General features: G+C 39.3%; 1 protein-coding gene and 1 long non-coding RNA gene across 3 annotated transcripts; one reads left to right on the top strand and one right to left on the bottom strand.

Annotated features, from left to right (window-relative positions):
• Nucleotides 1-1,046: 1,046 nt before the first annotated feature.
• PIP4K2A (phosphatidylinositol-5-phosphate 4-kinase type 2 alpha) lies at nt 1,047-110,640 on the bottom strand. 2 transcript variants are annotated; one of them, XM_061351749.1, is made up of 10 exons: nt 110,400-110,639; nt 51,137-51,234; nt 49,942-50,038; nt 33,102-33,254; nt 22,158-22,304; nt 19,483-19,521; nt 9,668-9,781; nt 6,229-6,472; nt 5,142-5,245; nt 1,047-3,366 (listed from the first exon to the last, which is right to left on the bottom strand). In XM_061351749.1, the coding sequence occupies exons 1-10, from the start codon at nt 110,538-110,540 to the stop codon at nt 3,286-3,288; spliced, it is 1,218 nt and encodes a 405-aa protein (XP_061207733.1). In that variant the 5' UTR covers nt 110,541-110,639; the 3' UTR covers nt 1,047-3,285. The 2 variants fall into 2 exon arrangements, with proteins under 2 accessions (XP_061207733.1, XP_061207742.1); XM_061351758.1 differs by lacking the exon at nt 19,483-19,521 and having other exon boundaries at nt 110,400-110,640.
• A 580-nt stretch (nt 110,641-111,220) lies between these two features.
• On the top strand, nt 111,221-117,035 carry LOC133209695 (uncharacterized). Its single transcript, XR_009724738.1, has 3 exons — nt 111,221-111,300; nt 115,846-116,199; nt 116,978-117,035. It is a non-coding gene; the product is annotated as an uncharacterized LOC133209695 (long non-coding RNA).
• The last annotated feature ends 4,861 nt before the right edge of the window (nt 117,036-121,896 follow it).

Below are 121,896 nucleotides of genomic sequence, written 5' to 3'. Positions count from 1 at the left end.
TTACATTTTATGTTGTGAAGGAGGTAGTGTTGAGAAATGGCTACCAACAACCCATGTGCAACTGCATTATAAAAGCAGTGCAAGACTTCAGCAGCCTGTTTTGAGGGCATGGTAGATGGTTTGAGTGGCATGCACAGAGAACTAGCCAGGGAGCTTGCTATCCACTATGGTTAATGTGTCCAACTAACCTGAGCAGCACTCCTTGAGCACCAAGTCCATATTAAACCCTAAGCAGCTGGAGCAGCTGTGTGAAGGGCAAGCTTAAATTAATATTAGAGACATCATTAAGTGAGTAATTAAGAAGCTGGATCTCTTCCCTCCCTACCACTTCAGCTACTTTTAATAGAATAGCTCCTCAACCATCTTCCCTGTGGGGAATGCCTACTTTATCATTAATTGTCACGTGTATTTTACAGGTAAAAATATCGCTGGAAATATTGCCTTGCGACATCTGTGTAATCAACTGAGAGGAACTGAATAGAGACAAATGTAGTATGAAAATTAAGTTAGTCAGAAAAAAGATGAAAAGACTCTTCTGCTATTTGCCCATGATGTGAGGCACAGGCTGTATCATGTGCTGAAAGCCCTGACAATCAAAGCCTCGAAATTCTAGGACAGAAAGTCCTCCCCTCCTCCCCATGAATTATTCAGGATTATTCCCAAATACTTCCTAAATAACCCAAATACTTCCTAAATAACTGATTTAGTGTAAGATCACACATTAGCAAAATTCTGCCAGTCCTTCTCTCAGTTAACTACTGCGGACGATCTTCCTGTTTTTGTAGTGATACTAGGATTTAGTCCGTAGAATCATCAATTACAAACCTCAGTATTTGCTCTGAGAGCACAGCCTAAACCCCAACCCCAAAGGTTAAATGTTTCAAGCCAATTAAAGTAAGCATGGAACAAGCAGAGTAGAATCTAATCAAAAAAGTCTTAAGTTTCTTCTTATTTCTTCCTTTGCGAGACAGGCTACACGTTCATTTTAGCACCCAAAATTCATCTGTAAGTGATCAAACCCACAGCTGAAAGACAAGAACACAGGATTTACCTAGTGAGTCATCAAAGTGCTTTATTTTATAAAGCCTTGCTCATGTTTGGAGTGTAATCTAAGCACTAACATATACAATAATGAGTCTTCCTTGCCCTGTCCAAATAAACAGTTTATCAACAAGAATGAGTGACAGAACTGCTACACAGACAAAAAGAATGCTTTGCTGTAAATGTCTAAAATTGTCTAAAAATGTACACTGGTTGGCCGCAATTAAATATGTACTCAAGTATGTACTTCAAATATGTACTCATTTTTACCTCAGGGTCTCCCTCTGGCCTCATACTTCACGAAGCCACAGCATGCTTCAGAAAACAAAACGTGGGCAAGAATGTAGACAACCGGGGTATAGAGGGAGAGGACAAAAAAACATCAAGCCACAGTACCAACTTATTTAAATACATACAATACAAAAGTAAACACATACATTACAGTGCTGCGGACATCACTAAGTCAAACATAACAAAAACTCCTGTAGGAAAGGCTGGGGAAAGGAGAAAAAAAATTAGTACACAGCAACAGGGACAGTATTGCCTTTGGCCACTGAAGAGAGTGTAACAGGTTGCTATTGTATAGGCTCCTCTGAAGTAAACCACTACGTACGTTATGCACAGTTGCAGGCTTAACAGCACTGACGTTAGTTATGGAGAAGGCATGCTGGCACTCCTGATCTGAGTTATAAACCATGATGGGGAGGGTTTGACTTCTCTTACGTTGCCTACAAAATCTAACAATTTCAATCAAGAAATTTTAAAGGCACAGCTTTAGCACAGTGTATAAGTAGAGAGACTTTGAAGCATATGTAAAGTTGTCTCTTTCAAGCATGGAGTCTTTCAGGGAAAAACACAAGAAGAAAAGGAACACAACGTTGTTTAAAACTTCAAACAAGTTAAATATGATCAGCACAATTTTAGGCAATGTACTATACAATCAAACTTGCATAAATGGTAGGACAGGTCATTCTGATGCTAAAACACGACCTTGGGAAAAATCCCTCTGAAAAATCCTTCCTCATTTTATTGTAAAAGAGTCTATCACAGAGGTGAGACATTCACTTTAGTACACTACTGCACATTACACCTTGGAAGATGACAAACATTACTTCATTTGTACTGCAAAATAACTTTACATGTAAACTCAAAAGTCACATATTGTACACGGCTCTGAAATTCAGAAGTATCCCTGCTTTCCTAATAATGTAAACAGTAAAATTCAGGGTTCATTTTTCGAGGGATAATCTATCATAAAATACCGCTGTTTCAACAGTACAACATAAGCATTTAAACTTCAAATTCCCAGTAAATTATCAAAGGAATGGAATTTCTATCAGTGTGCACATCTTTCAGGATTGGTGAAAGATGAAGCTACTATTGCCCAAAACTATGCGCTTCTTCAGATAAGCTTTTTTCCCCCCTTACAACACTATTAGTTCCTGTATTGCAAGAATATAAAACAGATGAAAACTTCAGGTAACAAAGTGAAATAAGCAAAGTTTTCCCTTAACATAAGTTTACTGTAGCAAAAATGTACACATAGCATGAATTTCGTTAGCTCTTTGTAAGATAAGAGATGCTGGCTCTCCGATGTCCGAGAGGCTGAACTTCCTGATGCAATGTGCTGAAAAGAAGACAAAACCAGAAGAGAAAGGAAAAAACCCAGGAGAAAGCCCAACTGCTAGGAACCAAACGGGAAAAGCCTCCAGCACCAAGGGCTGTTGCAGCTGCTTTTTAAAGGAGTGCCAGTGTGCAGGGTGTGACATTCGCAGTAAGGTTTTCATTATTATCATCATCACCATGAAGAATACTGCCATGTATCTCTTTAGTTCAAAATAAACTGATCCACAGTTTACAGTTTGATAGCAATATTGTAGATTTAACATGCATTTACTCTTCCCCATCCCCACCTCTTTGCTCACGTATTCCGTTTCAGCTGGCAGCATCAGAGTATGACTGTCACAGTGCACTCTGAGTAAGCTGTTCTATTTATTTAATTTACTTTTACTTTTATTTTTTTGCACACACACAAGAGTCAGAAATAGCTAGAACTATGCTGGGAATATCAGGCAGCTGTTAAAGCAAGTACTCCACCCCACTTCAGTCATCTTTGCCAGCAGATGTAAACAAAGGGGTTGCTTTCTGCAAGATGAGCGCTTCTCTGAGTTCCTTTTCTTCCCTACACTTGTCGCCAATGCTGCTGTCCCCAGGCCTCGTGTCTGTCCTGTGTAACATGATAGGTTACGTCAAGATGTTGGCAATAAAGTCCAAGAAGCGCTTTGAATACTGTTCAGGATTAACTGTTGAAATTTCCGCACCAGCCTATACAGAGAATTGGGAGGGGAGAGGAAAGAAGGAAGAACCAGTGTTTTACTTCATGCTTTGTTACTGACAGCATTGCTTACTCAATGGATTACACGTTCAGTCTTAGAATTGGACACGGGAAGCACACATTGTAATGGCCCTCAAGCATGATGTTTTTTTTACATGAGTACAGTGTACTCATCTTCCATAAATGCGAGACTCTCACCTTCCATTTCTGAAACCTTACTTCTCTTTGCTTTCATTGTACTTCAGTCTCCTATATAATTTCTACTAACCATGCTACACACTGATTCATTAACAGATTCTGCTCTGTGCCTTCATATAGAGAAGACTAAGTTATCATACTCAGATCTGGTGTGTCAACATATGTGTAATGTATATTGCTATGTGAATACTAAATAACCTGGTTTGAAATATATGGCAACAATTAATAACGTTTTTTCAACACATATGCAATTAAATCTGGAGTCACTAAATAAGCTGTACAACTGCTATTTCAATGAAGTCATCATTTCATTCATATTTTTATTCAAACTTTTCAGAGCCATAGCCACATTTTAATTTGTATTTTTCCTGTTTTACAAAAGGAGAAAAATGCATGCATGCAATTAATGAACAAACTTTGGTGTCAGACGGCTCAGGACAGAGACAGTGAAATAGACAAAATGGTTGTATGAAACTAACATTCTGTAATAAGTTTTAATCACAGTCAGCTTTAATAATCATAGTGGTTATTCACAACATATTTCTAGCCAGAACTGTGAGTTTTCAGTCTGCCACATTCAAAGTTCATTAATAACTGCCAGATAATGGCTGGGTATGGTCTACACCAACTTTCAGCTGCTCTGAGAGCAGAGGGAATGATGAGTGCCTTTTTTTAGAGACAAAACCCACCTTCTACAGGTCTGTGCAGGGTTTACTGCTGAGCATTCTACATTGCACTCTACTGTAAACTAAAAATCCCTGAGCCCTTTGCTTAAAAGACTTCTCCTGCAGTGCCTTGATCCTTTAAACAGAAAAAGGAGGGATTTTAGCATTGTGACTGATTATGCCCTTTTTTAACAGTTTATGAAATTTGAACCATAAGTCACCATAGGAGTGATAATGGTAGCTATAAATCACAGTTGTGGAAGACTGGGCTACTTCACCATGGCTCTTTGGTGTCTGCTGATACGCAGCCATTTCAGTCAAAATAAAGAAACTCATGGCAAACAGATGCCTTCACTGAATGGTCCCCAAGTATTTAATGTGTACATGATGCTTAATTTTGCAAATTGGAGTATTTTTTAAGAAGTCCTGTAAAGTGAGCCACATTATATGCTGAAGAACTAACTTTCAACAGGCTGTACCAAATGACAAAATCTTCACTAGGGTCCTGCATCTGAAATAAGATTCACAACAGCTTTCACAGTGCTGTATACAAATACAAATGTCTGGTGAACAGCTTTGTTTGCAAGAATAAGCAGTTTCTCACAAATTTAGGACAAAGTCCTAAAAAGGCACCTAACTAGAGTTCTGTATGGGTAAGAAAGCTACGTGTACAGCTGAAAAGCGAGTTCCACTCTCGGCATGTAACGTGTAGTAGTTACTCTATACTGTTGTACTACATATTTAACTAGAAGAAAATTGAAAAAAAAAAAAAAAAACAACCCCAAACCAAAACCTATTTCCCTTTTCACTGATTTCTTGAACTCTGCTATATCAGTGCACTAAACAACAAAAATGCAAAAGTATAAATGGAATCACAGGGAAAAAACAACCCAGATACTTACCCCATGCTTTACCGTTTTTGCAGCATGGGCAGCTTTCTTTTTTGCATCATAATGAGTAAGAATGTCAATAATGGCCATAAAGTATACTTCCTTCCTAGGTGCATCTGCAAATGGCAAGCACATGGCAGTAAGAATGACTTCTGAGACATCTTAATCATGAGTTCTTGTAACAAAGGCGACTTTATAAGGCTCAATCAGCAGCTAAGACAGGTTAATGTCGGTCAGAATCATAGATCTGTAAAGACCACAGGCTAAAGCTGTCCTTAACTGACTTTTAACTGCACTCATTTATAATGCAAAACTATACAAATGAGTGTAAAATAAACCACCAGCTTACAGCAATTATTGCTCACTTAAAGTAATGTGACTTTCATCTTCCTTTGTGGAAAAACTAGGAAGATTCCTATGAAATGTAATGCTTCTGTGTCAACAAACATGACCGTGTATAATTTTTATTAATAGAAACATACATTTATCCATGTAAATGCTTAAGGGAAAAAAAAAAGAAGAGAGAGCTTTCCTGTCTTGAACAGCCACAAGTAACGAGTTATAGTTAGTTTTACACACTAACACCAAATCTACTTTCAGGCTTCTCATGATGACTTTCTTATCTGGAACACAAATTTGGCATGAGAGCAGAAATTTTCAAAAAGCAACCAAAAAAGTGAAATCTAACTTGGAATGCTGCTTTTCTAATTCTTTTAAAACTGTTTTCAGTATTATCTGATCTGCTAGGAAAAAGAACAGTTATGGATACTAGATTCCCTTGAAGGGATGAAAAAACCCAGGAATTAACTGAGAAATGCTGTATGTGAATAGCTAAGCCAGTATACAATGTTGGTAGTGTAGTAGGTGAATTATTTGACTGCATCCCCACACATCACAGTATTTAGGAAATAAGTTCGTAACAATGCTGAGCATTAGGTAACTTCTGCTTTCTGCTGCCCCCCAAAGCAACGTATTTCCTCTTTTGTAGAGTGAATCTGTATTTTGCAGTTTAACTTTACCTTTATGTGGTCATGAAGACTTTAGGATTCTGGTGCAAGAATCAAAACATGTTATTGTAAAAATATTTATTACTGCTTACTTTCATGGGATTTTATTCCATAAACATCAATAGCTGGATCAAATTCCCCTGGAGCCAAAGGCAATGAGCTGTTCAGCGTGTTTCCTGGGCTGTCTGGAGGGGTTCCAATGGGGTGGGTCCCATCGCTTTCACCTTCTTCTTCTCCATCATTCTCTTCACACTCTACTTCTTCCTGTTCGGCTCTTTCAACATCATGAATTCCGACCAGCAAGCTGTAGTCCATGAGTTTTAATTGAGCAAGGAACTAGAAAGTGATAAGCGATTTATCAATATCACTGAAAAATCTAAGCTCCACTTATGAACAGGAGAAGTTACACAAAGATGTCATGAGTTGAAAAAACCAGGCACTTTTAAGGAAAAGCAAAAGGAACGATTAAGTGACAAGAGCTATCAGAGAGATACTTAAATTTGTTAAGATGTAGTAACAGCACACAGGTCATTTGCAACTTATATTCCAAAAGTGACGTAGCCCACTCCCTCAAAATCTTCAGGGAAAAAAATCACTTTTCCTGTAGTGAGGACCAATGCCTGTGCGAGCCAATGACTACCATGCCTGTTTAATGTTTACCTTAAGGAATCCTGTCACCACACAACTTCTAGATCAGTGTCTTTGCCATCAGGTGTGTGGTGTGCTACAACCGGGTGCTAAATCTGCCCCTTCACTTCCTTCTAAGCCTTATTAAAGAATCGTGAAAGAGTTTTTAAATATTCCTGCAGTGGAAAGTAGTGAAGTTTTACACCACGAAGATGTGAGATGATGATAACATTGTCTTCACTTACAATTTAAGGCTCACAGTTTAAATCGTGTAAGCAAAACGTGAATATGAATGAAAGGGTGGTTTTGAATCAAGGTTGATGCGAGTTCTTAGAAAACTGAACGATGAACACACTTTATGTTTAGACAAGTGTTACTTTAGTTAACGGGAACACGGTGATGCAGAAAGCTAAGAAAGAAGGAAGGAAATAAGGAAGGTATAAAAGTATGAAGATGGGCAAACAGTTCAAGGGGGTGAAAGGTAGGAAGGGCAAAGCTGTGCTGCAGCCAAAAAGCAATACTGCGATTTTAAACTTGTGGAGCCCTTACTTACGGTATGCAGAGAAAGAAGCTGAAAATACAAATCATTTCAATTTTGAGAAACTCTAAATGGATATAAAAAGGAAGTTAGAGCAGACCAAAGAAAGGAATTAAGCTAGACTTCGGAACAGTGTTGGTGATGAAAGAGATCACCATAAAATACTAAGAAATGAAAAACTACAGTTTGTCAAAATCCTGATTCTGAGAAAAGGAATCAGAGATAACAAAGTGACTACAAAGTCAAGTGCCAGAAGGAATACTGTGAGATTGAGAAGAGGTTTTAAGAAGAAAGAAGAAATTGGTTTCTAATAATTTCAATGTAATAAATCAGAAGACTCTTCACAAGACTAGAAGAGATCCAAGTTTGAAGAGATGATGTACAATGATATACACAAGAAGAACAGATGACAAAGGCGATGGAGTGGAAGGACTCCAGGCACATCATTAGGCACTTGATAAATACCGAGAGAGACAGGAGAAAAAATCTACCCATAATCATACAAAAAAACGCACTGAAGAGAACAGACTCTTGGGAAAAAGAGTGAACTACAAATTGGAAGAGAATGGCTCTTCTGTTGACAGAAAAAAAGACTTGGGGAGATCAACACAAGGAAAAGGTCATCTGATTTAAAATGGAAAAAAGTGCCCTTAATATGCTTTTTCTCAGGATATTTTCAGTGGAATGAGGAGGCAGGAAAATAGATGAGGCCATCAAAACAGCAGTAATAAATATTTGTTTGAACACAAGGAAGGGGACGTAAAACTCAGTTATCAGAGAAATATAGAAACAAACTTAATGACAAACAAGAACTCATATGAGGTCATATGATTTGGCATACTATTGCATAATATGCTTAACCATAAATACTGTGTGATAAGATAATCACATGCTAAGTGTTGTGCATTTCGTTGTAGTGAAATGTGTTTAAATGTTGGCTACAAAGTGTATACTATCAGTTACCTAACAAGGGCAGAAGAAGCAATAAAAGAAACACAAGGTTAAAGAACAGCTTGCTATTGTGAAAATCAAGTGCCAGATCCCTCCACAATAGTGGTTTACATGGACATTTAACAATGCTGTATAAATTTCAAGCCCATAAAGACAGCCTCTCAGGACATGATCTGGAGTCTGCCACTGTATTCACAACCCAATAAATGATGAAGATCAGACACATTTTCTGGGGTAATAAAGTTATCTTCCACATGCCTTGCACATACTTAAAATACTGTCTGCAACCTGCTTACCATAAAAGCATTATTCAGCAACAGCAGTACACGTTAAAAGAACACAAAACTTTAACCCAAATGAACTCGTCTCTAGAGCTGTGACATCAGTAGAGCAGTTTTCCAGCACAGTATTTTAAATATAAAATAAACACACATTGATATTTCACAAAATATTTTTGTTTCAATAATTATCATCACCATACATTTCTCATTGTCACTATCACGGGAAATTAGATTTTCTTAAAAGCAAATTATTGGTTAGAATTATGGTACTATTTTTGTGCAACTAGTGAGATGCAGATCTGAAGAACCACACAAGTACGTAATTCACAGAGGCATTTTGATATTGACAGCTGAAAGGCTCAAGTCACAGACACATTCTGGTCTCTTCCAAAAAAAACCCCACCAGATTTTAGGCTCTGGGTATAAGGGCTGCAAAATATTTTGTTTATTGACAGCATTTTCAGTGATGGAAATTTCAAGCTATTTGAACCAGTTAGCGCAACATTTATTTTCATTTGCTAAACTAAAGAAGTTATAAGAAAATATTACATTAAATTCGTATAGTAAAACTTTTTTATTAAGTATTGATTATATTCAGCCAATTACAAATTTATATGAAAGACTGCACTAAAACAATGATTCCAACTGCTATATACAAATTATTGAAGCACTATACTCTTATGAGACTAAAGATGATTTAAAACTGCATCGGTAGTATGAAACAAATAAACACGTAAGGCTGCGAGTGGGGATGCTACATCTTCTATCCTGGACTACACCTCAGCTCTGGTGCACCTCCACCTGTAAAACACAACTAACAATACTCACCTATTTCTTGGGGGCATTTGGAAGTACTAGGCTTGTAAAGCACTCAAGTACTAAGTAGCACCATCATTTTAACATCACATCATCAAGGCAGGAACAATGGCAACCAGCTATGGCAGCAAGCCATTTATCACATCAGCAAAAGCAGTGATCAACTCCTGAAAGTTTAAATTGTGTTTCATTTAAAACAGTCAGTGCTTACAGTTTCATAAACAAGTTTTCATTAATGAAATACAAGGATGATTTCCTGGGATATCTGTAATCTGCCACACATTTTAATCACATGTAACTGAATAGGCAGATTCTTACCTCAACATCCTTTTTGAGTTTCTCAAGGAACATCTTTTTGTTATTCTCATCAATATGAATCTTCTGGCCATCGTTGATGAAATCATTGTCTTTGAACGTCGGCAGCTCTTTGGCCTAAAATAAACCAAAACTCCTATGAGAGCAGGATTACAAAGAGAAGCATAGTAAAGCTGCTGGCCCAGCGTGGCACCTCTGGAGCTCCCCTGAGCCAGACAGGGTACCGCTGAGCCACATCTCTGGGGAAAGCAGAGGCACTCAGCTCCCTGTGCTGCAACCACAGAGCCCTTTTCTTAGTTAAATCCCTCCTGTAAATGGCCTAGAAGGTAGTAGTTTACTGGGCATGCAACAAATATAGCCAAGACAAAATCTCCAACTCAGTACCTGATTTGCATCAAACCTTGATTTGCACTGAATTTCTTCCAAGATGTCATTTGTCAAAGTGACAATAAGTGAAGCTGAAACATGGTCTATACCTCATAGCAAAGTGCTTGCATCAGATCTTACACGTGAAGTCAGACTGGATTACATTTTACATAGCTACTCTGAATGTTTAAAAGTGCCTAATACCAAATAATTATTTGAAAGCATTGAGTGAACACGAATTATGAAATGCTGCTTAAAAGGGGCAAATGCCAGAGAAAACCACTGCCTTTCAAATACGTAATTAAATATTCTTGATGTTGAAGCATTAGCTGATTAGCTTCATCTTTAACTCTCCCATGAAGTGATCTGCAACAGCATTAAAGAAAAGCCAGATAGAGTAACCACAAGATTCAGTATCAAGACCTCTCAAATGGGCTCTGTTTTCAAAGGGCAGTGACTGGAAGTTTACTTAAAAAAACCCAGCAAGTCAACAAACAAAAGAGCAGCTCCTTCAGGGTATTTGGTCAAGTAAACTAGAAGTAATAGTAGCTTCTGCAACCAGAGCCTTAAAAAAGTTGGCCTATTAAGAGGAATGAACAGCCTCTCTCCCTGCCCCCTGCCTTTAATCAATAGTAGGGAAGAACATGTTTTCTTTACAAAGAAAACGTTGCAGAACAACCAAGTGTTGCAACCCTCAATGACCACGAACTAATGTATTTTGAATAAAATAATTTCCTCTTAATCTGAAAGTCTTTATGGTAGGAATAAAAAGCAGCTAACATCAGCCTACTGGAATGTCCCCCATAGGTTTAACTAGTCACACATAGCTTATAACCATACTGGAGAGGGTGTTCTTCACAAAACTTGTTTTCTTCCTATGACACACTAAGGAAACTAAACTCAAGAGGTTCTTTGCTCTGCTCCAAAATGTACATATTGGAAAGCACAGCATAAAAATGTGAGCACCACAGCAGACCCTGATAGGCCCTCACAGATCTTCACAGTGGCCAAAAGTTCTTTTTGCTGTTGGGCTGTGCACAGAATTAGGTGAAATACTCAGTTCCCTAATCAAATTTATTTTTTGGACCTGGAATTTGTGAATAGTTCAAGATCCCACTGCTTTTGTTTAGAAAAATGACCCTTCTCTTCCAGTAACAGCTGCTCAAAACCACTTAAAACAATCAGTAACATGTTAATAGTTATGAATACATGTTAAATCCATTGCATCCTGACACATACGAACTCTGGAAAAAAAACCCCAAGGTCCTAGACTGGACCTATTTTTAAGTTATTACTGAATTATTACTGGGCTGATATACTAAATTATCCTCTATTTTAATTCAAAAGGAAAAAACCCCAAGTAGCTGAGATGGAGCTATAACCATTCACCCATCCCAAAATCCTTTCAGAAAGGATTCGCCCTGCAGTGCTTTGTCACTTCACTTACAGACAATACTAGAAACTTCTTGAAGCGATGATGAACTGTTTACTACTGCACAGTGTGCACTGATTTCCTTTCTGGCCTACTCCGTAAATGGTTTAGGATGAAAATGAGTATGGGAAACATCAGATAAGCATTCCAGACTAACAGCTGTAGAGATTATACACAGAATTGAGCAAACTGTCCCATAGACATAGGCTAATTCTGCAGAGGCGGGACTGTGGATCCAGGGATGTTGCCAACACTAGAGGATGGAATCCAGTGCGTGGGATGCTTAAGAATGGAGAGGAGATTTGGATGAATTAATTTAAGATGAAACAATAATGAATGCAGGAAAAGAATGCAGGAAACCAAGCTCCCTTCATTTCTAGCCAAAGTCACAACCCCCCCCAAACCTCAGATTATCTTTCCACCTAGTATGTCCAAGTTATTTATTAAACTAGGCAGAGCTTTTTAACAAATCCATTAACGCTGAAAAAAAACCCCCATATTAATGCTGTTTAAAGCTGAAGGGCAAGTAAAGAGGAAGGATGTGCTTGTGGTTAAGATGCTGAGACGCAGGTTCATCTCTAGGCTCTGCCACAGACTTCCTGCACAGCAGGACATCAGCCAGTCAGAACTGGTGCGTGGTGGGAGGGGAAGCAGGCTTCTCCACTGAAGATAGTCCTAGCTTTAGTAAAAATAAACACAAATGACAAGCAATGTCCTTTTTTTGGACAACACTGGAGCTATACTCCACTTTAACCTTGTTTGTAATCTATTTTTAATAGCAGTGAGCTAGCAAAGCTGACACAGCTACATTTCTTGTCTGCCATCACAAGACTGAAAGGGGTAGTCCCAACGACATTCAGGGCAGTGAATCAGCTCTCCCCAAAAGCCACTCTTCACTGCCTCATGTGCGGGTTCCCCAGTCCTCAATAATCCCTCTGAGAACTTTTATCTGAGGTCATTTTTCTTCACCCAAATGCCCATAGCTGTGAAGGCTTGGCAAGGGCAGAACTGCATAAATTAAAAGCCAGAACCAAGGCGGTATGGTAAGAAAAAGGAAAAAGTAAAAGCAATGGGCCCCATATGAAAGAATGAAGCTAAAAAGCTGCATGCCAGTGGCTGCCCTCACCACATCATTCGTATGATGCTTCCCAGCCTGTTTTCTTCCCTTTTACTAGGTATTATTAGACAAAGCTGTTTTTTTTTGATGTGCTAGGCGATAGCGTTCTCCCTATTTATTTAAACCTGTAGCATATTAGAAGCCCCAGGAGACTGTTGCAGTCCCAAATATTACTAACAACAGCCAGCACTAGTAGTGATTCTAGTAGTACTTTAACAGAAATTCATGTCTTCAAATTGATTTGTGAATTTACGAATTAAAAACTATGAAATATGCAGCTAGGAGGGGCTCTTGTAGTTATTTAAAATTAATAATATATGTGCTCATGTTGAAAAATCCTAAGATGCACATTTTCTTCTTAGGCACTGAAATAAATAAACACAAATAAAACCACATTGTGGCAGTTTAAAACACTGTCTGAATGAAAAAAATGGAGACTTTGCTTTAATGAAATAATTGATGCGGTTAATTTTTAATGAAGTCTCAAATATTTCCAATGAAGCAAAATCCTTGTTGGGAAAAGATTCTCCTAGAATGTAATTCATTAGAAGGAACATATTAGTATCATTAAAGAACTAAATATTTTAAGAGCCGCGCAGGAGATGAACATCTAACTACTTCCACTAAATTAATAATACATTTTCTTTCTGAACCATCTCCCCATCGTTTTTAATTTCATACTTACAGATGCAAGAAAGGCACAATAGATTGTACAAATATAAAGTATTTATTTATTAAGAAAGCATGTTATTATTGCACACTTCAGGTTTGTGTCCCAAAGTTTGCCATGGTCACAGAGAATTTTAATGGCAGGAAGATTTCACTACCTTTGAAAAGGGTGAAAAGCAATAAAGTTTGCTTTGACTAAGATGACAGAATGTGTAAAGCCTGATTGAAAAACTAAAATTATGATTAAACAGCTCACTCACATTGTTTCTCTTGGGGGAAAAAAAGAGATCTCAAAAAGTAAGAACCAGGTGAAGTTTTATTTCTGTATGAACAAGGAAATAGTTCTTGCAGATTTCTTAGCTCACCTCAATTCAGCAGCCTATCCTAATGTGCTGAATGAGTATTAGATTTTTGTTTCTTTTTCCAAAGGGATTTCTGTGCATCATACTAAAAATAATGATCATGGCCAACACTAATTTGACATTCTGGAAGAAGCTTGCTAAACCAGTTATAGGGCAGCTACATTTTAGAGTAAGTCTTGGACTGAAAAAGGAAAAGCCTAATTGTCTTCACAACCTGGCAGCAATTTCTCACCTAACAAAGGCAAAGATCAGGTTGTAGGAGAAATCTTGCATAGCAGTCTTATTGTTTGTTTGGAACTAGGTACAGGTCACATTATTCACACACCTAATCATGGCAAAATCTGGCTTACAGTTTATAACTGTTGAGAACAGTATAAAACATCTGCCAAGAGTGAAGTTGCACACCTCAGGCTTCTTTTCACAGCAAATGGCTCCCATAATTATAAGGGAAAAAAAAAGGTGTAATTTAGATCAACTTTAGTCTGATTGGGCTCATGGGCATATATGGGAGGCAGCATTTTTTAACAAAGGCATACAAAGCTAAATACAGTTTGCAGTATTTTGGCACAGGTGGTTTTGAACAGAATCAAAAGCCTGCAGTGACTAGATCCATAAGATGGAAGAATAACTGGAGCTTTCTTTGGAAGGCTGAAGACTGCAGCTTCTTCCCCCCAGCCATTAGGGAAGATGGGTCCAAACCTTTGTTGTACAGTTTGCCTTGTCCTAGACAGGAGTTTCTAACCAAGTAAGGGCCTGCAGCTCCACTTGGCATCACAAGACTGTAAATGGCAATGGAAATAGAGCCGTAACTCGAAAATGCGGTTTGAGGGAAAACTGGAATGGTTTTAGCCAGTGGAACAGCCATTTCTGTAGGACCAAAAAAAAGTTGTGCAGGACCTTGTAGACAGATTAGGAATTCAAGCATGTACCAAAATGGTAACTACACATCTTTTCAATGCTCAGGGAAGTGCATCCAGAGTTACCCCTAGGATTAATGCCTTCCTGCTGCAAAATGAGCATGCAACATATAAAATTCAAGGCAAAGTTCCCCTCATCTTTTAAAAAATATTCTTTTAACATATGGAAAACCGACTTTCAAACAAAAATCCACACCAATTCCCCCCAAATAAAACCAAACACCCCCCCCCCCAAAGGCAAACTAGTGATTTCTTTTGAAAAATAATAATGGGATTGGTGTCAAGTGAGGGCTGAAATAAGAATTTTAACTCTGAATGTCTGTTCCTATCTTTGTGATGTACTGTACTGCGATGCTCTGAAAGTTACAATCTCTGTATATGCAGCCTCGAGATTAATTTCACAAAGAAACCTAAGATATGTTTCACATGCCTGCTGTGTGAGATCATGAAGTGGACTGAAATTACTAAAAGAAAGAAAATGCTGCTCTGAAATTAGCAATTTGAAAACAGCAGGAAAAAAAGTAGCTCAGATTTTGGGACGATCCGCTACCTTGAATGAAATTTTAACTATTGACATCAAAAGAAAAAAACCTAGTTAAAGACCAAATAATCTTATTGCTATGCTCCTATTCTAAAATCTGTCTTTCTTTAGTCACAACTATCCTTTCAGAAATCAGTTAATTACTACACGTTGCATTATGTGAAGCAGAAAGTAAAGGTAAGAAGTGATTTATTACATGTAGCAGCATCTTCAGGTCTACTTCTCAGAGTAAGCCAACAGTCAACAATCTCTCCAAAAATGAACTTGAATAGAAACTTCTTTGTTCGAATGTATTTACTGTAATTTTTCTGTATTTAAACTTATTTATGAAATGACAAATACCACAGAGGGGGCAACACAACCAGTTTTAGATCAATTTAAAAATATGTAATAATATCTGAAATTACTCAAAGATGAAATATGGTGGGCTTTAGTTCAGTTAGGTTTTAGTTTTCTTCAAATTTCCTTCCAAACTGCTCACTCACAAGCAACATGCTTAAGCTCTTTGTAAGTACAAGTAGACTCAGCTGTAACTGCTAATTCGATGTTGTTCTGCAAAGTATAGCGTAATTGTGAGCAGGCAGACCACCAGGGGAGTTCTGCATTATCCTGCTTTCACTTAAGAGGGCAAAATTGCCCAAGGAATGAATAGAAAATGCCCACTATTAAAATAATAAAAATAAAGAAACTAAAGAGAACTAAAGAAAGAAAAAAAAGAGCAGCTGTCAGAATTTGACAACTGTTGAAATACACTGTTCTTTTAAAATTCAAGACATCTGTAAGTGCATGTTATGATACTCTTGCCAAGGAAGTGATGCCTTTATTACTAAAAATATCACTTATAATGTGAATGAGGAGTTGTGTGTTAAGGTGAAATCTAAGGGATGGAGATTGCATCCACACTGATTATCAGAAAAGATTGAAATAAGAGTTTCAGACTTCCTTATCAATATGTTTGGATATTAAACAGCTGAAGACAGTCAAACAGGAAATAAACTGAAAACAGGACAAAAAGCATTCTCAAAGTCATTCCAGCCAGCTTTTCTTCCTAAAAAACCTCTTTGAATGCTAACACCTATTTTACAAGCAAAACTAAAGTAGAAAAATATTTTTCTTGATTTCTTATTTTATAATCCATTAAATCTTTCTGCATAATTGCTTCTTCTTTATTAACTGAGTAAATGACAAAAGAGTAGTTTGACAGGAAAAAGAATCAATAATGTCATAATTTTAGTTAAGCTTGCCATTTCAAAGTAATTTATCTAAAACCTAAAGTCTGCACTAGAATGTGACTGAAATACTTGCTCTTCTGTTTTCTGACTTCTGCAGCTTTAGAAGAAGCTTACAAATTAGGCTTGATATTCTGAAAACCATTTGATTACTTGAACATTGGCATTTGAAATTAAATATGAATTACTTAAAAGCCTATTAAAAATTACTGCATTACCAGACGTTTTAGCCATACATTTTAGCACCAAAAGCTTCCTGTCTTTCATTACCTTCATGTTTTTCAGATGTGAATAGCAGTGGGTACATTTACTTGAGTAATTAAATAATGCCATTAACTGAAATTCTATTATTATTAATGTCATTTCAGGGTGATATTAATGAATTGATGATTTACCTTGCCTCTGGCTAAAAAGTAGCTAATAAGTTACTACACCAGCTAGTACTTCAGGTTGTCTGGTTTTGTTTAAGCACTCAGAGCAATTTCTTCTGACATAGGAGATGCCAAAGTATCGTTAGACCATTTCCTATAATGCCATCTTCCCCTCCCCCCCCCCCAATCCTTTACTTTTGACTTTTCAAGCTAAATTTTTTCAGGCATTTTAACATCTTTAAGATTTCTGTGGGAATCTCAAGCCAGACAACAAACGAAGTCTGAAATAGCGACACCTACATAAGGAAAAATGGAAGTGAAAACAACATGGGATAGGACTCTCACTTGCGGGTTACAAATAATGGATCATTTACATACTTCTGTCAACACAGTCCTCAAGGTCCTGAAATTAGTGCCACATGTGCAGGGACACATCCAATGAGAGTTTCAAAACAAAGTTTCCTTGTTGATTCATATAAATATATAACCCCCTTTCAAGCAAGCTTAAACTCTGTGCCTTAAGAACATTTGAGTACTTCAGATGAGTAAACCACTGCAGTTCTAGTGCCTACTGCAGTTTTAGATCACAGTGACAGTGAATGTTCCAAACACCTACAACACAGACATGGGGTAGCATGTTCTTTTGATCCTTTCAAATCAAACAGCAGACTACAAAACTTAAGACAAAAACCATGTAATAAGCAAAATATTACTTTCCCCTTGCTTACATCCCTAGCAGTCTGTCTTAAAGTGTTTGTAAAATGTGGTTCCCTCTATCAACTTAGAAGTCTACCCAATTAATTCCCTTTCTTAGAAATGTTTGTTCTGAATGTTAGCTTGTGGCTTCTCTGCTGCACTGCATTAGCATTTGAGGGAAACAATGAGTAACAGAAGGCTGTTCTAACAGCCTTAGACTGTCTGCTTACAACAGCAGTAAGTTTAGCGCAGTTCTGCCTCCAAGAAATCAAATTCCTTTGAAAAGAAAATAACGTGTGAGATTTAAAATAGCAGAAGAAGAATCTGGGGGACTAGGGCTGTTTTTATATTCCTTTCACAGAAGTACTCAAAATAAAAGGGAGGGACTAGATGTGTTGAATTTGATAGGAATTTTTGTTATTTGCCTTACTGAAGTTATGGTTCACATTAAATTTAGAGAATTGTTGTACACAGTTATATAAAACACAACTTAGCTATAAAAAAGTTCAACAGTAATTCTGCCAGGAACTTACATGGGAACAAAATCAAGGCAGTGATTCTTTGAGGTTCTCACTCAATGCATGTATAGTATGTGTGTACTATTATTAAGCTATTTGTAATAACATGAATATAAATATATTATCATAAGACATAGTCCTAAAAAGGCCCAAACCCACTGCACTAAATATCTGTACAGTATCAGCTCCTATAGCTGAAGTATTTTTATGTTACTATCCCAAGCATTAATTTTGCAACCTGCATTAGTCCCATCTAAATAATTTGCCCCCTTGATTGCTTTCGATTTAGTTTAGTACTAACCAACAGAGATTTTCAATGACATTAGGTATCATTTAGGAGACACTGAAGGAGTTAATCCCTCTGTTTTAAAAACTTTAAGAGTTGTGTTACTAAACAAGAACAAAACTAGACCACAAGAAAAGAATAGAGACCATTCAAGATGTGATCTTGAGGGCCCGGTACAGCAAAAGAGAGCTAATGCTGACTATTGTAACTGCAGTTGGCATTTGGGACGTGGTAGTTGCCTAATGCTGGAAGAAGGTCATACCTCAGGACAAAGTGGAAAAACCTGGCAGCTTTTCATGCAGCAGTAACTGTAGGGCTGACAGCTGCTGCATGTCCCTTACTCCTTAGTGCAGTTGTGTGGTATGTAGAAGACTAAGAGAGGCAGGCATGGTACGTCTAATGCTTACGAGAAAAATAAATTATCTGGATGATATTTGGGGACAACACAAAATGAAGTCTTTTAAGTGAATTGCTGAATGCTCTTATGCTAATTCAGAAGGCATGGGCTTGGAAAAATTAAGAAAACAAGGGTCATAAGTTCCTAGACTTCACCCCAAATTTGGAAATCTAAAGAAGTCTTAGATAATGGAGACTATGTTCCAACTTCAATTATCTGCAGAATCTCTAGAAAAACCTCTCTTGAAATGCCATCAGGCTATTTCAATGAAACCTCAAAGAAATGTTGATTTTGAGAGCACTAAATTTTCAAAATGAACTGAAGTTGTATATGGAGAAAAATAAAGTGATTAATTTCTTTTTAGAGTAAAGTTTCAGCTCGTAATTTGACAGAGACTGCCTCTCATAGCTATACGTACATCTAAGCCTTTCAGTGGTTTGCTCATTTGTATGAGCTTTACGTACCCAAAGGTTCTCAAAATTCAAGGTTTGGTTCATCTTTGCATTCACTTTAGAAGTGGTGTCAAGTCACATAATTCCAATAACTGACATGGAGTATCCATGTACCTTAATGTTAAAGAGCAAGAGAAAGAAGATGAAGAAGCAGGAGGGAAGAGAAGAAGGTCCTCATGTTTTCCTACCACAGGGCAGGCCCTGAAGAAACTAAGAGAAGAGAAAAAATGAAAAGGAGGAGGTAGAGGATTGGCTCACTTACCTCTGAAATCTCAATACCATTGCAAACCAATATTCATAGGTCTGCAGAAAACAGAGGAAAGATAAAGGAGGGAATAAGGCAAAAATCAAGAGGGGAGAATATGACAGAAAACAAAGAAAAGGGGAGGAACAGCACTGGTTATGTTTGTCCTGAGACTAGCTAGCAGGTTAGATAACTGAGAAAGAAACAGAAATGCACCATACCTTTTCTTTGTCACTGGCTTCTCGAGCCACAGTAGAGCCCTGAAACAGAAAAAATGGATCTAAAAATGTGCATATGTCAGAAACTAATTTGAAAATGTTACGGTAACAGCTGAAAAAGTGGATGAACTGCATCCTTCTGAACTTGAGAGCTGTTTTAAAGAAAGGTGATACAGTATGTAGAATGCTCAGGGCTGCTGAACTGCTGCAATCATTTGAAGAAGATGTATCATGAGAAGAAAGATGGATTAAATCCTCAAGTGATCTACATCTATTGTCCTCCTGACTGCTGCAGCTTCTTACTCATGTCTCATTCTCATTTTGAGACTATCACCCTGAAGTTCAGTTTGCTGGGTGGACTTCTCATATTTCTGTGCGAATTTAGCTGTATGGTCATGGAATAGCCTATTCTATATAACTATTAGGACATAGGCAATACACATTTGAAAAGGATGTCACACAGTATAAACACACACAAATACTTAAAAGATCACAAACAAGAACAAAGCACCTCACAGCAACATGAAGTTAAAAGAAGAGACGAGACCAACTGCAAATCCACAAGATTTACAGTGCTTGCCAAAGACATTTTGGATATGTAACTTTTTTTTTTTTTTAAGCTAAAATTAGTAGTTTTCTGAGTACGCTGGAGGTGACAAAAAAACCCAAAAAAAGGCTGTATATATTTCCTTGCAAATTTCTTGGAGCAGGACCACACCTTTAAGTACCCAGCATTTATCACATAATAACACTGTAAGAAATAATAACAAGAAACGTGATAATTGGACATTGAAAGATGGGTAAATTAACTCCATTGCTTGTTGGAAGGTGTAAAGAAATGCTGGAGTGGAGTCATAATAACGAACGTGAGGATTCCCAACCACATAATTTTATACGAACTTTTACTCTGTGGAGAGAAACTTAGAAAACTTAGAAAGGATGGAGAAAACAGATAATTGGGTTTGTCTTAGTTACTATGTATGGTCCAGCAAGCAGGGATTTTGTTGCATTACACTGTAAACTGATAATAAAGCCTCGTAAAAGTCTGACATTTTAGTTTGCTGATAGTACACCTTTTATACTGTATTCTGTGCTCCAACAGATCACTTGAATGACTACTGGGCCTGAAAAAAGATCAGCTGAAAACCAAAGTGGAGGAAAAAAAGCGGATCTACAATAGCAAAACATTAAGGAGATTGACAAATTTGACATTGAAGTAATTTTAATAAAATGCCTCAGTGGCCAGAAAAATACCTTTGAAATCCTGTGCTGATTTGTGATCTCTTTTTCTTAGTATCTACACAAGTGAAGACTTGTGCTACAAATGAGCTCTAAGCTGGTGTCAAAAATATTCACTTACAAAAGGACTCTGAACGTACAATTGCAGATGCTGTGGTAATGGAAATCAAGAAAAAGTGTTTTTTATAATATATGCAGTGTCACTATAAATCTGCTCAGTGAAGGCTCTTTGAAGAATGATATGGTATTGATGTTAAATGTAAACTGAAAGAGAAGTTTATCTTTAAAGCAATTCTGTCCAGCTGGACAAACTGAATAGAGTACAAAAGCATTCAGAGAGGGAAATAAGAGCTGTTGACAACAATGCTAAGAACATATTGTATATCACTTACATTACTTTCTGTTCTGCTTTTGTCACTTTTTTACTGCATGATGATGCTCTACAACACATACAGTTCTCTCAGATTAAAAAGTATCTTTCTCAGGTAAGCTCTGTTGCCAATAATGCTAAATATTAACCAGTCAATTGTTGACAATCTCGAAATCAGTTCTTAAAACTCATGTTCAGCCAACTACCTGACCAGTTGCTTGGCTGTTGCAAGGCAGATACTTGAGAATAGGAAAGGATAGTGCAGTATGTAGCATTACAAATATTTTAATCTAGAATGCTAAATAACCATCTTAAACCAAGTTTGCAGATGCACTTCGTAGTTCAACTCATAGAAATTGTATGTATTAGAAAGAATTAGGTTTCTAAGGGGAAACTTTACGGAGGAAATAAAAATATAATCCCTCAGGTAGAAAGACCAAGGCTATGTTTTGGGCATGCGTTGTAAGCACTGTGTATTAACTACTGGCAAAATTACAATAAGCAGACAAATCTTCTGAAGCAAAATTAAAACACACCTTATGATAAAAGCAAGATAAATTTTGTGGGTTTTCTTTTAAGAACCTCTTTCTTACTTGAATTATTTTCAAAATATAGGATAAAATATGAAGCTTTTGTACTAGTGATGTACTTTATTAGTAGCATTTTGTTGGTTTAAATGATGATGATATTCGGTTATTTTATAAAAGCCCTCTGCAGAATCAGCTGTGGCTTTTCATAATATTGATAAAAACCTACAGGAAGCAGAATTATTATTCCACTTGCATGAAGGGTTTTACCTTTAACCTTCAGCTACATTTAACAAACATAACTGGTTAAAATGGTCCATTTAAACATGCACAATACAAATAAACTTGTATAATTTCTATAAAACTATCCTTCAATTTTTCCAGTAGTTGCAGAAGTGAACCAGTTAATTGGGGCTCCTACATAAAACAGTTTTCATTCATTAAAATTCCAAGCAATATTTAAGCATCGGCATAATCTAACAATTATAGTAAAGATTTTCAGCTAGTTTGTCACAGTTAATTCATCAGCAGTTATTTCTCACCTTTAAGTCATATTTTCTATAAACAGATAAACGATGGCTGAACACGTTTCTTGTAACAACCATATATACTTCAACTCCATCAACAGTAAGCCGGTACATGCCCAAAAACTGGGGAAGAAGTGTGTTCCCATGACACTCCACAATAAACTGCAAGAACAAACAAAACAAAACAAAACAGAAATGAGGATGGATACAGATTATATACATATATATATATTTATATACATTCAAATATAAACCAGCCAGAAACAACATATACATTGAATATACGTTTGTGTGGAAACAAACCTTAAAAAAATCATGCCAAAACAACCCCCTTAATCAGGAGGTTATCTTCCTTTCAGTCCATGGTTTAAAAATTAAAATCTTGAAGTGTTTAATTTATAACCCTTCATGTCTGTAGACAATCTCATAGAAAGAGCAGGCTCCATTTGACAGACCTTTCCACTTCTCTGGTCCAAAAAGCACACCTGATGCAGATAACATTTGGTACTGACATAAAAAACCCAAAGACATTTCTGAACATCATACTGCTACATTTTGTACTATGTTGTCCCAGACTATATTTAATTTGTATGTTTCTCCATTCTCAATGTTTATTATGATGAACATTTATGGTGCTGTCACCAGCAAAATTTATTATTTATTATCACCAACTTTCTGCTATCTTCTGGGATGGTTACATTTCAGGGTCAATGGAGTTGAGCGTGAAGTGCAAGATCCCTGCATTTGATTATTTACGTATCATTATGTTTCCTTAAAGTCACCATATTCCATTACAAATGGGCTATTAACCTTGAAAAGATTTGCCACCTGCACTCAAAACCTGTCTGTTTGCTTTTTTTTTTATCACTTGCCTAACAACTAATAGTTTGAATTCCTATTGGAAAGTCCACTGGAGGAAGCACAGAAAGTACAGACTACACTGATGATGAAAACTATTGCAGAATGAATATTTATTCCCAGAATAAAAATTCCCATACTGTATTAATCCTAAAACCAGCTCTACCATATCCACTCATATTTCGTGGAACCAAGGAGAAGTTAAGCCACAATGATGCAAACCAGAAAAGGACTCACCAGCTTTCTTCTTTCTGTTATTAAGTCTCAAACAGAGGAACTTGGAGAAAGTTTAAAAATTCAAGCCTCAAACAGGAAACATGACAACTAACCAAAGTCAGCTTCAAATATCTGCTGCATACTGAAGCTGCTGTGTCTTTTGCGCCAGAGTGACCTGGTTATTAGAAACACATTATTCTAAAACACAGGAAACTTTCAAGCAAGTTAACTGAGTAAGCCGCGTGAACTGTTTAACAGAAGTGGTTACTATTTGGTAAGAAATAATATAACAAAGCTCTTAGAACCCTGGAGATTTTGCAATTTTGGGATCCTCTGCTAATTTTAAGGAATTTCACTAACTTTATACTGGAATCTACACATATGACACCCAGACTTTAATTTTTCAAATGTCAAAATAAAAGCAGAAAGATTTAAGAGGCCTGAAAACAATCCTTTCCAACAAGAAACAAAGGGAATGAACAAAGATGGAAACCGTTAACTGTGAACTGAACATCATTTTGACTAGCAACTCTGTAACACGAGCTCTGTTGAATGTTGCTGGCACAGTCTGGTCTGTAATGGTCCTTTCTGTCTGCCCTGTGGCTGTACTGGAGGTTACAAGCCCCAAAGCAGAGAACACAGTCACGATGCAGTTGTGCCACTTCACAGCAAAGCATTTTTAAGCTCAAATTGCCTATGAATGGGCAAAACATCTTAAGCTGCTGCAGAGGCTCAATGATTGCAAATCAGAACCTCAGGAAGGAGAAATGATTGCACACCCCAAAATCCAGTAAAAGGCCACCAAACCTGAGTAATGCACAAAGACTGACCAGTTTGTACCTGAGAAGGTTCTGTATTTAACAGATGCGGAAGTTTTAAGTTGGCGTTCTTGAACTGGAGGATTTTCAATCATTGGGCTGTTACTAATATCACAAGGCAGTTACGTATTATGGGCTACATAGCTCATTTTTACCATTGGTAGTTTCTCTTACAGATCCAATTGTAAAGTGAAATAAGAACTATTAAAGACAGGGTTACATAAACATTGTTTAAAATACTAATTCCTATTATAAAGCTATATTGATTATTCTGTTACAAACACCAAGTATGTGGCATATATCCTTAAATACTTTTCTAATGCTTCATAGAAGGTAGGAATGGTTGTTTCTTATAAAAACATTTACTGAGTGATTCCTTCTCCAAGATGATTAGGTTCTGCAAGGATGATAAAAACTGATCTATTTTCTAAGAAGGGTTTAATGCCACAGAATTTCAGGTCACTCAACTCTAATTCCTAATCTTATGGCTCTTAACTACAGAATTTGAATTTTAAAAAACCCTACCCAACTATTATTCCAATTTTCCATACAGGGAGCTGAGACACAGAAGCTTTATCCAAAATCATACAGAGTTTATGCCACATGAAGGAATGACAGCTAGGCATCTCAACCACCAGATTAATAACCCCTTCCTCTCAGCTGTTAGCGTCATAGTCTTGACAACTAAACCATCTCTTCAACCTAGCTATTGCTAACTCTGATTTTAACCTTTCTGGTCCTAAGTGTCTCCCTTCTGGAAAACAGCAATGCCGCTAACACAGAACGTGTGCAACATACACCCTGTAATAACATAAAATAAATCCTTTGGTTAGCAGTATATGACCCCCTCCCTTTGTTCTGTATTATGTAACAAGGTAAAAAAAGGCAACTAATGAATATTGCCTAAGTCTTGTTTGTAAGTTAGGGTTAGCCATTTGCTAACACTGCTGTTTCACGTTAGCATTTTGTAAACAAAACCTTCTGAAAAGGGAGTGTTACTAGCGTGTGAAGGAGGCCATGAAAAGCTCAGTTAGTCCTGTTCTTCAGTTGATAAAAAGGGACTTGGCTGTATTCTTGCAGACCTATAAGAGACCTTCTCAAAGCAGAACTTGTACTGCAACAGTTGTTTCCTACTCTGTATGGACTGTGGACACTCATGCCACTGCAAATTAAAGAAGAGCCCCTAGAATTCAGTGTTTCCCATGACAGCATTTCTTATCCTGATCAGGAGACAAAGGAAAGAGGGAGGGATGCCACTTGCTTTCAGTATCTGCAAGGTTGGTCTAGAACTTCCTACCTTTGAAACTATCAATCCCCCATATCTGCATCACAGAGGAGGCAGAACGTGTCATCTGTTTGGGTGGGAGTCCAGCAGGACTTGCACTGGTGACTGTGGTTGGCAGATTTTCTATTTGTCCATCTTGATATAAATGAAGTAGTAATTTAGTCACCTTAAGGTGTTTTTTAGGAATGATTTCCTGGAGTTTCCCACTCACAGCTGGAATAAAAGTGAGCCTAGAAAATAAGCCGGTACATGCTTAACAGGACTGCTGAAGTTCACTGGAAAAGACCTTCACTCCTTTGTGTTAACTCTTCCTAAAAAGAACATTAAAACAATTCTATCAAGCAGCCTTGCTAAATAAAACTGTAATACTTAGATAATACATTTACAAGTCCTTATATGCAGTATCAAAATCCATCTTTTTTTTTTACAGAGTGTTGCAATAAACACCCCATCATTTTCTGTCAATTCAGGCAATTTTCATTTTTCTGCACAGCATGAGGACAGTATTACCATTAACAAAATAAAGTATCATCAGCATGTCGGCATATTTGATCAGCTGTGAAGCATAGGTTTCAAACGTGTAATTTTTTGAGCTGTCTTGAAAGTCAAGCTTAAAGCTGAAAATTAGCAATAAATTCTTTATGACTCTGTATTCTCATAATTTTTTTTTGTATAAATACAGCCTCAGGATTCCTTAATAAGAATAGAACTTTTCCTATGTCATTTAAAAGAAGATTCTTAGCGTCTTGCTTTCCCACAGTAATGCTAGTGAGATATGAGTAAAAGATAACATAATGCATACAATTCACTGGCAAAGCATCTGTGCCATTTTTAACTCTTTTTGGAAAAACAAAAGGTAAAATTCCCATTTTTGCTCTGTCTCCTCTACCCCTGTAGATAATCTGTGGACTGATGTGGTATCAGTGAAGACTAAATCCTGAATTATATCTATCTCAGCTCTACGTGAAAACTCAACATTGCTTTCTCACAGGTAGCCCTATTTCACTGGAATGGGTTGCCTAAGGAAGTTGTGAAAGCCCCACCCTTGGCAGTGTTCAAGGCCAGGCTGGATAGAGCCTTGGGTGACACGGTTCATTGCAAGGTGTCCCTGCCCATGGCAGGGGGGTTGGAACTTTATGATCTTAAGGTCTTTTCCAACCCTAACTATTCTATGATTCTATGAACCTACTGGGGTTTGATGTCTCAGCGCAAATTCTTACATACCTAAGCCCCAGATTTCTTTTTTGGTGTATTCTCCAACCTATATTTTGTCACCAGTTCTGTGAAAAAATTGTTTTTAGCCTACAGAAATGTTCTTCCATCTATTTATGATTTTAGTATTTCCTCCTGCCTTCCACTCAATAACACTGTGCTATTGCTATTCCTTGATTCCTGCACAGCCCTGAATCCTGCTCTTGGTGCCACTTCCCCTTTTTTCACCTTACTGCCTACATTTTTTCTGTTTCATTTGCCTTCCAGTTTATTTTTTTTCTCTCTCCAGAAGCTAAGGTATTTCCCCCACCCCCCACTTTGTTTTTTCTCCTTTCTGCTGTGGTTTCCTCCTTTTAGCTCATCCTATTCTTTCCTTTCTTCCCATTCACTTCCCCATCACTCTGCTGTACGCTGCCTCGGGTAAACAGGCAGTCCCTCTCCTTTACCACTATTCACTATTTCTGCTGGTTGCCAGGGAGACAGGCAGTGCAGTAGCTGTCAGTTCTGCATATGATTACCTGTGTAGGGAAGAGAATGTGCATTCAACAGGGACAGCTACCTATAGAAAACCTAAAGGGTACACACACTCATGAGCAGTTTTATACTGGAAGGCTTGTAGGCTAACAATTCCCTCTTGTTCACCTGCTTTGAGATGGCTTCTCAATTTCTTTACTGAAGTTGCTTGCGTGTCAGAACAGAGGAATAATAAATCCCTTTTGAAGTCCATTTTAATGAAAATAAAAAAAAAAGGTGTTCAAAAGTTGCCAGTTTTTCTGACACTCAAGTTGCTTTCATTTATTTTAAAAAAAACTTTTATCTACCCATCATCTATTCTCAAAGAGCACCAGACTCCACTTTTACACTAATTTACACCAATTTAAGATTTAAAGCAAGTGTATCTCACTGGGGAGGCCGGGGTAGCTTGATTCCAGCATTTCAGAACCAGTCATTTGCCTACAGAGTTTTGCTCAACTGCCACCGATTTCTACCCCTGAAAACCGTATTCGTAGTTTAGAAGATACTTACCAGTAAACTAGTATCTACAACAGTATATTCTGTACTTGATGTAAATTAATAAACTTTTTTGCACAAGACAACTCATCCAAAAGAAATATATGAACATAGCTTAAATACATGCTAGAAATGAGAAGTCTTCCATTAGGAGAAGGAGGTACTTTTCCTTAAACATGGGGTGAAATCTTGGCAACACACTTGTCACAGATGACTTTGTTGAGCTCTCCCTTAACAATGCCAAATGAGAACTTGATTTAATTCAGTTTTTTTCTGGTCCATACTGTTGGGGTCAGGAGCATAGATTTTAAACACAACTGCACTAGATTTGCAGGTATTTCAAATGAATAGTCAACTTTGCTCTCAACTACTACTTAGGTATGCTTAACTCACAGAGTTTTAAATGGTCAAACTACGTCTATGAGCCCACACAGTAACAGCTTTCCTAACACTTAAAAGTCTCACCCATTTGAGCATAACCATGGTTCTAGTGCATTTGATAAGTAAAAAATGTTCAGCTGAAGTAACACCTGAAAAGTGGTGAAAAATAATTCTACTAATAACTGATAGTATGCCAATAACAAAAGCAGCCCAAAACAACTGCAAATTATTAAAATGTGACTAAAAGCAATATTTCATACTATGTATCAGAAAATACTACAGCAGTTAGAAACAGGCTAGCACGGAAACTCAAAGGATAACATGTGATATACATTTGTATTTACCATAACACTTAGAAACCTATCTGGTTCATGCTCTAGGCCAGTTTGTTTTTAAGTGTAAATAGAAGGCTGGTCCACATATGATGGACTTTATATTCCAGTCACAAACACCAAGAAGCTTTGCAACTTCAAGCATGCAGAAGGACATTATTCCCTGTTTCCTTAGAAGTGGTGGGCTTAGTTGGTTGCTGCTTTTTTTTTTTCTTTTTAAAATCTGCAAGAGAAAATAATGATCTCTTGTGTTTCGACTCCGTACTGAAAGCGTCAGACTCATCTGATGAGTTGACAGAAAGCGTCAGTGTTTAGACTGAAGTGTTCACCATCTGTCTGAGGTTGTGGGCCTGACTGCCACTAAAAAAAGGCAGGCATCACATCAGACAGGGTAAATGAATTAAGCAACTCATAATTTTGGATAGGAACTGTAATTTACAATTGTCAGGACTATTATTTACAGTTCAACAGGTTTAATTTGGAATTGCTATATACACTTATATGCTGTTTCTATAGTAACTACTCCTGACACTCCTTCAAGCCTGGTTCATTTTTAGCTGTTTACACATTTCTATCATGTAGCTTTTGATCTGGAATTCAACCTTTTTGGTTTTACTCTTGATAATTTCTTAAATTTGCAATAGTGGCAGTAATACTGTAAATTGCGATGCACCTAACTTGGTTACTTTTGCGAAGTGCCATGCGATATTGCAACAGAACTCTATCCAGAGATGACTCTACCCAGTTCAGCCAAACTGAACTTATTTTGGTTTTCACTCCTAACAAGTTACTGGCCATTCTGTTTCCTGAATATAACCTGATTTCTCTAAGATGTACAATCATGTCCATTATAACTTTAGTTAATCAAAACCCAAGCAATCTAGACTTTGTATTTTTTTGACTTACAAGTGTTTACAGCCAATTCCTGCTTCTTTTGTAAATACCTAAGTAGACAGACTGCGTAACTATAACCTCATCTCTTCACAGTTCCAAAAACCAGACAGGCTATTGTACCTTCAGACAGATGGGAGAGAGGAATGGAAAGAACTGGATGGGTTTGTGGACTATAAATCTCCATCATCTCCAGTCACTGATAAAATAACCTTCATTTCTACTTTCCCGTGACAGTCTACACATCTCTTTTTATTCTTTTGGTAACTTCACAAAAAATCATCGGTACGTGGAGTTACATTTTGGAGGTGTTCATGGGAGAACTGCCCTGCTACGTTTTTCTGCTGACCACACTAACTCCCAGATGCCTCATAAGTAGCTTTATAGTTAAAAAATGTACAAGTAGAATGACAGATATTTTGCAAGCGCCAGGGATGAAGACTGTTTTGGTGAATGAAGAACATACCCAGCCTCTCACACTTCTGGCTTCTCATGGTCCCCTCCCCACTATTCTTTGTTTAAAGATAGCTGTCGTCTTGCAGTTGTCATTAAGCAGTTCAGTATTTGGTAGGGCTTGTTTGGTCCCAAAGCAAGGACAGAGGTACTTCCAAGGTTTAGAACAGTTCTATAAGCTTGGAACTGTTAGCTGTAATTAGGAAACAGGAGAGTAGTATTATGGTTTAAACTTTATTCAGAGTTTTAACCCAGGGAAGAAGCCTGGAATGAATTTGTAGATGGGGGGGGGGGGGGAGAGGAATGAGAGAGGAAAAAGATGATCTGTCATAAACGGCACAAATTTCACTCACAGTATTGTCAGAAGTAGCCAGAAGATATTTACTGCCTTCTTGGGCAGGTGGAAAAGGGTACAAGATACCAAGGGTTTACAAATTACTGTTCATAATAGATAGATGATCTAAATTCAGGTTGCCCAGGGGTATTTGATCTCTAACAAGAGAGAAACAGTTTTCTAAAATTCACATGAATCACCTCTCTGGTCTTCATGCATGTGAGAAAGGTTGTTCCTCCTAGGATGATCCCTGCACTACATAACTGGGTTGAACATGTCTACACACTCCCTTCCTTGGAAGACTGAACCTTTCAAATACCACTCTGCTCTAAGGGCAGTCTTGCAAGGATATAATGTAAGGACATGCCGCTAGAAGTCCCAAAGTAGTCCCCAAGCAAAATCACACCTAGGCTGTGAAGCACATTTAGCTGGGCCAGAAATCTTCACTTACGTGGCGAGTGCTGCTGGCGGTCAGCGAGAAAAGCAAACAACCAGACTTTTCCCTAGAAATCTTGTACTTGGTTCATTTCTCTGTAATTACAATGAACCTCTTTAACTGTAGCAACAGTTACAATTAAGAAAGATGGTGGGCAGTAAGTTCAGTATGTAAATCAGTACAGGGAACTTAATATTTCCTCTACTGGCAGAAGAAATTGCTAAAATAAATTGAACTCAAGAGAAGTTGTTTTAGTGACAAAGATTTCCACAGAAGTACCAGTGCAGCATCTGAAAAGTCTTGTACTACTGCAACTATGCCATCCAATAGAACCATAAAGTCACATCAATACAGGTGAATTAGAAGGGTCTTGGACTGTCCTCTGGCATCAGTTCTAGTTGGAATGGAATAACTTACATATAAATTATTAAATTCTCCTCTAAAACATGATGCTCATAGTCAAACTCCTACATAAGAATAATAACTGACCTGAGTTAATACCTTGACCCTTGTCAAGAATTATCTGGGAGACAGCTAGGTGGTCCAAAGCAAAACCACAACAGGGACCATTAATGAGCTTAAGTGCCAAAGGATGTTATCTGGCATTGCACTGTTTGCTAGCAGAAAGGTAGTCTAAAGCCAATCTGTGTGGAATGAATCTGTCAAGGTAATTATTAAAACCTTTCCACCAGGACAACAGATTTTCTAGACTTTATCAGGCAGGCTAAGATAAGCTTCACTTGTCTGAAAAACATCTAGAGAAATGAGAGGACAAGCTGCTGTACCTAATGATTCCAAACATTCAAATTCCAGCAGCAACATACAGGACACGATATCATCTGTCTCCAGAATAAGTGGGATTTAATTTAGATTTTTTTTTAATTACTTCAAAGTAATTTACTTGTTCAGTAAATTGGTGAAGATAGGCAATTGATTTATCTCATTAAAAAGTCCAATTATTAAACTGTCTCAGTACGTGAGTTCCTCTGCATTTACAACACTTTCTAACGTGCTCTCAAGTTCTGAGACAAAGAAACACAAGTCATATCTTCATGAATCTTTTTGAGGTATCTCAATGAGAGCTATTCTTCCAATGAGATGTTCTACCAGTGCAAAATAAAACTAGATGCCTGGTACACATAACTTTCAGATCATTATTCCTTGTAACCTAGCTTAGTAGGAACGCTGATGTTTGAAAGCATTAATGAAAAAAAGAGTCCAAATTATGAAGTTCATTCACATTAGCACTGTCTTCATTAACACTCTTGAAAGGAGATGACTGTTTTGAATGGCAATATTGACTTTTCAGCTGGATTAAGTCTCAAAATCTGGATCATTAATAATAGCTTCTAATGCCAATTACAAAAGGACTAGAACTTTAATGCCTTACAGACCGAATCCAAAATTGTAAGTTTGAAAACTCTAATAAGAAATAACCCCCATTACAATTAGATAATAGTTTAAAATTTCTCTTTGGTAAAACTGTATTTAAAAGATTGGTTTATGAACATGTCATAGTGATGATATTTATCTACATTAAAACAAACATATGGTGATCCTGTATGCTGTTTAAACAGAACAACGACATGCAGAGAGAGAAAAGAGTTCATATCACTGAAGGCTTTCCAAGCTACTCTGGACTTGGAGGGCATTCAGAGATCTTCCTTCAACACAGAAAGGGAAGAGAGGGAGACAGTCAAGTAGCAGCACAAAGATGACTGCCAACCAATGCTTCAATCCCAAGCACCCTGAAAGCATGCTTTTGTTTCCCCTGCACCTCAAATGATGACTTTAAAACTGGTTCTACAGAAGTAACAGTATTTAAAAAACCTCAACAAACAAAAACATTGCAAGAAAAAAAACAAACCCCAAACAAAAAATCAAAACCCACCTAAACCAGCTGTAAAATAGCTCCAACTCTAAATACCCCAAAGCTTTTACCTGAAATCTCAACTCGGAAAAGCGAGCAAGAAAATGGAAAGGGTAAAAACCCCTTCCTATTTGGTATCAGATTTTAGATGATTTTGAGAGGCTTTTCCAATTTCTGCAGTTACAGAGCTTATTCAAACAGATCTAGGGCTAAGGAAATCATCACTGATTTTATCAGGGCTTCTCATATTTCCCAAGCTCTGCTCTCTCTCCATGCCATCCAGACAAATTATTCACTGGCACAGTATGACTGCTGGATCTGAGGGATCACCACTGTTCAGTTTTGACTTTACTGCTGTTTATGGAAATTCACACTGGCAAAATCTGGAATTTTACATTAATTAAATCTAATTTTTCATTCCTCATATAATATAGCATTAATTGTTTGAAATCTGTTGTTAGTGAAACACAGAACATTTGGTGACCAGACCAGGAAGAAAGAGGTCACCTGCCCTGCTGATATACAGGTACACAGATACCTGTCTCCAAGCTAGCCCAGAAGCAAGTATCTTCATGCCTGAGAGTACACTAGTGGGAAGATCTTCCTAGGAAGGTGAAAAAGCTTATGTGGCCTCCAAGTTAGTGTCTGTCTATCATACAGATGTATCATTTTACTTAAAGCTAGCTTAGCTATTTACAAAAGTGCAGCCTTGTGGACACAGTAAATTGCTCGTGTAAAAGCAGAAACGCCTGAAGTTACTTTTCCCCTAATTACTCATTTAAAACTTTCAACACTCTAAAAAAACCTGACATTATAGTATCTCAGAAGAGATCCCACACCCTGATAGTATTTAGCATATTACCTGATGGTATTTCTTCAGGATGTTGTGCATTTCTGCTACATCTTCACTTGTTATAGTTTTGATGATATATCTTTTGTCGTAGGACGTATGAAAGCGGGCACCACTGCGTGCTTGCGAATCATTGGCAAGGGGTGCGCTTCTTGTCAATGAATTCTGTCAATTGATTTAAAAGAAAAAAAGGCATCAAGTCAGACAAAACTACCCAAATTTTAATTAGCACAAATATAAATCACTTACGTTTATTTTTTAATCTTTTTCAATACATCTGCATTGAGCTGAATACTGCAGAGCATGTAATCACAAACCACATTATCTCGACAAATCACTTCAAAAATATTCTGAGAACAAAAGAACGACTGGGGTAAGGTATTGCCCATCAGTGGTGCAGAAGTCATTCTAAATGCTGAATGAGAACTTATTGCACTTTGTTATGTGTACTTTATTAGCTTTTAGGAAGAAAATACACGGTAATTAAAAATCAAAAGGAACCCTGTATTATATCACAATAACTATAAATAGAGGATTAATTTGTAGCAGCAGTATCACTTTAAAACTGAGCAAGACTGTTCTTGAGGCAGTGTGATTTGGTAACATTAAAAAAACCACAATGAGGTTGATGAGCTCTACTACCACAGCTATAAAAATGATTTCATATCTACTGTTAAGCAAGTAATATTATTGTCCAGCACACCTCCTTTAGTAAAAATATGTCTGCCTACCTACAAACCCAAGGGGTAAAGATTAGTTAATGACTAAGCCTTCTGCTTTTTAGAAAATAAAAATAGATCAGACTTCTTTATATTTACAAACAGTAAAAATACATTAGACAAGGTACAACAACCTGCTTTTGGCTGGAAGCATCTTTCTTTACCATTATGAGTTTATGCCAGTTGCTACATAGATGAATTACACCACTACTTGTTTTTAGTAAGTAGTAACAGCAGCAGCACAGCCATGAGAAAACAAGATGATGTTCTTACACCCCATGTGTACTTCCCCAAAAATGGACCATACTCTGAAAAGGTTAAACAAGTTTATTACAGACTGCTGGAACACTTCCATGTTTATAAAATAACCCGACCCAAGCTGCTGCTATTGTTCCTCATTGTACTATACCGCACAAACAGTAAATCTTGCTAAATTGAAATATACTTCCCCCCTTCCCAGTGCAATGTCCTCCCTGCCAAAAGAAAAGCCATTTTCACAGAAAGTTTTAATAAAAGTTTGCATGCAAATTGAAAGGTTGCAGATTCCCAAATAGCAGAGGCTCAGCTCTAGCAGCTACAGAAGAGGACACGTTTGCGTGGTTTGATAAGGCACCATGGAGTTAAGACACAAGCCAGATTTACACCGGAAGAACGATGATGCTTTCAGGAAGTAATTACAAATAAACTCAGTCTATCACAACCAGGTACCAGACCTACAAGATTTTATTTTTATGTGAGCTATGTCTTATTTGGAAGTTTTTGCCGCTGATGAATCTGTTCCATAGAGTTACCAAGCTCTGTGGACTTCAGCAGGAGCTGCACACACAGACTCAACCCCAGAAGATTAGTAACTTTTATAGAGTAGTAACCTCAGCCAAGAGATGAGGGCAAGTATAGCCCCAATTTAAGAAGGCACTTGAATTCATATGACTATGTCACCATATTTTGAGACCCACTGACTTCAACAGGATAAATTTACCCCAAATGTGGAATGCTTTCTGAAGTTAGTTTAATATGAAATAAAAATATTTTCCCACAAGGTTACTCTGTTCAACTGAAATATTCAGAATTAACAGGCATAACAGTAAACTACCTAAAAGCTCTACAGGGCCATACTAGAATGAAAACCTTTACTATGACATGCAGCAGAAATAAAACTTGTGCTCTTCTCCAGCATATTTCTAGGCTTGTGCAATGAACTACTATCATTACTAATACGTAAAGTAATTGTCTTTCTCTATTACTCTCTATTCACAGAAGAAAGAAGGGATGTGTGTACTTCCCTAATGTTTATAATTAAAGAGTTTTCCTAGACTGATCATAACAGAGCTTTAGGGACAACAACTGCAGACTCAGTTCCTTCTCTGCACTGGCTTTTGGACAGCCAATTTTAACATAGAATCATAGAATAGTTAGGGTTGGAAACAACCATAAGATCATCTAGTTCCACCCCCTGTGCCACGGGCACGGAACACCTTACACTAAAACCATGCCACCCAAGGCTTCGTCCAGCCTGGCCTTGAACATGGCCAGGGATGGAGCATTCACAACTTCCCGGGGTAACCCCTTCCAGTGCCTCACCAACCTAACAGTAAAGAACTTCTTCCTTCTATCCAAGCTAAACTTCCCATGTTCAAGTTTTAACCCGTTACCGCTTGTCCTATCACTACAGTCCCTAATGAAGAGTCCATCCCCAGCATCCCTACAGCCCCCCTTCAAATACTGGAAGGCTGCTACGAGGTCTCCACATGGGTGAGTCCTGATAACACCATTGCTTCATCATGGTATTGAAGGTACTACAAGAAGTAAATTTATATACTACTGCAGTTTTCTTTACCTGTTTTCAGCTGTTTCCTATTCAAATCATTTTCCTACCATTCCACCACTGATGTGTTTTTATGTACTGATAAAGTCTATTGAAGAGAATAAGTATCATAAATAGATAATTTTTTTTTAATGCTGCACTTGGTATCAGCACTCCATTAAGCTTCAAATAGAACCATTAATAGTTGAAACTGACCTCTGTAGAAACCCTTTCTGTTCTAGAGTCATGACTTGGCTTTGTTTTCAGGGCAAATATTTAATATGCTTAAGAATAAAAACTTATAACAGAAGTTCTAAAAAAATTGTGCAAATTCAGTTACCTTCGCCACAAACTAGAAAATATGATGTAACATAATAATTATTTTTTATTTGGAAAAAGCCCTAAGCATGGGTAATCATTAGTGTATGTAGCGAATTAAACTACTGCTAAGTTATTAGGCTGTAATTCACTTAGCAATAATAAAGGCTGCTGGGTAGTTATTTGTTATTGTTCCCAGCAGAAAAAGCTGCATTATTCTGAGGTTAACTATTGCAATAAAGCAGTAACTAGAGTTTTCTGAATATATGTTACCCAGAGAACCCTTGTCTTCAAGCTGTAAGCAATGTAGTATAAACCTCAAAAGCAACTAACCTGGGGGAAGACTTAAGTTGCTTAGCTATAAAAAGCTGCAAAAAAGTATACTTGCTTATCTGCTACTGGACCTCGGAAGGAGGAGGGAAAGAGGGAAGATGGGAAGGAGAACCTGAACTAACATTATTCTGCAAAATTTCAGATATTCTTAAGGTATATTTTAACATTCTCCACCAAAAGACTTGTCAGATTTGAGTGAAATTCAGACCTGGTACTGAATGAAGTATCTTGCTAGCGATGTCTTGACTGAGATACAACACAATGGGACATGTGGCATTTTTCGACTTTTCAGTTGCTGAAGCTCAGTTACTACTTCTATGCCCAGAATGGGACAACTTCCCCCCCTCACGACTTCTGACTTTAAATACTCCATCTGCTCTTCCTAAAACCACTTGCTTTGTTAAATTAAACCTGTCACCTTTTGTCTTCATAAGCACTATTTGGCACAGGACAGCTTTTCTAAGTGTCAGGCCTTGAAATTAAGTTATTTCTGCTTTTCTCTCATCATCCTATTATTAATAAGAAATATCTAGTATATAGGCATATTTATGTTTCAGATTTCTCCCCCTCCATGACAGAATATGGTGTGGAGAGAAACACAGTGACAAAGGATGAGAAAGAGGATAAGGCACTTAATGCCTTCTTTGCCTCAGTCTTTAACAGTAAGACCAGCTGTCCTTCAGGTACCCAGACCCCTGAGAAGGAAGACAGTGACAAGGAGCAGAATGAGGCTGCCATAATCCAAGGGAAATGGTCAGCAACCTGCTACACCTCTTAGATACACACAAGTCTTTGGGGTTGGATGGGATCCACCCACCCAAGGGTATCAAGTGAGCTGGCAGAAGTGCTCACAGAGCCAGTTTCCATCGTTTCTCAGCAGTGCTGCGTAACTGGGGAGGTCCCAGTTGACTGGAGGTTAGCAAATGTGACCCCTATCTACAAGATGGGCCAGAAAGAGGACCGAGGGAACCACAGGCCTCTTAGCTTGACCTTGGTGCTGGGGAAGGTTATGGAGCAGATCATCCTGACTGCCATCTCCCGGCATGTACAGGACAACCAGGCAATTGGGTCCAGTCAGCATGAGCTTATGAAAGAGAGGTCCTTAATGAAAGACTGGATATTAGGAAAAAATTTCTTCACTGAAAGGGTTATCAAGCATTGGAACAGCATGCCCAGAAAAGTGATGGAGTCGCCATCCCTACAGCTATTTTAAAGATATGTTGATGCAGCACTTAGGAACATGGTTTAGTCATGGACTTGGCAGTGTCAGGTTAAAGGTTGGACTTGATGATTATAAAGGTCCTTTCCAACCTAAATGATTATATGATTCTATGACACTTGATGCATTTAAAATATGAACAGTATAAGCAATAAGAAATTCTGACTTAAAAAGAAGTGACAGCTGTTATACTAACAGAATGAATCAACTAGTACTCCTTTTATCATGCTTCTTTCATTACAATTCAGGCTAGACAGAAAAAAAAGTATAGAAACCGGTCAGACTCAATAGAAATTAATAAACTTAGTAATATTTTCAATCAACTGGATGAAACCTTGTGATCACAGACCTTTTACAGATTCTTGTTTTTTCCAGAAATGGCTTTTTACTAATGGAAATTAGTTCTACCTGATTACTATAATGTTAACTTAATTTCAAAGACAACTATCATACCAAAAAGGTTGCAAACAAGAGACTGTATCTGCAGATGATTATTTAGCACACACTACTGTTAATGCTTTATGGGTTAAAAATAGTGATGCTTTTTAGTAGATGGCTATTTTATTGTTAGTTATCTATACTGATCCTAATTAAGACTGCTCACTGCTATCGTTTTCCCACATGCATATTAATTTGTCAGAATAAACCAACCAAGTTTATGCTAAGCTATGCTGTTCCATAGATGCACAGGAAACCCAAATGCCTTCTCTACAATACTGACTCTATTAGATGAATTAAAGATCAGATACTTAAACATTAAACAGGCTTAAAGATAAAAACAACCTCTAATTAAACAATCTCTTTGACCCCATTTTATTAACTCTCCATTACCATGGTAATTCAATATGCTCTCTTCAGATACAGAAAGTAGTTCCTTTGAACTTTGAAAGAAGGTGGAACATGGAGGATGTTAATATTACTATCTACTGTGTTTTCATAGTAATAAGTTAATTAAATAAGCATGGTTTAGAAAGTTAGGAAAACAGATCTAATTACATCATATTTGCTGATTACTAGTACTGCATTACTGCTTTCTTGTGCTGATAAACGTATGGCTGAGTATTGCCTATGGAAAGTCTTATTTGTAATGGCTATTTCTCACTTCTACGAACAGAGAAAATTTCAAGTTCCTTTGAAGTAAAGCTTCCAGGTACCATGAAATATACCTCACCTCTCAACTATAGTTGTATTTGTTCACATTGAGAAAACAGGCTTTAGTAAACATACTACTGCCTCTCATGACAACAATGAATCTTTAACTAAAGAGATGACAAGAATTGGCCTGCACCACTAAGTCATCATTAGCAAGTTCAACAAATAGCTTCACTGAAAGAATCAAACCAGAACAATTTAGGGGCTTCAAAGAGGAAACAATATGGCTACTTAAAACCACTAAGATCCTTCCCTTTTGGTGTAGCTGAAGCTAACTTACTTATTTGACCCAGACTCTTAGCTAGAAAACAAAGCACTCTGTACCCTATTCAACCCCGCCAAATACTAACAAATTAATAGTACATATATTAGAAGTCATTCCTTACTGGAAAATATTCCTCTTGTAAGTTAAGACACAAAATGGCCAAGAAAGTCCTACACTTTAGCCTCTTTGAAGCGTAGCCACTAGTAAACCTATAACTCTTAAGAAATACACTTTACATCACAAAGACTGTGGAAAGTTTGTCTCTTTTTAAATTAGACATGGAAATAGATGATACAGATAAACTTATTCTGAGGTTATTTAACTCAAGTCTAAGTCAATCAGCTTTATCTTAATGCAGACAGTAAGTTACTGCTCAGACAGACTGAAATATGCATTTTTCTGAATTGCACTTCTCTCTAGTTCAGACTGCTACAGTTGCACTGTATAGACTTGCCTCTTACTGTCAAATGCAGTTTTGTGAGACAGTACCCTCCTGTGATCTACATTATTTCTGCCAGAACACACAGATAAATTTGAGTGATACTTTGTACAAAAAGTGAGTAAAGTAAGTTGTACTGTAGACATCTCCACACAAATGCCTTGGAGGAAAAGCTGACTTAACTTGCCTAAAGTAAGTGGCGTACGGCTTTTCTTCTGCTTCCTTGCTCAGCACTAATTTTAGCTAAGAGAGACCTATTGCTGTCTTCAGCAACAGCATCTCTTAGGTGAGGTGTCTATAGCGGACTGGGAAGGAAATAAAGAATGAAACTGAAGCATCTCCCTTTTCAAAAAGGAAACATAAGCAGGGTTGAAGGAGGGGTAAAAGAGACCGGGAGAGATAAGAGATAGATCATGGCAAATACCAGATTGAATTCCCTCTGGCTCTGGTTCTTAATTAGGGGAAGACTAAGTGGAATATGAACAGATGGGAAATGAGCCACTCCTCACTTAACACAAATCTATGAGCCACAAAGCCAGAACAGGGAGGATATCTTTCAGATACAGGCAAAACAAAAAAAACAACCCTGACTCAAGCTCCAAAAGATACAGGTTTGATTATCTAACAATCTTTTACCAACACTTACTGCTACTACATAGCACTTCCATATTGGGTCAGGAACCAGTGGAGCATGTACAGCATGGGAGCACTAGTCATAAGAAGTTAATAAAAATCACCTGCCTACAGTATAGCATTAGTGAGCACAAAACTCAAAGCAAAGTGCTATACTGCCGTGTCCCCTTCAGATTTTCCCAGCCTTCTCCCACTCTGCCACAGTGTGCCTCACTCCTCTGGCACAATTAAAACATCTGTCAGCCACACATACCCTGTTCCACTTAACAGCTTCACTTAGCAACTCACTGCAAGTCTTCTGCTCCAAGTGTGCGTGTTCTGCCAATTCCCCATTCACTTCTCATTTGTGAAGTTTTAATCTTGTGCCTGCTGGTTTTTTGGTCTCAGGAGAAAGAAAAGGTTTTATACTTTTAAAGTGTGAATACTTTTATGAGGTCATTTAAAGACTATGCTAAATTACTTCTGCAGTAACTTATACAACCAAAGACACACTTAACATGCCAAGCTCAGAGATACTTTTACTAGATAAGTTTCTCTTTTACATGCCTCCCCCTCTCTCCCAAATAGTTTCCCTCATGAAAAATCACTAGCTGGAAGTCTCGCTGCCCTTACATAAATCAATATAAAAAATATCACCTATATTGCACTGAGTAGCCAGGCAACCAGAAATACTCGTCTTGTTTTCAGTGCTGAGAGGCTACAAATCACAAAGAATTTGTCCTGTACCACAGAATTAATTTCTGATAAAGTAATAAAAATACAGCTTTAAATATAAATGGGTAAAAGCTACACCACTTACTCGTATTTAATTTCCCAAGGAGTTCTTGATACAAAAAGTTGATCAGCACACCTAAATTACATGTCATCATTATCACTCAAGAACAGCAGATTCTTTAGCAAATCAACTGAAAGATTTAGTTTTACTATAGACACACTCTTGCCTCAGCATCTCTTTCCAAGCTCTCAGCAATCTGTGCAGAGTTTTATTTCCTACACTAAACATATATTAGGTAAAGAAAGTTTTTTTTCTGCAGGTGCTCTTAGGACCTGATCCACAATTCTTTGAAGTTCACAGGAGCTTTTCTGGAGCCTTCAATGGAATTTCATAAGCTAGAATACAACAAAACTGCTACCCATCAGAACCCATTTCATGTCACCCAGCCATTCCAAAACTGAACTTCAATCTTTGCTTTTGGCCAAGGTACAAAATCCAGAAAGTCAGTCTTCATTCTTCCAACTTCAGAATACCAAGATTTGCCACTGTAGTTTTTCTAGTATTTAATCGTTTGTGTTACTGCAAAGGTGAGTGCAATTTTGAAGTGGAATTATTTCCTTTTCCAGTTATTCTTATTTATCCTTTCCTAAAGCATCTAATAATTGTTTTTCTGCAAGGATACTCACATACTACTTTCTTCTCAATTCTTATTTTTTCACGTGCAGCAGATCAAGCTCTGTCACTCCCACAAGGCATTCTCTATGTCTTTAAATTCCTTTGACACAATTTTTTCTGTATTTTTTCCATATCCAAATTTTCAACACCTTTTTTTTTTTTAAGATGACTAGCATCAAAACTATACAGAGTACTAGCTTCAGGTATAAAATAGACGTGTTAAAAAAACCTTAGAGCACTTTCTGGTCTTATTTTATACCTTCCAATTTATCCATCCAAGGATGCAGTTATTCCTTCCAAGTCAGGAGCTCACACTGGTGTTAAATTCTTGTCCCCTTTGACTCTTGTTCCTTCTCAGAGCTACCACCCTCCTGAACACAGGCTTCACCTCTGCAGTTCTGCACTCCTTTTAATCCATGTAACTATTCATCTGACGATATTAAAAGGTATCTAATTTATACAAGCTCATAAGGCCAGATAAAGTATTTTTTTTTGTACAAAATCTTTATCATCTTCTGACTTTGCCACTTGGACAGATTTTACATCATCTGCAAGTTTTTACTGCATGAAATGTCAACTGCTTATTGACAATTAAATTTTGATTGTTGTAATCTAATCATCTATTATTTACATTTTTTTATTATAAAGCCCCACAGTAACTGACATTTTAAAAATCAAAAGTCACAAAATATCAAACCAACTACTTTCTAAGAGGCATCCTCAAGAGTCCTTAGAAGCCAGCTAAAATAACCACCTAAGGCTTTATCCTTTGGAAGTCTATTGAAAGTCTGGAAGTCTTTTTTTACTTTGCACATGGTCAATAAAAATCACAACCAATTGTAATTAACTAACAATAATACTATTATTGATAATGCTAGTTATATGAACACCAGACATCAAAAAAGTAAACTGTTTTCCAGAGAGACTTTCCAAAGAGCAGTAAGTTAAGATGTTTGGAGCTATTTTTTTAAACCAAAACCATTCTTGTGAGGAAAACACATGGAACAGAGCCACTAAAGTAACAGGAAAAGCTTGTCCCCCCCACTCCCTCCATAACTGCAAGCTATATTTATAACTGGCAAAGTACTGCCCTCTTCTTCAAAGACAAACTGCTGGTGAGGCTCTTCCTCCTCTGCCCACTTTGCTTAAAATGCTCACAGCACGGATACTTATCTCCACAGTGGGAGGCCAAGGATTAGCCACAGCCTCCAAGAGGGTGGAGAGATTTAAAGGTCAATTTAATTAGCTCATTCTAATCTCTTACACATCTAATGTAAATGTCATTGTTTTCTGCTACTTTAGTAGACACGATTATATTTTAGAAACTCTGAACATGTGAGCTATGTGTTGGATGTAATACAGATACTTCATGCAACTGATCTAGAAAGGAAGCCTAATAAAAACTGTCATAGAGTCAGAGCTTTTCCTAAAAAAGCTAAAAAGGGCAATAGGAAAATTCTGGTGATAAAGCACGGAGAGCTTTAGAAGAACAGTAATCTTTCAAACTGACTGGCTTAACAGCTTCTCATTGATTTAAATCTTTCCCATTTTGTGATGTCTGGACAAAGGCAAACAATGATTTCTGGTACTGTGATCTCATCCGAAAGTCGTGGAATGCCAGAACGAGCTTCACAAGCTCAGCGTACCCCAAAGACAAATCAAATCACATCCCAGGCTATTTAAGAGTGCCTCTGGGCAGCTTTGCATGAATGAATAGGCAAAAACAAGCATACAGATGATGCTCTGTGATGACTGAAATCATAGGTCAGTGAAAAGCCTGGCAGTGGTTCATCACTGTTAAGACAATTACGTACACACAGTCTGGCTGTTCTGTGACAGCAGTTACAGTGGTCCTGCCTGGCCCATGCACAGCTTCTCATGAAGACAAGATTGCAGCTTCCCCCAACCTTTTTTTCCTATTACAAGACCTCAGGAATCATTGATATGGATGAATTAGACTTGGATTATCGGCTAAAAAAAGCGTCTCAGAGAGACACACTGTCATGCAACTGAACATAAAGACTCCAACTTCTGTAATTTGAAACAAGCAGCCTACTTCTGGGATCCTGCTCAGGACAGCGTTTTGTCAGTGATTTCTAAAGAGAAGAAAGGCAAAGTGCTGCGGTTTTAATGTAACAGCAGCACCAAACCCAGAGACGTTTGGGTTTGTCATATGAGGATGGATAGCAAAGACTTTTGGGTTTACTTTGTATACTGGGATCATGCACTCTACCATTGCCATTGAGCAGGTTTATGTCTGGAAATACTGAAAAGGAAACACTATGAGAAAACATGATCAGGAAACACTGATTCCTGACACTGGCACATTATTAAGAAGTCTAGCATCTGGCAAAGTGTACCTGACCAGTAACGTACACTAAAACAACACTCAATAGTATGAGTCCCTTTGCCTTTGGCAGCTGTATGGACGATACCGCATGATTTCTTCTCATCTCAAAAGCAGAGTTCTCAAAAAACCTATGTCGAATGACATGGGACCTCGAAAAGACAAGACAGGATACCACTGGTTCTGTGGTGCACTAGTCAAACATCAAATCCCTACCATGATCGTTAAGAAGTGGATGTACACACTGTGAACACCTACAAACATTTATAAGCAAATTGTATTCATGGAGTGAGATTACTGTGGTGAAAACCTTTGACAGAGAAAGGTAAAACACCAAATTTTTATTTTTGCCACTGAGCTATTCTACCAGGAGAAAGGTTATGGGTTACTTGACTTGTTCAAATGGAAGTTTAATGAATAAAATGCGATTCTTTCCTAAATCAAGTTATCCTATCGAGACTGTAGGTCTGGATTTGAAGCTGTTAGCTTAAGGCATACACTTGCTTTAGAAAGAGTTAGGGCTCTTCTTTGGGAAGCTTCTCCCTTCAGCCATGTAAAGCTTGGACGGAATGCCTCACTTTCAATGGCTATCTCCGTAAGAGCTCAGGGAGCACCCAGCAGCTCATTTTTTTTGATGCTGCCAGCACATACTAAATTACTTTTTTCTAGTTTGAGTACCCAATTGTGAATGATACTTAGGTTAGGCAAGGAACTGCTAAAGAAGGCAAAGTAAACGTTTTCTCTGGGGAAAACTAAGAAAAGCCAGAGGTTAAAATTTTCACTGCCATACATATTAAGGTTAAGTCCCACAGTCACTGAACTCTTACTTGTGCTCACACTTATGGCACCAAATCCTAGAAAGTAATATTCAGATTGCAAACTTCATTCTTCACATGCTGGAGAGGCTACAAATGCAACAGGTTTTGTTAGTACAGCTGGCTCAATACCTTACTACCACTATTGCCTATGCCTATGCCCATGTCAAACAAGATGCCAGCAGTTCTGAATAGCCTCGTGCCAATGTCCATCTGGGATTCACAAACTGTATACTCTGCTACAAGAAACTCACAGCCTCACCTGACAGATAAATTCAATGACTTTTCATGCAATGTCAGGCTTACCATACTTAAACGACCAGCATAGGAATTTTCTTTTCAAGACAGTTCTTGCTTCCAAGACTTTTAATGCATTTTATTAAACATTTAATGAAAGGATCATGTCTTTGGAAGAAGATCCAACTCCTAAGATAGTTGTTCCTGACATACTTATTGTTGACCTTGTTGTCTGTAGTTTAACGCTAAAGGTGGCTCATCCCTTCCCAAACAAAGGGCCAGTAAATGAAGGCACAAATTTCATTGCAGAAACACCAGCAGAGAGCTCCGATTAGTATTTGTCGGAAGAAAAATATTTTAGATTGTAAAATAGCTTTTAAGCTCTTAATATGACACCTTAGGACTGGAAAAGTCACCTAAAATGAGCAAAAATGTTCACAGGTTAACAAGAATTTTGGTTAACTTTAGACACTTAAAGAGAAAATTGTATTCAAGGTTGACTTTGGAAAAATGAACCTAGAATTTGCATTATTTTCCAGATGCTATTCTAGAGTCTGGACTACAAATCCTTCTGTATAAAAAGCTGAGAGATATGGAAATGTAAGGAGACATCCATATTAAAGAGAGAGATAGAGTTCTTACAATTTGTTATTAGGTAAATTGTTTAAGAGCAGGATTTCTCGATTTTCTTTTTAGATTCAACCTTTTATATGGAAAAAATGCACACAGAGAAATCAATAAGCACCTCTAAGTTAAAAAAACACAGACCATCTACTAAAAGTTCTTTGTCCTGTACAGAGAACCTCTACTGGATGCTTCTACAGTCAGATCTGAGCATATCTCTTTTTACTCTAAGTACTAAAACTTTAAGGGAAATCAGTTGTGATCACCCCATCCTCAGTATAAAGCTCATTAGGTACCCTGGGACACTGGTGCCCTCTGGTATGACCAACTGAATTTCACTGGGCAAGAACTCCGTCTCCCTCTTTTGCCTAGCAGAATCCAGATGTAGGATTCAGCAATAACTCTAAGTAAGAACAGATGTGCTGGAGCATAGTAAAGTAAGTTTCTCTTTTCAGAGCAATAGCAGCAGCAGCATTTGTAACAGTAACAGATCCTATTTTTCTAGAGGTTTTGGGGGGGGATCATTGGGCTAGCTGCTTGCTTGTTCACCTCTCACTTCTGCAGTTTTCAGAAGCTAGTCTTACAATTCTTTTGACAGAATTGTACCCTTGGATTTTGTAAGGTAAGAAATCATGTCCACTGAGTTGAAAAGAAACTCTAAAGTTACAACAGCTACCCCATATAGTTTGGTAAAAAAGAGGCCTTTCTGTAAAATAACCTTTGCAAAACTGATGCCAAAAGCTGAGAGGGAATGCAGAAACTAAAAATTAATTTGGGACTGTAGTGAGGTATTTAATTTACAGCATCTGCTTTCTAATCAGTTTTTTTCTTTTCTTTTAGGAACAGTTAATGCTGTCAAGTATTTCCCTACCTATGTTAGGAGGAAATTCAGAGTTGGGGATTCTTTTCCAATGAACTAAGATGACATTTAACAAAAATACAAGATCAAGATAATTTATCCTATCAAGGCAAAATCTGTCATTATTTAACATTCTGACTTGTAGAATTACGTTTTAAAAGTACCTTCAATTTCAGATCCATATGTACTTGTAACTCGCAATGGTGCTAAGCAAAATAATGATCTAATTGGTTAAAATGGTTTAAAATTTTTGTCATTATTCATATTGACTGATCATCACTTGTGCTCCCCTTTCTGAGAAAGAACAGCCAGACCATTTCTTAATTTGATGCAATAAACACCTTAGTAACATGAGATAAACAAGAAAGACTGGAGTCTAATAGAAGGTTGTTCTGACATAAGAACAATGTTTCTTAACCTAGATTCAAGACTTAACTTGTCATAACAAGATTCTAAAGACAACCTTTAAATAAAACATATGGCTTAACTTCATACTACATTTTGCGCATCAATGTCCATAATAAAGCAAAACCCCCCACTCAGTACTGGCAACCACACATCTACCTCCATGAAACTTTAATTCTAGTTCAATGTTAATCAAAATGTCTTTCAGAGATGCCCAATAAGCTATGAAAGACAGACAGATGTAGGAACTACTTACTAGAAATGGCTTCTTGTAAAGCACAAACCATACCCAATTTAAGCAATTCCTCTGACTAAAGACGACTATCTGTAGGAAAAAAGCGTTTACTTATAAGATTTAAATTTCTCTTCAGGGATAAGAGGAGAGCTCTGTAAGACAAGATTCTTATATCAATCATTCCACATGTGAGCAAAGCCTACACGCTAAGCAGCCCACAAAATTACTGCACAAAGTGAATAACACAATGTCAAAATGTAAAATGAGTATACCCCAGTAATTAGGGTATATGCTACCAAATTCTTTTGATAAGGTAAGGGGTTTTTTTCAGTCTTTCCTTATGAGGAAGCACTATCTGACCTCTGGAACAATTCATCAAGGATATCTGTAGAACATTCTGAAAACAAAAACATTTAAAATGAATGCTCTTCCTGCTTTAAACTGATGTGTCTGACTAATGAACAAGGTAATTGGGTTTATTTATCTAAACCAATTCTATCTTGCTCAATAATGGGAATGACATTGCTCACAACTGATCAGGACTCCCTTCCTGAAAGTTGTTATATAAGAAAAAGTACCCAGAGAAAGTTATTTCTATCTCCTCCATAAGCACCCTTTCAGTTCAATATTGCACAGGCTTTTTGCAATTCATGTTAGGCTTTGAATGCAAGACAATCATTTTAACCTGCATTCACTGGAATAACTTTCGTGAAGACAAAGATTATCTGACAAGTATACACAGTGAGTCCCGCTTTGTCAACCTGGACTTCCTTTTTAAATCACAGAAAATGTAACATTAAAAAGAAAGCAACTTCTACCTTTAACAGGGATAACCCCTATCTTACACATGGAGCGAGTTCAATTTTCATTGTATGTATTACTCTAGAATTAATTTAATTTTGACATGTGTTCAAAATATATTACTACTTTGATCTTTTTTTAAGAAATAGTATCGGTACAGTTCAGTAGAATAAGAATGCAGAGTGATAATTTGATTGGGCTGCAGAAAAAAAGGATAGCGAATGCAGACACTGCCTTCCCCTGGGTCAAAATGAAGTATCTTTTGTTTTTCACTAAATATACTTGAAATACTAAATACCATTGTAGATTTTTTTTTCCAATACATAATTCTGTTGTATCAAAAACCAGGATGTTACATTTGTTACATTTGTTACATGTTACATTGGTTACATTTTTCTTCTTCTGGATTGTTTTTGGTTACATTGTCAAAAAAAAACCCAACAGAACAAAACAGAGTTACAAACAAGTAATTTTGGTTTTAATCTGAAAACAGGGGCATTTTATCTAGTGACAGTCCTTTAACATCATTTTTTCATTGTTATCATTAATAAAACCAAACTGCAGTATAATACAGTTACAACAGGATTTTTTGTTGTAGAACAGGAGAACAGATAGAAACATTTCACAGTGCTGTGGGATGCAGCACTTTTGATTATGCTGTTTGCTAGTTTTAACTAATGACAGCATCCTAACTCTTCTAATAAATATTTACTGAAATATACCTTCAACTGCCTAGGAATGTCATCACCCCATCTTCTAAAAAGACAACAAGCATGAGCTGACACCATAATTTTAAGTTTAGAAACAATCACATGTCCTTTCTCTTTGATACACTAATCCTTTGTCAAGAAAAAAGAAAATCTTCAGCTAAACAGATCAAATACCTTCCCAAACATTACGATCCTCTTTGGTACACCAGGAAAATTGAAGCAGTAATGTAATCTGTTCTAACTGTTGGCCTAAGTCTTGGAGTACTTACTCTTTAAAAGTTCTTCAGTAAACAGGATAATGAAAAATCATACAACAGGATCACAACAGCTCTACCAAAAGGCACCAACCGAACCCTCTTCTCCACCTACTGATAAAAGGTCTCACCAAAGTTACAGTGGCCATATACCAAGATCCATAAGCTAATCTCCATCTACACTCCAGCAAGCACATTTTAACCCATCTATGTATTTTTAACACATTGCTTGATACTGAAAAGGACAAAATTGATAAAAAGGATAGTTGAAGTATTTAAAAATAGCTTCTGGCTTCAGTATTCACTCTGCTCTACGTAGCAAGAATAGAAGTGTTACTGTACAAATGCATTTTGTACAATTCAGCTACTTGAAACTGTTTATTAAAGATCTTCACTTAACATATCTTAGTGGCAGGCTACAAATACAATTGCAACCCACATCAAAATACTAGAAGAACAAGAGCACAACAGGAAGTGGTGCTGGGTTACACAGCAAGTGCTCTTTAGGACATGACATCTTGCAGAGAGACTGCAGAAGGAAATTACCCTTGTGACTGAAACAGTGTGCATTAGGAGGAACTAATGGAAAAGGGAATTGTCAGTGAGGTTTTGATTGCAAATCAGACTGAAGCAGAGTTCAAGAACTTTCTCTTGCAAACAGAGAAAGAAGCTTTGGCTGCAAGGAACAACCCTGCCAAATCTAGAGCCATTTCTTGTTTTGCTGTATCTGCTCTACACAAGCGATTTGTTTCCAGATCCTTTTAACAATGGGAAAAGGAGGCATGATGAAGCAGTAGGAAGTTGTCAGGCCACAGGTCAAGCTTTTCTAAACAAAGAGCATGAAGGAAAAAAAAGACTACGGTCGTTTCAGAAATGATGTCTCACTTAGACACACAACTCAAGCAACTGTTATCTAAATGACCCAGCTGAACATAACATCTCTTGTCAGTAGTGTCCAGGCAATTTTTTTCTTCCTATTGCAAGAGGTATCACCCCCCAGTTTTAATAACATGGCTTATGACCTGGAGGTTCTCTAACGTGAAATATGGAGGGCTAAAGACAGTAGAAGGATAGGAACCAGAAGACAGCCAGGGTAGGCAAAGAGTTACACCAGAAACATTCTGCCTCCAGGTGGAGGAAGGAGTAGAAAGAAGATCATCTTTAAGTTTTCCTTCAACTTACATAAAAATAACTTTATTTCAGCACACTGGCCTGCTTGCTCACAACTGTAGCGTTAGTGACCTTCAAAATTTGCATACATCATCAGTTTAGGTGTTTTGAAAGCAAACTTACCTGAAAGTCTTGATCATCAATTCCAAACCTCTCTCTTAGATTACGGAAAACCATTGGACAATATTCCTTAAATTTGAAATGACTTGGCATGTTTTCCCTGAAAGAATACAAAACCACATCAACTTCATTCACTTGCATATGTAGTAAGTAACTGTAGAATATCCTGTCTCAATTCTGTTCATGCAAAACAGAGGATAGGGAGATGTACAATCTTTCCTCTAACCTTTTTTTTTAATGAGATTTAGTCTCACCACGTTCTCTTCTTTTTCTTTACAATGTTTAATAAATTTGTAAGTATTTGTCTCCAACAAGCTACAATATAACTGGATGAAATAAACACAAACTATATTTTGGTAACTTTGGAACCTGGACTCAAAAGCAGACAAAGAATGCTTTCCCACTGCTCTAAAATTATTCCAATGGTGAAATCTTAGATTGGATTATATAAGAATTACTATACCATCTGTAACACCAAAAAGTACTGACAGTGCCAAAGCTTCAAGAAAACTTGACTCATTCAGTACAGAGCTAATTTTAATACCCTTGTGTTGATTTCAGACTTATATATGAGAAGTTATTTTGACCATCGCCACAAAACCGAAGATCCAAAGTAGCAGAATTCTTCCCTTTTGCAAATATATTCTTAAACAAAATTTAGGTTATACACAAACCAGCAGTATCAGTTTAGTATGTCTATACATACTATTCACAGAGCATTTTATTTTTCAAGAGACATAGATATTTCATTAAATGATCTTAGTACCTTTGGTGCTTCTATATGATTGCTATGATTATGTATCATGGATTATAAAAAGCTGAACATTACTCAGCTTTGTTATATGCTTTAAATTCTCATTCATGTTCAAACATTTCATATAATAAAAAGTACATGCATATGAATTTGTTTTGAAAAATACCCAAATAAATACTTGCATCAGCCATAAACACACCAAGAAAGGATCACCTTCAATGTATAAGATACTCATAAGGCAGTAATAAACCATATGGCAGAAAAATACTACCCAGCAGCCCTTGCTGTTGCTTTTCAGAGCAGCACAGACGGTTATGTTTATCGCAGGATTAACTTAATCATAAAAACTTCAGTCCCATGAACTGAAAAATAACAGAGTTCATAGTACTTCATAAATATCACTGCCACTATCCACTTCTGCAAGGAATTGTTACTTGTACTTACTTGTTGAAAAGGTGATTGTCCACCTTTATCTTTGAGTAGGCTTTGAAATCATCTGGCATCAACATAACAGGGATTTGAACATGGCTCAGTTCATTGATCTAGAGAAAAGAGAATATATTTAGATGCTTATGTCTTTGCAAAAATGCTGCATGTGTCTTAATGCGACTTAGCCTACTAATTCTTGTGTGTATGACCCGAGAGTGAATGTAAGCAAAAGAATGTAAAAGCAGTTTTATTCTTTCCAGATTAAATATGATCACACGTTGGAAAAGAAGGAACAGCATTCCATATTTATATTAGTTTCGGGGGGGGGGGGGGGAGGAGTGGGAGAGAGGGGAAGTGCTTCATAGCACAACTGGCTTGTAGTTTTTATGGAAGATCAATGAGGATGCCAGCAAAATGGTCTTTAATCCCAACACATCATTCTTGTCTAATCAATTGAGCTATGCTTCCAAAAAATAATCCAAATTCCGTATTTAAAATGACTATTTACCTTTGCATCCTACAAAGTAGTCTTACATGTTTGTGTCTTGGACTCTTTATAGAAAATCAAGTGAAATCTTGCTTATATGTGAATGCACACACTTTGGGCTCAATAAACGGAGGGCTGTTTCTTACACTAGCAGAGAACGCAGGCAAATTTTTGTATGCATCTTTTTGATTGTTCAAGTCAGACAAACTAAATAGCTAAATTTTCATTTAGAAATAGATGAACAACTTCCAAGGTTTCCCCTTATTTTGTTGTATTTGTGGGGACCATCTATTCTTTCTACCTTTGAGAGAAATAGTCTTCAAGATTAGGTTTTTTCATATATATTTGAAATCTACTTCTGACCACACCTCATAGAAATCATGGAAAGCTTTACCATTACCTATTCTGTGGGCATATTTTTATAATTGCATGTATCAATTTACCCTTACTTTAGTAAACTTTAACTAAAACTTGATAAACATAAGACAGTATTGTTAGCTTACAATGGTGCTTTCAAATAATGAATGAGATACCCATTACAACAACAGTCACCTATGACATACATTTTACCTATCTTCTTATTGTGCTCTACACCCTGGTCACGCACCTCGATTTACCCGGTCAAGTCTGTTTGCTCATGCAGAGCACATTTTGCTTCAGCAGTTTTCTACAGGGTTTAGAGGGAAAACCCACTCCATATGAATACAAATGCACACTAAGGGTGGATACAGCAACACAGGGGTGCTCTTCTGCTCTCAGCACTGCTTATCCAACACTGTTTACAACTAGGAAGCTGTTAGTTGCCTGTAAATGCTATCCTGCTGAAGAGAGGCTTTTGGAGAAACCTTCACTGAAGCAGCTATAGGTTATAAAAGGGGACTTGCACTCAGTGCGAGTATGACCTTTTGCAGAACTGAAGTTAAACAAAACAAGAAAACAGCGAGGAGCCTTTTAGCTCTTAAACAGAGGAAAGAAACCAATGCAAGCAGGCAGGTCAGGTGGCCTCACCACTTTTCAGTACTTTCAACTCCCAGTAATGGTCCCTGGCATTTCATTTTTATTATTCAAGACCCTTGCAGCCCACACAAAACCTGATAAAATCTGTTGAATTTGCAGAGTGCTTCTTCGGTAAGCTGTAGACAGAGGCATGGCAGTTATATAGCAGAGTGGAGAAAGGAAACAGAAAGATGTCTGGGATGAGCGGAGTGTGTTCTGCTCCCTGGAGCTGTAGGGAGAATGTTCTTTCCTCCCTCCAAGCAGAGTGAAAGAAGAAATTCCAGTAAATTTTTGAAAACACAGCTGTATAAACCTAATAAATTATGCTGACACCTCATTAAATATGACATAAAATAACAAAATGTTGATTGAAAATCACTACATCTAACATACATGCTCTTTACTACAGTTGCTATCACCATATATCAATCTCACTCTGAATCTGCAGGACAGGTTCATGAGCCTGCAGAACTAGCGTAGCTATTGTACAAATAAAACTAGGGACAAGCAGATACTATGCAGAGATATGGAACTTTAGATTTGCTTACACAGTGTTACCTATCTTGCCAGATCATATAACAAACTCTATGCTTGAAAGAGGAGTAAGAGACCTACACACAGGTACAGTCTAGGCAAAAGTGATACAAAGAACAGCTTCCATTACCTACGATAACAGCAAGTTTGCTTGCAAATTTGGATTTTAAATTATCAAAATTGCATTATTCAAGTTTTCACATGCATTTGCTTTCTTACTTTGCTGATGTAAAGTTTCTCTACATCTACAGATTTGCTTTTGTGCTGCAAATATTTATATATGTACTATAATAGTACAGTTTAACGTGTAGGCCTTACAAATGTCACCTACGTAGCAGAACAGCAGAACCAAATGTGCTCATACCTGCATACTTCAGAGATACTTTTACTCTAAGCAGAAATTCCAAAATACTTCTAGGAAGTTCCCTACTAGACGTGACTGTACTTTTTCCTCAACCCAAACCAGGCAAAAAAAAAATAAAATGCAGACTAACAGAAGGGTAAGTATTTTTAAATCTATTTTTAAATTCATCCAACCTGGAAGTATGCAAAAATAATTTCTCTAATATTTAGGGAATTCCTCTCTAGCAGAAAGTAAAATAAAAAAACAGGTGATGAACACCCAGTACAAATGACCTTTGATACAGCACACCAGCTGAGTAATGGTACGTCCCAGTGGCACAAGCCATTAATTAATTTAAACCTTTCAAGTGTAAGGTCTGGTTCTTTGTGAAGTAATACATTTTTTCAATAGATTTGATGAGGCCAGATTGGAAAGTGCACACAAGACAGAAAAGAATACCCGTGTCATTAGATCTTGGTGGAAACTGGAACCACATTGTGGGGGGAGGGAGAAGAAACAATATCCAAACTCCCCCACAAACAGCTCTTGGAAAGTTAAAAGGAAAGGGAAAGGTCAGAGAGATCAGTTCTCCACTTTGCCATCATCATGTAAAGAAACGGTCACATTTGAAAGACACTAAATATGAAGCACAAAGAAGACATTTTGACTCTTCCAACTCATCTTGCATTAAAATTTCGCTTCTTTTTCTCTGTTTTAAAGTCAAGCATGACAGAAAACTATGTACTTGCCAAGTATTGTGTGCATCTCTTCACATTACCCATTAAATACAGCTAGCTTTCTTCACAAGAGTCAATTAAATGTGAGTGAGGATGAAAGTTCAGTTATTTCCTAATTACAGTAACTGTAATAATTACTTAAGAAACAAGAAACATCCATTTCCTCTAAGGACTGCTACTGAATGTAGCAAAATTATAAGCAAGAATTCCCCCTAAGAGATAATCATGATGCATAAATGAAGCAGAAAGAGCTCACTGGACAGAGGACTGACTTGTTGCTGAAGGCTCGCGATCAGATATTCATTTAATTACAGTTACTTCTAAGAGAGCCCACATTTATAGCATTTCTATTACAAATGCATGTGCATCATACAGAGAAATAAAGCTTTTCTAGACCTGCAACCTACATCCTTTAACTGCCCTTATTTGTTGCTGTCAATACAAAACTTTGCTGCAGTTTGTCCTGTTACTTGAAACAGACAATGCTTACTATATTTTTGAGGAATTTAAATCCCATATAATAGCCTTAGAGAATGGATTATTTTAAATATGAACAACTAAGATTTCAGTTGCACAGTAACCATGCATATTATGTATGAATACCTCATGTCTGTTAACACAATTTGTAAACTCATGCACACAAGATACTAAAGTGACCCAGAATCATCCCTTTAAGCAATTTATTCAAATATCCCTGTGATATTGGTATAAAACCAGGTGTTTGAGATGCTTACACCTTATGAGCTATAAGAAGAACAATTTTAAAAGCCTCAGACTAGCACTGTCGCTTGAAACACACGGTATAAACACTGTGGCTGTAGGGATCTGCTCAGAGCTGTGGCTGGATCATGGCAGGAGGGAGGGGGCTGAAGCGAAAGGAGGCTTTCAGGCAAAACCCAACTGATTGCAACTCATTTTGCTCCTGCAGGTTTAGGATTGAATTCACACTGTCAGGAAAACAGAGGTTGTAATTAAGCTGCAAATAAGGGAATAATAAAAGCCTACTGGACATTGAATAAATAGTAAGGCTCAGCTGGTAATGATTCTGAAATTAGCACACAGAGAGGTGTTCCCACAAAGCCATCTTACATTGGTGACATTTCAAATAAGCTTCTCTAATTTATATGATTTGAAATCAGGCAATGAATATATCATAAATGGTTAGGCATTATTAATGGCCCTTATTTAATTCAGATACATTCACCCTAAACACCACATTACTAGGGCAATGCATAATTAAACATTAGTTTTCATTCTGTCAGAACATAAGCAGCAATAAATTGCTTGTATGCAAAGCAGACAATGAGATATTTAAGCAGCATATAATAAAGGCAATTCACAGCATATATTGCATGTTTAGCTAGAGGAGCCAGAACAATGGTCCTGCCCTCCAACAGATAGAAGCTGATGCCTATCACTATGATGCTGCAGCAAGAAACCTGTGTAACACATTACAGCTGGTATGACTCATAAAAAAACCAACCAACCAAACCAAAACAAAAAATTACAAAAATCAGAGAAATCATGTACATGAACGTCCAAAAAATTTCACCCCAAGCACATCACGAATGACATGCAAACTACTTAGAGCAATGCCTAGTGGTTCCTTTCAAAACTCTCTTCCTATTTAAAGACTTCATTCTGTACTTAAGTTTATTGTATTTAATATCTCAGCTTTAATATGCAGCATAGATACTGTTTCCTCTTAATTTAACATACCAGGCAGACAGATTCGCTGGCTGAACCTATGGAGGGATGAGGTGTTTTCACACTGAACAGCTTGATTAAAGATCTCAGTTGCAGTTATGGCTCCTGGCAATTTCACACACAGGAAAATTCCTGCTTCTCCTGATGCTGGATGTGGCTGAAGTTGTGGAAGTGCTACTTTCTTTTCAGCTCTTATTTATCTCCCAACTCTCTTTCTGAACTGAAAGCCTATTCACACAAGTCTGATCCGCTGAGACAAACAAGCTACAACTGGTTTGTTACTCTGAAAGTCAAGCACATTTTTCACAAATTTGTGTATTTTTGAACACAGATTTTGGAAGAAGTGGGACTGAAAGAGACTCTGGAATAAAGAAATTATTGAGGTCTAAAAACAGAACTGAACTTTTAACACCACCAGCAGTTCTGAGGTTTTTATGTTCGGAGTTTACTTTCTGCATCTCAGTTTCTTCTTTAGCAAAGGAACTTGCACAGAGCTCTGAACAGAAAACAATATCAGACAGTACTTTTTGTTCAGACATGGAGTCACCATTTTGACAGGGCCAAAGACTTCTTCAAAGGCACAGTTAATTCATTCACTGGTAAGTTAATGGCAACAAAAGCAAACCTATTGGCTTCTAATGGATTGCTCTCACAAAACAAGGCTGCAGAACAAGCATGCAACAGAGGAAAACTGTTTGGGGTATAAAATTTCACATTTAGGAGACTATTATTCTTCATTCTTCTGGCACCTTCTTGATAACTGAACACCCTGCAGGCCTTACTGAACAGCATTTTCCTGATTACTAAAGCACAGTCATCTAGAAGATAGAGTTTCTTAACCTTAAGCATTCTATTATCCTGTAAAAAGCCATTTCCAAAGCTGTTCCTATTTTGCAAGGAGTAGGGGTTTAGGTTAAAACATAACGGGCTGGGTGGTGACAGGCAGAGCTATAGGCAGCCATTTACATCCTCTCCTTCCCAGATGTGGAACACACTGCAGTATCGCTACCAGGACAGTAAACGCCTTGTGTTGAAGTATAAACTGAAAGCGAAGTGATTATTTTACAACTCTTTGAAATCTACCTTGAAGGGTCTGAAAAGGGTGGATGAGGTCAGCAGCTAATCAATTTTGTGGAAGACATTTGCCTGTTACAGGGCAAAACCATCGTTTGATAAATGTCATTTGACAGTTTAAATTACACTCGAAGCCATTCTTGCAAGAGAAATAAAAGGTTAAGCTAAGTTCTGCTGTAGAGAAATAAATCAGTTCAGCAAAATACTCCTTAATTTGTTTTAAATGAGGTTTTCGTCATTTCAAACACACAAAAATTCATCTTGTTTTTGTTCTTTTTCCCCTAAAAGCGCAAGTTAAAGAGTATCTACCAAGACATTTCTAATAACTACACAATGTGGTAGGAGTTTAAATGGCACAGGTGACTTCTATATAAATAATTTACGATTACCTATTCATAAACAAGTCCTGAAATTAAAGCAATTATATGACTAAGAAAAACACAGGGTAAAGTATTTGATTTCCTGAGTATTTAGGATCAGATTAATTTAACATATATGGAGGGAAAACCCCAAAACCAACATAAAAGCCCATGCAGCTGCCAGAGTAAGAAGTGTTAAAGTTTTACATGTCTAAGAACATCTACCAGTAGCTAGAGTAACTTCATGTTTTTACAGTTCAGATGATACCTGTCATTAGATTGTTGGCTTTCAAGGAAATTCAATAACCTAATGCTAGAAATCTAGGCCAAATAGAACCAAATGCTTTTCACTTTGCCTTAATGTGGAAAGACATACTTTTCCCAAAGTACTGAACACTTAGTATCTGAAATACTTTGAAGAAATATTAAATACACTTTGTGGATTTAGAAATTCTGAGAAACAAATACTATTTCCAGCTTATTTTTATCAAAAAAGTAGCAAGCCTTTCTCAAGTGTTCTGGTCCGCCTTTGAGTTAAAAAAACCGCCAAACCTAACAAAGAAATGCCCAGATGTTTTCATGAGACTTTTCAGTTGCTGCTTTCAACAGTACAATGGTTATCTTTGGGGATGGAAGGTCTGTAGTACATGTACCCATGTGGAAAACAGGATATTGTGACATACCAAACAGAGTCTTAAACAAGTTGAAAAAATGGTTTTGAAGAGCATTGATTTCTTGGTGTTTAAATTTGGAATATCAGGGCTCAAAATCCAAATGAAGCACTTTACAGCTTGGTTATCACTCCTCTTTAGAGAGTTTGGAATGACTGTTCAAAGAACCTACAACAAAAGCACCAGTATCACATTCCCTTTACAAACGTTTTGATGCAAGTTTTTAAGTCTTGCAAGTCTCATGGACATTTGCACAAGCTAGAAAATCCGTAACATCTGCTGTATACTGTCAGACAAGCGTAAAACCACATTTCTACAGATTTGGTTAAACTTCCCGTGAATCTGCTTACACCTTTCAATGAGTGCGAAAATTAACACATCGTAACGTGCCAAATAATCAAAAGACTAAATATAAACTAAGCAGCTCAGATATAATGCCTGTCATGATAATCCCTCATTCTCCTAAGAAGATAGGACAAACGCAATACTATATAAAAAGATACTAGTGCACATTAATGAAATGGAAAATCGAATAAATGTGACTTATTTGCAGTGGAGATTTTTGACATGCAAAATAGTCTGAATAGCAAATGGCATACAAAAAAAAGAAGTATAGCCTAGTATAGCCTCAGTCCAAAATGAAATTGGAGAGCAGAGGAAGTCCTTCAGATCAGGGTGAGCTGTGATGCACATAATACAGATGAGCTCATCCTTGATTGCTAATGCAATGGTTGAGAAGAAAACAAGACAAGTCATACACCTCATACAACAACTGTGAGCTATTAGCCAGTGACTGATACACTAAGTTAATGAAAGTACATTTTAGTTTTTGAGCAGAAGTATCTCAAGTCATCTTTTTTAAGCTTCAATTTGTGTGTTGGGAAATTAATGCACTTTGATACAATCTTTGACAGCACTAGGTACCTTTAATTTTTATTTGAAATATGGATTTAAGATACCCATAATTGTCACAAGTTCTGATAGCAATCTGGTCTATATTTGTCTAATTAAAGAACAAAACATTTATCTGGCTGGAGATTAAGTTCACTTGGCTTTGTCCCAAGAATACCTAAAGAGGATGCTAGGAGACACCAAGTATTTATTTAAGTCAGTGGGAAAGGTTTAACGAACGAAAGTTCAGTTCTATATGCAAAGTAATACACAACTCAGAAATAAATGTTTTACTAATTTTCTCAATAATCTTCTGGAAGAAGAGTTCAACAAGCAGGAACAAAAAGAAATAAAATTACACTTATATTCCATGAATCATACTCCTCAGAATCGGAAAATCATCAAACCGACCAACCAACCAAACAGAAAGCTTAACCAAAAAGCTGAACCGACCAACCAACCAAAAAGAAAACACTTAAAGTAGTCTATTAAATAATGCTTATATCTCATAAGAGCTTTTAAGATCATATATTTCAAGTATAATTCTTCTGAACAGGAAAAATGAGTCCACACAGTTAAACACAAAATTCCAGTGAGCAGCTGAACAGAGACAGAGATGCTGTAGCCTTAACTGAATCCTGTAACTGCAAAATGAAATTCAATAGAAAAAACTCTTCTTCAATAAAAAAAGACAAAGTGTAATGGGAAAAGAAACCTAAGGAACGATTTCATATGTAACACATACAACTCAACTGCTCAATAAAGAGGAAGGCTTTAAGAGCTTCCTGCCTGAGAACGACAAACTGAGATGGCCACAGAATAAATATCACAAAGCAACAAATTAAGGCATCAGATGGGCTTCATTATTGTTCAGAGCCAACAACAACTGTAGAAAACCCAAGTATTTTTGTTATTTTTACACTGGCATAGTGAAGATAATGTATTTCACATCATCATTATTATTAAGGAAAGACCATCAACTTGTGAGTAGGTTTTTTGGCAACACACTTTAATGTGCTGTCACATTCCACTCTCACAAATATGTTATTATTTAGGAAATTGTTGACTTGTGAAAAGATGACATTAAAACATTATTCCTTCTGGCTGTTTCTGACAATAGATTAGGCAAAGGCTGAAGCCATGAGGCAAATTTTCTGAAAACAGAAGCAATACCATTTGCATTATATAAATCTAATTTATGAAGTTAATTAACTGAAGATGAGTGGCACCAGAAGCAAGTACATGAAGGTCACACTACAAGTATTTAACTGTTCTGTGAAGTGGCACAGCAGTTGTCCCTGGTAACATGGACTCTACAGAGTAAACAGAATACCACATACAGAACTTGCTCTGCCAGCACGTGTTTGTGCTAAAACATTTTTTACTCTCAACCTATATCCTCCAGGAGAAGTAAAAAGTTCCATGCAGTGCCACACAAAATTGTGTACTAGAAGTTCAGAGTACTGCATTTCCTCGGTTTAGAGAAATCATACAATACCAGGTTGGAAAGGACCTCAAGTATCATCTGATCCAATCTTCCTAGGCAAAGCATGACTAGATTAGATGTCCCAGGACCCTGTTCAGATGAATCTTAAGTGTCTAACACTGGGGAATCCACCACTTCCCTGGGAAGATTATTCCAGTGCTGACTTTGCTCATTGTGAACAATTTTCCTCTTGTATCCAGTCAGAACCTCCCCAGGATTAACTTGTGCCCATTACCATTCATCTTCTCCATGTGACCCCTTATAAAAACGGAGTCTCCTTCTTTGTAGCCACCCTTTAAATACTGCAGCATGGTGGTAAGGTTTCCCCTGAAAGCTTATGGCTTTTGCTACATGGTGGGCTATGGATGGCTGTTGCTGTGCACCAGCTGAGCTTATGGAGATGGGAACTCATATGGGGTGGAACAAGTTGCCCAGTGAAGCTACTGCCACCTTATCCCTGGAAGTGCCTTAATTTATCTTTCTGATGCATCCTGGTTACACTGTTTTCCTCTTGCATTTACCGTGTAATTTTGTACTCTGAAGTAGTGTAATGCCCGAGGTCAGGCTGACAGGTCTCTAGTCACCCAGGAGGGTAACCAGTCTTCCAGATTTTATCAGGATGCCATCCAGACATTTTCTGCTGCATGCATCCACTGTCTGGACTCTGTTTACGGAAATGCTGTCAGAGCAAAATCAGTTTTTGCTAGTCAGGACAATGTGACAGCTTCTGTGAGGAGACAGGAAAGGCTTTACGTCCCAAAGAAACTGAAATGAGCTCGAGCTGGGTAGCAACCTTAGAACAGACATTTGGGATTGTTTAAGTAGTGTTTTAGCACCTTCCTGTCCACCTCTTCCGTGGTGATCAAGGCAAGGATTTGCTCTTGTTCTTGTTCTCCCACATATAGCTTCCAAACATGCATTATTTTCCCTTTCTCACAAAGGTTAAAATACACATTCATTCGTATATATACAGCTTCTGGCTACTGGCTCCTGAAGCAACTGTTCCTCAGTGTTTAGGAAAGAACAGCATCCTGGTGAGTTTACAATGAGCTGGGTTTTGGTTCTGCTCTGGAATTCCACACAGAATCCCAAGTTATTTTGCAGTAATGCCATATATAAAATTTCACTGATTTGTTATCATTACTTTACTGGATATTTACTGCCCAGATATAACAACTGCAATGTTCATTTTGCTGCAGGCTGATTATTTAAATTACTGCCTAGTATTTCATAACTCTAGAAAGCCTTCCTGGCCTTGCAGAACAAGAGGGATCTGAGGGGAGGGTGCAGTGGAGCTGCCAGGGGCCATCAACACTAAAGTCCCATCATCCTCCTAGTCCGATTAAACTGGGAGTTGAAATGATTATACAACTCAAGGCAAACATCTTTCTTATCCTTTGATGCAAAATAAAATATAATTTGTTAAAAGCAATGTAATGCAATTGCACGACCCCTTCCCTTGGTTTACAGGCCAGGCTTTTGTTACTGGAGGATTCCACGAGCTTAGGGGGACAATAGGATGTGTTAGTTAGGCATAGAACAGCTTTCTATTTATATTTGTCATAGCCCATAAATAAAAAGCAAGTCTAGTGGTTTCAGTGCTTTTAATCTGAACATGTGCTGGTGTCATGGTGCCTCTGAAAAGAGATCAAACAGAAATTACCAAGCTTTGTCATTCCAGCTTGACACCAGTAAGCATGGTAACAACAACATATCACTTCTACTATAAAGTCAGAAACTATCTGTAGAGGTAAGAAAACTTCTGTAGCAGTTCCTACTATGCTATCCATGGTAACATTGTCCCAAATCCAGTCAAAAAAGCATTTCCTGTGATTAGGTGGTTATGCCAGTATTTGATCAGCTGCCACTCATTTCCTGTCCTGGACTCCAGAATCACATTTCCAAGACTCAGAGAGCAGAAACAGCTCACAGAAACTCATCACTGATGTTTGACTCGGGTTATGTACTGCTGATGAATAGCAGGAGAAAGAAAATCCAGCTTTTTATTATTTCCATACTTGAAAATCCAAATTAAAGACATTTAACAGATAACTTTAGCAAGATTTTAATATGCATATTTTACATACACATACAAATCATTTTTAAAAGCCCTGAGCTACCAACATGCATTTTCAACCATTTGTGCTAACCTTAATATAGGAAATTCTCCAACGCAAATTAAAAGAATTAAAAATAGGCACCCACAGTGAGCACAACATTGCATTTTTGAAGAGTTGAAGCCATGTAGTGTCGAACCAAGAAACATTTTTGGGACTGGAGGCATGATCAGACTGCCTGCGCAGTACAAGGGCCAGTTAACTCGACTCACAGCTGCTTTGCATCACCACACCAGCTCAGGCGATCTGGAATGCGCACCCTTATGCCCTCCACATTCCTCTGTGCACACATACTCGTTTTTCCATTTTCAGTCTAAGAAATATTTTCTGAAACACAATGTTAGAAAGGAAACACTGCCCTTAGTTTTAACTTGAATATAAACCTAAAGAACTGAAGACTTTTTTGTTTTGAAAGAGAAACAGTAAAAGCTATTGCCATTTTTCTTCAGGAGACTGAGACCAAAAACAGTCATACCTTGTAAAATGCATCATAAAATGAAAAATAACAGTAACCTGCACTAATAAATGGACTTCTTGCATACAAGACAGCAATTAATTTCTACTGTTAATTAATTTCTACACTGGCAGAAAGGTGGGGGGCTGAAGGGTAAGTTGGTGGCCCTCCAAGCCAAGAGGAGTCAGAGGGTAGTGCACATGCAGCAAGTTAAGGAATGTGCCTGTTGTTTCACTGCCATCAGGAAAGATACAAAAACTAGGATGGATTAGAAGCATCTATTCAAGCTTGTAAACTCAGGCTTTTTTTTTTTTGCATTTGATTTTTTTCTCCCAATTATTTATGGATGCCTTTATGATTTTCTATAACTTTTGAGTGAAAATGCACAGTTCTTACTGGGGTATTTTTCAGGAAATCTAGAAGACACCTCTGCCTAGCTAAAAGAAAGGACTCAAGAGGAAAACAGGTTCACTGAGCCACAGGTGTTTCTGAAAAAAACATATAAAGGCCTATACTTCAAACAAGTCAGCATTGCCAGCATCACCGCAGAAACAGCACTTCTGACCTTCCCTTTTTCATTGCTTTTGCACCATCCTTCTTCCTCTTCTGACCTACATCAGTGTGTGGCTGGTTGTTTGATGAACCAAAGCTAAAACCCAAACCAAGCCTGCCAAAAAGCATTTTTGCTCATTTGGATCATTTGCCAATCCTGTTCACTGCGAGGTCACACACGAGAGCAGAGCCAGCAGAGAAAGGCTTCTTTCTGCAATTCCTTAGCCTAAAAGGTTCAAGACTCTGGGCTAAAACCTCTCAAGCTGGAAGCGCTGCCATCAGTCTTAGATGTGATTATTACAAGGTGAATAAAGATTCATCCAAATTTAAATGCTGTTTTAAATTCAGTACCTTGTAAAATGTATCATAAAATAAGAAATAACGGTAACCAGCACTAATGACTGAACTTCCTGCACACACAACGATTTTGACATTTGTTTTTGCTGCCAACATTGAAGGACTTAAAAAATGAAATAATCAGAGACTGCTGAACTACAAAACCAGCTTTGGGTAACTAATTTGTTTTTCAGGTGCAGGTAGAATATTTTCTTGATTTCTGCCAACAGATTTGAACAGATAGGTCATTCAGAGTTGAGAAACCAAGTGGGAGTCAAAAAAGCAAAATGACTTGTTTTCCTTTTCTGGTCCCCTCATTAAAAAATATTATGGAAGAAGAGATCTAGTTTTGAAATCTTAAGGCATGTTTGTGAGTTGAACTGGTTAGTCTTCAGATACTCCCTTTGCTTTTTAAAAGAATAAATAAATTATGATGTCAAGTATAAAAGTTGGTTTGATTAATTTATTTTCCACTTTGTGTATCCAGGGTATTTAAGGTTGTTTTATATAACTTGGGAAAAAGAATTCCAGCTTAGTGCATTGCTTTGCAATTTATCAGATGGAGTTTGACAAAGGGGATTTAAAAAAGGATCTCTCTTAAAAAACAAACTCTTGCTTGCCAGCTCACTGTCAAGGATCTTCAGGAGACTGGCACACAGTGGACCTTCCTGCTTCGAAAGATGGTACTCATGTCATTAAATACAATGCCATTAAATATGGCAAGCCATAATTAAAATCGGCTATATATTAACAAAAAGCAACTTCTTACCAGTTCAAATCAATTTAAATCTACACTTCTGCTTTAAAATTCACTATAGCCTTCTCTCTCAGCTCTATGGGTTTCACTTAAGGAGAGCCTTGTTTGATGTGGTTTTGAGTCATGCTACCTTTCGGAATACCAATGCATAAGATTTCTCTAATGCCCAAGCAAACAACTTTAGCTATTCAAAGCAAGAATACATACAACTGCTAGACATAGAATCATAGAATAGTTAGGGTTGGAAAGGACCTTAAAGATCATCAAATTCCAACTCCCCTGCCATGGGCAGGGACACCTCACACTAAACCACATCACTCAAGGCTCTGCCCAACCTAGCCTTGAACACTGCCAGGGATGGAGCATTCACAACTTCCCTGGGCAACCCATTCCAGTGACTCACCACCCAAACAGGAAAGAACTTCCTCCATATATCCAATCTAAACTTCCCCTGTTTAAGTTTGAACCCGTTACCCCTTGTCCTATCACTACAGTCCCTAACAAAGAGCCCACCCCAGCAAACTTTGTATCACAAATTCCAAAATCTGAATTCAAACAGCACTGAAACAAAAATCTCTGCTCCAGATTATCAGGAAGATTATCTTTCCAATGCTCATCTCTGGTTTTCTTCCTTAGACTGAAGACTTCATTCCAGGCTTCAAACACAGGGAGGCTGACAGCAGTGTAGTAACACTGTCTTACCTTCAGGCTTTCTGTATTGTCTCCCTCTCACTTCTACTGTTTAGTAGTAGGTAAGTGCAGAAGGCAAGACAGATCAACTGAAGCCAATTTTCAGGAGAGCTGCACCTGGCACAACATGAGGATTATGTTGTTTTTCTAGGGTCATACTCCGGGGGAGGGGTGTGGGGTGTGGAGGGAAGAGAGGTAAAAAGAAATGTTTTAGATCACAATGTGTAAACTCCCTGGGTAAAGATGACTCATGCAGCCCTGGCTGGTTCAAGCGACCTCAAGCAGTAACACAGATACCATCAAAGAAAACACTAAATAAATACATGTTCTAAAATAACACATCATCTATCTGCCAGTGCTAAAAATAGCCTTGTATTAATCTCTGTTAAAATACTGAATGATGGATAAACAGATGGTGTTGTACTGCAATCACTCTATCCCCAGTAGTGAATGTGCCTACCAGACGCAGGACTGAAAGACCTAGAAGCAAGAACTAGTATTTTGTTCCATGTTTGTACACTTGCCTATGAGGAAAGGTCCTCCACTGTCTCCAACACAAGGACCCCTGATTATCGCCTGCAGTGCAAATAGACTGTCATGTCATAAGCTCTAGAAGGACCAATTCATAGGTATTCACAAAGAACTGAGATAACTTATCCCTCACCATAGAAGTAGGGGGTTTGTTTTTCAGTGACTCATTTATGAAATAAAACGTGTCAAGGAGAACTGAATATGACTAGTTCAGATTAATCCCACAAGGAAAGCGGCCAAGTTCCCTCAACAGTAAAATAGAATTATGGACTAGTACCACCCAGAAAAGACATCTGAGTGACTTCTTTTGAGGTTTTAGTACACATGAAAGTTACATATACAGAATTCTGTATTCTCATATTATTTCACTTTGGTTTTTGATCTGGAAATTATTAGTTTTGTCTGGGTCATAATGAAGTTAAAGCTAGCTCTGCGCTTGAAAAGTGTCACTAGTAAACTACAATGTAGGTCTAATTTATGCCAGCAAAAAATTTCAGTTTTGACACTGTAGCTTACTTCATCTCACATGAGCTGGAGACATTGGCATAAGCTGTTTTGGAAGCCATATGGTATCACAAGCAAATTGAGAACATATAGGGGCTCCTGACTATCAGCTGTGCTTGTCAGAAACCAGTTACCCCATTAGAAACATGGCTGGTGCACCTGTGTCTTCAGCACCCAACCTTCCATGGATTTTTGGAGCCCACTTTAGTGCGCTTCTGGTCTGTTTTTCAGGAATGCCCAACAGAAACAGCTCCCACTGACTTTTGTTCAATCCGCATGAATTTTAACATTTAAAGAATCTCCTGAAAGAGCAAATGCTGGGAAGAGTGTTACAGCTGTATTTAAACCACTATTGTCCAACTTTCCTTTCAGAAGCCCTAACCCACAAACTGTCACCAGCTGTAAGAGTCTTTTGGTTGTTGTTTTCAAGAAAAGGAACACTTTGCTAAAATGAACATCACTGCAATAATCTCACTTTCAGCTCCTGAGGCCATCTCAGCACACCAGACATTTGAACTCTGGTTTAATGAGTGCTCTGGAGGAGATGAAAAGTCCAAACCAGGAGAAGGCCTTGATGCTCCACTCAGAGTGAAGAAATGCATCTGCAGTAAAGTCACTGTAATGCTTATTTGACTCTTTAAGGGCACCTATCCCATATTTATGTAATTAGTCATTTTAATAATTTTGTGGTAGATTCCTTGAAAGGAGAGTGCTTAAAGGAAAAATGTTCTATTTCACAAATTACTGTATTAGTTGTTTCAAAGAACCTAGGGAAAACTACATGTCTAATTCATGCTTAGAACACCCACTTTGTTGTTAACACTTTAAAAGCATATTAAAAGCATCTAGTGCAATAAAGAGGAAAGTAATATCCAAAAACATTAAGTAAATTGTTTTAACAAAGAGATTTATGTAACTTACTTTTTACCTTACTAGGAGTTACAGATTGCCTTCTTTCCTTATGCTACTAATGTGTCTGAGTAGCAGGCTGAATTTGGCAACGAAGTGCTTTTTAACATTAGGCTTAAGTACCCTGCCTACTCTCTGATGTCTCCTGGCAAGCAATAAATCCAAAAGCAAATCTTGCATTCACAACCCGATGTGAAGACACTTTTCAAAGCAGTTTGCTAATATGTTTTTAATAAAAAAGAAACATCCCACTCCCAAAACAACTGGGAGACACCTCACTAGCGTCTGCTTACCTTTCTGACAGATTGCTATTTCAGTTGCTATCAGTTCCCATTCACAAGCACATAAAATCCAAGATCCAACCTGCTGAAGGCTGTTACCAGTTCACAGTTATACCTTGACCAAGAAGCACTTGAAGTGTTCATACCAAGTCGTCATTAGCCTCTTAACTTCCTCTCTTCTTAGTCCACTCTAATCAGACTTTAATAACTCCTGACTTACAAGAAATACATGAGACACCTAAGGTAATCTCTCACTTGCTTCACTTCCCTTCCTCCATCCCTCTTCAGCAAACTTTGGTACTCCCCAGACAAAAATTAATTGATCAAAGGACCTAGCTGTAGGCTGCCTTAACATTCAAGGCAGTCATTGAAGTAGTTTTTGCAACTATTAAGGAAGCATCAGAGCAGCAATACTCACACAGAGCAGAATTCAACCATGAGCAGAGGCATAAGGCACAGCTGCACTTAGGTAGATGCTGGGTATTTACTCAACCGCAAGCAGTCCAGACTGATCTTGTCATGGTCAAGTGTTTAGAACAGGCCATACGATAATGCCCTTACAGCACCTCTGACTCATCTGCCACTGTAGAGGCAGGGTGGATTTCACTTACCATTCCTTTGCTACTCCACTAACCAAGTATTTGCGAAGCACCTACTTAATGGGAACTATTATGTAGTATGAACAATTCCTGGAGACCAGGGATGAAGATTGTTGACCCTCATACAAAATACTTTCTACCTTGCAGAGAATATAAATACAGTCACATGAGCAATGAGCAAAAGAGCAAATGCAAAGGTGCTAGGAAAACCCAAAGGGTCAATGCTGGAAAGATACATAAGAAGAAAGCAGCCTGCGAGCAGCTGCTCTTTTTGTGAGAACTAAACCTGTGCAAGTGCGTTGAACTTATAGTAATGCTTACTGCACGCTGAGGAGGGGGAAGAGCAGGAAGGAAAAGACTACAAAGACTCAGTTTTCATTTCTTAAATTGTATGCAACTTTCATACATAAGCACGTGTCTTGTTAACACACTTCAACATGAAATATGCAGTGTTATTGACACAGATATTTTCCTGGCCCAAAGTCTACATCTGAATTATGCGTCATTTACACTGTAAACAGTTTGAGATTTATAAATCAAATCTCTTTTTAAATCAGTGAATCGTGTTTCCTGATCAGTTTTCTGATGTTTTAAAGTTGTACTTTATAGCCAGACACAGACTGTATTCCCGTTTTTAACAGAGGGACAGGTAGAGAAAAGGAAAAGAAGTCATTAGACAAAATAATCCTGGACTGGAAAGAGCAACCAGTAAACATATCAACCAAAAGTATTTATTCATTTCTGAAGTCTTCATCATTCCAGAGAACTTTCCACCCCATGTGGAGTGAGTGTAATTCTTGGATTAGTATATATTTATTACCATACATAATTTCCATTTGAAATCCTTGGCTTCATGCACTAATTCACCCCCACCTTCACTGCAGTTTTAGAAAAACTCACAAATATTTTAAATGTAAAATTGTAGGTGCACTCTTTAACCTGTAATCACATCGACTTTGTTCCAGTGAGATTTTTTATGTTCATTAGTTAGGAAACCTGGGTTACAAAAAATGAAGCTGCCATTCAAGGAGAAGACATACTTTTCCTACCTATCACTATCTGAATGAAAAAGCTTATTTGTTGCAGAACCATTATCCATGAGAAATAGAACTGAAGCAGCTTAACTATACCTTTAGGAAAGATTTGAAAGGAGTTATATCCTAAGAGCACAGAGGCAAAAACCCGCTGCCACACTTGTGAGGAGTCATTCAGCAACATGGTTAGGTACAGCAACCTGGAAAGCAGGCTTGTACTAAAAATAACCACTGCTGCTTCTTCTGGAAAAATCAAAACATGCTCAGCCTCCAAAATCAGAAATCTATATAAACAGGAAAGGAGGTACGCAACAATGAAAGTACTAAGGATAGTTTCTATGTGGAAGGCAAACAATTAACTGATTACAGGCTGGATTTGCTCTCTGAGAGGACCAGAGCAATCCCATTAGGAACCTCTGCTCACAATACAGTCACTTACCTCCCCATGTTACAGCTCCGGTAAAGATCTCTGCCCTTGGGTAAAGCAGCATTTAAGTCCAAACACCTTGATTTCCTTCCTTTTCCCCCGCCCTCCCAAACTGCACTCTGCAGGAAGCCTTGGATGGGGTGTGACATATAGATACACATGAATATGTGGTTGTGGACATAATCAAGATGAGCAAGCAATTACAAAAAGCGTGCGAGAGTTTACAGTCAGAATAAAGATTTCTTGCAAGCACTTTTGGGCATTAAAGTACAAGGACTCATCTCAACGGTGTCTTTTTCAAACATGCTATTAGGGCCTCTTCCAAAAGAGTCTCTTGGTTATCTGCTCAACCACCAGTAACCAAGAAAAGCAGAACAGATTAAACCAGTGTCATGGTAGCTTTTTGCAGGTAGCCTTCTCCTCTCTCTGAAATGCCACACCAAGAAACTGAATTCAAGATAAAACAAGCCAGCGCCTTTAAAACAAAGGAAAGAACAAATCAATGGTTTTATTTAGTAGGGGGAAAATGTCCCTGGTTTTAGCACAACAGAATTAATGCTTATTGTCAATGTTCAGTTTCAAGACACATTAATACTGTATGACATATACAGTATAGGACAGGTATTCTAAAGACAAGATGTTTGATTTAAAGGTGCCTTTGACTGGAGTCTGAAGTTCAGAAATGTAGCAGTGCTGAAGATACCCTTAGTGTTTCAGAGCTTGACAACTGTACCTATGAGTGTCTCAACCAAAATGTAGCAGGCTCCAGGCAGGATGCACTGTCTTCATGTTATAAGCTCTTGCTGGGGTTCACAGGCTTGACTTCCTTTTATCCCAAAGGCTGTGAATCAAAAATACCTGCAATGATGCCTATAGAGTAGCCTTCTAAACTTACTAGAATAAGGTGTATCAGACTCTCAGTGTTTGTTTTCCCTATATCCAACAGAATAAAGCTTAGGCTGCAGTATTTGAACCACAGCAACTTAATGGAAATTCCCACTGACATTGACAGGTTAACAGGAAGAAAAGCCAAGAACTGTAGAAAGAAGCTAAATGAAGGAGAGAAACACAGTGGTAGGAAGGAAGCAAAAAAATACCATCAAAACCCAAGGTATCAGCATGGCGCTTAACCTGAAACATCTATTTTTGGAGTTACAAGTTGTTCTTGGTACATAATCTGCCCAACTATCTTTGCACTTGTGTATGTTTCTAAATAAATAAACCAACAGGAAGGTTACCTGGCCTTTCATACATGGTGATCTGGAAAGGAAACAAAAAGGAGACTGACCAGTAATACAGGTAAAATGGCATTTCTTTGTAAGTAAAGCATTGTAAATTCAACAGAAAAGAGCATTTTTCTTGTTCCAATCTTTTCTGATGCAAATCTTGTTATTGCAAGAAAGAGGTAAGTCAGTTGCTTTCTGAATTAAATGTAACTGCTTTTCTGTAAGCTGAACAACAAAAATCATAAAGCCTTAGTAAGAAGAAATGGCAAAGGACCATCACCAAGGCCTTTCATTTTTTCCTGAAAGCCACTTTCCATACAGGACATTTGTTGTAACTAGTATCAAGGCAATTTTTTTGTGTGTTGGCTAAGATAGAGAGCTCCGTACAGCACTAGCTGACCTGGTGCATCCTCCTGTGCCTCTCCCCTTCTTCCCTGCCTCACCACCAGCCAGTCCCACCACCCAGAAGTTGCTTTGCTCTTGTAGAGCCTCAGGGACAGCTACTGTGGTTTCTTTCTCCTTTCAGTAAGTTACCAGGCTGAGATGGCTCACCACTGTGCCACATCAGCACTGAAGCCAGCACAAGAGAGTGGGGATGGGGCATACACGACATGATGGCAAGCAGTGAATTAAGCAGAACATTATACTGCTGTACAGTACTTCATCCTGAGCAGTCCCTAGCATAACCCTGCAGTAATCCTTCTGTCCATATGAAGGCTGCTCATTCATTTATTTCTAGTGCCAAGTAAACAGCTAGTGTCTTCCCTCAAATCAAAGAGGACTTTCTCAGGAGACCGATGGGACGGGACTGTGACAGTCTAATTTGTCAGACCTCAGTGATAACTAAACAAGTGACATAGCACACATCACAGTTTTCTGAAGCTTCGGAAAAGCTTGCTGATATTTACTTACAGATTTCAAACACTGAATTCATAAAACTAATTCTTCTCATGCCATCCTGTATTGCTAGGTTAGCAATAGGTTCTAATATCTGATTATTCTGGGATATCTCTGGTTAACCAGGAAATGCACGGATGCTTTTTCTCTACATTAAAAAACAGCCCCACAACCCCAAACAAAAACAAACATTTGCACCAAGTCACTCTATAACCTGCTTAATCAGGGATATTTTGTGCTGTACATGGGGTATACTCAGTTTTTTGCTTTACCTCTTTAGAGAAGTTATGTTTATTTGGAAAGATGTGGGGTTTTTATTTTACATTTACTGCATGGTACTTACTCATGTGAAAACAGCCATTATACTACCTACAATATAACCATAATCCACAATTACTACTAGAAAACACACGTTTTGTTAAACAGTTATGTCTCTGCCTGATAGGGAGTTCAGGTTTTTATGACACTGTAACACCAAACAGTATGGAACTGTAGACTCTTAAGCAGTAAACTATCCCTGAAAAATACCATGAAATCTGGGAGTCTCATGAAAAAGTTTAAAAACGTGTTTAAAAATACCCCCATAACCTGAAAACATAAAAAAGGCATTAGAAGCCCCCAGCTGGCTCAGATCCTCTAAACCAATCCAAAGCAGGCCTTCAAACAAGACAGAAACAAGAGGCACGCTTCTCAGGTTTACTCCAGCAGCACTTGGGAAGCAAGCTGCAAAGCTGAGAACATACACAAAATTTTGACCTTAGACCTGAAATTTTGCTTTGGTCTACCCTGACCCAAGAGGAGCTCACACAGGCATATATTTAATTAGCCCACACATGCACAGCAGTGAAAGTGTGTCCACTTAAAGCCTCCCGCAGGCTACAAAACCCACCCCAGGAGTTACAAAGCTTACGCTTCCAGTAAGTACAGAAGTGTGCGTTACTCTTGCAGTTACACTAGCAGCAGTAGCAACAATTGGTCCAAGTTACTAACAGCGCTGACAGCCAGAATGCAGATGCATTGGTATCCATAACTGTATTAGAAATCCCTAACTATGGAAGAAGTCATTGGGCTGGATGCTGTCTTCACTGATGGGGTAATTATAGAATCAGAAGGGACCTTAAGGCTCATCCAGTTCTAACCTCATGCCACAGGCAGGGACACCTTCCACTGGAGCAGACTGCTCAAAGCCCCATGCAGCCTGGCCTTGAACACTGCCTGGGATGGGGCAGACACAGTTTCTCTGGGCAACCTGTGCCAGTGCCTCCTCACCCTCACAGCAAAAAGCTTTTTCCTAGTATCTAATCTAAATCTCCCCTCTGTCAGTTTCAAGCCATTCCCCCTTGTCCTGTCACTACATCCCCTTGTAAAAAGTTCCTATCCAGATTTCCTGTAGTCCCTTTAGGTACTGGAAGGCTGCTCTAAGGTCTCCCCTGAGCCTTCTCTTCTTCAGGCTGAACAAACCCAACTCTCAGCCTGCCTTCACAGAGGAGGTGCTCCAGCCCTCTGATCATCTCAAAGCATCCCACAAGTCAGTTTATTCTCACTTAATTCAGTCTTGTTTTGTCTTTTCACAGGAGTTTCTCTTGTATAAAAATGGTATTGGATTTCCTCTGAGATCAGTGGAAGAAAAAAAAAAAGAAAAAAAAAGGAGCATGAATTCAAGACAAACTTTCTCTTTTTTTGGCTAGAATATAACAAGCTCATTTGCACAAGCCTACCAGAGCACTGAGGAAGAGTCTGCCAACTCCTGACTTTTATGCATCCCAACTGTGGGTTTCAAGAACCAGTGGGTGCTACACCAAAACATCTGTAACGACTGCATTAAAACTTTAAATACTTCTTACAAAGAAGCAAATGCCAAGCTTTACTAATTAGCCCTAAGATTTCAAAATAATAAATATATATCTAGAACTATTAATAGTAAAATGACACCAGAAGATATTCTTCCTGTGTCCCTGCCCACAGATGGGGACTAGAGTCGATGTAGAGCAGAACTGTAGAGACTGACTATACTTTACGCAATATACTTTTTGAAACACTGCCTGATAAACAGGAAACAGAAGACCTAGAACACCTGTATTTTACAGCTTTTAATACACTCACGTTGAAGCACAGTTTATAAAAGTCAGTGCAGGCACTATAACAAAGATATTGTAGACCTGGTTTTTGTCCTGTCTTACCAAGTACCTGTTAAACAAAAATAATATTGGTTCTGAAACTCCTTCACACGATTTTTGTTTATAAGGAAAACCAGACACATCGAATGTAATAAGAGGCTGACTCTTCATTATATGAATCATTTCTTCCATATGGAAGAAATTCCTTTATTCCTTCCTGAAGCCCCATCACCAGAACAGTGGGGTCTCCCAAGCTTTTCAGAGGTCACCTCAGTCCTACCACCCTTTGGGTGAGTGACCAGCGAGCGCAAAACAACACGGCCGTAGTCAGCCATCAGTCTCACTGTCAGAAGTAGTTATGGGCTGTCTAGAGCTCAAATGATCTTTCCTCCTTTTAGGGCAAAAGGCACCGTTTTCCAAACCTCTAAGATTACTACAGATGAGATTGCTATTCCTCCTACAACACTGATGACAAGGAAAACAAAGCAGTTTGTTCAGCTTGTGCGAGGCTGCTTCATGAGAGCAGTTTCAGGAGGTTAACTCCCACACCATCAAACACTGCAAGCTGCTGGTATTCCTTTTTGGACCAGCCAGGACCACTACCACTTGCCTTTCCTCTGTCTGACAGTTCGTCTTGGTGGCAAGAAAGCGAATCTTGACAAGGACAAAGACAATTTTCAGCAGTTACCTTAGATGTAGCGACTTTTTGTTTGTAAAAAAGCAGAGAAGAATGTAGGCTAACAGAGGCAGACTATGCTTCTCTGATCTGCACGATGCCAGAATGATAAGGAGCATTTTTCTTCCTTGCTGCACAATCCCAAGCTGTACACAATACCACAAGAATCCCTCTTCTGTTTCATGCCAACCATCATCAGCTGACAGCATGGTAGAAATCAAAAGATCCATTTAATTGTAAACCACTTGTTAGATCAGCTGTAGATGTTTCCCTGAGAAGAATGCATGTAATTCAAAAGAGAAAGATAATGCAACAGGAAGGACTTGGCATTTCTTAGGAAGATGACTGTGCTAGCGATTTTTTCATTAACGCTATTGAATTTGCTATGTTTGTTACATCCTTCAACCCCTAAAAACAGAGGTGTATTTTTTGTGCTTTGGTGCTTGACCAAACCATCACATTTTCAAAACACTTCTATGTAAAAAAATACCACCATTTTAAGGACCCTTGCCTGTTTTTCTTTAAAACTTTACATCTCACTAGCAGCTAACAGCAGTACTCGTATACTCCAGCATTCTTGGAGGCTTCACTTATGCTCGGCAACCAAATGCCTTAAAGAAATCTCTCCTCTGGTTATTTTATCATATAAGAAACTAACTTTTACAGACTATGATCCAAGTGTACAGAAGAGCAGTAATAGCAACAAGAAGCGGAGTGGTTTGAACTCCTGAGGTCTACCTGCAGTGATGTATCATAGAATAAAAGAAGGGAAAACCTTATGGAGGAGTGATCAGGTGAAGGTATAAAGATTCAACTCTCAAGCAATAGAACACCTCCTGCTGTAACTCAAACTACCACTACTGTGCAAATTCACTCCTAAAACATCTACTGCCAGTAATGGGAACAATATCCTTTTTCATATACATCCTCTTTCTCAACACACGCTATTTTCTGCCAGAATTTGTACTAAATGGATCTTTAAGAGGCAGCAGTTTTCATGTGGAAGCTCTGAACTCCCTTTACTCCTTCAACACAGTTACTGCATTGCTGAAAAAATCCCAACTCATTTGGGCTCACAGAACTCTAAAGTTATTAAGAGGCTTTTCAATATTTAAGGGGAAAATAAAATAACATCTGTCATATATATGGAAGAAAACAATCAAAAAGCCCATTCTCATTAAGAAAATGAAAGGGTGACTATGGTCACACAACTGTATGAATAATGCAGGGAAGGAGAAAAAGGGGGGGAATCATGGTCAAACTTCTCTCCCCCTCCCCCCCATCCCATGTTTTATTATCTAGCAGGATAAGGAAGAAAAGGAAGAAAGCAGAAGTATTTACAGAATGAACAAGACTGATCAGTTATGCTTTTTCTGATAGAAACTATTATATTAATACAGCAGCAAACTTTAGACAAACACTAACAGACCGATTCTTTTCTGACTCCACGCAAGAAGAAAAACTTTTAAATCCTTCACTGATAAAACTTCATAAGGAAGGAGAAAGCAGCTCAGATAAAATCATGACTGTGATACATCATTTGGTTAACTTCCATCTTTAACCCCCAAGGAAACAGCACAAACGGGAACTGCATGCTGTTTCGAGCACAAAGAAAGTAAGTTTTTCTCAGGTGTCCATTGCTATGCAATCTCTACCTGCGAGATGCTTAAAAAAGGATGTGAAAATCTTATAGTACAGGTAATTCAGAAGCTGCCACAACCAGGTATCAGAACAATTATTAACATCCGTTTCTGATTACAACAGATACTTATGATAGAGAGCACAAATTTAACCCACTGCCAGGACTGCAAACTAACTTACTCACTGGGGTATGTCATGTGAACCAAGAGTATTTGATTAGGGAAAGTCTGCACAGCAAGTGTCTCATCTGCCAACAGCTCGTTCTATCCTCTCTCAAGTTACCTGAAGGGAAGGGGGACAGCGAGGCGATCACCTTTTGCACAAATGTGAAATCTGCCACCGGCTTCTCATATACACTGTCATAGCAGCATCAATTCCTGCTACAGGAACCCAAGCTATTTACCAGAGATTCTGTCCAAGGACACCACTCATTCTCTGACTAAGCAGTAACTGATGCATCATTTCACTTCTGTTAAACTTCAAGTCTCTACAAGCTAGTTAAGCCTGAATTTTGTATTCCCTATGTTTCCACAGAAACTTGTGAACAAGCCATTATACTCCAAGAAACAATTAAATTACTGAGTACAGGTTATGCTACAGCTGGCTCACTATTGTCTCCTCTGTGGCCTCAATATTTAGCATTTAAAATGAGATTTCAATGGGAATTATTGTCAGTTTGAATTCTTTCATGAAATCCTCAATTGCCTCCTTACACAGTGATGTTTTTTCACTGTAGCTGGATCTGTACTAACCATTCCCATCTCGGAAGGAACATGGTCATTAACTGTCATACACAGCACTCTGATGCTGCACAAATACAGTCAGGGTTGTCTAGTTTCTGCTCTTTTTTCATCATTACAGAAGCAACTATAGGATCTAAATTACTTTGTGTGTTAAAATATTTAAGTGCTGTTCTGTAAGCTAGATTTCTTCCAGTTCTGTCACAGAAGCATGTTTTTCTAAACATTCATTACTTGAAAAAAGCATTTATAAAAGGAGGCATGATAGAGCTGTTACAGCTGTTACTTATGATCCATTTAAAACCCTGAAATATTATTTTAATCCAAATTTTCCACTGTAAGAAAAATGTGAAAATCAACTTCCTTTTAATAGCTCAAAAACATGGACTAAGAGCAGCCAGTAACAAAACTAGATTAATGCTTTAGGGTCAACCATACAGAACTGTAACCCTGCAGTCCATAATGGCAAATTCCAGTGTAAAATTACAACCTTAAGTAAAACTATGGTACAGTCTGACCCTTTTCTACTTGCAGGAAAAAACCCCCACAAGCCAAACTTTTGAGTCAGATTCTGTCGTAAGAACTATGCTGCATGCACAAGAATTTTACAGTAAAACTCGGCTGAGAAAATAAACCAGAATATGATGCTGGTGTTATGATGTAAGATTTCTATTCAGAAACACCTGGTCTGTAAGCACTGCCAGAACAACATAAACCTCTGCTTTTTAGGTTCTAATGCATATGCATTGAAGTATACAACTTACAGGAATTCTAGATACTAAAACACCACCATCATTAACTCGTCTGCACTAATTCCTTCCCCCTAGATAAACTGACTGAACATGGGCTTGTGCAGCAACAAACTGACCTGACCTGCAGTGAGTTAGCAGAATTCCAGCTTTACCTGTAGACCAAACATCTGTACTGAATTGAGTAACTGCTGCATGAGCACGAATTCTTTTTCAGAGGTAGCAAGTCTTAAGCCTGATGTGGGCAGTTTGATAAACCAGCTCTGTGGTCTCGAAGATTTTTTTAATAAAAAAAGCTTTTATTAATATGAGGAAAGTGAAAGTAAAACTTTTCCAGGGTGGGAGAGAACATCAGACTATCTTATTAGAGAATTCTGGATTTTTTTTCTTCTCCTTTCTCAAGCATGATAATGACAAACAAGAATCATAAAGCATTTTTCCATACTTATAATCCTGCTATGGTAATATAAACATTTTTTGTTCATAAGAAGTACAATAGATTGTTAAGTTTTATGCTTTTAGCAAGAAAAAAAAACCAACACAAGGTTATTTCTTAGGAAGAGGTACTGCTCTCCTTTCCATCGTCACATTTGGCCATACAGTGCCTTGAAAATGTAGGTCCACAGTTAGTGTTTGCTTACTGGTCCATCAAGAACCACCCCCACGAATTAGAGCACATCTTTTGATTGGAGGTTGAAGGTTTTGGAAGTTCCTGTAGCTGCCTTAATTACTTTACAGTTTAATGTGGCAGCTTCACATGCCAGTACATCTGGCACATCTTTATTATGCCTCTTGGCATTCATCATCGCTTTCAGCAACTTGTGTAATGCCACAACCACAAGGGCAGAAGTACACCCCTTAGAGAAGACGCAAGAGCCCTCAAATGCTTTACTGCAAGTTGTTCTCCAGAGACCTTTCAGAATTAACATACTCAGGCAACAACTTGGGTGCTCTTAATGTTAGTTTTATCCTCAGCTCATAATCATCAGAAGTGATGCTAAGGAGAACTTTGAAAAGTTCAGGAAAATTCACCAGGAGCATTAGAATAGCCCATCCTGGGATGACGATGGCAGAGAAGATTCAACAGGAAGGATGAGGGTCACAAATACTTACAATGCTTTATCAGTAAGAGTATCTTAACAAGTCTCAGAGGAAATCTTAGCCTTTCCCACAGGCCACATACTTCCCTGCAGGAAGTACTATTAGCATGACAAAGAACCCAAAATGTAATTTCCTTTTCTGTGTAATAAACCCCACAGGGTTCTTAGATATCCTGCTGTACACCTACCTCCCTGGCAGAAAGTTGGTTTTGTAAATAAAGATACTTGGTACTATATTTCCCTTCACAAGAGTGGGGGAAGTCTCTTAACCCATTTTTAACAAATTTCAATTTCCCTGACAATTTCAACTGTCAACAATAATAAAATAGAAGCAACTTATATATTCACCATCTTTCAGAAAGCTTATGTAGGGAAATTAGCACCACAGAGTGCAGTGCAAAATATTACAGGAAGGATAATATTAAAAGAAAACAAAGAAAGTTGATCTTACACCTTCACACTCTTGGATTTCATTTGCTCACTTCCACATAATGCCAAGTACCAAGGTGTTGTGTCCATCACGTGATTTTGCCACAGAGGGAAACTGACCTTTCTTGTCCTCCTGAAATTTTTGGGTTCCCTTACTGGTGCTAAAAACTGAATTTCAAGCTACCTTTTTTTAATATACATATATATATATCTTTTAGGAGTCACTAATTAATACTGAGTAGCCAGTTATCTCAAAATCACTTCAACTTCAGTTTCCCTAAGTGCCAAGTCAGGCTGCATAGCCATTTTCTGGTTTCAGAACAAGGAGAGCATGTGGGGTGTGCTACAGATTCATTACTGTTGTGCTAGGATGCAGCTTGCGAATGCCTTCCTTTTAGCCTTTTCGTCTTGACATAAACAACACATTCCTCACATTTTACAGCTAGGGATAGTGTCCTTGGTTCTCAACACAAGCCATTTTTTTAACCCTTTATTCTATGTTTTCTAGGATCCTCACCATGCATGGTTGTTTCAGTCTTTTCTGTTACAAAACTGGTCAATACCACAGCTTTTCCAAATGACCACAGAGTTCATGCCCAGATGAGCTTAAAGGATTAAGCCTCCAAGATATATTGAAAGTCTTCAAGCTTTTCTGGGATCTAATTTTGCTACGGGAGGGAGACAGAAAACACACCGCACCTTGGTTTTGCCTCTGTATCTGTATCCCCAATAGCACATATACATTATTTCAACCTGAAAATCATACTTAGGACACCACAAGCAACCATCTGAAGTTTTAAAGCTTGTTTTTTCAGTCAAAAACCAGTAACAGATTAGAGGAAGAACTTGTCTCACAACAAAAGACTTCAGTTGGATAAACAAAACTGGACCAAAAAAAAAGACCACAGGTATAACATGAAGGGATGCGTCACCTACGTCAAAAATCCTCTGATTTATATAATACATATTAACCTTAATGCTTGAGCTTTAACTGTTGTTTTCATTTACCGGTGACTAAACATGCTCTCCACAAAATTAAATACTTTAAAAAAGTTCTTCTGTGCAATGGGGTGCATGCAGGCGCACAAACAAACCTGTGGAACACAAAGAAATTAAAGCCTCCCTTGGCTTTTTACAATATTAAAAACCAGTGGCTGATGATTATTTACAAAAAAAAGCACCTTTCAAATTCAGAATTTGTGTAACATGCTGTGCAACATACAGATCTAAACTTTGGAGTGAGGTACTTACTGGAAATGAACTGTTATTATTTCAGTTTAATACTCTGATCTTCATAAGCATACAAAACTTTCCAGTTTCAGCTACTGTAGCTACTGGCACAATCACTTTCAACTTTAGAAAAAAGACTGTTGCCTGCTAAGTCAAATCATCACTAAACCACCCCATTCTAAAATGTGGCTTTAATCATACTGCATAAGAGATGACTGCTTGCTTAAGTAACTGATTCAGGTGAAAGCATTATGTGATCCCTTCACTGGCATCTCCTAAAGAGACTTCTGTCTTCTCCAAAATTTATTATTTTAAAGACTCTTTTTTTTTTCATTATTATTATTTAATTCTTCAACCACACATTTCACCCCCTGAAGTACCATGGGAAATCCCTAAGCCTAGGTGAGATCTGGTGAGCACTAGGTCTAAGGAAGCTGGAGTAGAGAGCCTACCTTCTCAAGGCAGGTGGCAGTCAAGGGGGATGTGCAGCACAGATGCACCATCGCATCTCCTCTTTAAATAAACCAAATGCACATCCTAGCCCCACTTTGCTTTTGCAGTCCAAGCTCTGGGTCCAGACAAAGCTGCTAATTGTCCATTTGGCAGCAGAGTGAGATCTGGGACAAGAAGGTAGAGCCGGAAATTCTTTTCACATTGAGACAGAAAAAAAATAATAAAAAAATCAAGTCCCTTGTGTTCCCAAAGCCATCAGCAAATGGGCAGAGTGAGACTCAAAACTCCATTAGGATCAGTTAGTCTTATTGATTTATGGAAACTAGAGATATCCTTAGCTATCTGATTCTATAACACTGTTTTCTACCATGCTTCAAACTATGGCTTGCTCCACATGGAAGCCATGGTACACCTTCTCACAGGAAGTGTTATTTCACTGTCATTTCAGTTCTCACTGTATTTATACCCAATAACAGTAAACACATGTCAAATGGAAGCATAAGTTTATTATAGAAAATAAGCCATATTTACACTCTTAGAATCATAGAACAGTTAGGGTTGGAAAGGACCTTAAGATCATCAAGTTCCAACCCCCCTGCCATAGGCAGGGACACCTCGCTCTAAACCATATTACCCAAGGCCTCATCCAACCTGGCCTTGAACACTGCCAGGGATGGAGCATTCACAACCTCCCTGGGCAACCCATTCCAGTGCCTCACCACCCTAACAGGAAAGAATTTCCTCCTTATATCCAATCTAAACTTCCCCTGTTTAAGTTAAAACCCGTTACCCCTTGTCCTACCACTACAGTCCCTAATGAAGAGTCCATCCCCAGCATCCCTATAGGCCCCCTTCAGATACTGGAAGGCTGCTATGAGGTCTCCATGCAGACTTCTCTTCTCCAGGCTGAACAGCCCCAACTTTCTCAGCCTGTCTTCATATGGGAGGTGCTCCAGTCCCCTGATCATTCTTGTGGCCCTCCTCTGGACTTGTTCCAACAGATCCATGTCCTTTTTATGTTGAGGACACCAGAACTGCACACAATACTCCAAGTGAGGTCTCATGAGAGCAGAACAGAGGGGCAGGATCACCTCCTTTGACCTGCTGGTCACGCTCCTTTTGATGCGGCCAGGATACGGTTGGCTTTCTGGGCTGCAAGCGCACACTGAAGCTGGCTCATGTTCATTTTCTCATCAACCAGCACCCCCAAGTCCTTCTCCACAGGGCTGCTCTGAATCTCTTCTCTGCCCAACCTGCAGCTGTGCCTGGGATTGCTCCGACCCAGGTGTAGGACCTTGCACTTGGCATGGTTAAACTTCATGAGGTTGGCATCAGCCCACCTCACAAGCGTGTCAAGGTCCCTCTGGGTGGCATTCCTTCCCTCCAGCGTATCAACCGAACCACACAGCTTGGTGTCATTGGCAAACTTGCTGAGGGCGCACTCAATCCCACTGTCCATGTCAGCGACAAAGATGTTAAACAAGACCGGTCCCAACACTGATCCCTGACAGACACCACTCATTACTGGTCTCCAGCCGGACACTGAGCCATTGACCACAACTCTTTGTGTGTGTCCATCCAGCCAGTTCTTTATCCACCGAGTGGTCCATTCATCAAATTGATGTCTCTCCGATTCAGAGACAAGGATGTCGTGTGGGACAGTGTCGAACACTTTACACAAATCCAGGTAGATGACATGAACTGCTCTACCCCTGTCCATCAGTTCTGTAGCCGCATCTTAGAAGGCCACTGAATTGGTCAGGCAGGATTTCCCCTTAGTGAAGCTCCTACCACACTCATTCTCCTGCTCCAAAATGAAGTTACATGGTCATTTGTGCATTCAGGAATGGTTTTTCAAAAGCTCAGACTCTAGACTCTACACTGCTGTACTTTTAAGCTGATGGTGACTGTTGCCAGAAAGACACTGTCAGCACTGGCTATATCAGGCCTTCTGCCAAAATAATTCCTAAGCAAATCCATGACAAACTGACAATGACTGCTTGGTGCATTCACTTCCCTGTTGCTTTACTATGAACAGTTACCCCCATCATCTATTCTGCACAATCTTATCATGACAGGTATCTAAATCTGTATAGCTAGCAAGAGGTTAAAAGACTTCCTATCTGGGTTGGAACTAGATGATCTTTAAGGTCCCTTCCAACATTAACTGTTCTAGGAATTAAAAAGATTATTTCTCCCCCCCCAAGACAACAAAATTGTTTCTACTATTGCAATGATCTAAAGAAAGAACCCGCAATAGCTACATGTAGAACATGAAATCCTTACTTGTTCCATGCCATATAAAAACCTGTTAATACTGAATTCTAAAGTGCAGGAGCATCAGTTTGAAGTTACAAACTCCCGCTAATGTCTGAAGTGTTATTGTATAAGAAAGTTCCAGTTCTAGGATCACTGCTGGCATCTGTTTTTATGCAAGAGGAGAGATAAAATGTCTTGGCCATACACTTGCAGAAAGAAGCCTAAGTATATAACCCATAGAGGTCTAAAGCTAAAAAACCTCTGAATTTTTTGTCTCCCCAGGTTTTATTTTCATGTACCTGGGAACTGACACTCTTCCTCTTGCTGATGTTTAGTCTCTACATTTCCCAGATAGAACTAGCCAGTTGATGTTTCTTTGCAGGTAGCAGGAGCCTGAAGTGAATTTAAACAGGATGATGATTTTCTTCAAGGTTTTAAAGAAACCCTTGTTTGAAACTAATCAGTTTTATTTTTGAAACAGTCTCTTATCTTTTGCAACACAGGCTTTCCACCAGGAAAAGGCCTCAGCTTCCTGCCACATCTTCCCTATGCTGGATACAGGAGGGTTAATTCAGATCCTCAAAACAACACAAGTAGGCGCTAATATTTACTATTGTTTAGTTTTGTAGAAAAGGATATCTGGAAAAGGAAAAATATCCCATCCCATGTGTTGTCCACCATCATCCATCCTGCCCCCTACATTCATGAGAAAATCACTCTGGTTTCTTCAGAACACTCTTTAGGAATACAGGGCAGCAGTGTGAGTCAGTTTCCTGTAAGAGGGGTAGAATTAAGTAAAAGGCAGGAGAAAGAAGGCAGTGGATGGGTTGTTGTTTGTCCATTTTTTATATCAGCAGCCAAACTATTCTGTTGAGCAGCTGCTCGTGCAGCCACAAGTAGGATGGAGTAGAGTGAGACCTTTTAATCTACTTTCTCATTGCTTATGTTTAAGGCCCCTATGCTATGAACAGCCCAGCTACCAGGATGTTTTGTAAATATATTTCAAACAACCTCCAAAACCAGAAAGAAACCATCTGAATGCTTCATCCATCTGGAGAACTGGATGGGCACGTTCTGTCAAGGTGGGAGGCACAGAGGGCAGAGCCTGCTCACCAACAGGAGAGGCTCACCTTTCTATCAGCTCCTCAGGGAACCACCACTCACCTGGCTCTTACATCTTCCTCTCAGCTGCAGACATGGCATTTTAAGAATTAAAGTTTTACAAAGCTCTTACATTTTCTTTTCCTTTTTTCAGGTTTTGCTGTTTGTTGTTCTCTCTAAACAGGGCATAGGTATTTTTTATTTGGGGGGGCACTTACAGATACTACTGCTGTATTTGGGCTGCAAAACATTAGGAAAATACTCAAAAAATCTCAATATGAAAACAGGCATATGACTTAAACCTTATAATTGCACATGTGTTTGTACATGTGTTTGGGGAACAGAAGGCAGTAACAGCTTCTTTTATTATCAGGAAATTAATTTTGAGGTCTTTTCTAAAGATTTGCTGGTACCATTAAGTTTAGGACTAACCTGACCTCTCATTCACTTCAACAGATGTTTTGAACGCACATTTTGAAAGTGCGGCATCTCTCTCCACATCCCCTCCACCTCAACACATTGTAATCAATAACTAATATGCAAGAACACATTCTGATTAATTTTGCCCAGGATGTCTTTTAGAATGTAAGCACAGTTTTCTCTTTCCTTAGACTCAAAACACATTTAAACTGTAAGCTTCTCAAAATGTTTCTGATGCCCAAAAATACTTAGCACCTTCTTGAAGTCAGTTCTGCTGTGGAATCAGCCTTGCAGTCCCTCTTCCCTTGCCCTTTAGCCACCACTAAGTACATGCTATCCACTCCAGTACTGTTAAATGGAATTTCATTGGGCCTTAGCTTTCCTAACCTGGTCCCTAGCTTCCCAGACAACATCCCTGTATTCTTCCCAGGCTGCCTGTCCTCGCTTCCACTTTCTATAAGCCTCTTTTTTCCTTCGAATTTTCCTCAGCAGCTCCTTATCCATCCAAGGAGGTCTCCTGGCCCTCCTGCTGCACTTCCTTCTAGTTGGGATGCAACACTCCTGAGCTTGTAGCAGGTGATCCTTGAAGACCAACCAAGAGTCTTGGGCCCCCCTGCCCTCTAGGGCTATATCCCATGGAACCTTACTAAGCAGGTTCCTGAAGAGGCCAAAGTCTGCTCTCTTGAAGTCCAGGGCAGTGAGCTTGCTGCACCCTCTTCTCACTGTCCTGAGGATCCCAAATTTGGCCATCTCATGATCGCTGCATCCAAGGCTGCCCTGCAGTGCCACATTTCCAGCCAGCTCCTCCCTGTTGGTGAGCACAAGGTCAAGCATGGCACCTCTCCTTTTCGGCTCCTCTATTACTTGCAGAAGGAAGTTGTCTTCCACACAATCAAGGAACCTCCTGGATTGCTTGTGCCGGGCAGTACCATCGCTCCAAGAGATGTCAGGGTGGTTGAAGTCCCCCATGAAAACAAAGGCCTCTGAGCATGAGACTGTTCCTATCTGTCTGTGGAGTACTTCACCCAGAGTTGTCTTATCGGGCGGTCTGTAACAGGCCCCCACAGTAATGTCTCCCATCGCTGTTTTCCCTTTAACCCTGACCCACAAACTCTCTGTTAACTGCTCACCTGTCCCCAGACAGAGTTCCATACTCTCCAGCCTATCCCTAACATAAAGGGCAACTCCCCTTCCCCACCTGCCGGGCCTGTCTTTTCTAAAGAGTCTGTAACCTTCCATTCCAACACTCCAGACACAGGAGCCATCCCACCATGTTTCTGTGATGCCTATTATATCATACTCCCGTAGACATGCACCCATCTCTGATTCCTCTTGTTTGTTCCCCATACTACAGGTGTTTGTACAGCATCTGATCACAAACTATCTAGACACTTCAAGTTTACCATGAACATAATACAAGGCATGTAAACTTGATGCGGTCATATAAAAGCCTCTTGTTTATTAAAATACTCAGAAATAATGAAAAGCTTTCCCTTCTGTTCTGCTCTGGTGAGACCCCAGATGGAGTACTGTGTACAGCTCTGGAGTCCTCATTCCAGGAAAGATATGGCCCTGTTGGATAGAGACAAGAAAAGGGCCCAAAAAATTATCAGAGGGATAAAGCACCTCTTCTGTGAGGAAAGGCAGAGGGAGCTGGGGGTATTCAGCTTGGAGAAAAGACTCCAGCAAGACCTTATCACAGCCTTTCAGTCCTTAAAAGAGGCCTATGAGAAAGGTGGGGAAAGACTTTTTAGCAGGGCCTGTTGCAATAGGATGAGGGGTAATGGTTTTAAACTGAAAAAGGGAATATTCAGGCTGGATGTGAGGGAAAAATTCTTTAAACTGAGGGTGGTGAAATACTGGCACAGGTTGCCCAGAGAAGTGGTGGATGCACCATCCCTGGAGACATGCAGGGCTAGAATGGATGTGGTTCTGTGTAACCTGATCCAGTTGAAGATGTACCCGCTCACAGCAGTGGAGCTGCACTATATGACCTTTGAAGGTCCCTTCCAACACAACCTATACTATGATAAATAACAAAAGTACACTGAACAGAAAGCCTTTAACTACACAACATCATGGAGAAGTAGGTAAGTAGTCAGTAATACTTTGATGCTTTACATCATTTAAAAGAGTCAGGTTAATAACTCTGATCAGATCCTGTTAAAGCCCAAGTACAAGCATCAAAGCAATTTTACTGGTTTTGCTAGATACTGTAAAGAGATTACAGTGTCCACCTCTGACCACTTGCTGCAATTCCTTTATTTCACTTCAGCTTTACTTTTTCTTTTATTAAGGCTTAAACAGAACAAGTGGCAGCTTTGTGATAAAAAAGTCACTTTAATTTTGTACTTTATTCACCTCCTCAGCTAAAAGCTGTAGTGAAAAAATTAAAACTACAATTCACTCTTACACATCTCAACACACAAAGTAAATGGCAGTGATATCACTCCATGCAAGACCAGATACCAGTTACATTTGCAAAAAGAGAGAAGCGAACAGAGCAGCAGATATATATGCCAGTAGTCCACGTAAGCAACCACTGCCACTGCTGGATGATGCAGCACTTGAGGCAAAATTTTGAAACACAGACCATAAAAATCATGCACTTGAAAAAAGCTATTAACCTAGCTGTTGATTACACTACTTGAATCAAGGAAACAACCTTTAATTTTAGATGAGGTGGTATGTCAAGAACAAGGGCAAGATTACTTACAATAAATTCTTCAGCAGAGTTTTACCTCCTTCTGTCCTTTTACAAGGGAAAGTAAGGTTCATCACTGTGATTACACAGGTGGACTACTGCAAGCACCAAGATTAGATGGTAAAGCATAGACTAAACACAGGTCTTTATTATCAGCTGCCTCCCTCACAGTGATGAGCCTTTTGTACAGTGTAATAAAACTGACGGCAGTCTCACAGGTTAAACTGCAGAAGCGAACACCAAGCTCCAAGCAGCACTCCCTGTGTGAACCCATACAAGTAACTACATATCACAATATTTCTCAATCAGTAGTATTTTTATTTACACTATTTTAATACCGAATATAAAACACATAAGCAAACTGAAGAATTAGCTAGGAAAGCTTTTAAGGCAAGCAAAAAAGAACATTAAAAACAAATGTAGCACTATATTTGACTGGTTTCAAACTCACTACAGCAAGATAACTAGAATTCAGTGAAGTTTATACTGTGCTATAAGGTATTTAAAGAAATAGAGTAAGTATACATTTATTTTGAACTGGAGTAGGAATAAATAGGTTGTAATTGGCAAAGCAGGTGTCTACCACCTTGGCAGTTTAAAACTCAGTGCTGCTCCTGCAATGTAGACAGCATGTCTGCAGTATGCCACAATGATCTGTGATTAAAGATTAAAGACTGTTAGCTTATACCCTCTAAAAACTCAAATCTGCTGCATGAACCGTGACTTGGTGGTTCTGAACCTGGCTGCTATGTCCTTCATAGAAAAAGCCAAAACATCACTTCCTACCCAGTCCTCAGTTTAACTCATGACTTCTGAGACTTCACATCTCCTTCAGTCATCTTTATCCCAGCCTGACAACTCTTGACTCATCTTTACTAAGCTGTTTCATATCTTTGATCATCTTTGCTGCTCCCAACTGATCTTTAAGCTCTACTGTACCTCTTAGCAGGAGGGTACTGCACACAACATCAAAATGTGGATACAAGCTGGATTTACACAGTCACACGGCAACCTTTCCTGGTTTATTCATCTTCTAGTAACTCAAGACAGTAGCTTGTTTGATTCCTATTGAAGGCTCACATAGTACTAGGACCTCTCTCTTGAATGGTTGTGGCCAGTTTATCATCCATCACTTTCAATGCAAAGCTGGGGCTGTCCTCAATGCATCATTTTCAGATAACTACCCTGACAAATGACAACACTGGGAATCCAGTCACCTGTGTTCTTCTGAAATAAATTAAGATGCTTCCATTGACTCTTAAATTAGGTCTTAAATCTCTGTCAGATTTTTGTTTTTAACATCCAAAGTGGTACCTCCAATTTATTTGTTTACCAACTCCTTCTCACACTGGAAGGTATCAGTGCTAGAATACATACAGCTTCCACATAGGTAATTTATATGTCAACCTAAAAAAAACCCCACCCAGATCACCACCACCCCCCCCAGTTATCATCTAAACTATAGGGTATTTCAGTGAAAATGAATGAATTCAAGCCACCTGACATAATCTCACAGACAGGGTCTATGTGGATCATTGACAAACTACACAAAACCATTCAAACAAGAATGCTTTGTTTTATTTTCAAACCCTGACTATTATAACAAACAAGTGCACGGCAGTAGTTTGTTACTTGTGAACTACTCCGAATAAAGAGACAGCACCTCTACATCAATCATAGATGACACATACTAAATCAAGATTAGGTACAAAAGGCTTCAAAAGGGAAACAAGATTGATCTGGCAAACACATGTTTTGAGAGAGATGACAGGACAAAACAGTGCATTTGTGCTCAAGGGTACGATTAGTTGGAAGCATTACCATTATCTTGATGCTATTTATTTTAAAAATGTTTTTGCAGATAAGCTAAACATATGTCTGCTTTCAAATACTGATGAATTCACAGCTGTGGGGTAAGATACAGGAGCACTAGCATGGATTTTCATTTCAAGCATGTGATGACTCCAAAATCTGGAACATACGAGAGTTTAGGAAGGAGGTGAAAATGAAATCTCCTTCTAGGGGAATGGAAAGCATTCCCCTGGAAGGGAATATAGGTAAGTCAGCAGCTCATGAATGCACACAGTGCTGCACTAACTCTGAAACTGACCTGTTCCTCTTTTAATCACATCAGTTACTCCCTAGGCAAGTGATCAAGCTATTTTCCTCTATTACAGATGCAGCTTTGGAGGAAGAAAAAGTCAAGCTCTCCAGCAGAAGCACTACAAAAGCAGAGCCTAGAGAGAGACCTATGTATTGAGGAGTTAAACTTGTGTATGAAGTTTCATGCATCGGAAGCGTGTGGGAGGGGTGAGGGGCAGCCAAGCTCCTCCTTTCTGCATTTTGGAGAAGCTCCTTCAATCAGAAAAGGTTTAAAATACAGAGTTAAAGATTTCTGACTATACCTGTCACAAGCAGGTGAACTGAACCATTCTATTCAACATTCTGAAGTGAAGGCATGAAAAATAACCCCATCATTCTTTTGGTAACTCGTATGTCTGAACACTGCTGTAAAAAAGAACAAATCCAAAATCCCCACACCACAGAAACAAGCAAAAAAAGTACCAGAAGCAGCAAGATAACCAGAGCTAGTGCTGAACTAATAGCCTGCACTAGAAGCACTCAGTACATAACTCCTCAAGCTGAGGTTAACTGCTTACATTAATTACTGACTGATGATAATTAAGTACTGCTGTCAAACCACTTGCACCCAACACTCTACAGCCTCTAAGACCCAGATCATCTCTCTGCCAGTACAAGAATTTCATTTTCCTTCCAACATATGTCTTTCTAATGGCATTCCTACCATTAAGCAGGGTGCTACAGACCCTCAAAGGACAGCACTGCTCCTCATTTTGTATTAGCCAAGCTCCAAGCAAAGACAGCTCAGTCTCAGCCTCATACAACAGCAGGCAACTAGTCTAAAAAAAATAAAAAATAAAAATGATAAATAAACCAAAAGAGTCAGGGCCTTGGTTTAAACAGATTTAAACAGATGAGAAAGTCAAGGAGGCGCAAACTCAAGACCATTTTCATCAGACATTTGGCATATTTAAGTCTACAGATCATCTTTCTACAGGCTGTGAGCTGAAGCATTTCCTAAAGGAATTAGTAATTGCTTATTTTTAACCTGATCCTTTCATATGCATTGTCCCATCTATGTAATTTTGCAGTTGAAGTCCCCGAGCATCTTGGGAATTTTTGCTAACACCACTTGAAATGGATTACTGTAACCGCTTTGTAGGCAAACAACATGAAGCTGTTTTCTGACAAATGGATAATATGCAAATTACTTATGGTATTGTTTTGGTCACATATATGCACCGAGTAACTGATGTGAGCAACAGGCAGTTGGATATAGGTGGTACTGCTATATACTACCTGGGACAATCAATACAATGCAAAAAGCTTTACAGCTACACAGGGGAGAAGAATATAGCTTCTTAGTATTTCATTTTCCAATGTAGTCATTGTAAAAAGGACTTTATTTAGAAGAAGTCTTACTTAAGATGCCTTATAAAGCAACTATTTTTGACTGTACATTCTGCACACATCACAGCAAGGAGAAATGCATTTTCAGTAAGCTACTTGCTGCAGAGTATCACCTTCCTTTAACATATTATCCACGGCTCAGCTTCACCTTGCTTTCATTTAAGTGTCCTTTAAAACACTTAAAGTGTCCTTTGAAACGGTCTTATCAGACAAAAGGCAACCTAAACAACCTTCTGAAATTATAAAGCACACTACATAGAGAAAACTGGAAGTACCCACATGTCAGAGGTACTGCTTTAATCAGGCTTGTTTCCTCCAGCTACCACTGTAAACAACTTGCTACATCCTCTCCCCCACCATGATTTACATAGTAAAGAAAAAAAAAAAAGGCAGAAGCCAGACTGGGAGCTGGGCACAATATGTTCTTTCTGTTGCTTTTTGAGAGGAAGGAGTGGAATGAGCCAGATTCCCAGCTTCATGCAAGCCAACGGTTTTCCAAGAGGCAGGACACATAGGAACAAATGATGCTCCCCCAGCTGAAGCAATCACTGTCTTGGAGAAACAAACTTTTTTCATGTTAGAGCTCTAATGAAGGAAAGAATAAGACTCCCTAAGCTCTGTTTGCAAACGGAGTCAAATCCAGGATTCAAAACAAAGAAAAACATCTTAAACAACAAAATTCACATTAAGAAATTCTACTTAGCAAAGCACTGAATGATCTTAACTACACATTTGCTGTGCTTTCACAATGCTAGCTGGGGGGACGAGTGCTCTGTTACCTACTCAGTGACCTGTTAGATTTACCTGGCACATCATGGTGGCTTTAAAAGGATCAGTTCTGATTTTACAGCTAGGTGAAAGTCCTCAAAAAAGTTAATACAACTACATACAAGAACAACTGTTCTTTCACCATTTCAAGTGTTAGTCATGTATACAATGCACGCATGATGTAATGACAAGTAGCTAGCATCTACTAACAGGAGGCTGTTACATACTAAAACCTATAAAGTTACATTTAAATGGTAAAACAAAACTTGTGCTGAACATTACACAAGAACTACCAAGACCTGAATAGCATCATGCAGCTTTAATTTTGTTAATTTTCCCACCCACAGGCTGCACACTGTGCACTGCTTATACAAAAGATATGAATATCTGTAATTTACACCACAACATTAAATTTGCATTAGCTATAGAACTAGCTGTCATCAATTCTAGAATGATGGTGCTCAGAATGAAGCTAATGCCTTTCAAAACCAGTCACCTTGTAGTTCCACAGTGTGAAGGCAGGACTTCGACTGATCCACAAGACACAATGGAGATCAGAAATACTAAAAAGTAATCCAATTTTTCTCTTTAGTTTTCCCCCAAAACCTCTGTTTAAAATAAGATTTTAGTACTTGGCATATTTAGCATCCAACTGACATTCACACTTGGCTTCCAAGTATTCGATATTTCTTCAGATTAGAACACTGATCTTACAACACACTGGAATAAATGTATTTAAATGCTCCCTGTATATCAGGATAAGTAACAAGTCATTTAACCTTATGCTTTTTCAGTGGGGACAGAACATGGCTCCCTAGTTTTACCTCCCTTAGTTTTAGCCTTAGTTGTAATTGCCTTATTCTCAAGGTAATTTAATTCTTCAGCACCTCTGCACAATACACATTCCCATTTCTTTAAGAGTCAAGGTACTGTTCTACACACAATGGCCTCGCCTCACTATATAGTTTTATTTCACCTCTCCAGCATAAAACCAAAAATACAACAATAGACAGAAGTCTTGCTTAAAGATACAATGTGGTAAGTATTGCTGGAGTCTCATAAGAAACACCATGAAGTTTAGCAGGACCTTAGCCTTGTTACACACAGACTTCTGCCTGTTCACTTCCAACAGTTTGCAAGCTAATCAGTGCAAGGATCAAAAGTGAGACTAGAGAGAAATGCATCAATTAATCAGACCCATCATTTTTTGACAAATAAAAAGTCAGTATTTAAAATTCATTAGCCATAATAACACAGCATATGTAATAACACTAAACCATTAGGAATTTCATTACAGGATTAAACAATACTGTAGGAAGGACAAGGGCAGCTCAAAGACACTAGAACCTATCTACGGCACCATTGCAGCTACATTACTGTAAAATGATACGTTAGTTATTTGGAACAAAAACAGCTAAGCTAGACCTAGACTTTCTCAAATCATTCACACGGGTGACTTACCTTTCTTACAGATACAGCCTTATTTAGAGGCTCTTTACAAGAAGTTTACTGAGGCATAGCTATTCGCTTTTGTAGACACTTACACAGTAATGGCTTAGCATCAGATGTCTAATACACTTTCCAGAAAAAAAGATTCCTCACCTTTTAATGCTCCTTCACCTGACAAACCTGTAATACCAAAAAAACCAAACCAAAAAACACTGATGTACTTCTATGTAAAGAGCTGAACTGATTCAATATATGGCCACCTACTCTGTAGGCTCATACCAGCACTCATACAAATGCTACAGTAATTTTCTTTCCTCTTCTCCCCAACTAGTTGTAGTATTAAAGTAAAAAGCATTTGTAGTTATTTTAAGAGGAATGCACTTGCAGAACTAGACTTGTCTTTGATGTGAGCCCAGCAACTCTTAAATAGTCTCTGGAGTCTGAGGGTTGAGAAATTCTGTTTCTTTCAAACTAAATTAACAATCTCATTCTACCACCTTGCTTTAATATGTTCTTCCCTTCACTAGCAAGTATGAGGCATCACTATCATTCCATTTCTCTGTAGCTATTTAACATGTAGTAAAATGGATGAGCAGACAACTGGTCAGCAGGCTTGTGTCCAAACTAAAAGCCTGAAATCTTGTTGAAGGCCCCATCTCCCACACCACAATTCTGCTATATCAGGTGTTAACTTTATTTTTTTTTTTAACCAGTTCATTCTGTCAAGAACAGAACAGACTTCATGTAACTAATTGCATCAGAGTTTCTTGGGAGGATTTGAGGCTGCCAACACACATACTTTAAAGCTTTTAGAACAGCTAGTTTTTACAGTAGAACCCTAGAAGATGTAGTAGATGCAGCCTTTCACTCACATGATGCTGTTGTTTCAACCTTTACTGCACTTAACATATAGGAGGAATCCATGTCATAAGGATACATGTAAAGCTGCCTTCAAGTATTAAAACAAGATTTTAAAATTAAATATTAATGGTTAGAAAAACATACATTTTAACACATCAAGGAGCACGCCAACCAAGACTCAGCAGCTACAGTTAAATTTAATCAGAATCCACACTCCATTAGCAGCTGGAAGAATTCCAGAAGCCGCCTGTGCCCTTGGCTATCTGCCAAGACCACTGATTGTGTTTTAAGTCCCCTGAAATTACAAGGTTGTATTCAAATATGCCATTCTCTGATTCTGGTTTATGGTATTTGCTGTTTTCCTTTACTGCACATATAAAAGTAGCTGTCTACCTCACCACTAATACATCTGCATCTTGGAGATGTACACAGTCAGATATACTTAATACCACCTCGATTTCAAATATTTGGTACCTTTTGCAAATGAACCATAGAAAAGCAAGGCACTAGCGACACCCAACATGAGCAAACTAGCATGCAAGATTTGAATTCAAGTACGAAGTTTAATCTCAAGGTAAAAATGAAAGTTCTCAAGCATTTACCAGAGCTATCTACATGTATTTCAGAACCAGGCACCAAAAGACTTGTCCAAAAACCTCATTCAAATATACTGCTTATCAGAATCATGACATGCATCAATACATAGCTCTAACAATAACATTTCACAGAAATGCCAAAAGGAGAAGGAAGTGTTAGAACCAATCACAATAACTAAAAGCGTATATGACACAACATCAAAATGAGATAAGCTAGTTTGGCCACATACCAAGAAAACTGGGGGAGTGTAACATGTCCCAGGAACATCTGCACAAGCATGCAGTCATAATTCTCTCTGGAGACCTTCATGTGATAGCATTTTATTGACGCAAGGTATCGGGAGAACATCCCAGGTTATTTAAGAACCAAGGTAGGTAGCCATGACTGAAACAACTCTTGCAAAAACAATGCTAGAAAAGGGAAGCTCTAAAATAAAAAGAACAAACCACAGAAAAACCCCCACAATACTGGTTCAGCAGCAGGTCTAGAATACTCCAGAAGAATTTGATGCACATGCCCTGTACAAATATGAGTAACTGCTTCAATATGAGTAACTGCTTCAAACCCCAAGGACTACTGTACAATAAAATGCAGCACTATAGTGTTAATTTTGCTCACCATCTCTGTAGCTCAGAGTGGCTGTCTAACAGCTTGTTGGCCAGATCCTGCCTCCTACCCCTCTGGCATGTGATGGGCCTTTTGTTGAGCTCAGCTGGTGGAGACCAACCCAACCAGTACCCAGAAGTTAGATCAGCTCTGGCTGCAGGTTTCCAGCCTTTTGCTTCACAGCTGAACTGAATTACATGGTTGCTGCTTGGCAGGAGGGAGCAGTCTCTCCTCTTCCCCAACTCTCTACCAAACCCCTCGATCAGAAAGCGAGTCAATTCAGCCTTTGAACCCTGCAAAACAAGAGCAAAACAAAACCCCCAAACTGACTTTTTGCCAGATTAGTCTCTCATCCTTTAGCAAGCTGGACTGATTTGCTGGATGATCAGACAAATACTAAAGCCAGCATAAACTAAGCAGTAGGAACTTGGCCTCCTTTTATTAAAGCCACACAGTTGAGAAGGGCTTGATCATAGTTATTTATCCCTTTACCTTATGCCACAGGTATCACTGCTGATCTGCTTCAATTTGTACTGATGGGAAACAGTCTAGTAGAAAGACTGCATAAGAAAAGAATTATGTCACTCAGGGAAGAAACCACTCAAATTTGAAGCATGTCTTATTGGAGTGGAAGAGAGAAAAGACATGTCAGTCTCTGAACAAAAGCACAAATTAAAACTGTGTGTTGGACAGCAGTGGATGCAGAACAAGTTCTCAGTAAGACAGTTCAGTACTGGATGTACCATATGAAACACATGTCAGTGCATTGTGGCTGCAGAGTTAAAAAAAAACGTGTCATTTCAACTAAAGTCCTCTTACAGTTTTTGGCCATGTAAATACTAAACCTGCTTGCTAAAGACAGCTATAGAATAGCAGTGCTGTGAGAGTCTGCAAAGGTACCCAATATGAGTGATTTAACTAAAAAGAATGAGGCTCAAGAGATGCAAGACATTAAAACCAACAGCTTTTTCCCATCACAAAGGGGAAAAGACTCATTGCACAGCTACTCCCTGAACCTTGTCAGGCAGTTCTGCCTATCCCTTTTGCACTGGCTCTGGTACCTGTCACTTCCCACAAAAATATTCCTAAAAAAGGATATTTTTCCTGCTGAATTGGTAAGTTCAACAGCTTGGGCAAGGGTACAACATTGAGGACAGTGAAAAAAGGAAGGTAAGAATAGGACCAAGACCAACAACTCCTGCTTCTGAAAGTGGAAGGGAAGTAACATCTAAAACAGAATCACAATTTAAAGTTATCACTTCCAAGGCTCCTACTGGAAACATATAGTCAGATTCCCTGAAGACGTGTAGATGCAAACAAGCTAATACAGCATTACCTATCCAGCAGAGTAAGTGTAAGCTGTCCCTCAGTGAAAGGTTTACTAAGACACAATGCTAGTCTGGAAAGGGACACAGCTACTGAGGTGTAAGTGATGCACATTCAAAAATAGAAGGGAAGAGACCATAAGAAGTAATTTTTCCTCATTATTTTAAACAAGAGCAATCCATATAACATCCCTGTCCCTTCTGCTCCTCCCTGCCAACCTCCAGAAGAGGACTGGCTTTCAGCAGGACATGCAGCTGACCTGGCTGACCACATGGCCACACTTACACTGCTGTTAAAGGGCCTCTCCTGTGCCCGCAGGAAGGTGAGGTTTTAGGTAGGACCACCCCTTTGCACTACTGTTCTATCACATTTGCCCACTCTGATGGCAAAGCCATGCCTTTATTCAACAACTTATCCAGAAATCAGAAAAACATAACTGCCCAAAAAAATCACATTAACCCCCAAACAAACCCTCTGTCCTAGGAAAAGCTCTTCCCCTTCCAGAGAGAGGGAAGATGCAATACCAGCTTTAGATCCCTGGAAATCTTTAGGAGCAAAGCCTTTACACTGCAGCATTACTGGGCTTCAGGTTAGTTACTATTTCATGCTTCTCAACCTTAAGTCGACCTTGGAAGGAAAAAAGGAAAAAAAAAAGCTAATAAATAATTAAGTTCATTAGTAAATCATCATGGAAAGTTAACAAGATTAAATTCCTTCAGTTTCATAGTGCTGGTGCTAACTGACAAGGAGAAATGTCACTTGTGTAAATGTGTTTATATTCACACAGGAAGTATTGTATGTTCCCATTAAAGCAATGCAACTAGTCCGCAGTCATAGCCTGGATACTTAAAGATAAACAATATTGTGGCAAGTTTCCACTGGCTGTCTGTTTAACTCAGCTTTAAAATGATCCTGCACCATTTGAATGTCATTCAAATTCCTGGTGGCAATTATCTTTCCAAAGCTTCAGACATGCACACTGGATAAACAGCTCTATCTGATCAATCACCTCACATGCTTTTAAGAGCAGATTTTACTGCCCATAACCTGGGCCAGTGTGACTAGCCTAGGAGCAGGGCTCTAAGGCCGGATTTGTTTGACTGCAGTTCTATCACTGTTTCATTTCATTTAGTATGCCTTTCCAAGGTAGCTGCAAAGCTGTCTGCTTTGTCACAGAGGGAGCTGTGAAACAGGTAGCTAAGTGCAACAGCGAATCCTGCCAACTCCACCAGAAGTCCCAGTCATATTCTCCAGAGCACTTTCCTTCTTGCATTATTTATGCAAATATATGTAAATGCACAGGATCTCAAGGCTTTGGAAACCACTTCACAAAGCAATAGGTTAATTAGGCAGGAAATCAGCTGTTCTGTCCTGGAAGATACAGTAAAATCCAACAATACAATCTTTTGACTAGCCTATTTCCAAAATAAAAATAATATTAAAAACTGCAAGCTCCACTCAGTTACGCAGTGGCAATGCTGTGACTCACTGCACAGTGTTTATTTTGTGTTCAAGGAGACTAAAAGCTGAGCATTTTTATTCCTGGTTTGTCAGGCTTGTTGAAAAAATGGCCTCTGAAGCCTCAGCTTGGAAGAGCAAGTTACAACAAAGTGAATCTAAACACCACCAAATGCAGAAGGTGGGACTGGACCCTTTCATCCACCCTACCTCAAGCTCTAAGCAATTAGATATATCTGAAAACTTTGCTAAAACTGACTGGAAGCTGGTTTTGCCAGACACGTGCATGTTTTCCAAAGAGTGGTTAAAAAGCTTGGCACAAGATGGAGAGAGCTTTATGGCACAACTGCATCAACAACAATGCTATGATAAGGACTAAATACATTCCTGAACTAAATACATTTCAACAACCAAGAAATCATTTTCACAAAGTGAGTACCCTACATGGTTACAGCTCACAGAATTATATTCAAAAATATTAGGCATATAGAGCACATGAGGAGAGGGAGAAAACAAGACTACTCAGCCAACTACTATTAGCCCGCATTGCAATATGGTACAGAAAAAATGGGGTGCATTGGGGCACATAGTTTCAGATACACTCCCTCGTATCTCAAATGCTGAGCATCTGCATCCCTCAGCAAAGCTGCTTAGCAGAGGAGGTGACATTCAACGATAGCTTCTTCAAAACACTTTTTATATGATTTAATTCCTTAGTCTATTAAGTAAGGAAAACAGCACAAAACATAGCTAGGATGAACCTGAAGAAACAGTTCTGAGCTCAAACTTGTCAGCTAGGAAAGCAATGGCAAATAGTGAACATTCAGCTCAAGGACTATGCTTTACTATCTCTGCTTTCTTGCTTCTTCCAGCTACTTGAAGGCTTAGTACTAAATTTCATCACCCAAATGATCTACACTATTTGCCCTACTATTTGAGCCAGTTTTCAGTAGCAGGTAACGAAAATAAGGGAAGCCTTTGCAGTAAAAAGGTGTCTTGATGAGTAGCTATACAACTTCCACCTTGAGAACTCTACACAATCTATGTTCTTCCTTTAACAAAGGGGTTTCATTTCTCAAACATAAACAATGGTTGCCATGTCAGAAACAAAGTCATTTCCCAAGTAATTCTTTTCAGAGCCTTTGACCAGCAAGTCCAATACTCACAGAACATTTCAAACACACCCCCTCCTCATCTCTCCCCCACTTTCTTTTGAGGAACACACTACATACATGTTAAGAATCAATCTGCAAGACACAGATGATCCAGGTTCCTTTCATTTTTGCTTACCAAGAGGCTAACATTTATCAGAATACAAGTTCAACGGAAGAACAACCAACCCTGGAATACTAGTTGTGTGTCTGTGACACATCACCTGGACGACGCCTGCAGTTCTGAAAGGCACCACAAATAAAGTAAGCGGGTTACTTCAGGTTTATTACTTGCAGCATTGCTATTGAGGTAAACATTCACACATAGCAACAGCTACTTAAGTGACTTAATTACTGCCTGCCAGCTAGCCATATTTCTATACCCCTCAACTCCCTCTGTTCTTAATTAAACTTGACTTCCAAACATTTGTTCAGTATTGTGAAGACACAATAGTATGGTATCCTGGGACAAAGCCAAACAAGAGGAATGTTTTCCTAACAAAACTCTTAAGACATCTAGACAAGCAAGCATTTTTACATGCCAAGTAACAAGGATGGCTTAGCCACTTCAGCAACACAAAGACACCCTCCAGACTACACATCATTACATACATTTTACTGCAAAACGATGAGAAGCACGACTTTTCAGGAATGGAGTGCCTCTGCATTTTGAAGGGCATTTACAGTAGTGTGAACGAGACCTCAGGCACATCTCCAGATTAGTTAGCAAGAAGCAGCCCATTGTGAAAAGAGCCACAGTCCATATCCCAGTGGACCTTCATCTTCCATGCAGGAGGAACCACTACTTTCAGGTTCTTCCAGTGAATTCTTAGGTGCTCAGCCTTTAACTGTGAAGGAAATCACATTCAACCAGAATATGAAAAGCCTGGAAGATTTCCTCAACAAGTAGGACCATTTTTTAATGATCCTATCCAAACAAACCCTTCCAAGGAAGGAACTTCAGAGATTCCAAGGAGGAATCTCTGATGAATACAGCAAATACAGGAATACTGACAGAAAAGTAACTAGTTTGAAAAGTGAACTAAAACCACCACTACCAACCACAGGTAACTGCTGCACATGGGGAAAAAAAAAAAAACACACAACGAGCCTCCAAAACAAAAACTGAGAAGTGGTATTGGGAGATGTGGTGGCAGAGGAGAAAAATCCACCCACTCCCACCAAGATAAAGGTGTAGAAGAGCAGCAAGATTCAAGATGCTTAATATTTCAATACTCTCCTGCTTCATGTACTGTAACAGAACAAGCTGAAGAGGGACAAGGAGTGCACAGTTCTGTGTGTTCAGAGACATCTGAACTCTATTAACATCCCTGAGCCAACCAGCCTGAAGGACATTGCTCACTCAAACAAGACAATCAGCTACAACCGCCTGCAGCTGTAGGTAGGAAAGAGAAAGAAGCACTGTTGAATCAGCTGAAGCCTAAAATAACAGCTGGAAGAAATGCTGTATCAGGAACTCCCCAAGTCCATAAAAATGGGCAAGACATTCTGAAAACGGTGGTTTCAGTGCTTTTTGCCTGCAAGCAGGTACATGTGTTTGTTAACAAATACTAAGCTTTTGTTTCTGTAAATTAGTTTTACTATTTGAATTCTGTGGGCCTGGGGAATATCCAGAAAAGCTTTTCTTGTTGTTTAGTCCTATCCACTGCACAAGCACAAGAGAAGGCTGGTTTACATATCACAGATTGCAAGTGAATCATGACTCACACTGAAACTCGCTAATCTGACAATTCCACGTAAGACCTGAAGAACAACTATACCAGAAAATTTCTCTTCAATCCTTCTTTGCTGACCTTATTATCACCAGAGGGGGGAAAAACGTCAAGACCAGCAGGGAAACCCTAGCTTGCATCAGCCCCAAGCTGCTGCGCAAGAGGGTGGTGCTGTTCTGCAGCACCTCACCAAGCATCTGACACTGCATTTCAGGCCAAGTGAGTCATTTCTGAGTCCTCCAACTGCATGTTTGCAGTGTCTAAGGAGGAGGTGGGGGGTATGGGCTTTCCAGTAAAGTCAGCTTGTTGGAGACTGCTATCTTTCCCAGAAAGACAACCAGCTCTTCTGAATGGCCAGCTTGAGACAGAATGTGTTGGTAAGCACTTCCTCTTCAGGGGCTTTATTTCAAGTGTAAGCTTCTAAATACTGTAACCACTTGGACCAAGTAGCCTCAGAAATGTGCTTTATGAATCAAGAAGGGCTGTACCTCTTTATATAGGCTGTGTAAGTCTGGAAGAGATCACATTTTTCTTTCACAACTGGAAAAGGTATAGAAAACACCTAGAAACAAAACAAGTACAAACTCCAAGTACAAACTCCAGAGAACAGTGATCAACCCGAACAGCATCTTAGTGATTGTTTTCATTACTTGCAAAAGAATAATCATGAAATGCTTTATGAAAAAGGAATACTCAACTGAAGAGACACAAATTTTCAAGCCACTATGTTCTAATGCAAGTGTTTGTGTCACTGTTCTCAGAATTACATACAAGCCAAAAGTAACCTTCTACAACTAGGCATTTATTTTAAGAAGCAGCAAACTGTAAAACATGTGACTGTAAAATGTAAACCAACATAAAACAATGTGTTAACTGTAAAAACATAAAACAATAAGTGTCCCATTCCTTCTTCAACTCGAAACTCAAACTACTTCCTCAATTTTCAGCATTTTGCCAGTTGGTCTCCCAAAGCTAGCTCTACATTTATATAACAATATAAAAAGTCAGAAAGACTGAAGCAGGAAGCTCTGTGATTAGCAATCTTGCTTTTGTTATGTCAATCTTCCAATTTCTGCACAGCTCCAGGCAACCATAATGCATCAGATTTACTTGCTATAAAGATGCTGACAATTACATACTTAAAGAGCATTTCTCTGAGCTCCTCTAGAAAATTGTTATAATCATCCAGAACCCAACCCACAAGGAGGGCCACACCACACTAACACCAATACATACTCTCTAATTACAGGCCATTTACATGGCTGACAGAGAAAACAAGTGCACTGAACAAACAGGAACACAGCCAGCAACCCTGCTACATTGGAACCTGCTGTCTGAAGAATAGGTCTGGTACTCAAATTATGTAGTACAGGTCTACAAAACACCAGGCAACACCATCAAAGCAGAGCTAAACTCTGCCAAAGAGCTTTAAGTCTACTTTGCAACAGGACATGCCACAGATTAAGGACATTATATCAGAACTATTAGTTTAAGAACAGAATTATTGAGCCTTGGCACCACAAGCTAATCATACTTAACCAAAACTGAGCGATATTTAATAAAATTGTCAATATGCTGCTTTCTTTTGACTGGTTTTATGCCAAACAAGTTGGGTATTTTCCTCTCTCCCTTACTCAAAAAAAGCCCTGGAAGTCAGTTACTACTACAACTACATGCTTGACATCCCACAATAAAACATTTGAGGTAGGATTTTCAAGCATTACTATTATTTAGAAGGTCTTCCAAATGCTGACATTTACATCTAAAACCAACTTCAAAAATTTCAGCCCCTAGGAAGCCATTACAACTTTTCTGAAAACATTTACTCTCTAACTAAATAGGCAAATTATGTTAGATGGTTCAGCACGTTCCAAAGACCAAACTGTGATTCTCTTCCCTCCGCTCTCCCTGCAGTGTCTGCAGCTCTTCTTTTAAGCTGGGACACTTGTGGATATGGCCTCCTGCAGTACAACAGCCCTACCCTACTCACTCTTCTGCATTAGTTTTTCCTCTAGCATATCTCCCCAGATGAGAAGGAGGATCATAGTACATCACCCATTGTATCCCACAGGATCTGATCAGTGACAGAGTAAAAACAAGACCTGAAGCCTCAGCTTTAGCTGGCTTCAGTATTATGAAGGCTGTGATCTGACTAACCTTACGCCAGCTTAAACCAGCACTTACCTACAAAGGAGTTATTTTGTCCCATCTTTTCTGCTTTTGCACCAACTCCACACAGCTTCTGCTGGCACAGCTGTTTGCATGGCCAGATGATGAACTTCAGTGAACTATGGTCTACCTAAAAACTCCTCAAGATGTATTACTTTCACTAGATTATTACTTTGGAGCTGGGTAGTTACTGATAAGGAAAACAGATATGGTTGACCTTGTTAACCATGAAGACTGGAATGGCAAAGACCTAAAGTGCAAACAGGAATAGCAGAGAGAGCATGACCAAAACATCAAGAAGGAACCTGGGAAGCATGAAAGATTAAACCAGTTAGCTGAAGCAGCTAGAAGTGGTTCTATACATCCTAGCCTCACCAAGAAGTTCAACAGGCTTTCTAACAGTGCCACATAAGGGAACATGGTTTTTTCCAGTTTTGTCTTACAGTCTAAAAGGATCATGCATACAGTCACAGCTGTGTTAAGAATATTAAGGTTGCCTTGGGAACTTATAATGCACACAAAAGAGCTGGATTAGACTAATTGCCTTGCCTCAGTACACAAGGCAGTTGTTCACCAAGTCCAATGAAAAATAAGTACTCTAAAAGGTATATGGCCATTAAGCATTTCTACTGCAAGCCATTCAACCCAGCTCTTTGAAGATAAAACTAATGTTTTCTTTTCAGTCTGTGACATCCATCACTACAGCATTCAGCTACTTCAAATAATTTTCACAACACCCTTATTAAGCAATCTCTGAATACAAAACTAATTAACTTATTATAGAACAGCCCAGGCTCCATAGGAAAATTGTTAAGACAGATGTTCAGAGAGCAAGAAGTCACCACCTCAGCAATTCACAGCTAACCCATTTCACCATGTACCAGGATGCAGACCATGAAGACGAACAAAGACTGTCATTACCATCCCATACCTGAGGCAACGATTTCTTAGACTGCTTCAGCTATTTTGCTAAGTACAAACATGTGCTTTACCAGCAGTGAAAATGAAAGAGAAATCAGGACTTTTGTTAGACATCTAATAGTAAGCACAGAGTATGAAGAGTGGAAAAACACAGAAACAGGCCTTAAAGCAAGCACAAAATAATGAATTCGTACTGAAGTCAACTACCCGTACCAGCAGTCAGTCACTTAAAAGTCAGGAGAAAGTGAAGATGAGCATGTACTTCTTTCAAGCCTTTAAAGCCTCATAGCTCAACAAAGATGACTAACCTTTCAACAAGTCAAGCTATCTGTAAGCCAGTATGACTAAAACAGAGTGCTTAACTCCGGCAAGATTAAGCTGAAGGTCTGTAAATAACAGGTAGTTTCACCTTACCCTACAGTTGTTGCAAAGTTGCATAATGCACAGCTAGCCCACGGAACTCTAGGGCGCAACCCACTTTCAAGGAAGAGAGGAAAAGAGGATTGATTTGTACAGCAGGACCTGCATAACAGGGCAAGTCAGTTATAATAAACAAAGTTTGGCACCCTGAAACTACAGGAGGAAAATAAACCTCTACCAATCTCTGGCCAATGGGCATAATTCTTCTTTAGAGCAAGAAATTTCTCCTTTAGAGCATAATTCTCCTTTAGTGAGCAAGAAATTAAAAAAGAATCCCCTAGAGACACTTCCAGGCATCTGGTGTGGGATAGTCAAATAAGATGACTAAACTGAGTCAGCAAAACAAATTTGTGCTACCTGTTTGCTTCACTGAACATTGCCCAGCCCTGCCCACTGTGGTTAATGAAATTCAGATTAAAAAAACCTATAGGCAAACAAAATCCTAGCCTTTGCAGAACCTTACCTCGTAGAGCAGAAGGAACTATAGAAGGTAGCTTTGAAACAGTCAGAGCTCTTTTCATAGCTCTTCCCATCTCATGTAGAAGCTATTGTATGCATCTCTTTCAACAGTTCAGAAAAGGACACGAAATATCACTCATTTGTATTTCACAGAGGAACATTTACTTCCTTTAACCTAATTTTAGTAAATATTTACAATTGGTATTTCTACTAGTCCATCTACTCAGTTGCAAGAGCAGTATCAAATTAATTTCTGCAGTACATAAAGCTTGACACCCAGAAAAAGAACCAAGTCCTCAATAAATAGCTCTTCCTGTTCTACTTCCTTCTATATACAAACATCTGGGCTGAGTGCCCAGCTGTCTTTATTTTAAAATAATTTTAATTACTTTATTATCTGCTGTGCTGTAATCAATGCTTTTTAATATGTTGCTTCTTCCTGCTTCTTAGAAAGAAGCTTTCTTCCAAGTAGTCTACCTCAACCTCCATTAAAAAATTAGTAAGTTTAGGCATTTTTTTTTTCTCCAAGCTCACTCTTACAAATCTCACGTTAACTCCAAGATCTGCAACTTCAGTTTTACTTTGACTCAGTCTTTTTGAAAATCCATTTAGGGCACAACTGCAGTAGTCATGTTCTGCATTACATACAAATACTAGCACCACAACTGATGATCAGCCCTCCCCATTTCAAGACTGTCTCCAACCAACCTGTTGTGCTGGCAGCAATGCCATGAGTGACCATTATAGCTCCATATCCTTAGGGTGTTGCTAATCTCATCATCATTTAAAAGTATATTAAAAATACAGAGCCAAAAGTTAATGAACTCCCATAATTTATGGAGATATATTGGTAGTAGTAAGTGCTGTGGGTTTGTTTTTTTCTGGATTTTTCCTCCCCTCTCTTTAAAGGAAACCAATCATAAACAGAAGCCCATTGTTTCTATTTCAGAAGGCATAACCTAGCTTTTAATTATTTTAGACTTCATTTTGCTAATTATCTACCCAATAAGCTCTTTCCAGTGTAATTTTCCTGAATGTAGAGAGTCTCAGGATATGAAGTGCCTAGGGGAGAGGGTAGGTAAATCAGAACTAAGAAACCTGATTTATGGCACAAGCTGAGAGGGTACACATTTACTTACAAGCTCTCCAGTGCCCCGTTAAAACACAAGGGCAGGCATAAGTGAACTATGTGTGTATTTGTCTGGATAAAAATTTGTAACAAGGAATATAAGTATGCTAACTAAGAAAAAAAACATTGAAAACTGACAAAAACAGATATTCTATAGCTTTTCTGCAGAGATGCTTTCCTAACATGATCAAATATATCCTACCGTATACAAGGGGGAAATGCATTTACTCAGCATACCTGTAACAGCGAATGAACCCAGGAATTACACTGGTAGACTGAGGAATCCCACAGCTCTTGCTCCTTCTGTTATTATGCTGTCCTGGTGCTGTTCCACTTTTGTTAAAAACATCAAGCCAGATTACAGCCAAGAGTGCCACAGCAGCATCAAGCTCACAGTGCCCCACATGAGCAGTTGAAGGTGGCCCTGGAGTCTATTATCAGTTGGATTCTTCACCCACAGAAAGTACACTTTCTGATGTACTCAGCAATACAAACTGGGGGAGGAGGAGAAGTCATTTGATCCACGTATTCCTATTGTTACACTTGTTTGTTCTGCACCAAGTGTCAGTAAGAAGTCAGGCACTGCTAAATTTCTACATCAGCTTGTAATCATCCAAGAAACAGATGGTGATTACAGATTCCATGGGCTGGGGGTGGTGCTGGGTTTGGTTTGTTTGTTGTTGTTTTGGTTTTTTTTAAGCTTGTACAGTATGCTCAATAACATCCTTAAGCATTCATTCTCTTCTCCCAAATACATGTGACTTACTGGTTGACACAGCAGGTAAGGTCTCCAGCAGTTGTTCTTTACCTCAAAATTAGTTACAAAAAAACCCCACTTGCATTGGTTTTCTTCCACCTTTGGGAGAGATATGTTTTGAAAGGCAGAAGCTTAGCTCCCTACAAATTCCCAGCTTTCTTAACAAGCTTCTAACAGAAGCAGGTAAGCAACACAAGTGAGAGCGGACTCACCAACAGTGTGCCTGGGACAATCGTCACAGGCTGCAGAAACACAGGATCTCCAGCTTTCATTTTTGGCACAGAAAACAAGGAGGAAAGAATTACTTCCAAAAGCATCAGGCAGAAGTTACATGCCTAATGTAACCTTCCTTCCTGCAGTTACTGGACATCCAGCAGCAGTGACAATATGGAAGTAATAATGTTACCACCTTGGTTGTAAATGAATTGTTACAATTACATTAACTAAAAATATAGCTTTAAGTCATACTAACCACAGGGTTTAAGTATTTGCTTCAGTAGCACAGCCAGATCATCTCTGATACAGGGTAAAAGAAACAAGATAAGATCAACTCTTAATGATGCCGATGCCTGCAAGATCCAAGCACACTGACAATTAGTCTTTGCTGCTGTAAGTCATCAGTATTAATGTCATCTACTAAGTGGGACACAGTTGCTTTCCCTTTTACTTAGCACCAAGTTTCATTCAACAGCGTTTTTCAGCATATCAAGGAATGCATTTACAGTTCTGAATGCTAACACGTATTCTCTTGCTTTTTAAGATATTTGGGTAATGTTCTCATGCTTTCCCCACACATGCCCTTCTAAGTTATTACTTATTTTGACTGCACTACCAAACAGTATTTTGCTCTAGGTATCTCTCTACTTCTACCGAAACAACAGCAGAGATCACCAAAGCAATTTGCTTCATTTCTTGGCAGGGGGAGGGTGAATTTACAAGAACCTTGGGTAACAGACACTTCAATGCAGATTTTTTTCTGCATTAAGAATTCACATCTTTGCTGTAAGCCTCCTGCTTTAGTGTCATGTTTCCTCTCAGGCCAGGAGAGCAAAGACAACAGTTCTTGTAACTGCTTCCTTAGATGAAGCTTCTTCACACATTGAATTTAAAATGTGAAAATCCTCCAAAACTCAGCCATTGAGTAATAGTGATTATTGTGGCCCCAAGAGCTAAAGGTTAAAAAGACCGAGGAAAAACCCATTTTTCCCCTCTTTGTCTTCACCAAGTGCTTCCTTCTAATAGACGCCACAATCTGTCAGAACTGCAGGAACTGTATCTCAGCTTCACTATTTCAATACATACCTATGCCCCAAACAGTTAGTAATACTCAGACACTGGTACTGTCTCATAAATTGATATGCACCACGCTGGAACCAGTCTTGCATACAATTTTTCAGACTACTATGTTCTAAGTTCATGTAATTACTATCATCATGAACTATGGTCTATGCTCATTTCTCAGTCTGCATTTTGTTTGTGGATTTCTGGTTATTCTGTCAAGAAACTTAAAGATCCTCAATTCCTGTTCTTAATGAATCCATAATCTGTATTTCTCCTATGAAAATTCTTACTTGCGATAAGGGAGTCCAGTCACACCGAACACTTGTTTTCATTTGATGGATGGTGCCACATCGAACATTTTCGGGTAAGCATCTAACAGAGGAGCCTGCAACACTTTGGTGCTGCATTCTTGACTAAGAAGTGATGTTTAGATTTGGACACATTAATTAATTTGAGCTTTTTCATGCTCTCTCATTCACAGGGATTTTCCTTCCAGGGGACCCAAAGCATTAACCATGACTGCACCTTGCAACAGGGTAAAGAAATGCGATAACATCCACAGAACATGCAGCGGATACTAACGCTTACAGCCACTGTCTTCATATGAACACAAATGAAGCTGCATTTCTCCAAATCTACTGTACTATTGAGCTTGCTCTTCGAGCCCCCACCCCAAAAAAGGACTTTAGCCCAATGTTATGTGTATGAACCAGTACACTTACTACATTTCTAATGGGAACAGCACTGTATGCCACTGTACACTATCAGAGGAATCTTGTACCACCTTACATTTGTCACTATTTACTTTGTTATTATTTGTACTGGAGAGGTCTTTCCCTGAAAGTAGTGGCATTTCCAGTATGAGCACATTTAGCAATGAGCTGCTGCAACAGGAAGATCTCTGTTCTTGTCTAGAGATCTCCCCGTCTCTCCCCAGGGAGACGGCTGATAGCTAGCATGCAGCCGTTCAGCAGAAGTCTCTCACCCTGTAATTATCAGCTCTCTTTCTTTCATTGAAGAGGCCTGTTTGCGAATTTTCCTATGAATAATGCTGGCCACTAAAGAAGGAGCAAAAGAGAGTCGTGTATTTAAGCCCAATTTCAGCAAACAGCATATCATGAATTTGCACAATTAAGAGTCCTTTTTCACTTTGTAGATAAATATCTAGTTCCTTATCAGTCCATGACACAGGATGCCACTGCTTACAGCTGACCTACAGAAAACTTGAAATCCTTTGTCACCGTGTCCTACTGCCTTGCACGTCTATCTTTAGCAGAGCATTTAACCTCACTAGAGCTTTTCCTCCGTCACCAACACCATACTGGTACCTACAGTCAAAGCATCTTCCCCGGATCACCACTTCGGCCACGGTGCTGCTATAACACCAATTGAAGAGGGCTCAGCCTTGACACTCAGCCTGCAGGCTTTGGGCAAAAATGAGCAAAATGTACACGAAGGGAGAAAACTTCATAGGATTTAGATGTTAAGGAAAGAAAAGGAATACCGAGTGCATACCACAGACTGCTTTTCCTGCTCCACAAAGCTGTTACAAAATTCATAGCCTAACCTCAAGCTGCACATTGCAGCGTAAGAGCTTTTAACTGTCAACGAGAAGCATCCCACACAGACCCAGCGTTCGGACGTTCAGACTTTGCACGCCCAAGGAGTAAGTTCTTGGCATCACTCCCCCGACCGACACTTGATTTTTGGTGACCCCGGGGCTCTACACTTTTAACCCGCCACGGTGGCTATTTAAAGATGTAAAGCTGCGCCTTGAGCCTCGTAATGCCCACACCATGTGACACCGTTACCAGGCTCACAACGGCCAGGCTGCCTCCGCAGCCGCGGTCCATCGCAGGGCCGCCGCTCCCGCCAGCCGCAGGGTGATGGAGCACTCCGCGAACGCTGCAATTCCGCCGCTCTGCCACACCAAAGCGCGGCCCGGCCCGCCTCCCCTCCCCCCGCGCCACACACCGGCGGCGGACACTCGCCGGGGCGAACGGCGCGGGTGACGGGAACAACTTCGCTACTTGAACGCCCGTGTCCGGGCGGGATCAGCTCTTATTATTTAACCCCAGCACATGCATTTACGCACCGCCCGCCCGCGGGTGGCGGCAGGACCGGAGCAACGCCGGCTCCGCTCGCAGCACCGTCCGCTCACAGCCACCACCCCGCGCGGTGCTAGACGAACGGAACCGGGACCGACAGGACACGGGTTACCGCAGGCACGGCGGTGGCAGCTCCGCGGCTCGCCTGCCCCCGGCCCCGGCTGGGCGCCGCAGCCTCCTCCGGCGCCCCCCGCCCGCAACCACCGCACCCAGTACCGCGCTCCCAGAGCCCACCAGAGCTCAGGGCTACAACCGGCGGCACGTGCGTCCCCTAGCCCCGTCCGCCCCCTCCGCATCGCCCTTCCCTGCGCGCAGTTCGCGGGGGGCGATGCCCCGTCGGAGCAGCCGGGAGGCGGGCGGCGGAGCAGCGCTTACCGAGTGGTTGACCCCCCACATGAGGACGCTGAGCAGCGGGTCGCTAGCCCGGAACAACTTCACTTTTTGCGCCACGAAGTGCTTCTTCTTGGTCTTGGTTTTACTCGCCATGGCGGGCACGATGCTGCTGGGGGCCGCCATGGCGCTGCCGGCGGCGGCGGGAGAGCGCGAGGAAAGGGGCGGCTCAGCGCCCGCAGCACGAAGGCACGCGGCCGGCGGCGGGCTGGCAGCCCCGGGACACCGCGCGCATCCCGGCCTGCCCGCCGGTGCCGCGCGCTGAAATGGCCCCGCTCGCGCGCCGCCGGCCCCGCCCCGCGGGGGGGGTGGAGTGGGGAGGGGGGGTGGGATGGGGAAGAGGGGGAGGCACCGCTGCCGCCCGCCACGCACTGCGCCCCGCCCCGCCCCGCCCCCGGCGCGGGAACGCCGCGGAGTTTCGGTTCCTGCCTCCACACCGCGCATGCGCCAGCCCCCCACCTACCCCGCCGCGCGGGAGCGCGCCTGCGCGCCCGCGGAGGGAAAGTCGGAGTTGTCGCGGGTGGCGCGGGAGGTAGGGCTGGTGGGGGGGGTCGGGGGTCGGGTCACCTTCGCTCCACGCGCTTGAGAGGAGAGGGGTTGTGGAAGACGAACCCACGGCCAGCGCCCGCCGGGGAAGGAGGTGGTGCTCGCCCCTGCGCACTGCCCCGAGTCCCAGCCTTCACACTGCAGAGGACTCCCCGCTCACAGAATCGCTATGGTAGGAAGGGACCTCCGGAAGACATTCAGTCCAACCCCCTGCCACGGCAGGGCCACCAGGGACAGGTTACACAGGAACGTGTCCGGGCAGAAGGAGACCCCGAAGCTCCCCTGGGCAGCCTGTGCCAGGGCTCTGCCACCTCCACGTAAAGCTCTTCCTCATGTTGAGGTGAAACTTCTTGTGTTCTAGTTTATGGCCATTGCTCCTCGTCCTGTTGCTGGGCACCACGGTGAAGAGTGGCACCAGACTTTGAGATACGTGTGTTAATGAGATCCCCTCTCAATACAGGTCCAGCTCCCACAAGTCCTCTGGGAAACAAACCCCACCATCATCCTAATCATTATCTAATCATACGTATCATTACTTTATGCAGGTTTTGTACTATTCACAAGTTCCCAGTTCCCCACTTTGTAAAGAGAACTGTATTAAGTGAGAAGGACTCTCTGAGGCAGGACTTTGCCAACTGCTGCTGACCTAACTCCCATGTGCAAGGAGAGTGATTCCCTTCAGGAGCCATACAACAGATAGCAAAAACTGCCTGCTGCAGAAGTACTGCACCCCTATAAACTATACTCTGCTGCTATTCATACCCACAGCAAAAAGAAGTGTGTTTCTTAACTGTCTCTATGGCCACAGAGGATGTGGTCAGTTACAGATGACATCCTGCAAAGGCACATCTACCCAACTCAGACACTCTCTAACACTGTGTTCAGCTCTGGGGTATCCAACATAAAAGCATACGCTTTGCTCAGCTGTGTAACAGTGAACCCTAACGACAACAGTAGTCCCTGTTCAGGGTCAGTACACGCAGTTAATACAGTCCATACATCTTCTGTGCATTTATAGTAAGTCATCCATCAATTTCTGAATCAGACAGACTGACATGCCTGCTGTAGGTGTTGCTTTCTGCATCAGCTGATAATTCAGCAAGGTGACCAGATCTGTAGGGAGAAGCGAGCACAGGGCTACTCCATGGAGTGGCCAAGGGTCACTTCAGTCTAAGCAGTGCCCTCAGCAACAGGACCCAGTCCCGCAGGGCCTGTGCACAGTGGGCAGGTCTGGCAGCAGCACACATCAGCAGTCCCAGGGAAGCTGAGGTGATGAACCAGGTCCATCCAGGAAGGTACAATGTAGGCACAGGGTCCATCTAGGAGACATGGCCAGAAACAGGACTGCAGGCAAGCCAGAATACAGTGCTGGAGACCAGTGTACCTGCAGCGTAGCTCAGGCAGAGACCTAAACCAAGCCCTCCATGAGCTTAAATGGAGGTGCAGGGCAGAAGGTGCTCCCAGGTGAGGCTGTTCAGGACAACTAGGCCAATAGGTGAGCTCAGGGTCCTGGCACATGCTTACAGAGCTACTCATGAATTCAAACACTTGTTGCACCAAACAGTTGTTGAGGCATGTCAAGTTCTCAATTTCTGTTTTGCCTGTGTGATCTCAATAGTAAATATGGTCCCTTTTCTGCATCTTATGGAGAGTGGGAGAGAGCAGAGATGCTGTATTTCATTTACTGTCATGCTTTCTTTTAGAGCAAGCTGTTACTTAGGAGTCAGAAAGAGGCTAAAATGGAATTTTTTATTCTTGAAAATAGATTTGGCAACAACAAAAATCCTTTGTATTTCTACTGCAGTCAATGAAAGCAGCTGAATAGTCAGCACCTTTGTATAAAAGCAGGTCACTTAGATGCCTAAGTATAGATTTGAAGTCAGACTTTCACAAGAGTTTGGTACCCATTTTATTCTTTACATTATGCTTAGAACATGACATCTGAGCATCATACGATGCTGAACACATCAATGTGACCGACATCTGTCACATACATCTTTCATCTGTTTTCCAGAGTAAAACCATATAGTGAAGCATTTTGTTTTATATATGAGTAAAACATAACTAACATCTTGCTATGTTTCCTATAGGAAAGGCAAGGCTGAGGAAGGCAGTTGTTCTTTTTTTCCAGGAGACTGTCTCGTGGCGTTGGCCTAGATTCTAAAGAGCTCTTCTCTGCAAATATGAATCCTTGTCAAGGAGGGTTGTTTTATCAGAGGAACAAAAGATGTTGGCCATAACCTTTACAGCAGAATTAAAATCAGTCAAAGCCCTGGGCTATCTTCATGACAGCATCTGGGGCAGAGATTTGTCTTCTCTGATTTTAAGCACAAAGAACAGGATGATTGCCCGTACCTGTCTGTCCTGTAGGTTTCTCACTGATGCCATGATATACATGCAGCTGAACACAGGGGTCACTTGAAAAGGCAAAACCTAACACAGATCCTTAGACCAGGACCCCAGCCAGTGCCCTCAATAAAATGTTCTCTGTATCCCACACCCTTTCTTTTCAAAGCTCCTTTCTAGCTTCACTCCAGCTGCAGCTCCAGGCCCTCTCTTTCCCTTAAGTCTCACAGAAACAATATACTGGCTTTGGATGTGGCCTCCAGCCAGTGCCCACACCAGGAAGTTCTTGCAGCCAAGTCCTGCTTGCAGCCTACACTTCCCTGGGACAGTCATTTTCTAGCCCTAAGCCAGCTGCAGTTCTTGTCTCCCTCTTTCTGGCAACCTTAACCTCAAGCCTCACCCTGAACCTGACAGTTATGTTGACAATTAGACTAGGCCCCTCAGCCAGTGCCTCCACCTAGAAGATTTTGCAGCCAAATTCTCCCTGTGGCCCAGCCTTTCCACTAGCAGCTGCTTTCAGGCCCCCCTCCAGCTGGAGCTCTAGGCTCTCTTCTTCTCCCAGCACTAACCCTAACCCTCACACTAGCTGTATGCCGAGTCTCAGAAAAGGACTGCCAAGCAGCATCCACAGCAAAAACTGCTTGCAACCAAGTTCTTCCTGCACCCTACGCTTTCTAGGCCCATTCTAATCGCAGCACTAGGCTCTCTCTTGTCAAATTTAACCCCAGCTGTAACTCCAACCATAACGGTAGGCTGAGCCTCAGACCAGAAAGCCCTGCCAAGGTCTCCTTGAGTTTACACTGTCCTTCAGAGCCCCTTTCTAACTCCTGCTGGAATGCTAGGCTCTGCCCTTGTCCCAGCCCTAACTCTAACCCTGACTCCTTTCTCCCCTAGGAGGAAGGAGTGACAGAAACAAAGTGCGATGAACTGACCACATCACAACATTCCCTATCACCCTGCTCTGCCTTGGGGGAGAGGAGGTAGAGAATTTGGGATAAAGTTGAGCCTGGGAGGAATATTGAGCCTTGGACTGGAGCTCACCAGGCCAACCCCAAAACTTCTGGCAACCAAATTCTCCTTACAGCCTACACTTCCAGTTATCCATTGCTTCCCAGCCCCACTGCAGCTGAAGGTCTTGGTTATCCCTCTCAAGCCTAACCCTGATTTTAAGCGCAACCAGAAGCTGAGCCTCAGATGTGGCTGTCAGCCAGTGCCCACTGCAAAAAAAGTTCTTGAATCCAGTTTCTCTTTGCAGCCCACTCTTTACTTTATTACCCCTCTTCTAGTGCCCTCCAACTGCAGCTCTAGCCCTTTCCTTGGCTTTCTCTTTTTCTCAGCCCTAATCATGACCACAGGGTAAGCCTTAGAGCAGGACACCTCAGCAGTGCTCTTTAGAACATGTTTGGTCTAGCACCAAAGCATTTCCCCTCCCAAGTTCTCTCTGCATCCCCCCTGTTTTTCTCTGAATCTCCTTTTGTAATCCCATTCCAGCTGCAAGCAGCAGGCTGTCCTTCCCTCAACCGTAATCCTACCTGTAGCCCTAATCCTTGCTGGAGGCTGAGCCTTGGACATAGGCTGTCTTCAGAGGGAGAGCTTAAAGCCTGGGTCTTCTCTTGGTTCACCTTATGGACATTTTTATGCATGCATGAGGGGAGTTTTTACTTATGCAGCCTAGCATAACATGAAAGTTGTATTTCAATCCAGTAACAGTTTTTTATAGAATGGCACTGTGAGTATATGATGCAGTCAGCAGTATGGTGCACATAGAGCATTGGGGCAGTATGAAAAAGCTTCAGAGTTAAGACCAGACCTGGTACAGTGTTGCCTGTAATGCCTGCAGAAAGATCTCTTGGGCAGTGTATCTCCACAACTGCATGCATACTGAATTGCAGGCAAAACTGCTTCATGATAACCTGTGAACAAATTGACTTAGACACTGCAGTGATGGTCAAGGCAGTGACAGGAGGCTTGTTTTGCAATACAATCTCTTCTGAGGTCACAGTGGGTCCTTAGCTGGCTCTTGGAAGTCTACTCAGGACCCGTAGGTTCCAGTGCTGGCAAGGACACTAATGAATATAGAAGAGGAGATTAATTTTCTGAGTTACAGCTCATTTCAAATCCTGACTGGCACTTCCTATTCAACTTGAAAGAAATCCACCCCCCACAGGTGTACAAGTGTTTGAGACTCCTTCAGTGTGTCCAGAGGGTTTTGATAGCTTAATGTAAACCTTTTGCACTCCACCAGCACTGCATAGGGGGGCACAGTCAGGGTCAATTCACAGTGTTGGGAAACTATAAAATAGGTGCAATATCACTAGTGGACTAAGCACAGACTGCTCTGCCTCTGATGAAGCAGTTTACTATCCTTAACAGAACAGAGTGTATTTGGAAGCTTCAGTGGCAACCAAAAGGAAGATCCTCTGGGCTTGTAACAAGTTGCAAGAAAGGCTTGGGAAAAATCATTTATTTTGTTTTGTCCTGTCCACTTCAGGGTTTTTTCTGCCATTGGTACTAAACTTTCTGCTTTGTCCTGCTTCAGGTGCAAGATGCTCCCAGCTGGAAGCTGGTAAAGCATCCAGAAGAGAGAAGAAGAGAGAGTGATCTAGCAAGATTGTGCTAATGAATGGCTATGACTGACTCCATCAATAGTTAGAATAAATTAGAACAAGAGTGTGAACTCTCACCTTGAATTTTAATAAAAGCCTGAGATTTTAACCATGTCTGGCAAACTCACTTCTAAAATCTCTTCTCTGTTTTTGATGTTTGCTGCAATGTTTTGTTTAGCATTATTGTTTAAACATAACACTTCCAAATTCATTACTTATTCCAGTATGAAAAATGTGTACCAATCGCTTGCTTTCTGTTTCACTGGTCATCAAAAGCAATTCTGCTGGTGAGTTAGGGTCTCTGGTTTTAAGGAAGGAATATCACGTAGTTTGTAAGTGAGGCTTTGCCTAGCTACTGGAAGGTAATATTTCCCTTTACAATTATTTTCTGCAGCTGCAAAGAACAGAGGGCCCACAGAGTTTCCCTGGGCCAACTGCCATAGAAACTAATCTCAGCTAAGGCAGACTCATAAATTGTTCCATTACTCTATAAATTGGTCTGGGCACATGTCACTTCAAGCCAAGCTGGGTTACTTTGAATCTAGCCTGTAGTTCTGAAGTAGTGACATGATGAAAATAAATAATATCTGAAGTGAGTTAATATTCTACAAGAGCATGAAGACTACAAGGATGTCAAATTATTAACCCTTTGTTAGAAATACGTAAAGACCAGACAAAACACTTTGAAGACAAAGCCTTTCCTTCATTTGTAAAATAGAAAAGGAGAAATAGAAAACCAGTATCTCTAACCTATTAAAATGCAGACTCCTTAATCATTCTGCATTCAGAAGAACAAATACAATCTCTACGTGGGAATGATTACTGGCTACATATGTCTACAGGCAGAAAGCATCGCCTGCCAGTTTTCAGATGTGCCATGAGGAGCTACAGGATTCACTGAATTTCACATCTTTATAGAAAAGTCCAGTCTATGGAAGAATATTCAAAGTGCAAAATTAAAATGATTAAAATTAATTTCCAAAGATCAATGTGATGATTTTTTAAGCAGAAAGGATTCTGACATTTCATTTTCAGCACTACCAATTTTCTTTGGCTCCTCAACAGGAAGCACAGTACATAACCGAGGCCTGCAAAGAGACTGTCAGCCCCAATTAGAGATCAGGCATCTAACCTAAGTGATGCCTTAAATTTTTTGCTTGTTTGGGCTTTGATGCCTTAATTTTTTGTTTGGGCTTTTTTAGAAGCAAAAAGGTAGACAGTGCACTCCAGTCTGGGCTTGGGAAATCGGTACAGCCAGGCATAGCTCCTTTAATCACCATCCTAAAGACATTGAAGGCCAGGACAGCTTCTTTTCACCTTGACTCTTATAAACAAGCCAACTAAGTGTCTCCCCACGATCAACATCCAGCAGTGGCAGGGCCCATTTTAGCTCAGATGAAGTCAATTTTCCCTAGGCAGAGAAATGCTGGAGCCCAATCACCCCACTCCCTCTGGGGCCCTCGGCTTCCCTTTTATGACTTCCCCCACTTTGGCAGCACAGCTGTCAGTTCCACCTCCCCGCAGTTTAACAAGCCACAACCGCCAGGTTTTGCAGCTTATATGGTCTTTAAGGGCTAACCTCTTCCTTTTTCTTTAGCAAAGGCTCTTAACCCTTCAAGGTTTGTTGTGACTACAGCTTGAACTTGGGAGTCGTTTGTGTGCAGCTTTCAAGAGTCACTGGAATTTTCTCATGTCTCTCTGTTGATCCAAACTCTAGTTTATCAGCTGTACTCAGATAGGGAATTGCAGACCTGTTGCTACACCTGGGGGTTAGAGGGCAGTATATAAAACAATTAATACTTTTTTTTTCCCAGCAAATGGATCAAAATCAATAGATTTCACTATTAAAATTGTGATGTTTCATGAATGGTATCAAATACCTTTAAGCTTAATAAGGACATTCTGTATATACATCTTGTTCATTCTTCAAAGGTATTTTGCTCAACATCAGGTCACTTTGAATAATCTGTTAATTGCACTCATGCCTGTCTAATAGCCGATGCTCTTTTTTCTTATTGAAAATGTTTTAAGCTTCTTGTATCTGTTTTTAATAACATTCAACACACAAAGAGATGGATTTTAATAATAGGTTAAGAAATAAAAAGCAGTATTTAATTTCTGCAATTGCACATTCTTTAACAAAAAGCAGAGCTTGCTTTGTGAAAAACACTGTAAGCTCCATCTTCCTCTCGCTGTTATTTTTATCATTTTTAAAATTTCAGAAGAATTTTACTTCCTGCTGCAGCACTTCAGCAGCCTTTTCAATTTGTAGCCCAGAAGTACAGCTTCCTTAGCATATGCCAGTTTAGTGTTTCTTGCTTGCTGTGGTTAAGTCACAGGAACTACAATAGCTGAAGAACTGTTAAAAGACCTACAGTCGTTCCCACATGTTCTAATTTAGATGGTTGCCACTGTTATGGAGGGGTTTAAGAGGAGGTTATGTTTGTGCACTCTTTCAATGTTGCTATAGGACTTGCAGTACTTTTCTGCTGGAGACACTGAAAAGCTACACTAATGCCTAATAGTGAGCTCTCTAAAAGTCTCATGAAAGTTGTGGAAAAATAAGATACAAAGTTTTCAAAACTCAGCTTACAAAACCACCATTTCTTTTGGATGCCTTCATTTTGGACAGAAAACACCACCAACACCAGATACTGAGACCTTGAACACTGGCAACAACAACGAACTCTCGAAGCTCTAGGAGCACAGGCATTGTGAGAACCAGGTCTCACACATGTATCTCTGTAGTATCTAAACAAGTAACATTTAAAACATCTGGCCCTACCTGCAGTTAAAGAATTCACATGGTCAGCACTTCACTGCACCGGAATTTGCTCCAGACTTCATCCCTTCCAGTTCTGAAATCTGGAAAGAAGGAAATCCTGCAACCTTTCCAGTATTCAGCCACATGCACAGGAGAAACATTTTTCCATGTATCTAACAAGAATTCCCCCTGCTCCAACTTGGTGTCTGTTGCAGCTTGTCCTGTCACTGAGCATCTCTGTGAAGAGCCTGGTTCTGTCTTTCTGTGCTTCTCTCACATTAGGTATTTGGGGTCATCTATAGGACCTTCCCTTTGCCTTTGCTTCTCATTGCTGAGCAAACACAGATCTCGGCTTGTTCTCACATCGCATGTTGTGCAGCCCCATCCTGGTGGCCCTGCACTGGGCTTGCTCCAGTATGTCAATCCCCAGGCTGGACACAGCACTCCAGATACAGCCTCACAAGTGCTGAATAGAGGGGAATAGAGAGGAAGTGCTAATACAACCCATCTATTCTGTCCCAGATCACATTTGCGCATCCTGTGTTTCTGTCAGATCATTCTCCGGTGTGTCTATATTCTCTGGACAGCAGCACTGTCCTCCCAGTATAGCAGCTACTCCCTCCAGTGTCACATTGCCTACAACCTGGTTGAGAGCACATTCCATCCCACCATCCGGGTCATGAATAATGATGTTAAACACTATTATCCCCACTAGGAAGCCTTGAGGGATGCCACTTGTACAGTCAGTCACCAGTTCTGCTTCATATTGTTGATTACAACTCTTTGAGCACAGTGGTCCAGCTGATTTTCTACCCACTTACCGGGTCCATACCTCACTAATTTGGCTGTAAGGAAATAATGGAAGACCATATCAAAGGCCTTGCTAGAATCAAAGTACACAACATTCAGTGCTCCAGCTTTCAGCACAGAGCAAGTCATCTCATCACAGGATGGCAATCAGGTTGTTCAGGCATAATTTGCACTTGATAATTCTGTGCTGGCTGTTACCAATCACCTTCTTCTTATCTTTCATGCTCTTAGAAATAGCTTGTAGGAGCATTCAATCTGTAACAGTCCTGGGAAGGGCAGTTTAGCCGAGTGGCCTGTACTTCAGATTCTCCTTCTTGTCCTTCTCCAAGATGGATGTCAGTTTGCATTCTTTCTTCTTTATGACTCATTTGTAATATATTATTATTTCTATCAATAAAAAAAATTACAATTGACCGTAATATGCTCTTAAAGGGTTAGAATCTACCAGCCCTCTTCTTTTAAGGAAATTTTATGTTTTAATGTAGAAAACTTGCAATAGGTAGGTTTCAGTAAATTGTGATCTGATTCTGCTAGGGAAATTTTTACCATACATAACAAACTTGTCTCCAATTCTTTTGATTTACATAGCAAATATTATATGTATTCCAAGAAATATTCTGTAAGAAAATGGAAATTGGAAAAAGTGACTTCCTCCAATCTATTTTAATTACTAAAAGATTTCCTGATGCCAATAGGTATTTAAAATATTATCATAGATAAAATGAAAGTAAATAATCAGTTTGATAAGCACCAGAATAAGAAAGGAATAAAAACAAATGATAGGAAGGAAGACTTGTCCATATTTACTACCTTGTAATTACTGCATAAAACTCAAAGGACTTCAGACAAAATGAAACTCACTTCTCATGAGAGCAGAAGAAGGAATGGTGTATGAGCTGCTTAGGCAAAAGACTGAAAGAGATTCTAGTGACATCTCCAAGACATTGTATAAAATGCTGTAGAACTGAATAAAGAGAAAGGGGTTTGAGTGTATGGTAATGTGTTGCAAACCTATGATTGCTCTCATCTGTGATACGATTAAGCAGCTGCATGCCACCAGACCACCACTGTTTTATGTGAGGCAGTGGTAAAGGTTAAGTTTATTAAAACTCTTCCCTCTTGTCCATGTTTGAAAATACATGTTGTGGGCCTTTTCTTTCTGTTAATTCTATTTTGTTAAAGTTTTGTAATTAAAAAGGCAGTGAAACTTCAAATGTAAACTGTTCTACAGGTAAAGAGATTACTGCAGCTGCTTATATTAAACGATTTTACTAGCAAAGGTAGGCTATTTCCTGTTCTTAGGAGAAGCTCCTACACCATAAAACCACCTTTTTACACATGTGACATCCTATACCCTAAGACACTGCAGTGCTTTGCCTGTTCTGCTTTTTAAAAGTAGGTTAAACAAAATAATTGCAGCTATTCTAGAGCTGAGAAGGTGCTTCTTTGCCCAAGGTTTCTTCCGTGGTAAGCTTTAGCAGCTGAGGTAGCACTGCTGGTGATCATGGGGATGATAAGATACTGCTCCACCTGCGCATGTGGCTTGGTGTCAGTAACCAGAGTGCTGGTATGAGATTAATTAGCAGGGATTATCAGCGTTGTTCAAACTATGTGACCTGTGTACAGACAAAGCTTTGATCTTTATAAAGTATCATAGAAAACTTCATAGCAGTCTTCAGCAGCACATCTCCCAGTCTTGTTATCAGAGCTAACCGGCTTCAGACTCTCAGTTTTGCTAGTGAAGCATGTTAATTCTGAGGAATTCAGCTTTGGAAAAGGCCAGTGGTCACACAACAGAAAAAGAGCCATTCTAGGCAGGATGCTGATCAGTTTGTTTGCTCCAAACTGATTGTGCTAAATCACTAGCAAAAATTATTCAATATGTAGTGGAGGACTTGGGAAGGCAGACATGGCCAGGGCTAAGACCAGCACCATTTACATTGCAGATGTTGTTCTGACAACTAAATGAAAGTAGACTTCCTCCATTTTAGGTTGGTGGCAAAAACATGGTGAAATAATATGAGCTGTGCTTTATTTTAAAATTAAAGCAACCCAATATAGGTGTGTGATTTATAATAGCTTATAATTGGTTATTAGTGCATTCTATATTAGTTTTAGCTATTTATTCTTATCTGTTTTCTTTCCCAGTTTGTATTTATTTTCCATGAGAGCAAAATCCAGCAGAGACTGGATGTTCAATTGACATAACACAGAGGAAGACAGGTATAGAATTACCCATTTGAGTTACTACACGCAAAAAGGAATGCCTTTTCTATGCACTAAACACATTGCAGCCCCAGTTACTTCTTTTTCTCACATAAAAAGGCACAGTTCTTTTTAAAATTAAAGAAGTCGCAGTGATTTTTACCAGGAGAGCATCTTGTCTGTCATTAAAGTAGGCTTGGTGATG

This window comes from Neopsephotus bourkii, unplaced genomic scaffold (assembly GCF_033783945.1).
Source record: "Neopsephotus bourkii isolate Nb327-2 ecotype Australia unplaced genomic scaffold, CSIRO-AGI_Nbou_v1 NB_53, whole genome shotgun sequence".
Lineage (NCBI taxonomy): Eukaryota > Metazoa > Chordata > Aves > Psittaciformes > Psittacidae > Neopsephotus > Neopsephotus bourkii.
Note: the sequence above shows the minus strand (reverse complement) of the source record. Positions and strands in the feature narration are given on the sequence as shown.

Excerpts from the sequence above, each read along its gene's own strand:
- PIP4K2A (XM_061351749.1), bottom strand. The coding sequence starts at position 110,540 with ATGGCGGCCCCCAGCAGCATCGTGCCCGCCATGGCGAGTAAAACCAAG. Across the intron at positions 51,235-110,399 it reads TGTGGGGGGTCAACCACTCG|ATCAATGAACTGAGCCATGT; the intron begins GTAAGCGCTGCT and ends TCTTTTCTCTAG. Across the intron at positions 5,246-6,228 it reads TGGAATAAAATCCCATGAAA|ATGCACCTAGGAAGGAAGTA; the intron begins GTAAGCAGTAAT and ends TGCCATTTGCAG.